Raw genomic sequence first — 122784 nt, forward strand, 5'->3', positions numbered from 1 at the left:
GAATGAGTCCTGGAACTGGAGTCTGTTCCAGCACCTTTAAATCACTGTCGTAAATATCGAACAGTGTTGCACTCAGACCGCAGCCCTGCCTCATGTTATGTCCCTGCGTGAGGAACATGGTCTATTCATGTCAAGCTTTACACCACGGTCATTTTTATACATCATACATCAGCACGTCATGTGCTATGACATCACAGAAGCTCTACACCACTTGTATGGTACGGTACAATCCCTCATGTAAACTAGAACCCGATTCCTTTTCAAGTCAATGAACCATGAAAATATCTCTCCTCATTTTTCTTGGCGGACATGTATATTTATTGAAGTGCAATGGGGTGTCAACATAGTTGCTGGGCCGTGATTTGGAAGAATGCCAGTTTTATGTTCCTTGAAGGGCACCCATGGCTGTCTGCCCTTTGAAAACATATGGGCCGTTTACTTTCCCGTGTGTCTCATTGGAATTTGAAATTATATCTCAGGTTTGCTAGTCAATACGCATTTACCAATGAATTGCACAGAAAGTATTCTATTGAACATTACAAACAAACCAAGGCAATAACCCCCACATTGTTGGCTTGTAAATGGTTTGTATGACCATCCAATCTCTGTCTTCTGATATCATTATTAATTAATTCATATTCATTATTATCATAGACTCACCATAGCCCTGGGGCCTATAAAGATATTGGTTTTGTGTTTATGATGCTACAAGATAATACTTTTTTTCTGTAATTTAATGGCTTCAGACATCCCAGAGGTATTTTTGGTCAATTCTTTTTTCCCTTGTTTTATTGATTGAATTTATTTTATTGTTTCCAGTTTAGCGCCTACTTACATTGTATAAGGATAAAACCTGAAATACAAACATTGACCTTAAATAACTATTAACCTTTTACACAAAATGACTGGAGTTAGAATTGGAGCCGGGCAATTGGATGCTGGAGGTAAAACTTACCCGAGGCATTTAAAGGTTTCACCATGCTTGTGGAGGAAAACCAGACAATGCAGTTGGTCACATTTCTGATCCGAACGTTCACAACAAGCCATATCCATTAAGGTTTGGATCCTTTATCCTTTAATTCTTTTAAGCAGCATGACCGTAGTTTCAGCATTTTTTAAAATTCAATTAATGCCCCTGATGGCCAGATTTAAGTCAACTCTGTGTTCTTATATTTGGGGCCTACTGATACTAATAGAGTTAGCTCTTTCAAACGTAATTGGATCGATAAATTTGTCTGCAGCTTTTGGGATCCATCTGTATTATTGGTTTAGTTTAAATATCCAAGATAGTGTACTGGGTTGTATAAATGGTGTCTGGTGCTTGGCAGAAACACATTGATTTGATAATGGCTAAACAAGCAGCCTCCTGCCGGAGAGCGAATGCAGCATGGATAGGTTCTTATCAGTAATAGCATAGCCAGGTACGATCCCTCTCCTGATTCTGACCTACGCCCACCTGCTCTTTCCTCCTCTCTCTCTGTCTGCCGCCCACTTTCTCCTCTTACTCCGTCTTGCTCCGTCTCCTCTTGCTATGTCCTGTTCATGCCCCCATTCACCATCTGTCTAATGCTCTCACTTCAATTCAGTTCAGAAATCAAGAAACATTTGTGCTTCCAAAGCAAAAGCGCATTTTACAACAAATGGCACAAGGCGGTACATTTCTCAAGAGGCAAATTCACAAGTTAATAAAGACAACTACAAAACAAATGAATAAATTAGTCTCTTATTACTTGTATTTCCTACATAATAGTAAAAGTAAATAGGTGTATGTAATGTCACCCACTGTACCTCAGACTGTGGCATGTAGCCATACCTTCTGCCAGTGATGGGTATCTCCTTTACTCTCCAAAGAGAACTGCTATTTTATTAAATGCCCTGCAGTGCAAGAAACCCTTGGATAGATCTGATTATTATTATTGAAGTTTCAGATGAAGATTTGGGAGGAGAATTTTCAGACAATCCCTATGTAATTAACCAGACCTTAGACAACCTGGCCCCATCCATGAGTATAAAGATCCTTATGTCTTTTCTACATCAGCTGTTCACGGCACCCCTCCTCCACCTAATATCCCCTCTTTCTGTTCCCTGTTTATGGTGTCCATACGGAAGGGGGGGGGGGGGTGTCCACTTCATCGGACTTCAAGCCAAGATTGTTTTTTTTATGGTTTATACATATTCAAAAGAGGCCCCTAAAATCAGCAACAATCCATGCTGGACATCTAAATAGGACATTTATGACGGGAACCAGTCAGATCTGGTCAACATGATCCCAGTCTATACCCGCCCTTGAGTGGTGTGTGCTTTAGCAATCAATCTAGCAACAAGTCTTTTTTTTATACATTAGCAGCTATGATGTAAATCAAAGCTGTAATACTGCCTATTGGGTGAAGCCAACAAATGATAATCACAGTTGAATTAAATATTAACGTAGAATGATCATGTAATGAGCAAAGGCAAGGATTAGCATCAAAATGAACTCCTGTAAGGCCACTCAGAGCTGTGTTCACAAAGTTCCAAAAGCTTCAACTTGCAAAATGCCTATGACCACACGTATAAAAAAAGGTTCCCCCAGCTTTACCTGCACAGAGAGCACAGTTGTAGCTTGGGCTTTTTGCATTCGGTAAAGTCTGACAAATGGTGTATCTTAGTTGATGAGCTATGTTTCTGGATGTTACATTTAAATTTGACCATACTGTCTCCCAGTCTCACCCTTTGCCACAGTGATGCAAGGTTTTGTTCATTATACTTAATATAGTTATTATCATTATAGTTAATTGAGACACTGTGTCTCCAGTGCTTGCTGTTTCTGAGATGGGGTGATTTCAGGGGTTATTTCAAACCTGTTCATTTTCGGTCGCTACTGCAGAAAATATGATGACCATAGATGGTTGAATCTATGTGTATTGTAACGCGCAAAGGCCGTTGTAATTAAAGAGGCCTTTTGATATATAAATACCTTTCCTTTACCATGTACAGCAAGAGAATGATGTGGTCTACATTAATAAAATTGAAATGGACCACTCATAAATTTCCCTGCCAAATATCATAGCTTAAAGAAGTTCAGTATTATGAGAATCAGAATCAGAAGAAGTCTGCCATTCAATACAGGTAATGGGAATGTGTCTTTGCATTATATATGACTAAAAAATACAAATATAAATAACATATATACAAAGGTCAAACTACGTAGTGCAAAATGCAAAAGTGCAATGCAGTGCCAGGTTTAGAGAGTAAACTAACAGCCGTTCCTCTTCTGATGGACCTGTCCCATTTCTCTGAGGGCAGTTTTTGTAAAATGTAATAGGCTGGGTGTGTGGTGTTCTTGATTATTTTCTCACACTGTCCCTGTACTTGGCTGATTTACAGTTCTGAGATGGTGGGCAGCTCTCAACCTACAATCTTGAAATCCACCCTAACAGTTTGTAACTTGCTCTCCGAATTGCATCGCTGTTCCAGAGATTGAGCTGGTCAGAACACTTCCTGTGATGGCCCTGTAGAACTGAACCGGCACTTTCTGGCTTAAGCCGAATTTCTTCAGCTTCCTCACGCAGGAAAAACAGGCACCGTTGTGCTATCTTTGTGACCGCAGTGATGTTATCGTCCTTCTTTTGAGGTGAGAGTAGACCTCAGGAATTTAAAGCAATGTACCATCACAACAGTATCTCTGTTGATCACCAAGGGCTCTGGTGTGGAAAGTGCTTTTCACTGCCATTTCTTTGGTCTTGAGAGTATTGAGCTAAGGGTTGTTGTGAACAACATTCTTTCCACCATGCTCTGGTATGCTGGAAACGAGACCTGCCAATGTTGTGGCATCAGAAAACTTCAGATGTTTGACTGTTTCGTGATATTGCGAGATACACAGTCATTGGCATACAGTCGGAACAGCAAAAGTGTCAACGCACATCCCTGTGGTAGTCCTGCGGTCAGGGTAATTAAGTTATATAAGCCACTCCATATTGTCTGTGGTCTGTTTGTGAGGATACTGGTGCCTCCAATTCTGAGTAGCTCTGTTTTATGCCTATCCCCTGTGTGTGAGGAAAGTCCTGCAGACCGGGATGTTCTAGGTCCCTGGAGTTTTCACAGTTTGTAGGGGTTTGGAGCTCTGGCGTAACCTCTTATTGATTGTTAAGCGATCTCTGTGTGCTTCACTGACTCTCTGTGTCAACGGCTCTCCACCTGTCTCTTCCTCACTGTCCCTTTCTCAACCGTCAGTCCGCTTTGTGACACCTTTGAAACTAGAACTGATGTGGATTTCAAATCTTGCAATATGAGAGACAGTCTTGTTTAATTTCAAAAGGCATGGCTTAATATACATTGGCGCTGTGCTATATCGGTACCACAGCCAAGAACTATTCTTTAGTTTCTCATTTTGAACTACCAGCACTAATGGAACAATCTTTTCTCCGTTTCTGTGGTTTCTCCCTTGTGGGCTGTTGGATTGATTGAAATTGTTAACATAAAACTGACCTGAAAGTCAAGGTCTCTCTGTTCTGCACCTCTCACAGGCATCTTCATGAGCACTTGTAACGTGGACGTGCGCTGGTTCCCCTTCGACATCCAAAAGTGTGAGCTCAAGTTCGGCTCCTGGACCTTCGACGGGTGGCTGCTGGACCTGCAGATGTCCGACGCAGACATCTCGGGGTACATGCCCAACGGGGAGTGGGACCTGGTGGGTAAGTGACCCCTCTGGCATCTGCGCTTCCTTTCTGTCTGCCCGCCTCTTCTCCCCTCCTCACGGTCGATCCCAGTTCAGATCAGTTTACTTTTAAATAAGATTAATATAACAGCAACTGTACCCCTATTACTCAGGCCCATAAGCTGCAGACACCTCAGAACAGGAAACCTCCATCAGTTCTTTGCTTGGCAGATGCCTTTACCTGGGGTGCCTTAAAGGACTCACATGTTCGCATGTTACTGATTCATGCATCTGGATATTCACGGAGAAAATTTAAGTTACCTCACACGAAAGCCCTACAACCTTTCTGAAGTTATTCTCTCAACTCTCTGTGCTGCACTTCTGCTCCAGTTGCTGCAGGTTGCATTTACAGCAAATTAGCGGTCTAACAGGTGTTCAGCAGTGGACTGATAGCATTAATACAAGAAAGTTTGGACATGCAGGCTGGTAATGGGGCTGGGAGTGTTAGTCAAACGTTCTCTTCCTACAACAACAAGAAGCAAGCAGTTGATACTTGTTCTTTTTCCTTCCCTATGTCCCTCTGAGGATGTAGCTCATATGAAGGAATGGAATCCCTCAGTTCTTCTTTTCTCTCTCATGTCTCACTGTCTCTGCAGTTTTTCCCCATTGTAATTTATTTAGTTCCCTCTTATTGGATCATTAATTTTTTTCCTCAGATGGATGACTTGCACAGCTCCCATTTGTACACATTACCCATTTATACAGCTGGGTGATCATTTGATAAATTCAGGATAAGTACCTTGCTCAAGGGTACAACAGCAGTGGCACACATGGGAATCCACACAGGGCAAATGTGCAGCCTTCAGGTTGCCTGCTTGCCTTACCCGTGAACTTAATTACACTGGCGCCCATAATTAAACATCTGCTCACCCGTTCCGACCCTGCCCTCTGTTCTTCATCTCTGTTCCTCTTTTCGAAGCATCCCTCTGCCCCTCTCTGTCTCCCTCTCCTGTGCAGAGGTGCCGGGCACCCGTAACGAGGTGTTCTACGACTGCTGCAAGGAGCCGTACCCAGACGTGACGTTCATCGTGACCATCCGCCGCCGCACCCTCTACTACGCCCTCAACCTGCTGATCCCCTGCGTGCTGCTCTCCTCCATGACCCTGCTCATCTTCCTGCTGCCGGCCGACTCTGGGGAGAAGATCTCCCTGGGTGAGGGAGGGAGGGAGAGGGGAGGGGGGAGGTGGGAGAGACGGGGAGAAGATCTCCCTGGGTGAGGCAGGGCTGGAGAGGGGAGGGGAGGGGAGGGGAGGGGAGGGGGGAGGGGGGAGAGATGGGGAGAAGATCTCCCTGGGTGAGGCAGGGCTGGAGAGGGTAGGGGAGGGGGGAGGGGGGAGAGACGGGGAGAAGATCTCCCTGGGTGAGGCAGGGCTGGAGAGGGGAGGGGGGAGGGGGGAGAGACGGGGAGAAGTGAAGGGTAGCGTTGGGGGTGGGAGGGGAAGAACGAAGAGAGGAGCGGGAAGGAAAGGAATGGAGCAGAATCAGGGAGAGAAAGGAAGGGGTGGAGCGTAAAGCGCTGGGAGAGGGGGGTAAGGCAGGATGGAGGATATGGAGAAAGGGGGAGAGAAAGAGAGATGTAACTGGGAAGGGAGATGGAGGGAGTGATTTATACACCGACACCCAGGCCATGGCCTAAGGGACAGAGCGACTTCAGCGGATGATTCCTGAGAGCTGAAGGGCTGAACGTGTCTGTAAATACCTGCCAGCTTCCTAAATGAACATTTGTTATTTTTACTGTCCCCGCTTGTCTTGTTCCCTCAGCCGATGTTTTATTAGTTCGGCAGCATTCTCTCGTCAGGCTAAGATCTCTCCTGCAAAATTTGAGTTCTCAGAAGTGTAGACGGGGGTGGGGGGGGGGAGCAGGGGGAGAGCAGTGAGAGGAGATAGAGATGGATGGTGGGAGGCAGGCAGATGGAGGGAGAGAGAGAGAGAGAGGCAGATGAAGATATACAGCAGTAGGATTATGGGGAAAGTGAAAAAGACAGAGCCAAATGCTGCCTAATTTAATGACCCCCCCCATGTCTCTCGCTAACCCTCTTTCATCCTGCTCGCTCTTATCCTCCCAGTCTCTCTCTTTAGAACGCTGCATATCAGGGATATTCCGCACCACAGAACCCTGTAAACATTTAATAACGAAGGAATCAGCACGGTTTAAACGCTTTATATGTCCGACAGCCACACCTTTCGGAATGGTTTAACACTCCTCCTGGTTATGCCAAGCATCCTTTCATCTAGTTCTACAAATGTGTAAGCCAATTTGGTTCTCTCTCTCAGTTTGGCTTGGTTCAATTTAATTCAATGACCTTTGCTGGCAATACTTGCTTTTCCACAGAAAAAAAATCATACACAGAACACACAAACACTGAACACAAATGGTAAAATGCATGAATACAAAGTGTAGAATTGTATTAGCCTATCTCCCTTTAGGTACGCATGCCTTCTCCTATAACTCGTTCAAAGAGAACTCTCTCTTCTCTTTCTCTCTCTGCTTCTCTGTCTTTCCCTCCCTCACAAATGTAAGAATAAGAGCATACCGCCAAAAGAAAAGACTAACATTTTCACATTGTTGATAAACTGAACTGTGGGATCTTCCTCTCTGCTCTCTACCTTTCTCTGTTTATAGGAATCACTGTGCTTCTGTCCCTCACTGTCTTCATGCTGCTGGTGGCAGAGATAATGCCAGCCACATCAGACTCTATACCACTGATAGGTTGGTCTCTCTGTGTGAGTGTGTGTGTGTGCTTGTGTGTGTGAATATTACGCTTCCTCCTATGCGTCAAGGACCTGGTTTCCATCGAGCTCTGAATGTCTGGAAATCTGATCACCCCTAATTGGCTAATTAGAACTGAGCCTTTTCGCTCAATCTGATATGAGGCCGGTGTTCTGGTCTAAAAATGGTTGCTGTTTGTTATTCATGTGGGAGCTACTCTCTGGTAGAGATGCATTTCTCTTTGCTGTAAAGCACTTAATTAAACCCTCAGAATAAATTACATATACTGTAAGATCTATTTCACATTATATTTGTAAAACGGTATATATAAAAGTGATGACAGTTTACATATTGTTTGCAAACTATATATACCGATACATATTAATAATATGTAATATGTTAATAATATGTAATAATACCATACTGTATGTTGGGAGTGTGCTGCTATATATTACACAAGGTGAAGAAAGGTGCTACTAAGCGTGGAGCATTAATGTTGTCGTTGTGTGCCTGTCTCTTTCAGGGCAGTATTTTGCCAGCATCATGATCATTGTTGGCATGTCCGTGATAGCCACTGTAGTGGTGTTACAGTACCACCATCACGACCCTAACGGAGGAAACATGCCCAAATGGGTAAACCTTTCTGTTCTGTCTGTCTGTCAGTCTGTCTCACAGGCTGCCTGTCTGCCTGTATGCCGCCAAGCTTGCCTGCCAGCCCACTGTTATCTTCTCTGTGCTGTATTGGTTTGTCAATAGAGTTCAAATGATGAGAGGGAGGCAGCTGCTGGTCTCTGTGTCTCATATTTAAATTGGGACAAAACCTTATTGGTCCCTCCAGCTCTTCCACTGCCCTCATCCTTCTCATCTCCCTTTTCATTTTGAGATGTTTACTCACTGGCCATCAGGCAATGTGCATTTACTCTACGCCTGGCTGGTGCGTGTGTCTGTGTGTGTGTGTGTGTGTGTGTGTGTGTGTGTGTGTATGTGCCTGGCTCCTTTGGAGCCCAAAAGCAATTTGTTTGTGCTTTTATTTCATTCTGCCAATATTTCAATGAAGGGCAGTTTGGTTTGTAGCTCCACAATATGACTGGCACCGAGGCTGGCCTGAATAAGGTATCAGCTGATTGCTCAGTTTCAATACCAGCTGACTGTGGGCTCTCTCGCTTTCTCTCTCAGGTTCAGCTGATCTTACTCCAGTGGGTGGCCTGGTTCCTGCGCATGAAGCGTCCTGGGGAGAGTGACGACCCGGAGCGCCCCCCCTGTGCCCCCCACTTGCGTCGCTGCTCCTCTGGCTCTCAGAGCGGGAGTATCCCTAACCCCCCTGGGGCCACCCTGCATGGCCTACACCCCCAGAACCACAACCCCCTCCAGCCCAGTCTGTCTCATCCTGGCCACTCCCACCTCCACGCCCAATCCGGCATCAACAACGGCAACCTGCTCTACATCGGCTTCCAAAACCTGGATGACCCGCCCCTCATCCCCGATCCCACCCAGAGGAACAGCGGTGTCAGTCAGAGGGTGGTCCCGGGGGGTGTGGCTGGCAGCCCCCCTCCGCACCTCCCATCCCAGTTCTGCAGCCCTCCCCCACCAACCCCCAACCTGGACACCATGGGCTGCTCCAGCACCGTCTCCAGCGGGTTCGGCCTGGGGGTCGGGGGGCTCGGGGGAGTCGGAGGGGGCTGCTTGGCGGCGTCCCAGAACGGGATGGGGGACCCGCAGCTGCAGGCCATCCTGGAGGAGGTGCGCTTCGTGGCCGACCGCTTCCGGGAGCAGGACGAGAACGAAAGTGTGGTCGAGCAGTGGAAGTTCGCGGCGGCCGTCATCGATCGCCTCTGCCTGGTGGCCTTCAGCGTCTTCAACATCATCTGCACCATCTCCATCCTCATGTCCGCGCCTAACTTTGTGGAGGCTGTCTCCAAGGACTTTGTCTGAGAGAGAGGGGCGGGTGGGCGGGTGGGGAGGGGAGGGGTGAGGTTGGAGGTGGGGGGGGTGTAACAGGAACACAGCAACCAGTGTCTGAATCTTTAACCAAGAGAGGGAGGACTGGGTATCACTCACAGGGAGAGACAATAAAGAAAGGAAGAACAGACAGAGAGAAAACAACAACTGCACCCGAGAAAGAAAAGGGAATAAAAAAGGGAGGAGAGACAGAAGAGTAAATGAAAGAGAAAGATCAAATCACATTGCTGACAGAGAGACAGAAAGGAGGAAAGACAACAGGAGAGATGTATTTCTCATTAAAAGGGAATAAAATAGGGAAAAGAATAAATTTTTAGTGACAGCCATGTATGGGTGGAAGGGAACAGACTTTCACTGTCTCTTTGTTATAGGGAATGAGAGCTTTTGTCTTTCTTTCCACAACATGAAAGAAGAGAAAGAGAAACTAAGAGTGGGAAAGAGAAAGAAGTTCCTCCACAGTTTTAGGCCATGGTACTATTACAGAACAGTTAGGTGTTCCTAAGCTGATTCCCACAAGCCATGAATTATGCAATTTATCCTCCTTAATTAGGTGATAGCGTTGAATGGATTTCTTTAATTGTGGATGCGGAAAGACGCGGAGAACATGCCGGAATGTGAAACCCCAGGAGCTGGGATGGCTGATCCCTCGTGGCTCTGTCCTGCTGTGAGGTTCTGCCTCTCTGGGGCAGGGCGGTCCAGCACCGCAGCAAATGTACTGCCATCTCACTCGCTCATATCGGATTGTGAGGGAGACCTTCCACAGCTGCTGCGGGGGCAAAATCCGGACACAGGCCCCATTCTCCCCTCTCTTCCTCCAGATCAATACATTTCCTGTGTGTTTGTCTTCTTCTTCTTCTTTTTTTTTAACCGAAAATGACATTCAACATTTGGAAGTGTTCTCTCTCTGCATTTGCATCCTGAAATAAAACAGTGCATTCTTTTGCAGGAGTCCCCTCTCTCTTCACTGGCTACGCTCACCTCGGTTGAGAGAGGAAAATGACAGCGGGGATTGGGGGGGGGGGGGGGGGGGGTGGTTACGGGAGGACGAGAAAGTGCTGACACACAGTGTGAGTGAGACAGGGTTTTAATTGATTGCTCGTTCATGAGGAAGGGGGGAATGGGGGGGGGGGGGTAGTCGAAAAGGAGGAGGGAGGAGGGAGGAGGTGCTTTTACTGACTCAGACGCTTAACAGGGGAAATGGAGAATAATCAGGGGGAAGCTCGTTCAGGCAGGCCCCAATCAATGGCTGTTCGTCTCCATCCATCAGCGTAGACTGTCAGTCAGCCTGAGTCTGTATCAGCCAGTCAGGGCGTACGCCTGAGGCTCAACTCAGCCGCCAATCAAAGTGTCCGTCTCCTGCTCTGCAGTCTGTGTGTTAGAGCACACTAGTATACGCTGGTGTCAGTTACTCCAGGTGTACCTCACTCCAGGCCAGGACCAGCCTCTCCTGGCTCTCTCTCCAATAAAATACAAGATGTGCAAAGGCAGACTTAGGACAAGAAGGAAGCCTTTACTGTTACTAGGTAGAATGAGGCTACTGGAGGTCTCCCCCGATACGGCAGAACACATGCATCCCATAAATAAAACAGCGCAGCAAAGAAAGGCCCTGGCATTTTCTTATCTTGGGTTACTGCAAGGAGCATTGCAAAATGTAGAAGGTGAAAGAAAATTCATCCAGTGAAGCATCATCTCGTTTAACAAATGATACCTCAACCTTGTGAGAATACGGTAGCAGTCAATGAAGACGGAGCAAGTTTCAACATGGTAACACGATCACTCCTACTGTTTTCATACTGCAGTTTGCAGGCTTGCTTGTCAACAACAAGCGCTCACAGTAAAAAAAAAAAAAAGCAACGTATTGAAATTCGCAAGCTCTACTCAGTTTCCACCTTATTCCTCTTACATATAGCAGGCGGAGTGACTGACAGTTGACATCCTTGATGCCATGTACAACAGTCAGGATTCCCTGCTGGTGTAATATGAAGAGAACACAAGGTTGCTGCAGTGGGGCCAGACAAGTCATATTCTCTCTCTCTCTCTGTCTCTCTCTCACTCTCTATGTGCTTATGAATTGTGCAGTGCTGGCTCTCTCTCTCCTCTCAGATTTACTGTGTCCACTCATACGGAAAGAGATGGGACGGCGGGAACAGCGGAGAGTAAATTACGGTACGTTCGGGCGGTGTGCTCTCAGCCCCTGCAGATATCCTTCAAGAGGGGAAATTAGAGCCTACCCACCCGGAAACGCATTACGCTTCAAACTGTTGAAGCGTGTGTGAATAGGTCAGCGTTTTTCAAATCTAAACACCCTGAGCAGCACAAATAACACAAAACAAGACACTGCAGCAAATGGAAAACTTGGGCTCTGTAGGCACATACTGTGTAATTGCACAGATGGATAATATGTATTATAATACCCAAAGGTGCGCACACGCAATTGTGATATCAAATCCGGTTCCAGAATGTTTCCAGTGTTGTATGGTCACACAATCCCAGGCTATTTGACTTTCTCCCTTCAAATGTTGACACAATCTCAAGTGAGTTTCATCCTTTGAAACTGCTAACAATCCCAAGCGATTTGATTTTCTTCCTTTTAAATGCCCACACAATCCAAGGCAATCCCAAGCGACTAGACTTCATCCGTTTAAACGTCCGCACAGTCCCTGGCGATTTGACTTTCTCCTAAGTGAGGGGAAGCTGTAATGAGGAGCTTCCTCATGCTGGCTCTGAGGGACCTGCTGGGAATTCTCTTACAGCAGGACGCTAACACATATACACTGCGTCACACTCTCTAACCCCGATCCCCTTTCTCCTCCATCTCCTCCATCTACCACAACAGCAAAAGCACTGTTCTATAATATTCCAGACATGTGGCGATCAATGGCTTTTAATTACTGGGGGAACACTGCCCTGATCAATAGCGCTGACTGAGTGAGGCCTGCTTAGATGCTGATTGATAACCCTCTGAGGGCCACCGGGGGCCACATCACTTTCCATAATTAAGATAACAAAGCTGCATTTACTTCCTACCTGTGACATCATTGTTATACGGGGTGATAGAGCTTATCCAGTCGAAGAGTTCCAATTGTGCCCAATTGTTGACTGATGCAGCGTAGTATACTTGGCTTCTTTTGCATAGTCAGATTGCACAAGATAACGTGAATGGTGTCATGCTCATTCTCACTGATCTGGGAGTGTTGTTAGACTGGTTGGACACTGTTGCTCATTTAACATGAATGGATACACTTATGTTCTATTGTGCTGGAAGTCGCTCTGGATAAGAGCGTCTGCTAAATGCAAGCAATGTAATGTAGTGTGGTAATACTGATACTCAGTGCATGATGCTATTGTGTTTAAAACCCACCGTTCATCAAACCCTTCTGATTAGCATGGCCCTCTCTCTCATGCTTGGTAGAGCTGAGAGGAGTCTTGAGGACAGATATTGATTAAGGAAAGTGTGGAGTATTTTCATCTCCATACAAAATTCACGGTAAGGAGCGTCAGCTAAATGACAATAATGTAATACTGTAATGTAATGGAACCATAGATATATGAGCTCCATCTGGAGTTTGGGTGGCTCAAAAATGTACCCAGAATCCTCATAGTGATCAAACAGTACATCTGTGAGTGAGCATCCATTACCCATGTGTGTGAAGCCCTGTGTACTTTTGACCGCCAATGTCTGATCCTGAATCAGTTATAACATTACATTATTTTCTTTAGCAGATGCTCTTATCCGAGTAACTTACATAGGTTACAGTTTTTTGACATGTTATCCATTTATACAGCTGGATATTTACTGAGGCAATTGTGGGTTAAGTACCTTGGCCAGGGGTACAACAGCAGAACTCCAGCGGGAAATTGAACCAGCAACCTTTAGGTCACAAGCCCTGCTCCTTACCACTGTGCTACACTGATACATTAATAACACTATCACCATTGTGTGAAAAAGAAACAGTAAGATCACTGCGCGGGGTTGGGGAACAGCGGTTAACAGCTTCCTGCGCATACCAATGCATGAGCCTCTCACACAGCTATGCAAAAAAACAAAAAGACAGGCCATTTCAGTTCTCAAATGCTGGAGCAGTCCTGTCTTTGATCGCGGCTCTGATCTACGATTACATGATTTGGGTACTTAAATCACTGAAGATTAATTGCATCTGTAAAAGCAGACCCGGCCAAATACTAGCCGGATGGGATTGAATCCAAGCTTTAAGGGCCTCGAGTGGCAAACACAAAAACACACCATTGAAACATATGCAAATCAGTCTCTGCAGTTTGAGTGGGGTGCTATGGATTGCAGGTGCCCACCGACCAAACAAATAACACGCAGTAACGCTGACCGAACTGGTGTGGGTGTGTTTGCATGCGTATGTCTGTGTGAAAGCGTGCATCACATGAAAGTGTGCGGGAGTGCAACTGCAAGAGAGCGCGTGTGCGTGTGACAGCTTGGGTATATGTGCATGTGTGGGAGTTGCATCGACAGAGTAAAGCCCAACAGCACTTGAGACCCATCCCCATCACAGACCAGTTGTGAGTGTGACAAACACACAGCACTGCACTGGTGTGAATGCATGAATGAGATGCAATCAGTACGCACCGATGACTCTGTTTAACGAAGTCAGTGGGGCGTTGCAGAAAAATGCTTTTGTTTATCAATCAAGGATGAGAGATCTGGAATAACACGCAGGGGGCATACATTGTGCAAACACAGATGGCAAATTGCAACGAAACTTACACTGTGGATTCTCAGGTGTTTATCCTGTAGTTAGAATGCACACGCATACCAGAGTAATACCCACCTCTAATCCACAATCACTAGAGCGTAGTCTCCAGCCACAGACCAGATCAAGCCTGCTTGCAATGAACCAAAACGGCTTACCACTGAGCCATAAATGAGACCCCATGGTACACACAAGTCCCCGTTTTTCGAACAGAAGGCAATAATGAAAACCCCGTTGTAAAGGGACCTTTGCAAATTGAATCTTATTATTTGTAGCTGCGATGACATATATGCAGGGCCTACATCCCGGGACCCAGGCCACAAATCGTTTTCACCATAATAAGCATAGATAAATATTGGATTGAGTAAAATAGTCATACAATCTTGATGTTGTATAAATATTTGTACATTTCAATATACCTGCATACGAAGTGTACTGTGAAAATATTCAATACTATTAGATGCACTGTGTAATGGATCAGGAATGACAGGACATGAGGAACAGTAAGGCAGAAATCACAGTCTTTATACAGGTGTCTACTCAGCGACAGGACCAGCAAGATAAAGCACGCACTCAAAAGATAAAACACATCTTCTTCAGTTCTCACTCACACGTTCACTGAATATAACCAACAACCCAAAATAAGAAAGACACAACAAAGTCAAAGACCCCTGATGGGCGGAGGAAAAAAAAATGAGCTTTTTTATCTTACTTGGCCGTGGGCTCCTCCTGCTCTCATTTTTACTCACTTTCTCCCATGGTAAATCCAGATTTTGTGTCATAAAATAACAAACAGCGGCATTTTTGCATATGTTGTCACACCTGATCACGGTAAACTGGATTGCTGTGAGATAGGGACTGTATTGTGCTATGCTGAGACTAACTGCACTACCAGGGCCTTAAGATGCACAGAGACTCACAGAAATAGAGGACACGAAATGTGTTTCATCAATAATTCAATTTAATTAAAATAATATGTTACAATTTATTACACTAAGTGACATTATCAAAGTTTTCCAGCGGTGAGCTAGCCTTCACGGTTGGTCTTTTTTTTCCATTTTTTTTGTAAAACTTTTCCCTCGTTTTTAAATGAGTCTTGTTAGTGGAGCTCGACTTAAATGAGAAAATGAAATGCTGCTAATGTCTGCTTTTCCGTTTTTGTTTGCCTGCCCCCCCCCCTCCCCCACCCCCACCAACATAAAGAACAGTAAAAATACTGTGCAATAAGACCTTCTACTTTCTTATAGTTTACTGAAATAAATTAAAATGGGTAATTTCATTCAGAAAGAAAAGGATCATGCCCTCTGCATATAAATGAATACCAATCTTGTCTTTAACCCTCCAGTACTGAACACAGATACTCACACAAAGACATTCATCCGGGCTGCATTGTAATTGCGGCAGAACTAAAGCCCTCTTTACTGAAACACGGTTTAAGAAATTCATTCATCTTGAATGCATAACATTCATATAACAGCAGTTATCCCTCAATGACATTTGTTCATCCAGCCTAGTCTAGCACAAAGGGCGTTCGCTCGTCTCCTTGACGCGGAGTCAAAGACACTGGAGATTCAAACGTGCGGCTTGATTAGCAGGATGGCAATAGCTGGAGTGATTACATCACAGTGTTTCAAAGGGAGGGCAAGAAATAGCACTTCTGACATCACTGCACTACTGGCAAAAGAGAAAAAAAAAAAAAAAAATACCGGCTTCAATATACATTCTGATACATTCTTATACTTTTAGACGGCACAAATGAGACACACCAGAAAGAGCAGTCATATAAAATGCACATCGCTGTAGGACTACAGATGCATCTGGCATCAAATTACATTTTAATGCTCCTCAGTTTTGCTCCTCGGCATCCTGTGGCACAGGCTTGCGTCTGCCTGTTTATCGAAGACGGTCTGATGTCTGACTAAACCCTGCGCCGTTCCGTTTCTTCCTGTTGCTATGACGATAATCCTGAGAGTCATACCACGGCGTACCGTGTTCCACACTGGAGCCCTGGGGACAGAGGTGTGTGTGTGTGTGCGTGGGTTTGGCTCGAAACCCAGCGAATCGGGGGTCACTGCATCCCACATGTCAGCTGGATACGTAGTCTGAGGCACACAAGCCAGCCCACACTTTAATGAAGAATGGTGGATACTGGTTGGGGGGGGGTTCGACCTGGAGAGAGAATGCTCCAATGGGAGGTCGGCATGTAACCACCCCTGCGTTTGCGCTATGTCCTAAAGCGGCCCACTGCGTGGTGTAATGTGGGCACACCGTGTTCAACACAAAAAGGTAGGCCGCAATGACCCAAGTCCAATTACGATCAAAGATGACCAATACTTTCACTGGAAGCCTCCTGTTCATTTCCGCCCAAACATGTCATGATTCACCCGACTACCGTGTTTACAGAACCCACTTCACCGCTGCTCGCAGGTCTCAGACTGACAAGCATTTTACACAAGCAGGGGAAAAGAGTCTACTACAGCCCTGCAGAACCCAGACTGACCACTCCGGCACTACTGAACCTGGGACTAGAGGGCCACTGGGACTTCTGCTCAGGCAAGGAAAACGATTCAACTCATTATGTATTTGATTGAACCAATTCAGTTTCCTCCTCTGTTCTGAGAGTGCCTGTGGTTGAGAGAGGGCTGGAAGACCCTACACTATACTCAGAGTGTCTGTGGCTTAAACAAGGCTGGGAAAACCTACTGGGCTGTAGCCCAGTGATACCAGAAAACAAGGAATAACCATTATATGAACGAGAGGCAAAGCCAAAGCAAGAAGCCACGTGCCAGCACACTTCCATCGGAATGTGACACGATTTGCATTCAGTCTTTTGCACTTACCGTGTATATCCAGTGCCTAGTGTCCGATGGGTTATTTTCCTGTCAGTAACGACTATGGGCAAGAGCAGGGCAAAGTAGAAAAAAACAGAAAAGTTAGCTGTGGAGACTGAATCGTGGCTCAGCCAGGTCATCTTACCATGGATGAGAAATGCTCTGTGGTTGAACCAGCATGATGTGCTTTCCAAAACTCAACCCACTCCAAACTAAGAGTTAAGTAACCTACACTGTGTGTGTTCGCTAGGTAGACTAGTTACCTCGAGGGGGTACAACACTATGAGGTTGGCGAATGATAGCTGGACTACCCAAATCCCCTCACTTCATTGGCCAGTTAGTCTCCTGCAGAGCCACCCTGCTTCCTTCTTCCTCTCTGCTCATCTATCAAGCTGATTATCCCCACAGGACAAATGTCCAGACTCATCCATTCAAGTCTGCTGTCCAATAAGCACATCTGTCTGGACTGCTTATCCAACAGAGGGTCTGTCCAGAACACAGACAGATAACGGGGTAACCACACTTGCCACAAGCGAGCTACTGCACACATGAATAACAGGACACACTGCAGCCTCATACTGTCACGTTTATGAAGCCTTTCCCACAGACAGACATTCAACGACCTGCCTTCAACAGATCAGATAGCTAGACACTAGCTAGACACTCTGCAGCACAGAACACTGTCAGTGAGATACAGATCCCACAGGAGAGATTTCAGTGATTTAGGCCTGAAGACTTCTCTTTCACAACTCAATACATGTACAGAGTGTCGTTGGAGCCCTCTGCTGTGAGCTGCAGGAAGTGTAATTCCCAACAGAAGCTCTCTCTTGTGCTCTTTACTTGCTATTTTATCATTTACATTTTTCTATTCAGAGATGAAAGCATTGCTTTCCTTTTTAATTACTTCTTTCTGATGTCCATTCACTTGTTTGTGTTTATTAGTCTCTAGTCAGATTCAGATCTTGAGAGATCACTCCCTCCCAGCATTTAGTGTATACTGTAAGACGTTTCTGAACAGCACCTTTCTGCTAGATAATCCTGCTAAGTCACCTCAATAAATATTGAGGCAAAAGGTCTTTACTTTGGCTACTACACAAACATAGGAGTTGATGATGAACTACCATTTACTGCGTGTTAATTTAGCAAAAGCATACAAACCGCAAATCATGTTGCAAAAATTACTTGTCAGCAAATACAATTTACGCTACTCATTTTTTAGAGTGTTAGTTTTAATTTAAGAAAAACTTGTTCTAATTCTTTCCTTTAGAATTTCAGCATACTCCCCATCTCCCTCGTCCATTCCTGAATGTTAACATCTCTCAATCCACGCTTTTCTGATTTTCCAGAACCTTGATATATCTCTTTTATGAACTGTCTTTCCCTGCCTTTCACCTCATGAAACTCACATTCTTCCACTTTCTTGAATTCTTTCACATTCTTTCCTAAGCATGTTTCAGAGAGAGAGAACAAGGGCGAGGAACAATGTCTGGATCGACGGCATCAGAGACGTGCCTCCTGAACAAATCAAACTGCAGACGTTGGTCTCCTCCTCCGGGAGTGAAAGACTGATTTTTGCTTCCGCTGACCAATCGTGCTTAAGGATGTCTGTTTCACACTGTGTCAATCGCAACACATGAAAATGTCTCCTCGACGGGCTGCGTTTCCAGTCGTGGTCGGAGTCCAGTCCCATGAAGTGATGTTATGCGTGGAGGATTCTAATGCTGATGAATTCATTTAAAAATCTCAAAGACATTTACTGTATACATCCTTCATACGCTTCTCGTGTGACGTCTGGGTTGGCATTCGAAATCCTTCCGATTTTTCTGTCCGCGTGTTTTTTTTTTTTTTTTCTTCTCCCACCCGTTGGGATCTCCTGCAGGTCTGCGTTGTTTCGATGGTGGCTGTCGCGGTGCGTTGTTGGCTGGATGGGCTCTGGCTGAGGCGTTCTGGCGTTTCTTAGGAGGTGACCATCTCGCTCCCTACGTGCTGCCATCCCTTCTGTGCCTCAACAGCTGGAAGATATTCTGCAACAGAGAGAGAGAGAGAGAGGACACGGGGCACTGTGACAGCTGGGGGCGCTCAGCGGACACCTCACTCGTTGCGAAGGCCAAACGCGAGGCAGTATGACGTAGTGGTAAGGAGCCGGGTTCGTAACCGAAAGGATTCCCTGCTCGGGCACTGCTGCTGTACCCTTGGGCAAGGTACCTAACCCACAACTGTCTCAGTAAATATCCAGCTGTATAAATGGGTAACATTTCAAGCTGTAACCTATGTAAGTTGCTCTGGATAAGAGCGTCTGATAAATGACTGAATGAATGAATAATGTAATGTAAAGATGCTGCAACGGCCGTCTGCACTGACCCACCAAACTGCCTCACAGCACCACAAAACACAACCACGGCCCTCCGAGACGGTCACATCCTCAGCACACATAAACACAAGTCCCACTGCAATCTGCTGTACACGATCAACACTACAGAACCAGCCAAAAGTGTGGACACACCTACTTATAGAAGGTTTCTTCTTTATTTGCACTATTTTACACATTTTAGAATAATACTGAAGACATCAAAACTATGAAATAACACAAATGGAATTATGCAGTGAAGTCAAAACTATCATATTTTATATTCTTCAAAATACCGAAAAAATATTTTTTAGAATTAAAATTTTTTTGGAAAGAAATTCATACATAGGCATCAACTTCACTATCTATATTTATCTAAGAAACAAATTTCAAGCGTCCTAAGCAAGTCTTTAGATCAAATTGCCTCTGAATACGTTTCCTGTTTTCTTTATCGGGTGTGTCCAAACTTTGACTGATACTGTATGTGCTCAATAACCAGTGCACACGGACACAGGGCGCTGATCAGCTAAACACATAGTCAAATGTCACAGCAGTGATGGAACCATATGCTACCTCCTCACAGAGGGCAATGATTCCACAACATAAACACAGCACCACACTGCGCCTCTCTCCCCTCTCCCTCATTCTCTCACTCACTTACGCCTGCTCGCACGCGCGCTCTCAAACACACAACACTCCGGCAGCACGCCACTGCATCCAAACCCCTCAACACACTTGAGAAGCCTCTGAAACACTGCATGCAATCCGGAGTAATTCGCCAAAATGAGATCTTTTCACAGGAAATTGCTGTACATACAAAAGCTGCTCCCCTTGCACATTACTAAAACATGCAGCACATGCAGGCACATATACATTGTAAAAAATACTGCAGCTAGCCCTTTAATAATTCATAACACATATTAAAAAGGTTATTTATACCACTTTGCTCAGTGTGTGCACCAAGGCCACTGTGATGGCACAGGAAATGCTACACAAATACACACTGCTAAACAGGCTTACAAATGCGCATGAACAACAACTATTAACTCAATAATACAGGACCCATATTATAGACAGACAGTTATTATATAACTGCTGTCTGCTGCCAGATCCTGACCACTGCACTACAGAAGCACTGTGCTCCACTTCATGGAAGACTGGCAGCTGCGTCCTCATTAAAATTCAGCCAACAGCACACAAGGAGACTGGCGCAGCCTAACTCCACGCTCGCAAACACCCCAGAAAGCAATGGGACTCACAGGCAGGGTTTTATATATATATGCGAGAGCCCGGGACCATGTTAGGATATGTGAGCAGCAGTGACATTCAGACATGAAGGAGGGAGGAGTGTACTTCCGTCTCTTGTTCTGAGACAGCTCCACCCCCCCCCCCCACTGCTGAGGGGGTCGAGAACTCTCTGTGCCAAAGACCACAACCCGACAGTGGGGCCACTCTCACACAAAGCCCCTCCCTCTCAGAGGATCCCTATATAGCAATAACTACAAGGACGGACTCCGTTTAAGGACTCCGGGATTTTATCAGCTGACCAATAACTCTGGAATGTGAAAAAATGCTAAGCGAGAGAAGGCAGACCATGTGCTCTGTGGGGAAGGGTGGGGGTTTATGGTTCAAACCTCGGAAACAAAGCTGTTCTGAAAATAGCGGCTGTAGCTAAAATACTTCTGCAAAGTGTTCAACTGACTTTAATAAAACACATATTACAGTGCAATTCTGGGGGATCTATCAAAGGGTACTGACTGAACGTCTCTCTTTGTCAGGTGATTCAGGAAGTTTGTGATTGTTAAAGTTAATCATTGATGTGGATCAGATTCTGTACCTTTCATATTCACACTCACATCTCTTCCTGCACTCAAACCAGCCCAGGGCCTCATCTAGAGCAATGATTAACTTTTACTGTGATTCTGGGGGCAGCTTTACAAAGCTATATAACCAGACTGTGAACAAAAAGGGTTCACAGAACTCGCTCACTCTCTCTCTCTCTCAGATGCACACACACGCATGCATGCACATTAAGATAAACACAATGACCAATGACGTGCCGTGTTTCTGTCACAGAAGCTAGCAAAGTCTTACCTCACTATGCATACCATCTTTAGAAATACATATGCATGTACAGACATGCATAACCACATGGACAGATACACATAGACAGACAGACTGACTGACCTATGAGGCCCTGTGCTTCTATCTTTTACAGAGGCTAGCAAAGCCTTACCTTACTACACATACCATCTTTAGTGCAGTTCTTGTTGTCCTTGTCTGTTGCTTCCTCTTCAACCTGACAGGCAGAAGGAAGAAAGGAGGGAAAGAGGGAATTGTCACACAATGGACAAAAGGACAACAGAAAATGAGTCAGTCTCTACTGTAGGTCTATCTGTCATGGCTTCAGTTTTTGAATTCCATAAAAGGTCATTTGGGAGGCCTTTTTTCAAAATGGGGAGGTAGACTGAAGAAAAAAAAAAAATCACCTGGAGTTTTGGGCCATGATGGGATCAGACATGCAAGTACTTTTTAATTTCCTGTTCAAGCCCTGAGTTGTGACACAGACCAGCCTCAAGCGGCCTCAACTAACCTAGGCTGGCAAAGCACACCATCGACTCAGTTTTAACACAACCATCATGCGATGTCTGTAGCTTGGCTCCTGTCGACCAGGGTGTCGAACAAAACCAAACGTCAGGGAACACACCCTGGAAACTCCAGTAAGCTAAAGGGAGTGACAAAGTCCTCCCAACGTTTAGGCCTTTCTTTTACCCAAGGGCAGGCCTTATCAGCAATTCATTAATCAGAGGACAGACAAACGGACACGTGCTGATCCAGCATTTTCACCATGAAGTACAAAGTGCTTTCAATTCAATTCGGTGCCTATTCAAAGAGCTAAATTTCTGATGGGTGAGACACCATATACAAGGGTTTCGAATGTATCCCTCAGCTGCGTCGGAAGGCCTAATGTTTGAGGTAGAGACTAACAGAGGTGTCTTACCTCTTTCCTCCACTTCAGTTCGCAGAAGACCCTCTCGAAACACTCGTGCATGTAGTTGAACTGGGGAGAGACACGGATCAGTAGCATCATTTACATAGCAGTATCACATTAGTATCACAATGCGTTTTGGATTCTGTGATCTAACAACTGATGCATAGTAGTATCCTTGGCTTCCCTTAGTCAGTAACCTGCACAAGTTAACTTGCGGTAGGGCTTGAATAGTGTCATGCTCACACTCATAGGGAGTGCTCTTAGCCTGGTCTGACACTGCTTCTCATTCAACTTGATACACTTCTGTTCTTTGTGCTGGATGTTGCTCTGAGTAAGAGCGTCTGCTAAATGAATGTAATGTAATGTAATGAGTGCTAATCAGCGTTAGCTCCTCGCTGCGGATTTGGTCCTGTACTCACGTATGGAGTGAAGATTTTGACCCAGCGTGGCTTCTTCTCCCCCCTGGCGTACTCGAAGCAGAACGCCATTCCCTCCTCATCCGTGTCCCAACGCTGCATCTCCCCCCACTCAAAGGTGATCACCTGGTTCTGTGAGGAGACAGGACACTCGGTCACCTGACTCGCACACCCACACAGAAAGACGTCACAGGTATCAAATGCAGTTACCCTGTTGTGTGGATGTAATTGATGCGTCACTGATACAGAACTACATTACATTATCGGCATTTTTAGCAAATGCTCTTATTATTTTTTTTCCAATGTTACACATTTATACAGCTGAGGAATTATTACTAGCCATTTACTGAGGAACTTGTGGGTTAAGTAACTTGCCCAAGGGTACAGCAGCAGTGGCCCAGCAGGGAATCAAACCAGCAACCTTTCAGTTACGAGCCCTGCTCCTTAACCACTATGCCACACTGCTGCCCTCACTAAACCACACTCACATCATCCTTCCTCTCTCAATCCCTCGGATCCGTTTACGCAGTAACACTGGAAGAAGACCTTCAAAGCCACCAACCTCATTACTAGTGCCACCTCACACCACCTGTCGGCTTGCCTCTCTCCTTCATCTTACCTTCCCCAGTACAGTGGATAGATGTGATTTCATTTAAGTGGCAGATCCTCTCTCCACATCTCCCTGCCTGCCTTCAGCTGCATCAGCCTGCCCTTCCGACAGTCTCTCTCTTCCCCAAACTCATTTACGCCCCTCCTGCTGCCCTCCCGCTCTCACCACAATCTGTTCCTCCCGTTATCCCTCTCTTCAGTGTCCCTCCATCTAACCCTCCCCTCTCTGCCCCCTACCTCTCCTCCTCCTTTTCATCTATCCTCTACCACTCCCTTGACTCTCACTCTGTTCAACCCCCCCCTCACCTCCAGCGTCCCCTCCTCCGTGCAGGCGTGCAGTTTGAAGTGCCGGGTGCTGATGGCGGTGATGACGTGGCCCTTGCGCCGCGAGTCGCAGGAGCAGTGGGGGAAGAGGATCTCGTTGTAGCCCTCACAGGAGCGCAGCATGCTCAAATACTGCGAGAGGGGGAGAGAGAGAGAGAGAAAGAGAGAGAGAAGAGAGCTGAGCAGCTGCTCCCACCGGAGACACCAAACAGATGCACCGCGACACAGAAAGACAAAGACAGGACCAGACGCTCTAGGGAAACACAGAAACACAGAAACACGAGACACGGGCACGTCCGGCAGCGGTGCCAACACACAGAGACCAGACAGCAGCACGGCTATGGCCTGACAGAGAAGAAAACAAAGCCCAGCAGAGCCAGACGCACACTGACAGAAAGAGAACCCGAGAGGAAAAACAGAAAGAGCAAAGTGAGAAGGCAGAGAGTGAGAGAGAGAGTGAGAAAGCGAGACAAACCATAGCCATCTTTCCCTGCTCGGCCAGTTTCTGCAGCTGGTAAGACTTGTCGTTCACTTTGACGAGTCCCTTTTTCACGTCGTCCAGTGCCTGGGTGAGAGAGGGAGGAAGAAAGAGACTCATGTTTCAGAACAGGCCTCAGAACACCGCGGCAACCGCATACATGCTAACTGTCTCTGCTTTTATTCAGCAGCTTCCACACGCTAGCACTGAGCAGAGAGATAAGGGGGATGGGGGGGTGGGATAAGGGTAGGGAAAACGAGAGGGGGTGAGAAACAGAAAGAGCCTGACAGAGACATGGAGAGAAAGAGAAAGACAGACAGAGTAAGAGAGAGAGAGAGAGAGAGAGAGAGAGAGAGAGAGAGAGAGAGAGAGAGAGAGAGAGAGAGAGAGAGAGAGAGGGGAGAGGGAGAGTAAGAGGGAGAGACAGAATGAAACTAGAGGGAAAAGACAGCATGACGGACAGAGAAATTGCACTACTGGAAAAAACTATTTTAAATCCTATAAATTCCTATACAAACATCCTCGTGAAAAGAATTCATCTGGAACAAAACATAAAGCAGGAAAAACCTGAATCAATCATAATCATAATCAATCATAAATACTTGAATCAATAATCAAGCACAACAAAAGCCCACTGGAAAACTTTTTAAAGTAGATTAGTGGTCTAGAAACAAAAATGCTCAAACACAGTTTGAACTGCAGAGGACCTTACTTAAATTATTCAGTCTGGTACAGACGGGCAGCTTCCATGACATTTGGAAACAAGGGCTTATATCAGCAATTTACTAAAGTGGAGACAAATTCAGGCCTGATTACTTCCGAGGCTGCGTGTGCAGTGCTCTGGGGAGGGTTTTCTGAAGCACTTAAAATGCTCAGATATAATCCTTCCTTCCCCTAACACAGTGTCAGAAGAGTCAAATTTGCATTTTTATAGAACAATGCACTACCAATAATATTCACGAACTACGCACCTTACCAAATGAACATGCACACAGAAAATATAAGACATCATGTGAAAATATTTTTACACGTTTCACCAACTTAATGGAAGCATTCGATTCAATATGGCATGTGGACTTTCATCATAAAATTCAGGAAAGTGGCAGAGGGGATAGCTTATGAGACAATTAATTTGACAGATGTGCAGAGTGAGTGCAGAGCAAAAATTGGCAAAATAAAACCTTGTACTTCCTCTCACGGAGGCATAAACTCAGACACAGCTGAGCGCAAAATTGTTAGATGTGTACATTGGAAATAAGTATGTATGTGTATATGAATTAGTGGTGTTTCTGCAACAATCTACAGCTCCTGTACTCAATCTAAAAACCAGAGAGGATAAATTCAGTTTTGAACAGCCTTAAATTTACACTAACAAACACAAAACACAAACCAGCTCAGAAGGTCGGCACTGCTTCACAACTGCCACAAAATAAGCCATTTAAAATACTCTGGAATACTGGAACAAAGCAACCAAATCCAAAATAAAGCGTGTTTTTATCTGACTGCAAACAGAGAACACACACTGACAGAACATCTCGTCCCTGTCAGACTCACAAAGCAGAGACACATCCTGGCCAAGAACAGGCCTACAGACCACACCCTGGAAATTGAAAAAGGCCGACACAATAAGTCATTGTTGCCAAAAGAGGATTGTATATGCGGTCCCTGCAAGACAGGGGCGGTAGGAAAAGAGTTTTTCCTACATTATGAAAAACACCGAAAAATGTTTAAATATTTTCTCAAATTGGAAATATCTTCATTTTCGTGACAAACAAAAAACTTAAATTCCTGCTAGGGGAAGGACTAAAAGCCCATAGTGGCACAGTATGTCTCAGCCTGCTATATCCTGAGGGAAAACACCCAACATTGACTTATAAATAATATTATTTGTTAATGAATCATTCTGCAAATCTTTTACATTTTGCTGATAATGACAGAGCAAGAGATAGACAGAGAGAAGGGAAAAGAGAGTGAGGGAAAGATGCAGTAGCAGGTGGTAGCTGAGCAGGGACCTCACCATAGTGGAGAGACAAATGGAGGGACTGAAAAAGAAGGAGGGATGGAGAGAGGGAGAGGCACAGACCTGGTGGAAGCAGTAGTGAATGGCCAGCTCGTTGTCGTTGAGCAGCACCTCCTCCTCTGTGGTGAAGAGCCACTTTCGCAGGGTGAGGCAGGTGCCGGGGATGGCCGAGGTGTAGTTCTGCACATACAGCTTGTGGGGGAACTCGTTCGGGGCCAGCTTGCGCACTTTACACACGGACACAGAGGAGACACACTCATCACCTTCATCCAAAACACTGATCAAGCCTAGGTACTAATGCGGGACAGTGTGGAGGTTGGGTCGGGGCACTTTACATGCGGCTTCTACATGGAAACACTGCATTGAAGCCTCCAATACCAGGGCAGGGTGATACATAGAAACTCAAAGGGAAGCTGGGCTGTTCATTAAGAAAATACCTACACTATTACAATTATACCTTTAAGGGCTAAATCTAATTCAAACTTGAAATTGAATCCGTGCATTTCAGGTCAAAATCAAATGAAGTATTAGAAACGAATCCTAGGAACAACGTTTAAGTGGCCATACAAAGCATACATGAAGTGAATGTCCCTTTCATGGCTGCAAGAGGTGTGGCAGGGGTGGGGGTCTCCATCTCCCTCACTGCGGCACACATGTCCTTACCAAAGGAGTGGTTGATGACCTCAAAGAGGGCAAAGTAACTGGCTGTGATGCTGTCCATCCCAATCTTCATCACTACGGCCTGGAAACGGGGAATTAAGACAGAAAAAGAAAAGAGGATGCTTACAGTCATTCCACAGTAGGTGAAAGAAAATTTTACCAACTGTATTTTATAACGCAATCAATTCAAAAGGGGTAGAGTGTAAACAGTAACACTGTTTTGGCCTAATAATAACCTTTATGCAATGTGACACCTGGCACATGATCAATAACTCCTCCAGCGTTGAAAACAATGCTGTGAAACATGCCATTCGGAACAACTGCGGTCGTAACATGAACAGGCACCAACATGTAGCAATGTGTGACAATGCTAATAATGGCAACTGTTCAATGACCACGGGTACTACGAGGATTTGCAGTACATGTTCCGGATTCATACTGTGTCCCAAGGATGCAATATTGATATGGTGTTAACTGTTCAGGTAAGGTTGTATGGAGTACGATGCATGTCCAATACTTCACATGGAAATTAACAATGGATTGCAGTGCCAGGGCTATGAAAACTGGTGATGCTGCTGATCGGTCATGTCCCTGATATTGATGCTGATACTGATTATGATACAGATATGAAAAGCTGGAGGGTGGGTGTACCTGGTACACCTGGTCTGTGGTGCTGTTCTTGCGCACTCTCACAGACACTGTGGTCTTGTCAGGCAGGGCCACCCGCAGTTCCACATCCGTCACGCCATTATAGTTCTGACAGGGATGAAAAGGAGAGAGGAGTCAGGCTCACTTACGTACCAATACTCAGACAGAAGATGGAGTCAGATTCGCACATACACAGAAACGATCAATGCTCAGCCACAGAAACTTGAGAGGCTGGCACCGAGACCAACAAGATGGTACAAGGAAATAAAAATAAAACAAAGCAGTGTTCCCACACTTACCTGCGCAACCTGTTCAAGGACTTTGCAGGTTGTTACAAAGTCCCATCCCCACATTCAAGGACCCATTACAACAGCACAGTACGCTACATCACATCAATAATGCTACAGACCATCAATAAAATATAATATTTAAAAATGATGTGGAAGTATTAAAGGAACACATGAAAAATAGGTAAAAATTGCTTTTCTTGTCAATTTCATCGACCGGCATGCCCGTAAATTCAACAGAAAACTTCACGTGTAATCTTTTGTGCCTTTCACATGTCTTCTTCAAGTAAAAGTAACTGTGATCTACACAGAATACAAAGCAAGAGTAACTTGCCAGCACCATTTGCATAGCGTGCTATATAGCCCACACACTTGCATTGCCTTACAGAGGCACAATTGGACCAATTTGCACAACTTATACATAAGCACTACAGTTTATAACAGCCCGAAAAACTCAGACTGCCTTTTATCCCTGTTCGTCTCATACCTTCTGATGAATGGCCAGCAAGTGTGCTGTAGGTTTCTCAGCTTGTACCAAACAAGAATGTGTGAATAATATAGAACACATAATCTCAAAATGAATTCCACTTAACAGCATGGTTTGTGAGTTATTCAGTAGTTTTCATGAACACAGACAGTTTACAGGTAATGAAGTACTATTCATTGCCTGAGTTCCACTACCACTGAGTAATGCCCAACCGGGCGGACTTTGACAAAGACATAAAAGAAAAAAGAAGATATATGAACACACATACACACACACACACACACAATTATACAAGGGGTGACATCAACAAAGAAAGACGACAAAGACATATACTGTGCAAACACACCAGCAGACTTACTTCATCCGACTCAGACAAGAACTCCTGCATGATGTCACTCTCCCCGATCACTCTCACTGAGCACGCTGAAAAGAAAGAGATAACGTTTACTTAACACACTGCCGATGGAGAGATCACAGCAACTGAACACACTGCAGGGACACAGAGAGATCATCACTCCTGAACACAATGGCGAAAGAGAGAGAGAACAGCCTAACTGAACACACCACAGAGAGAGAGGACGAGATTAATCCAGCTGAAAACACTGGAGAGAGAACCTCAGACAGAACTAAAAACATTTCATTCTTCTTGAACAGTCTACTGACAGAGAGATAAAACCTTAACTGAACACACTGCAGTAAGACTTCTGCCAGGCTACAGCATCCCCATTACAAAAAAGAGGAGGTAAAAACACATGCACCAATGGACACTTTCAGTATGAGCATAACTTCTCAGATTCATGAGCAGTGCGAGCTTGTTCTCAGACTGTACACAGAACCTCATTCATAACATAACTCAAGATGAGCATGTCCAAAGTGCTTCAACAACTTTCAGCCTAAATATAATGTCTGTACACTGCCCATAACAGCACAATATATTAATATATTAAAATAAAGGGGCGTATCTGGAAGAAATGTGGAATTCAGTTTGAATCAATACGTGCGGCCTCAGATGAAACCCAAAGATGAATTCACTTGATTTTAGTTGAGGACATCAACAATAAACAAAAATGAAACCAACTGCATTTACACCTAAGGAGTGTGTAGTCTCATCAGGTCTGAGACAGGGCTGATTAGCTGTCACTGCGTATAACATTTAGCCTTCATTTATTGTTGATGTCCTTTTAAAATGCAAGTGGCACAAAGTGGCAGCTGTGCAAAAAGAAGAGATCAATTTGAACAGAAATGGAGAAGGGCATGGAGGCTACTGCACCAAACTGAAAATGAAAAAGCAAAAGTGAAAGAAAGAAAAAGAAAATACAGAACAAAACACATAAATGACGCATGCATTGCGGCTGCACCTGAAGCCAAGTGTGCTATTCGGATGTGCCAAAACAAGGAGCTTCAAATAGATACATTTTCTAGCCAAGTAAAGGATTTGGTATTCAGACACATTTTGAACAATGGTATTCGTTTTTGGTTCATCCCCATGGCAAGAAACAGAATTTGGAGCGTGATTTGCTCACATCTGTCTGTTCACAGCCAATGGGAGGGAGAGAGGGTGGGCCTTAAACAAAGAGTGAGAGGACTCTCTCACACAATTACTCACACCCTTCTCTCTGCCTCCACGCCACATGCTGTCTCTCACTCAAGCTCAAGATTGTATTGACATTTCTTTGTTCCTCTGTTATTCTGAAATCTTTATTCTTGGTCTTTGCGTGATTTCAAAAAAAAAAAAAATGATAAGGGTTGTGATTTACAACACAGAGCCTAAATCTGTACTGCTCATACCCAGACACCCCTGGAAGCTGACTAATAGTGGCTAACTGCAGCAAGGAGGCCAGCATATAACATGCAGAAGTGAGCCTAAAACTGGATCATTTCACTGACTGGATGAATGTGAGTTTGTTCACCGACATTAATTAATATTACAAAGATTAGTTATTCAATATTCTCTGCCTGATCTTCCTTGCGCATGCTTAATTTTAGGGTATCTTCTAGATATCCGGTGAATTAAGTGAATTGTCGTATTAACCTTTCTTAGAACGCAATACATTGCTACTTAACTTTATCAGATTAGTGTAGAAGATTTTTTTTGCTGATTTACCACTGAGTTCCTCTTGACATCTCTGTCCACTGGGGACTTCCTTCCGCTCAGAGGAATGACATTTTTATTTCTTTATTCCAAGAAATGTTTTTATTTCCAATTCGTAAGATATTAGCGTCTCCTAAATAAGGGAGAGTGGTGGGGTTCTGAACATAGACTGTGTATATAGACTAGTTGTATTTAGGACAACAGTGCAACAATTTACAGACAGTGGCTTCTCTGTAAACCTCTTATATGTTCATACAACACAGGAAGAAAAGACCATACATAAATTACAGAACAGCACATTCCACAATCCACATCTATTAACAATGCACATTTCTTCTGAAGACAGCTGGAAAGTCAATTTGTTTACCCGTGGTGACATTTTAGAGTGCTAAAAGCTTGCCAGCAGAGTAAAATCACTTCAGTGATGAAGGCAGCATGCCGAAATGTATTAATCTTTTGACCTTGTTCTTAGTCAAAAACATTGAGTGTAGATCTTTTATAGAGGCAGTTCTTTGTGACCTGTGCACCACTGTTAACACCACTGTCTTAACAACAGGCTGCAATGAGAGCACAATCCACACCTATTAAATACAATGAACATAAGTTTATTTTATTCATTATTTTATTCAAGAGCCTCCCACCTTTCTCCAGGTACTCCTCCAGACCCCTCCTCCGAGCGTCCAGCTGCTGCTCGGACAGGGAGAAGGGCCACTTCCCCGGGAGCTTGGGGAAGCTGAAGCTGGCGAACTCCCGCTTCAGGTTCTGGTGCAGGATGGCGAACTCGCGGTAGCGTTTCGAGCACAGCTGCCTGCCCGCCATGTACACGTTATACACCTGCACAAAAGGAGACGACACTGTAGGTGCCCACGCACGGCAACGACACAACTGAACCCCATTCCCTTCACGTTCAGAACAATCAAAGTGCAGATGCAAGAGACATAAATATAACTTGAAGGCGCCTCCCTCCTTTCTTATTTTGAGGTATTTACACTTGCAAACAGTGAACAGCTTCCTTTAAACCCTACAGCTAAGGAGCGGTAGATGAAAGAAGAAGAACACAGAGCTGTGAATAACGAGGGAAAACGGGAAAAACAATCAGGCTAAGTAAAGACTGTGCTGACATCAGCATACTTACACAGCACCCTCAAAACCGTGAATACCTCCACCCTCCAGCAACACAGGAGTGGGTGGAGATAACACGAGGGACAGAGAGATAGAGAGAAAGAAAAGAGAGAGATAGAGACTCACTACAAATTTCTCTCCGTTCTGCTCCACGTGCTTGTAGGTGGGCACTGAAATGGGCACAGCCTGCTTGTCGCTGTAGTCATAACAGGACTGGCTGCTCACGTCGTCCCCGGGGTCCAGGCCCTCAGCCTCCAGGGGCGGGACGGAGAGGACAGCTAGCACCAGCTCCTGCTCCCCGGCTCGGATCAGGTCCACCACTTGCTTGTGCGTGGCTCCCTCCACACTCACGCCATTCCTAGACAAGAGAGCGGGAGCCACATATTTACAGGGGGTCAGATTCCAAGAGGGATACTCCTCTGCCCCAAAAACAGGGAATTCACATCAATGGGCTAGTTTATGCTGGGCGTGAGAACAAAACCTTGTTGTAAAAACGGTCAGCTGTGTTTTCAGTACATCGTCTGGGGGAGACCTTTCACTCAAGGGTACAGCATAATAGCTTTGTAGATACCAGTGCTGACCCCACCCAAGTCTGGCCCACTGAGATCACAGATGAACAGCAGATAGGAGGGTGGGGTGACATCTGGCACACTTTTTATTTCTGTTCATCTCAACGACACCAAATAACGATGACTGAAGGGGCCCACACAAAGTCAGAGTGAGCCCGAGGGGGGGTGGGGGGGGGTGGGGGGTGGGTTAAGCACATGACAGAGAGAATCAAAAAAGGGCCAGAGAGGAGAGCTGAGAAAATGAGGAAGGACATAGACGGGGAGAGAGAAAGAGTAAAATGAGAGTAAGCGGGCCAGGGAGACGGAGGGAGAGTGAGAGAGACTGCGTGCCCGAGACAGCGAATGGGAGGGATGCAGGTTAAGAGTTTCCATCCCTGAGGCCCTCAGACAGAATAATTAGTAACAGGGAGAGAAAGAGGAAACGAACAGGGGGGAGAGGGGAATAAAATCAGGCCAGCCCAAGGAAGGGTGGAGAGCTTTCACTTTCGTCGGCCTGCTGTGTCCGGTACTTCCGCCCTGATCCAGGATCAGCTCACTGCGACCCAAGCAAGCAAACAAGTCTTGGCCCAATGATCCAGGAACATTTTTAGGCAGCAGCGCTGCTGCCCTTGCAAAAGAAACATGGCATGTGGAAATATGCAAGTCAAACGAATCACCACAAACTAAGCAGTAACACACTCACATATACATAGTGCTCTAAAACCTAACCAACAGTTACCAACGTGCAAACCAACCAATAACAAACAGCATAACTTCACAAGAAATATGCTTTGGGCTGCCAACCCACATAACACCATTCCAAAGTCACATTAGAAATAACGTGCAAAAGCTGAAATGCTGAAATTTCTTCACTTCCTCTGCTCGAGTTGCAATGTTGCAAGCATGCTGTTGGTCATATGACAGACGAACGTGCACAGCCTTGAAAACTGATGTGTAAGCAGAGAGAGCCGGTGCAGTCTTGGTGTGGACCTCTCTGTTCCTCCTTCTCTCTGCTGCCTGTGCCTCTCCGCATCCGTGGCCCCATCTCACTCCCAGCCTCGGGCAGGCGGCCCTGCTGCTTTGCCAAAAGGCTGAGCTCGCTTGTGATGTCTCCAGCTCCCTGCATCTCTCCGATGCCCCCGCCCAGGCTCACAAGAGTCACGGTGACATCACACAGCCTGACCCTTCTGCTCAGCTACTGGTTGAGTGAGCCGACAAGCACAACATCGGTAGCTAGCCAAGTGCCCAGGATGTATTTTAGAAACAAATCCTTAAGTGTTTTTGGAAGCACTGACAAACCACAGGCCACAACGGCAGTGGCGCTAATTCTGAGGCTGTCCATGAGTGAGGCAGAAAAAGCCAACCCTAGAAAACAGGCTATCCCACAAAAAGACTTCTAGGGATCATTAGCTCTTTTTACAATTACTGGAACCTGTTAATGGACAGTGCAACAATTCCACCCATTGCTATGGTTCCCCTTAGCCACCATGAGCTTATTACCACACTCAGGCACCACAGAACATTATGTGCCTCCCATTCAGTCCGTAAGGGGATACAATGGAAAAGCAACCTGACCCACAATCCATGGTCCCGCTTGCCATTTAAAACTGTGGGAAGGACCCTATTACATCAGATTCCAATTTCTGTGGTGCTACTGTTTTCAAAAATAGCTGGACATCTCTATACATTCATTTCAGACATACTTAAAACTTTGCTAACATGTAAATATTTTATCACACAAAATATTACAACTTCAGTACAGGCGTATATGGCCTACAATGGGTGGAAGACAAAAATGTGAGAGCTCTAACTTGCCTTTGTCACAGGTGTTTGCTGAGCACATAAATAATGCACTGAAATGTTATCTTCCCCGCACACTACCCCACTCTCGCCTTTTCATCACGACAGTTGAGCCCTGATCTGAGAGAAAGCACAGACCTTTACAGTGAGAGTGCATACAGGAGTCCCCAAACAGAACCATTTTATACCCAGTTATGATGTGATATCCTCGGGTTAACTGCCTTTGCTGTGCATATCCAGGGCCATCATCCACTGTTACCGTTTTACTCGTAACAACATGTGGTTTACCTAACTTTTGTTGCATGGAATTCTCCACACCCAAAACCTTTGCAAGTCATTTCCAAACTTCCTGTTTTAGAAAGTTTTTGTACTTGTCAGGATATGTATATAGGTCAAACCTCAGCTTTGTTTTATGTGTTCACGTACAGCCCTTGCTGTGTTGAGAAGGCTCCGTAAAAACAGCACCGCCGCTGAATGATTTTTTCGTATCACAATGCCCGATTGAGACTGTGCGATGGGTAAGCAACCCCTTCCCTCTTGTGCAACAACCCTGCCGATTTTCAGAACACCTCCAAAAATTTTTACTGAGGCATCGGTGGTACGACGTGAATCAATACACGTGATAATTAAACGAACTGACAGCAGTGTTCGGGGTGTGATATCGCGATATGAGTGGTATCGAGCTGCTGCAGCACGTTCAATAACCCCACTCCTCAGATGATGCGCATACAGCGCCAGCCGAAATTAACACCTGTCAAAGTGGACCGGATCCTTTCAAACACAAAGGATCCTTGCACCAATGTGATTTCACGCGTCATATCAGTCAAACCATTACCCTTTCATGTCCGCTTATTAGTACTCTGGTTGCGTCTCCTCTTAACAGCAACCTAGAATCCAGCATAGACAGACGCGCACAGCTTTCCTTTTTACCAAAATAGACCTGATACTGGCTTTGCGTGTCGCTGCAGCAAACCCAGTCTGCTGACTGGTTAGCAAGTCAGCTATCTCCACAACTCAAGGCAACCAAACTGCACAGCTACTAACGCATATGCAACACTACGAATTTGTAACAAGCTACCCAAGTAATCTAAACCCAGGAGCAAGACTAATTCTGCAACCGAGCTGGCCAACAAGTCAACGCGTTAACTAGCAACTGTAGTAAGAAAACTATTGCCATTAACTACCCAGGTAGCTAGCAGTAGCAGTAGCTAAAGCTTATAGCAAACAAGCTTATTATAGAAATCTACATGGTATTCGGTAGCTAGGTGCTGTGACTAACGACATATTGGTCACTTGCGCTAGTTACCGTGCGAATATAGCTACCCACCTAACGTTAGGTAGTTAGGTAATTGTTTTTCTAGAAGTTTCTAACTAACTTGCAGGCAGCTCGTTAACATACTGATAGAGTAGCTTCACAACAGTCGCATCGACAAATTCTGGGGGAGACCTTGTCCGATTTCTAGCTATTCCACCGGTTTATCTCATTTCATTGATGACAGTTGATAGATTGGTTAGCTAGCTGGCGTTAAGTACTAACCTAGCCAGCAGTTATACACAGTTAGAGAACGTAGTGCTTTTCACACAACAAATAAACTACGTTGACGTTGGCTACCACTTGATAACTCAGCTAGCGAGCTAGCAAACATCAGAGGGGTAACGTTGGCTAGTAAATCATCGTCAATAGACTGGTCCACCTCGCAAGACGACTTGTCAACCTACACTTCAAGAATCCGGTCACCCTTCACGATACCAGCTCGGTCTGCTGCTCCTCCGGGCAAAACCGCGCTGACGTGCTGAAGAGGGGCATACAATTCCCCGTTGATGCTCCTTAGCTGTCCTCCTTCACTGACTTGTCCCCGAACATTGAAACCGTAGCCCGATTCCGACTTCACAATCCTAACCACCCGCGGGCCTGATGTAACCATGGGAGCAGACTGGCCTCCGGCACCGCCTGCCGAACCAAATCCGGATCCGTTTCGAGACGACGGGGGAACCAGCGAACGGGGCGCCGGACGTATTTCGTCTCCCTCTACGTTCGCCATCTTTTCTGTTTTTCCCCCCTTCACTTGGTCACTCTTTCCAGCACAACATTGAATACGCGACGAAGATCCGTCAGTGGCCAGTACTGTTGATCCGCCCCACCATCACAAGACACCCCCTTTCACCCCCCCTCGCTTCTGTCACATGACGTAAGAACGTAAAAGATCGCGGGATTCGTCGTTGGCATCCCCTCCCCCAAAGTTGGAACGGAGATCTGATTGGACGGTACATCTCTGGAGGCACTCTTCTCCGATTGGTCGAGGACTAGGCTCTGGTCAAAAACCACTTAGCACTGCGCAGTATGTATTAGACAAGGCACTTGCACAGAATGGATGGTAAGGTGGTTGTAATACTCATGGAAAGAAATTAGGTTGAAGTAAAAACAAAACGGAAAACATTATAGAGCCATATGGAGGCAGTGGCGTGCAGGAAATAGGCTGAAGTAATGAATTCAAGAATTTCTTCCTGCATCCGAAAAGTCGTAAGGGATGAACTTGACCCTGGTTGGCGTTGCATTTCAGCTCCGCACATTGGAGCACAAGTCCCTGAAGAAACTCACCACAGCTAGTTGTTGCATGCCCATTATATGTTATGATATGTATATCTGCGGTCTCTGAAAGTAGGCAAACATGAAACAGACACAGCTGAATGTACTGTAAAATTGGAGACAGAAATAGCACAGGAAATCAATTTCTCTTTTTGGCTAGAGAACCACTGACAACCATGACAGGCTTAAAATGCTCTGCACAGGGTGAAAAGAGGAAACTACCAACATGCACCACGAACATATAAAGACCTCACTCAGACTATCGTTATGAGTAACGGCATTACTACAGATGCTCTGTTGTGTTTACTAAGATGTCCAGTTCTTCCCTTCTATCCCTTTTGTCCTTCATCTAGGAGGTTCCAGTTGGTAACGGGAGGTTCTGGTTCTCTCTGTTCCTATGCATGCCCGTGGATGATCTGTTTTAGATATACCCATTCAAGAGTGATCGTAGTGAGCCAGGAAATCAGAACAATGCTCACTTGAGCGGTAGCAGAGACCGAATTTCCAGCGTGGAGCACTGAGCTGACTCCCTATATTAACAGTCAGTGGCATTATGATATTAGCCATGAATTACGCTTGCAGTGCCCCTGCACTAGGAATGTATGAAGGTCTGTGTTGCTGGCTGCTGAAGAGGTGCAGCATAGCTACTGCTGTCTCCTTTCTCTGCGATCTGTGAAGCTAATCATGCTTCTCCCTGATTAGGCTCTAGAGTACCGTTATTGATCAAGTGCTGTGGCACTCTGTCAAACTGCTACCCACCCAGTCATGGCCTAGTTTGCTGCATGCTGAATGTTTTCACTTTCCGGGGGCTTGCTGTGGCAATTGCAGCCAACCTTGTTAGTCACCCACTAGCTCAAAAATCCCCATTGATTGTACATAACCTGCTAGTTACTCCTGCCCTGGCCAGGTCCCTTGTCTGTAGTTCCAAGCCACCCTCTCCTGCGATAGTTAGCTGCATACTAAATTTCCACCATTTGTAATAGTGAAATGTACTGCTTGTGGAGGCTGTAGGTGCCTATATGAGAGTTTGTCAGTCATGCTGGTTTAACCAGTTCCTATTAGCTGTTCCTATAGCTGCCAGTTGCTCCTCTTCTGGGGGGGGAGGGGGTTTCCTCACGTATACCTGGGACTACTATAATGAGTGTTGCTCTTCCAGCTATGCATGTCCTCATGCTTTCCTGTGTGACATTAACACTGATTTCATTTGTGATTTCCTCAGGCACCCCCCTTCAGACGTGGGCTGAAGACACACCTCTTCAGACTCTACCTGGACTGACACCCTTGCCATTTGACCTTGTAAATCCAAGATTCTTGGCTCGTACTTGTAGCATTATCTCTTACATTGTATTTGTAGCACGTTTTAGCCCAGGTAGTATAGCAGCACTTTATTGTCCCAGTGACTGTATTTGGTATATGTAACCTCATGTAACCTTAAATCAGATATGTAACCTTATTTAACCTTAGATCAGATTAGTTCTGTCTCGCTACACTGACTGACTGCTCAGCTTCAGGACTATCTGCATTGTATGACCTGTGACACATCTTACCCTTGTGCCTGTTGCTTGCCTACTATATGCACTTTTGTACATCGCTTTGGATAAAAGCATCTGCTAAATGAATAAATGTAAAAGTGCATCACAAAAGCTGTGTTTTAGAGCTGGTAGCCTCAACCCACCATGTGTATTTTCAGAGATTTTATCCTGTTGCAGTTAGCTCTACTTTAGTCTCACAATGCCAATAGATGTCTCTCTCTGCAGCTTTTGACAATTGTACATGGATTTTAGCATGGTAAGCATGAGTGCCCCAACTATCTGGGGGGTCACTCATCTTGTCACAGATGTTGATCTCTGTGATGTAGCCGCAGGGCTCTACTGAGATCAGAGTGAACAGGCAGAGAATGCTTCGCGTGTTGTCAAAGACTGGAGACCCTCTCCTGAGTCTGTCTTTTATTCTTCAGGGAGGAGGGTGACTATTCACAAAACTGTAACTGTAGCTGGGGCTGCAGCCAAGAGACATGTTCTCCTTGTGAAAAAACAGGGTCTGTCAGTCAGGCTGAAAATGTTTTACTCATTGCTATCCAATCTCTTACAAAGAGGCTGGAAGTGGCTAAAGCCTTCCATGGAGCGCTAATGTTACCTGTAATACCCTTGGAGAGTGTGGTTACCAATGTGCCTGAGAACACCCTTCTGGAGACTGCAGGGAAAATGCCACAGAAGATGAAGTGAACCCCGACACCATCTCCATGATTATGCCGTAGGATTCTCTGATAGGTTCTGATTGTACAGATTTGGACTTTGCCCCCTCTACCCAGCTATCATCTGCTCTTGGTACCACATCTCACATCAGTCTCACATCACACGTGGTGAGTACTGCCACAATTTTGTGGCTTTGCATTCGAGTACCAACCCTCCTCCAACCGTCCTCCGGTAGACATTGGTATGAAAAATTAAACATGCTGCAGTGGGCTGCTGGCATACCTTGTTCATGCAAGTACCTGCCAATGCTCTGGTTATCTTGGGACCTGCCCAAAGCTAATCTATCTGCAATATAACCACCTTTTCCTGGGGTCAGGGAATAATTTTCCATTTTTTCCCAAGTAGCCTGGGTTTTCTGGTTTTTGATTCCCTTTGCAAAAAGCACTATGTGTAGCGCTTTGTGACAATCTTGATTGTAAAAATGGGCCATAATAAATAAAACTTTATTCATGTATTGATCGATATAACCCAGGTTGCAGGAGTTTAATGGGGACAATGAATGTGTGCTGCCTGTTGAACAGGATGTAGCATTTATAACCTTTGTAAGACCACAGCATATTAATTATGATATATTCTTCCCTAATAAGCAGTGATGTAAAACGGCCTCACTAATCTGATACACTTATAACTTACAAGATGCTCTGTACATGTGGGTAATTCTCCGGCTATTCTGCTGGCTGTGCTACATCAGACAACTAGCACAGAGTTTCAGGACACCAGGGTCCTGTTTAATGTGGCTTTATTGGTGAATTCCCAACTGATGTGGGTTTAGCTTCATTATGGCTTCGGCTTTGCTGGAACCAAATCTGGCTGGCACAGACAAACTTTCCTTTTGATATTAGGAAGTAGTTCATAGATCTGGTTCCTGCATGGTTGTGCGTTGTGTTTAGAACTGCTCTGGTACCCCTTCATTTGGATTAAATATCTTCCCTTATTTGGATGATTATCTTATCTGCACTCCCTTCCCTTATAAGAATGTGTGGTTGCAGATACAAATCAAGTAGCGGCATATGGAGATGAGTGACTCCCAGATGTGGAGAAGTACAACTTGACTTATGCTCTGGACTGGAGCATCAGTTCATTAGGTTGATCCCAGGCTTTCTGAGTGTAAAGAAAGCCTTCATGCCACAAGGGACAGGGACGATCCTCCTCCTTCTTGGATGGCTCCAGGAAGGAGCATAGGTGGTGATGGTAGTAGGTCATTGGTTGCTGGGAATGTTGGTGGCAGCAGCCGTGATGGTCCCTCAGCATGCCTGTTGAGAATATTGCCTCTTTAGAGATGGTTTCTCAGATAAATCTCCACTCCAAACAGGCAATGAGAGCCTGTTGCATGAATTACTCTGCAACCTTGCAGAAAGAGATACTTCCTCTTTTAGTGAGTTCCTCTTGGTAGTGTACCCTCAGTGTGGGTTGCCAAGATAACTGAGGAAACCTTGGTTCTAGGAAGTCTTATCACCTCTTATGAGAGGTGAGCCTTTAGCTGTTACTTTACAGAAGGGATCACATTTCTTAGGATAGAATGCAGCATTTAGCATCCCAACCCCATCTATGGAGTACTTCCTTGGGCTTTGACCTTGACCCCATGATTGTTGAGACCATATATAGATACACATGTGTGTGTTTGTATGTATAAATAAAGGACTCAGAAACTCAGACACACACAACTATTGATTAGACTGAGGTAAACTTGGTCTTCTCATCTCCAAACAACACTTGTCTGATTAAATGGCAGATTCCAGGCCTATGAAGACAGTGGCTAGGCATTGCTGGCAGGAGTAGTAGCTCCCTTGACTAGGAGTTACCACAGTGACTGTCTGAGAGAGGTCAAAATAGCTTTAAAGTTATAGACATGACTATGGATCCAGAGACCGAAGGATGATTGCTGCTGTGCTTTGTAATTTGTAATCTGCAAGGATGCAGGGTTCCAGGCGGCTGAGTGGAGGTTGACCATTCGGTATAATGAGGTAGGAAGTTCTGCCCTAATGTAAGGGTTCATGACTTTGTTGGCATAAAGGTTTCAACATGATTGATTTCATAGATCTGTAGTTATGTACACAACGTACAACAACTACTGTGTACACTTACCAAAAAGACTACCATTTGTTTCTGTTTTGATTCATTCACAGTACAACTGAGATGTACAGTTTGAAAATGTAAACATTTCTTTCTTTCAGGTTTTGAAAGGTGTACATTACATCCTGAAAGGCACACAAAAAAATAAGATCTGTACATTTTCAGAGTATGTATAATTAAATTGGAGAAAGACTCATTCAGTGGAGAGGGCTTAGAGGATCTGAGGAAATTATTTAATCATTTATATAGCATGCACTGCTCATGCTGAGAACATAAGTTTAAATTACTTTGAAGTATTATCTGGTTCACCATATGCCTTTCTTGTGATGCATCTTATTGCTCTTACTTCAATATGCTTAACTGAAACTACCATTTCATATGCTTAAATGCATTTTACTTGAATAGACACAGAACCAGGAATTCTTTAATGAGGAAACCTGACATTACTTGCAAGCCTGTCTTACTTAATTACACAGATTACATACAGTACATCCATTGCTTTGTTGTACAAACTACTTAATTACAAGCATTTAAAACCAGCATCAGAAATTACTGGTTGCAGTCTAGCAAAATCACAGTCACAGACTTCAGCTGCACGCGTTTAAATGTAGCTGGATACCTATCTCACATACTTTAGCACATAATAAGATAAATTGCTAAATTTCTACCAGTTACTGGGTGAAATCTCTGTGGCTTCCAAAATTCTTAACTCAGTTCTTAACTGAATGTAGAATTATTTTGCTAATGATTTTATGCTTTGCTTGATGCTATCTTTGATTTGTTGACCTTTCTTTCAACATTCTCATTACTGCCCAAACAAGTACAGGCGTAGCCAGTGATGTCAGGCAGTTGCAAGCTGCTTGGAGCATAACAGGCTGGAATGGGTTCCAATAACAAATATCATACTGATGGGATACATTGGTCACAATGTGTTTTAATAGCCTGTTTAATTACATAGTAAAACAATAAAAAACCACAGTGTAATACTTAATAAAAGCTACTCATTTTCAATATATTGCTCTTCAATAATCAATCATTTAATGCATAAGTTAGTAAGCCAGCTGTTAGTATATTCCAGTTGCTCAGAACATTTGTGTGTTTGCTTGCTAGTGTATGGTGTAATCATAATGCTCATTTTTTAATTATTAATTTATTATTAGGTGATTATTCCTCTTTTGGAATGCCCACTCAAAGAGATGACTGAAGCTGACACTATTTGCATGTGAATGTGCAGGAGGTAAATGTGTAACTTCCTGAATTAACTACTAATAATTAAATTATTTATCTCTACTAGACACATATGAAAATCAATGTACAAAGTAAGAAATGTTTAGTTGCGCAACATGAAACAGAGTGCATAATATATGAGCACTACCAAAAACATGTGCAAATACACATTGTCACCACATGATGGTGTCATTATAAAAGAATGACTGCGTTAGCTAGCAGCTATGATTTGTTGCATGTCTACTTTTGCTGTGTGGGCCAGTAAATATGATCCTGAATAATCAAATGTCTTTTTTATTATTATTACTTCCACGACACAGCTATGTAATAATACAGTCTTTCCTTTAGAATGAGACACTTAACTCTGCCAATTTTTTCCTCTCTGTGGGCTTAGAATTTTGGTGGCGCAGGGACATACACATCTGTATCTGTTTGATTGTTAGAGGACTTAAATTGGGTTCAACTGTATGTGTGTTTTTATATGTTTTTGAATATATAAATATACAAAGCAGTCCTTCAGGTTTCTCTGAGTTTTTCATTTAGAGAGTGAGACGACATTTTCCATCTGACTTCACTGTGCGTGTGCATGTGCGGGCACATGTGTGTAGCAGAAGGAGTGGTTTATTTTGGTTTCTAAGCTTCTGCTTGCCGATTTGCACCCTTTAACCCCTTGATGGCTTATTAAGATAATAACACTTAAGCTACTTGCAGTTTGCCTAACATATGTCTAGGGTCTATGACCAATCATTAGACTTGATTGTACTAATACTAAGAGTGTTCTTGCAGACTGTGTGTGTAATGAGTGCTTGGTATGGGTACAGTTTGGATGTCAGGCCACACAGGAGTACAGAATAGTAACTGATCATTGATCTCCCACATTCCAACTCTCTGCCTGTTAGTGAGTCTTCCCTATTCCTGCTAGCTGTTGCCCTCAATTTGTGCCAGGTTGTTCTATCATGACTCCAAAAGTTTTAGGCGAATGTATCATCTGGCACCAGCCACACCCTGTCCCTTCCATTCCACATGATTGGGTGAGTCATGGTTCTTTGGCCTCCGTTCCAAACATAGCCAGAAGTTTCCTCTACTGCACTCCTTGTGTCTCCTCACCCCCTGTGATGACATTGAGTTTCCCTCCATCATCATGCACGGGTGCATGGTCATGCTCCAATGCGTTACACGTCACTGTTTTATTCAACAAAGTATGATGCGGCAAATGAAAATTATTGCACAACAAAAAGGATTTCCAGCTGTGCTCAAAAGTTACGGACAATGTGATTTAGAAAAGGAATTGATACTGAAGAGGAATAACTTGCTGGTGAATGAGTGAGTTTCATCACCTGTTGAACAAACAAACTTCCTTCATTTGGGTTGCAGTAAAAAGAGAAAGTCATGTTCACATCCATATTCGTAGCTGTTTTTAGTGTGTTTCAGTAATAAAATCTGTATAGAAATCTGCATAGCATTTCCTCTTCTTTTTCAGCAGTGTCAAACTTACAATATATTTTCAGTTGTAAAGCATTCGTGCGAAAAATGAAATGAAATGAAAATGTTCGTAACCTATGGGAGTGCATGAGGAGGTGTCAGGTTGGTGGACGCCACCATTCTAAGGAAGCACAGCTATGTGGGTGCATTGTGAAACTATACAGTGCGTTCAATAGTTGATGGGGGAAATATTAACCTTTTACAATGTAATTTGAGGGAATCTGTGGAACTGGGGAATTGTGATCCTGTCATTTCCAGAATTGTCTCTTTTAGGTAAGTTGGTGTTAATTTAATATTATATTGTTTGTTTCTACATCTTAACATCTGTAATGAAACAGTGAGTGTACGGTTTGGTGGTGGTCTCTTCCTAAAATACAGTAATGAGAGTGTGTTGTCCATACTGAAATGAACCAGACCTCTCAGTACCAGTATTTGGTGCTGTTTTTGGCATTATAATCAATATCAGAGTCAGAATCAGCACTAGTATTATAATCAGTGTAAATACTTTTATCAGCATTGGTACTACAAAGAATGTCTGGATTGGTACCCGTATAAGAATTATAATCAGTGTCACTTGGTATCTGAATATATAGCATGATATAAAATATCAGTATAATAGTGTCATTATTGATATCATCGTAAGTGTTATAATCTGTTGGTATCTGTTGCCAGCATTGGTGTTGATATGCAACAGTTTGAGTGCTGCCCTCTTGTGGAGGATATGTGCCCCAGCTCTTCCTGGAGCACCTTTTTCAGCTTGTTCTTGCTGAGATTTGTTTGTTCCCCTCCTTCCCTGAATACTTCTGGAAGCTGGTGAGGAGAAGATGGCTTTTTCAATGTTAGACATGGCAAGTGGGGGAAGGGGAGAAAGAGAGGAGTACAGAGCTCATTAGTAATACAACCCATGACCATCCTATAGGTGTCACTTGTGAGGTCTTAGTGGCTTTCTCTCCTGCTGCTGTCTGACATAATAGGTAACATTTTTCTATATTTTACCCACTTATACAGCTGAATATTTGCTGAGACAATTCTGGGTTAAGTGCCTTGCCCGAGCGTACAACAGCAGTGCCCCGGCACCTTACCACTGTGCTACACTGCTGCTCAACATACAGGACTGATGCTAATCCAGGTGGCAGCTGCCAGTCAGTTTTGGAGGAACATACCTGTCTCTGCAATCGCTCAATAAATGGCCCTCAATTAAGGTCCTACGCAAAAACACAGATTAAAGACTGAACTGAACTGTGGGTAATTACAGGGACAGTGTAAAAAAGGGTGCAATTTAAGTATAGACACTGCACAGAAGAGAACAGAAAAGAAAGAGGAGATAATTGCTGTGTTGGCTATTTGGTAAAGTAAAATTTAAAGTAGTAGTATGACAGTAGTATATAGTAGTATATACCTACATACCTGCATGGAGCATCAACTATTAAATCTATAATACAGGTCTAGCCAAGTAGTAATGTTATAGAAGACTGTATATAGCAATACAAGTAATGTTTGCTGTATAATAATTGGAAGCAGAAGTAGCATAGAGCTATTAGGAGAGAGAGAAGGGAAGTGAACAGACAGGGGGCAGCAGTGGGTCAGACGGCCATTCTGGCAACACCCAATTCTCTCTGTAATAATAATTGCTGTGCCAAACCAAATGGAGAAGGTGGGAGGGGCCAGATTGTCACTTCAAGTTAGCCCTCTGCCAAATCACACCAGAGTTACCCTCGTTCCATCCATCTCTTTATCCAGTATCCCTTCTTTTCCCACCCTTCCCCTTTCTCTCTCTCTCTCTCTCTCTCTCTCACACACACTCACACACACACACACACGCGCGCACACACATAATCACAGTGTGAAGCCCCTTCATGTAGAACAGTAAAGGTCTAGGTATGCAGACCTACTTAAATCCATTACATCTCTTCAAAAAAACCCCCAAAAAACAGAGTGTATGGTTTTCTTGGGTGTGGCAGTACCTGAATGGCAGCATGTAGGTACTGTATAACAGTATGATGTCAAAGCTCATTGCCTGCCTTTGTACAATATTCCTCATGCTCATTTCCAAACCTGTCGTTAGCAGTGAAAAGGGGGAGCGGATGGAGATGGAGACTTTATTAGCATCTTAATTATTGGGATGAGCAGAAATGCTAAGACACTGGGCCTTTACTGCTTTTGCGTGTGTGTGTGTGTGTGTGTGTGTGCGCGCGGGTGTGCTTGTGCTTGCTGAAATACATTCTACATAGAATGTTTTATTGTTCAACAGTTTTCTAACCAACAAGTCCATGTCCATACAAAGTTAGCCTCATTTTCACTTTACTCTTTCTGGAGACTTTCCATTGACTGTGAATGCCAGTTGTGTCTAACGCTTTTAACACCAGTAAAACAGATGATATACCAGTGATATGCAGTTAAGAATTTTATGCCTAAAATTATTTTCACAATGCAGATGAAAAATGACAATTGTTCTTTCTTTGAGGTGTTTATCATCTTATAACAATCTTACTGTACTACAAAAGGTACATATAAAATGGATTCTTTCTCACATTGTGCTTTAGTCAAAAGTGGCCACAATCAATAGTTGATAAGCATAGCCAATGCTCTAACACACTTCCGCACATACACATGCACAAGAACACTTTTGCATGCATGCATACATATGCATCCATGCACAAATGCACACACACTGGATAAGATCATACAGCAACCTCACGCTATTGCTACGGTGATCAACGGTTGCACTAACCAAACAATAACATCTTGTGGTTTGTTTTCAGAGCTGAATCTGTTTACTTTGGAAATAAATCTCAATCACAGCCAGGAGGAAGGGACACTGTGTATCCTTTTTGGGGGGTGGGAGTGGGGGGAGCCATTATTTATTGCTTCGCTTTGCTGCAACTTCCGATAAAGTTGTGACAAATTGCAAAAGTCACAACTGACGAACTCAAACTCTCCACTCCGGCAGCAAAAGCCTCTCGCACATTCAAAACACGAGCCTTTTCATAGACTCAACATGAATCAATAAAGTGTCTCTATTGGAGAAACATTATTTGGTGAACCATGTTATTCTGTGACTCAGTGTGGAAGACATTCCCATGCCATTCTTTCATGCTAAAGCTGTCTTTTTGGTCTTCCCATTGGCATTGCATGCAGAGTTGTGAAGATTACATTGTGGAAGATTCTTAATGATCCCTATTGAGGCAATGAGTGACATCCCACAAGCTAAATGAAATACAGACAACTTAGAGACTTTCCATCCTCCAATTCAGTTTGCTTTGCATGTGGTTTTGACATGCCCGTGTTTGTGCCATGATAACTTCTATTCCGATGGGCTTTGTGCAATGTCCTCCTCTCTTCCATCTTGAAAATGGTGGTCAGTCACAGCTCTTCTTCTCACAACATGACTCCCTCAGCACCTGAAGGCATATTTGACGTCTCCCTGAGGGCAATTGTCCAATGTCTGGTCACTTGTGTCTCTCCTTTAAGCAGTTCTACCTTTCCACCAGCTAGCCAAGTGTGACTATAACAAAGCAGCTGGAGATGAGACTGTAGCTTTTCCAGGTTGGCTTCAGAACTCCCTAATTCTATCCTTCTCTATAATTTGGCTTCCTGCTTTTTTTAGCCTCTTGATCTTTAATTTCCTTCTTACTGCAACTCTTTCAAGCAATTACTGGATCTTCTCCACTGATTCTCTCTTTTATCTGCCAAACCTAATTCAACTGCAGCAATGCAAAGCCGTGATCGCTGCGTGGCGCTTCGACACCAGTCGCACAGGTCACGTGATTTTGGGGCAGGTGTGCGGGTTGGTCTAGGAGGCCGTTGAATAGACTCCTGCTGCTTCCATTTTCTTTTCAGTTGCAGACTGAGAGGCTCAGTCTTAATTCTCTTTTCACTTAGATGGTCAAAAACACAGTTTGATCTGCCACACTGCAGTGCACTGCTGTAGTTTATTTAAGTTTATTTCTCCACATATTGTTCCATAATACAATATAAATGTTATCTGGGGGGCACATAGCTTGGAAACCAGGTAAGCACTAGGTAAGGACTACGCTGAGCTCACTACATATCTCATCTTTGATCCTGCTCATTACTTTAACCAACAAATTATATAACAGTATGAATGACTGTTCTTGTGTAGTTTTACTACAATACCAGATTTTTTTCACCACCTCTTGAGTTTTGTTTATCCATATTTACCAACAGAAAACAAATCCTGGACATATGTGTAAGCACATGCAGGTGTATGTGTGTGTGTGTGTGTGTGTGTGTGTGTGTGTGTGTGTGTGTGTGTGTGCGTATGTGTATTTGTGGCAGGACATGCTTGCATGTGTCGTGTGTGTTTGTGTTTTCTCTTCATTCTGTTTGCATGTCGGAATCCCGTTGGTCAGGAAAATCTGTTGTGTAGTGAATTGGTGTGTGTGTGTGTGTGTGTGTGTGGATAGAAACTGTTTCCTCCTCCTCAAAAGTGGAAAAATATAACCACTCTTTCTTGGTCTCAGAGGAGCTCTCCTCCTCCCTCCCTCTTTCTTTCTCTCCCTCAGCCTAACCACACACAAACTTACACCCTACTGCCCATCATCACTCATTTTGTTTATTACCACTCTTTTCCATCACTTCATCACTTAAAATAAACAGCACTAAGATTGCGCAGATGTAACTTTTAATTGAAACAATCTATAACACTGTGCCCTGAAAGTGATCCCAACAATAGCTATCGGTCAGGATGGTATTAATAGTTATTGTTATAATTGTTATGTGGTGGGGACTTGATTATAATTTGTATTCCATTCTGGTCTCCCTGACGGGTCTTGTGGTGGGCGCAAGTCCATCATAGACATCTCCTCTCCTCATAGGGATCCCGTGGGTGAGAGATGACATCTTGATAAGCCCCCTGTGGGTATCTTAAGAATGGAATGTCACAAGACCAAACATCTCTTCCACATAGTTTCAGAGAGTCCTAGCTTTTTATTCTTTTGCAATATTCTTTCTTTTATGCAGTTTTCCATTCACCTTTTCTATTCATCAATATGTAACTGTAGCAGAAGGGTGAAAGAAAGAATGAAAGAAAAGAAAGAAAGAAAGAAAGAAAAAGAAAGAAAGAAAGAAAGAAAGAAAAAGGAGACAGAGGAGAAAAAACTCAGTTATAGAGGAGGCATGATAGAAGCAGGGGAGGAAGGAAGTACTGGCTGACTAATGCAGCTGAACTGAGTGACTCATGTTCGGAAAAACCACCATTTTCAGCTTGAGGAGTGTGTGAAGTAGAGCCAGGCAGAATCAGCCCCCAGCATTCCTGCCTTGTCCAGATAACACAAGAATTCTTGTGACTTACTGTTGAATTCAGGAGTTCCAATGATGGAGCTTTCTGTTCAGCAGTGCAAGGATGAAGGGTGGATGTTTTCACTGATATTAGTGTCACACAGCAAGGTCTTGTAAATCTTGTTACAGCCATGATGATACTCAAGGTGAGTGACATCCTAGAATATCAGAACATGAAAAGTGTTTTAAGATCTGGCCATCCAGACCTGCTGTGCTTGTCTGTCTGTGGTTTAAGAGTGTATCTATAACTATGCCAAAGTTCCACCATGAATTGTGATAATGTAGTCCATGCATCAGTAACTGCATGAAGCAAATACAATTTATTTTTTACTACTTTCAGACATAGCTTTTAGTTCCGCTAATTAATTCCTTTTTAAAATGTAAAAATCTCAGTCGAATACCCCCTTGAGTCTCTTTTCACAGAGCCTAAAGAGGTGGTGGTACGCCCTGGTTTTGATGGCTGAAACTGCTTTGGTGGGTCCACTTATTAGTTCCTATTTGCCCTCTAGAGGTGAAAGAAAGTATTGCCGTTATTTCAGGGGGGCTGCTTTCTCGGTGAGTCAGCCGGTGAGTGAGGGCGGGACACTGGCATCCGAGGGGCTGCTGAATCACTGCCAGAAACGTGGCATGTGACATACGGCCTAATTTTTCACAGGAGGTCTCTGGCACACTATGTTTCTGTACCTCTCTCTGCCCCTGCTATTAGACTCTTGGCAGAAGTACACTTTTTAAACTCACACACGCTGCTGTAGGCCGAGCTTGGTCCCTTGATGAGGCATTGAATGAGCTCAATTTAAATAGTTCCACTTCGAAAGAGGCAGTGGATGACGGAGTAAATGATAAAAGCCAATACAGACAGCTCTTTGTTGGTCTGTGGGGGACTAGAAGCATGGATGTTGTTCCCCTCTCTGACTGCTAGTGGCAACATTCAGAAAAATAAAATTGATTTCTGTGAGTGACTGTACAGGGAGGGGCGAAACATTAGGGCAATAACAGCACACCTTTCATTCTCAGGACCCTCCTGCTGTTGCTTCACCATACTTTTCTCATGGTGGCTCAGTTCTTTATTATTCTGTACTTTGATCTGGCGGAGAGTGACAGTTGCAGACTATAGAACTGTAGCTGTGATATACATGAGGCACATCTCTATTGGAATATTTAATTGTAGATATCAATTTAAACATTTGCTTTTGACCTTAATGGCCTTAACAACACTCTTGGAAGACAAGACATTTTGTTCATCACTAATATTACAGTTTAAATGACATAGATGAACATCAATGCACATATGAAAGTATACATGAGAAATATATTACAGACAGTTTCATATATTATTACATATATTATTTATACAGTTTCATATATTATTATTTCATGTATAACAGACATGCATAATTTTAAATTTGCTGGGTTTGAGGGATGTTCAGAGTCACGCTTGTGTCACCTCACTCTGTCACCTCCTCTCACTGAAACACAAGCGAGTTTGGCAAACAGGCTTGATTCAAATATTGACGTATGATTAAAACAGCACTGTGGTACTGATCCATTATAAGAGGAGGGTCAATAAGGAGGACACCCTCATCCTGGAAATTCTGGAGAGACTGAATTACAGAAATACCCCTACTAAATGCGATGTTTTCAGATATTCTGCAGGTAACTGGAAGCCATGTGCATAAAAGTTTGCATTTGCTAAAATAGCAGAGTTAAATGGCAGAGTTAACTGCATCACACCTCCAATGACCATGTACAGGAAAGGGCAGAGCCTACAGAGCTAAAACTGAATGGTTTCCTGCATGCGTCACCACCTCAGTGGACCTTTTACCAAACAGCAGTGGTTGGTAAGATACAAATAGCGGAAACTTATAATCTTTATTATTTTTTTATAAATTATCTTTAAAATGTATTATCATCTTTATTAATCATCTTTACTTGATTGTTACTAAATGATAAAGTTGTTTTGATTGAAATTAGGATCACCCATCAGCAGCTAATTTCAGTATATTTGATTGCATCTAATGAAGTAAAACTCCGCCTTTATGAACTTCACATGAAATCATTTTAATTACAGTGGAATTGTCAGTGCTCCCGCCCCCTAGCTGTTGTGTTTTCGTTTTCCCCGGTCCATGTGCTTTTGTTTTTCCTTGTGTTCTAGCCCTGCTTATCGTCTGCCTGTTGTCTTGCCTGTGCGTCGATCTTGCCTGTACTCTGACCTTGTTCCTGCCTGCCGCCTGGACTCGTCTGCCTGATCGCCCGCCTGTCCGGTTTCAGACCCTGCCTGCTCCGATCCCTGACCCTGGTTTCATCCCCAGACTGCCTTTCTGTTTTTGAACCCTGCCTGCTTCTGATTCGCGAGTTGCCTGCCGATTCCAATAAACCTCCTGGAACCTGAAAACCCCGTGGTCCGCAGTCTCTGTGTTATCATCCAAATTTATCATCAAAAATAATACAGCACGGGTGTTAGTCCTAACCCCAACCCCCCCGCCCCCCCCCCCCCCCCCAGCGGCCGCCATAGCTGAATGACTGTGCATTCTTTTTCATTCCCTGCTGACTGCTTTCCCTGGCTGGTCACTGAATACACTTTTCCTGCTTTAAACGAATGTTCAATAATTGCAGACAGTAAATAAGATCTATTTTTTTCTGCATCAGTCACACTGAGTAGACTAGAAATTCCTTAAATCTTTTAGTGTGCCTGTATTCATGGCCTGGAACAACTAAAACTGACATTGGGATGGTTCCAGTGTAAAAAACCACACTACTTAGTCATACAATAATGTGGTAATACGAAGAGTTAAAGAATAATTGAGGGAAGTGGAGATCCCTGTTTGAAATACAAAGGTTTTCACAAGGGTGTGTTGTGCATGTGCAAGATACTGTTTACATAGTGTCTCCCCACACCCACACCCTCCCCACAGTAACCTGGCAACTGTAGTGTTTGCCTGGAAACTAACAACACTAGTAGGCCACAAAGTGAGCGTAACCCAGATCTTACTGGGCCACAGAGGGAAAATAACAATCATCCTGTACTGTTTTCCCGCTGTCCAACCAAGCACTCCCATGGCTATGTTTCTACATATAAAAGCATAAGCATATGCTTATGGAAAGTAATTATATATATATATATATATATATATATATATATATATATATATATATATATATATATATATATATGAATAAGAAATGATAAATATGCTAGAATTTGTCTTATTTTACCAATACATCAGCTATTTATTTTCTCAGGTCATGCCTGTGTGTGTGTATGTGTGTGTGTGTGTGTGTGTGTGTGCGTGTGCGTGTGTGTGTGCGTGTGCGTGTGCGCGCATGTACAAATTATGTCTCTTTCTTTCAATGACAAAATAAGAAAGAAAACACTGTGTCCTTATAACACGTGATATATGCATTGCCATATGGACATCCTCCCTTAATCTCACCACGTGTTCATACATGCGTGTATGGGTGCGCTGACCTAGCCTGGAGGGACCGAAACGTATCAGCGCTGTGGTGCAGAAGGTGGGCGGGGGCATTCTGGGGATTCTTCAAGTAAGTGCAGAGCAGGCTTTTGTCCAGCTGTGGACAACAACCCCCCTATCGTAACATACCTCAATCAAGTGGAATTTTAAATGTTTTCTCAAGACCAAAGCAGCCTTCACAAATCAGGAAACCATAACCATGGGGAGTAGAAGGAGAAATGGAACATGCCACGAGGAGGTGGGAGGCCACAAATCATTCATTGCATCATTCTTAAAAATGTGCAAGGGCTGCCATACTGAATGTTTTGTAAGACACTTAAACATAAACTCCACATAATTAGTTGGGCCTCGGGGAATAAAACTGCGAAAGTATTGTTAACATGTGCGGTAACATGGCAACCATCAATGAATCAGTTTGAAGCATTAATCTTACTGTAGAATACTGAATAAACCATGTTTGAATTTGATGGAACTTGATATGCATCTAGTATACCATGGCAGGCATGTGGTGAACAACTTTCATGTCTATGGTTCACGTGGTCTGGCAGCCATTGTATGAAATTTTTCAGTCTCCAAAATGCATAAAAGCTTATCATTTGTTGCGCTTGTCTGAAATGAACATATTGACCTCTTCATACAGTTACTCTCAGCTGTTCGACCAAACCAGATTTTTGGTTAATTTTGATGGCATAATGTATTCACAAAAATAATGTGCTCTCATAAACTGTTGGGTGGATTTGCATGCAGTATGGAATGCATAATCTTTGCACATATCCAGATCTAAACTGTCACTGTAAAGTTGATAAAATACAAAAACACAGTTGCTACTAAGCTTGTGAGAGTAACACTGCTGAGTCATCTTACAGAAAAGTGCAGTCCAGTCAAACAAAAATAAACCACCCCAGATTCATATGGTGCCATACAAAGTTATAAAGGACATCAGTGATTTGTGGTCCACAGGAGTTCATGTTCACCTGACAAACATTCAGCTTTTTGATGATGTCCTATCATTGCAGTGTTATTATGAATGTAACTTAAATATAGACATATTGCATTAATTAAATATTACACCACTCATACGTATACTCACCTACACCTCCCTCCTCTCCTTCCGGTTCCTCACCATCACAGAAATGTGGATCACTCCAGACAAAACTGCAACCCCAGAATCCCTCATTGCTACATACTGTACCTCTTCTCCCAGATACCCTGATCCTCTTGGCTGAGGCGGTGACGATGGCCCGCTCATATCTTAGTCCTGGAAATTCTGTGTTCTCCTTCTCTCCCATCTATCTCCTCATTCGAACTTTTACTGTTACCGTCACTAGCCCTCTAGAATGTGCACTTTTGCTGTTTACAGGCCACCCGGCCCCCCGGGAGACTTCCTTGATGAACTGGACATTGTCCTCGGTTCTGTCCCGGGTGACGGAAACCCCCTTACTCCTCTGGGGGGCTTCAACATTCACCTCGAGACCCATCAAGCTTCTTAGATCCCTACCCCTCCTCTGCTCCTTTGACCTCACCCTGATACAGTCACCTCCGACACACAGGGAAGACAAACAGCTGGACCTGGTCTTCCTGAGGGAGTGCTCCACCCCAGACATGAAAGCCACTCCCCTTTACCTCTCTGACCACTACTTTCTTTCCTTTTCCCTACCTCCTCCCCCCAACCCTCCTCTGTGCCTCCTTCTGTCCTGTGTTACTTGTGTTCCGAATATTGTGATTTAGTGACGTTGAGATTACAGGGTACTGTATGTACTCAGCAACTTTCCACAGTTTTCTAGGCTGTCTAGTTTCAGATTAGCATTCGTGGCTTAATCTGTTAACTTGTGGTGATGCTGGAATGGTATTGTGCATGCATTCACTGGTCTAGGAGTGTTTTTAGCCTGGTCTGACACAGTTGCTCATATACTTTAACTTGGATGAATACAGTTCTGTTCTCTTGTGCTGGAAGTCACTCTGGACAAGAGTGTCTGCTGAATGAATGTGATGTAATGTAATGAAACTAATCACATAGGTGTCCATTATCTGACAGATGACCTGCCTCACTAGTTAACTAGTAAATCCATGGGTAATTACTCATTTGACTCAGGTATCCAGCTGCATTACAGTGGTGTATTATATTTGCAACAAATATATCATTGAACTAATCAGGATATAGCATTACCTTCAAATCTCTGATAAATTAATTTAAAAAAGCATAGACATGACAAGTGAGGAATCAGATAGTCAGCTAGTACAGACGTTTGCTGATCTCTCTCCAGTACTTGATGCTGGCATGCACTGCACAACCCACATTGTAATCACAGCTATAGGCCCCATTCTATAAGCCCGCATTCACTAATTGAATTGGATAGCTTGCTGCTCTGTAGGGGAAAAGTACAGCAGAAACATGAAAATCTAATTTTTCTGTATCATATAGTAGGCTATATTATTTTACATGACCAGTTCAATATTTTTCCTAATTTCTCCACCTGATCCATATGAAGTGGCATCGTTAGGTCCGATCATTCAGGGATATAGCCCTGAATATTTCAAACCAAGCCCCTAATATTTTCGCCCTGAAAAACGAGGTGTTTATAGCCAAAACAACAGATAGACTGTGTGACTTGCAGCATCCGAAGGTGTGATAATATTTATTCATTATAAAGGCAGATACAGTACAACCTCCCCAACCTACCGATGCCAATCTCCTTTCAAAAATAAAGACATGCCCCGGGCAAACTTGACTTAGCCCCTGATCTTTATAGCTAGAAATGTCCCTGTCCATACAGTGGTCTATTTTGTACGAATTTCACATACCCATCCTTTTTTTCTGCTCCAACAGCCATTATAATAGATCACACAGCTAAGCTTTGAAAAGGGGCCTTGCTCTTTTTGGTCCCTGGCCATTACTATATTTTTAAATGTTATGCTTATCTGACTTATGCTGTGAAGCTCTCAGAACTGAAATGTAACACACACACACATGCACAAATGCACACAGACAGAGAGAGAGCGCAGAATGAATGGCTCTATGACACGGTGGTTCCAACATGGGGGGTTGTAATTGTATTTAATTGACAGTGCGTTTAATACAAAAGTGAATTCTCTCTCCTCGCCTCGCCATCACTTCTTGCCCTTTTTCAAATGCAGCTGGTAGCACTGCTCGCAGGCGATGGAGAGCCCCACCACCAGGGACACGAACTCCTCAAAGTTCACCTCCCCGTCGCCGTTGGAGTCAAGGTCCTTCATAATGCGCTCCACAGCAGCAGGGTCCTTCTGGGACTGAAAGAGAGCGAACAAGGGATTGAAAAAGTGCGTCAATATAATCTGGTGGTGAACACCCACAGTTCTAAAAATTCTCTGGTTTTTTTTTTAAAAAAAGAATTAAATTCAGAACTGTAATTTTCTGCCAAATGTGTCATAGAAGCCGCCCCATAGCTGAAATCCACACCAACAATTTGGGAGGGTGAGACAATGTCTCCCCACGTGCCTTTCTCTGGAATATGTGAAGTAAGCCACTGCTTCTATACACACCACATTCCCCATGCCAATCTTGGACAGACATGAGTTGGAGGGAGAACACCTTTTACACAGCTTTATGCAGGCAGACTGTGAACACCTGACTGACCAGGGAGGGTCACTGATAAGCCACCCTCTTCTATAACCCCAATGGAACAAAGCCAATTATGCTCCACTGCTGTGGGCTTCCGGTGACTGACTACGGATGACACAGCTGGGATAGAACCCGGGCCATAGAGCTTAGCCTTGCACTTGAACATCAAGCGCTTTTACCTTCTGAGCCACTTGTGAGTCTACCATCCTAAAGATTCTAGCTTGGTTTGTAATTATTAACCTTTAGGACAGTTGATCTTGTTTGATTCTGATGACCGTATGTCCATCAGAGCCAGAGCCTGCACAGGATCTGCACTGATCCATTGATCCTTACATTATGTAGAGCGCTGGCACTTTCACTGGGGCGCTTTAAAAAGACCAAAGTCATGTTCTGTTATAGTCAATGGTGTCTTCCACAGTACCCCAGCTATCACAGCTTAATGACTGCTCCAGTTTCGTCCAATGTCTGCCCCTTTGCTTGAAAATGACCTCCCTCCATGGGTATTAAGTAGGGTGATAACCTGCTGGGGTATTAAAGTGGGTAAATGCAATGTGCCTATCTGAAGGTGAACGCCTCACCTTCAGAAACCCGGACAGCTCGTTCGCCATCAAATCCTTGAGCTCGCGGCAGCTGAGGGAGGTGCTGTTCCCTTCCTTAGAGGCGTAGCGGTGGAACACCATGATCAGGGACTCCATAGCGCGCTCTAGCTCTGACGGCATGGTTGCAGACTGGGGAATACACTAGGAGGAGGGAGAGACTTACGGCACTGAGTGTGTGAGACAGATACACATGCATTGTCTGCATTGCACTGTTGTGACCTGTGCTTTGACCAATCGCAATAACACCAGCAGTTGCCTTCGCCTGCTCAACCTACTGTGTTGTACAACCTACTGTGAGTTATGCTTAGAGACGAGGAGAGAACAAGGGAATGAGACAGTTGCTACACTGGAGGGGAAGAGTTACAGCGCTGACAAAGAGAGTTACTACACTGATAGAGACACTACGCTGATAGACAGATACTACATTGACAGAGAAGGAGAGAAATAATGCACCAAGAAAGAAGGAGGGAGATAGTTACTGCACTAGGACAGAGAGGCAGAGAGAGAGATAGTTACTGAACTGGGACGGAGATACTAGACAGAGGGAGTCTGCCATAGTTTGTTGGACAGAGATTATGTTCTATTATGCTGGAAGTCGCTCTGGATAAGAGTGTCTGCTAACTGTACGTAATGTAACGTGATAACACTGAGAGATTATTGACAATGGAGATTATTGACTATGACAATGAAAATTATGGCATGCACTGGCATATTACAGTTACTCTTAATTTCTACAAAATTAATGACTACACAAAGACTCATTGTCAGTATAATTAGTATGAATTGATTGAAAGAAAATATCTCTTAGTATAACACATTGGTGGTACACCGGTTCATTATTGGAATTGTCCAGCTACTGATGATGTCTTTAATGCAGACTATTAATTATCTTCATATGTATTCATGTATCACAGTTATGCCATAATTTATTATTCTGGACCATAACTGTGCTGCTCTGTTCAGTTAATAGAATATGAGTCATGCTATACGGTATATGAAATAGAACAGAAAAACAACAAAAATTTAGCTGTACACATTGATAATGTGCATTTGGTTAGAGCAGGAAAAAAGCGAAATGCATAGCTGTTTGGTTTGGGCACATGTCTGGAAACAGCGCCAGGGGCTGAGTAGGAGGGTGTGTCTGCTGGGGTGGGGGAGGAGGGGCGGGGTTTGGGTGGTGAGCCGTTGTGAAATGGCTGAACGTGGAAAAATGACTGCTGTTTGATGAAGGAATGCATTGGGACAGAGCACTTATACAAGAGCAAATCTTGTGAGGGCATGTTCATACGTCAGCCTCACCCATTCAGTTCTCATGCACCACTGCAAACACCCTTTACCCTAGACTACTATGCAAGCCATCCTTTGAATAAGGAACAAGGAAAAGTTTGTCAACGGAGGAATTTGTCAGAATTAGGTAGGAGGATTTTAGACACAAAGTCTGAGGGGGGAAAGTGCCAAATAACGATTGCCTAAGAAGAAACAGAGAAGATGACACAAGTGTGAGTAATGGTGTAGGAATGAGAATGAGTGAGGGAACCAGGTAAGAGGGGGAAAAGTCACCACAAGCTCAGAGTAAGGGAGGGTGATGACAGAGAAGCATTCTGCAATAATGGTACAGATAGTATTTTGTAACAGTCATTTATATTGCACAGGTCTAGCAGTTGCATTTTGTAAGCCCCCCTAAGGATTCACAAACACTAGCTTTAAATGCATGATCAGCTTCTAGCATTTCACACCATGTCACTGACTAACACATCTTTAAAAGCGGTCTGAACAACTGACCTTGGATAGGAATCAGATTTTTGCATATTCTGAACAAATTGCCAAAAGTTTAGTCTAATTTACTCTATTTAGGGCCATTCACTCTCAGGTAAATTGTGTGTGTGCCTGGGCGAGACATAGCACACATGTTTAAGAAAGCAGCAACATTCTAAGAACCGAAGAGATCCGTATTTCACCTCAGATTCTAGGGTTCAGATGAAGGTGGAGACGAGTTCGGATTAAAGGCAAGTTATGTGCTCCCAAACCAGCTGCGTTCTTAAGGGAACAGTTCCTGTTGTTTCGCAGAATTAGGAACTTGACGGGGTTGAAGTCACAGTTGTGGGGAGCGACTGAGAAACTTTCATGCTGAGATTTTCATTGACGGGCACCGCCCTGTGTACGGTATGTGTGTAGACACTAGTGTGTGATGTACGCGTGTTCTATGCGTATTGATAGTAAAAGTTCTTGTAGCTTGCTTGTTCAAGACTACGCGTTGGTGCGGTGGTCATCTATAAAATGAATATAGGATAACTACCACACCCGAGGTCAGTGAGATGGGCGGTGAGCAGCAACTTACGTTAGTTTCACGTAACGCACACTCGAACATGTAGTAGCCTAAACGTTAAAGGAGAGGAACTAGTAAACCAGTATGTGCTCCGAAGTAGTTGCGTTCATAAGACGGCAGAACAATTCCTGCTGTATAGCAAATATAAATTAAGTTTAGCAGTCTTACCGAGCAGACGTAGGGAGGTACTTGTTTGAAGCCGACGGAATGGAATGCGCAAGAGCTGACAAACTTTTCTGCCGAGACTTTATAGACGGGCACCGCCCTGTGTGTGTGTGTGTGTGTGTGTGTGTGCGTGCGTGCGTGCGTGTGTGTGTGTGTGTGTGTGTGTGTGTGTGTGCGTGCGTGCGTGCGTGTGTGTGTGTGTGTGTGTGTGTGTGTGTGTGTGTGTGTGTGTGTGTGTGTGCACGCGCGCACGCCTGTGTTGGATGTGCGTGTGTTTGGAGGAGGTCTGGTAACCGAAAGGTTGCCGGTTCGATTAACCCGCTGGGGTACCGATTGTACAAGTGGAATGACAATAATAAAGTACGTAGGTGAATAAATAAAGTGTTTGGTGCGTAATGATAGTGCGAGTTGTTGTAGCTTGCTTGATCAAGACAGCGTGTTGGTATGATGGTCACTTAGCAAATCAATAAATAAAAACTACCCCACCCGACGACAGTAAGATTTGCGGTTAAACTTTTATTAGTTTCACACTGCCCAAAGACAAACATGTAGGCTAGTGAACCTTTAGAGAGCGACACGGCTTATTTCCCTTAATATGACTTATGAAAATGATTCTCAATTTTAGTGTACGGTTAGTCAGAGCTAGGTGGTGGGGGGTGGCATCAAACAAAAAGTAAAAAAAAAAACAAAGAAACATAAAAAGCGGCTTGGTCTGTTTTACATACACCTTAGAAGCATTAAGGATAGTCTCTTACTGAGAATGTGAAACGATCACCTGTCCCACATGGAATCAATACGCAACCACCGTCTGAACATGATGACCATTCACCCAGCGCTGTCCCACCTGCCTCTAAGACGGTGTATTTAAATGGAAAGTGCCAATGGGAGATTGCGGCCACCAGTAGCCTGTAAAACGCGAAGTGTCACAGGTTCCTGGCATCTTAAGCGCATTCTTCACCTTTTCAAACAGCGATTCATGTGTGCGTCCACCTTCCAAAATCCATCTAGATTACAAATATCCAAAATTACAGGGGTTATTTGGAGCCAAGAAAGGCATTAAGATGTGCAATAAACTATGCCGAGCTCGTTAAGATTGTGAAGGCACGGGCACTCAGTAGGGTGGCAAATATTTCGCTAACGGACGTTTTGTACTAAAATGATAATATTTTGTCGCCATCTGGCGGGCATAAGTGTGAACAGCAGGGAATTTCCACACATGCAAGCGTTTTACCGTATTTGGCCAAACTGTAAATAACACACATTCGTTTGTCACTGTTTAATGCACATCAGTATTTCTCCCGTACAGACCTGCCTAGTTTTAAAACCCACACCTTGGAATGCCCTCACACTCAGAGGCTTTAAACCGTACACAGATAGCAACTGAACACGTAGGGCGTGCGATGTGCGGAGTATCACATAATTACGGCAAGGAGAATTTGCTAGGTACGGAATGACAGACAGACAGGCACAAATGCGTGCCTACGTATACGGAACTATTGCCCTTGACGACGGTTCTCAACGCTCTCAGCAATAACTACGCATGCTCCATCGTAAAAAAAAACCCCCTTCATCCAGCATTGTTTACTGTCGTGTGCACCCCGGGGGCGCGGGGGGGATTTGAACCCTTTCACTATAGCGATTCGAAGGGGGTTAGGGGACTATATGATAATCCCATTGGAGAGTAAACACAAAAAAAAAAAAAAAAAAAAAAAACAACCAACAGGCAATTTTACATTTGAATTTTTAGAAGGAGTCCTATTCATTTTTATTTCTAATCATTCATTCATATTTCAGGCAGCGTCTGTATAAATAGCGCGTGCAGCAATGCTATATACATCGCTGAATGCGCCGCGCGTACAGACCTAGCTTTGCCTGGCAGTTTGTTTTATCCACACATGTATGCACTTACGTGGAGCATATGTCTGCCGCTACCGTACTGGCGTGCCATCTTTACTGATATCCAGATCAAAGTAACATCGGCAGCGTACGCATAGAAATGGCAGAGGAGGACTTGCAAAGGTTTCCTTCTATGATGGACGCACTGGTTCGTATTAGTGTAAGTATGGTTATCATTCTAACAGCAGCTGTTCTACTTTCTGTCGATGTGTCTCTGTTACTATTCTGTTTTATGTTGAACTGATTGGCTCGAACCGAATAACCGATTGCACCGCTCTCGGTATTAGGCGAGACACCACGCTCAATGTGGTGAGATACTCATCTGAACGTTTTATTGCCTGTCGAACATCAACCCATCCAACATCCCCGCATTTTCATAATCTAACTTTTAAGATCACCTACATTCCCGTGGTTCTTCTTCCACTGATGTGCATTCACACACAATTAAATCTTATCGTACAGTTCTCGCCACCTTGTTATTTATTTATTTTATTTATTATTCACCTGCCAGGTTAATGTTACATTATGCGTGTCTCTAATTTCTGCGTCTTTTTCCTGCTCCGATTTTTTCTTTCTGTCTTCACTGTGTGCTGAATGATGAATTCTTGGTGATGGTTTGGCCTGCACATGTGCCCATTGAAACAGTGGGTTTCCGCTTGACTCCGGAGACACATAATACAGTGTAGTTGTATATTGTTGGGCCATTTAAATTAATCGTTCATTACATTACGTTAGCCTACATTACAATCATAAGAGCCTCTGCTAAATGAATGTAATGTATCGTACTGTTGTGTGTTAGGAAACTGGATCCTATACAGAGGATACATACCTTGCCTGGTGAGATATTGTTTTCTTCTTTTCAAAACCTTTGTGTTGTCGCATTGTAATTTTAATCTGAACCTACTGTAGTCGAGTGTAACGCTGTTAATTTCCAAAAGTAGTTTTATAAGAAAATTTCAAACGTACTATTTCGCTCATTCTGTTACACTGAATTACTAAAATCGTTTTATTTGTGCTTTAAAATGAAAATTTGTACTACTTCCTGTGGCTGTAATGTTTCAAAGGAACAATGGGAAACCTAGTTTCAAATGATCAGACACAATGCATCTTCTGAAAGGCCTTTGCAGAGTGGATTATGTATGCAGGCGGAAAAAAATTGGTGAAAAATATAAAATCAAAATATTGAAATGTGCACCGACATAGGTCAATGCACTGAGGCAGTATAAATAAAGAGAACTGGTTGTTTGACTGAGAGATGCTTGTTGCTATGGAAACAGGATGCAGGCACGCGGCGGGTCCGCTTTGCGTGAGCAAAGAGGAGGAAAATCTGACAAGCCACGCGATACACTAACCTACATTTCTATTCATTTCTATTCTGAAAGAGGGCGTAGGACGGATGAACAACGAGTGGATGGTGCAGAGGGAGAGAACGTAGCCTCAAAATCTTTTGCGAATACTTCGACGTGTAATACACGTGCAGACATATTTGCATGAAATTAAGGAATAAACCAAATTGCTCTAATAAAATGGAGTAGGCTACGTCTTAAAGGAGCGTGGCCTGCTTCGCAGTCATAATTGTTCCCTGCGTGGCACATCCAAATCTTACCTCCCTAGGCCAGAATATAAATATCTAAGCCCCCTCCGCCCCCCCAAGCCGGCTTGACTGGGGGGAGGAAACGTTCCTATCATGGCGCCCAGAAACCAGGTGAAGGTAAGAGCGCGCATGTTCAGGGTGCCGTGCTGAGACAGAAGAGAACCGTGCTAAACAAAAATAATACACGCCCTGTTCGGCGAGTGCACCCGCTTGCTTTTCTATAAAAACGTGAAAGGATTTTGCGGAAAGCGTGTCATTTTGAGTCATGTCTTCCAGAGAAAAGGGCGGGCGTGTATAGGTTAGGCCAGGGTTGACATTGGTGAATGACAGACAGATATAGTTGTGGGACGGGGACTTTATGACAATTTTGGGGTCGAATAATAATGAGAATGTTTGTCTTTTGTTGTCGATGTGAAATAATGTATCTATCATGTACGTTTGATGATGCTTTTATAAAGGTGCAATATCACAGCTATTAGCAACCAGGATGCTGACAGCTAAATATAACGGTTAAGCAAAAAATCTGTGCAGACCTATATTACGATTGTATGTATTAACACAAAGATATATATTCAGAAGGAAGAACGTGAGAATTCTAAGGACGCGTCCCTTCTCCCCCGCCTTTGCGATCGATTTATCTGCTGAGAGGCTTTCACTGCAATCTGTTTAATTAAATTCCGTTAGGCATTGAAGCACACGGTAGCGTCATGCTCTCAGTCATACACTTTCGTAGCAACCCTATGCGGCATGCTTTGCATCATTTTTCACTTGTGTTTACAGGTGACATTTGGTGTTCGTGTGTGTCTGCGCGTGCTACACACGAGGGGCGTGTTTTCTGTCCCTACAAGCGCAAGTGACAACGATTTTACAGGCTTTTCAAATAAAGCCTGGTGAAAACGACTTCTCACTTCAGGCTACTTTTGAATATTAGAAATGGCAGATGAAATGTTGTCTACAATGGTGTTGAGTTGACCGATAACAGATATTCCTCTTACAAAGTCATGTAGTTAAGACAAAGACCGTGAGGGACGTGTTATTGCACACCAGCACGGGTCAGCGTGGTCAGTTTTACTGTAATACACGTATAAACTTACTGCAATGTAGTTGGTCTATATGAAGCACTTTATGGAAGAGTATCAGAGGAGATAATGTTTGAATCATGTTGCCTTCTGTAGCCACTTCATGATGCCACTGTAGCATCATTTATGGAGTCTTTTCCATTTTTCAGACAAAGAAATTATTGATTGAATGTATGAACATGTTTAGATAATAGGTTGTAAACAGTGAATTATTGTTTTTGTGCTGCTCATTAAATCAGGCATGTATGATTACATACACACTGTGTGGGTGGACTTTATCTATATGAAATCTCTCTGGGACACAGACCAGACAGAAACTGGGATTAAATAATTAACTCCTCGTGGCCATACATATTTAATAAGGCTAGCCCTGACAATCCATCATCTGGTTCTATTTATACAGAAAGACATTTTCGTGTCAGCTCCCTGTGGCTGCTATTAATTCTTAACCAGAGAAATCTCAGTTCTGTCCTTTCTCTCTCTTTTTTGGTTCTTCATCAATCTGGATATTTATTTGCATTTCCATGCCCCCCCCCCCCCCAAAAAAAAGAAGCAGGGCAGTCCAGAAGTATTGCATTATCTCCTTTCTTTCCAGTCATGGTTTATCTTCTTTTCCCTATCTGCTTGTGTGGTCTACCCTTCTACTTACTCTCTTCTTCTTTCTCTCTCACCACCCATAACGTTTATTCCTAACACCCCTCCCCCCCCTTCCTGTCTTGTCCCTCGCCACATACCTGCCCCCACTTATCCTTTCCTTATGTCTCGGCTAAATTTCTTCTGCTCTCCACTCACTTGTTCAATCTTGTCTCTGCTGCCCCCCTCCCCCACCCCCCATTCGCCACACCTTCCCTTTACCCAATCCCCTCTGGTCCCTGCCTGATGGTCCCTCCCTCTCCTGTGCCTCCTCAGTCCAACATGAAGAGTATGGAGCATGAGCTGCAGTGTCCTGTGTGTAAGGAAATGGTGAAGCAACCCATCGTTCTGCCCTGCCAGCACAGCGTCTGCCTGCTTTGCGCCTCTGAGGTCCTGGTCCAAAATGGCTACCCTCCCCCTGACCTGCCCCCTGAGCCCAACTCGCCCGCCTCCACCCCCAACACCCGCTCGCCACGGCAGGCACGCCGGCCCGCGCCCAAAGCCGACCGCATTGACCGCATTCTCCGCGCAGGTGTGTGTGTGTGTGTAGTGTGCGAAAAACGGTGCCGTTTCACAAGCCGTTCCATGATGAATGACATCTGAATTTTCATGCTGCTGATAAAATGTGGATTTTGAGGGTTTTCTGATGATACGATTAGTGCTCGGAAGGGCCATTGCATACACCTTGCCCCACTGAAGAAATACACAGATAGCTGCAAAGTGAAGAGGGAAAATGGAGTCACCAGTAAAAAGACAGACTTTGAACAATGCATGGCAGTTCAGCTGGCAGTCAAGTGCTGAAATGGAGGTTTTCTCATTGTGTGTGGCAATGCTTTGGTTTTGGCTTCATTTAGTATCGCACATTGTACCATAATGTGTGTGGCATTTTGTTCTTGAGGCCGTTAGGTGGGTATATGAATTCACTGAGCACTCTTACACTCAGCTCCCTCCCAATGTCACTTTCCTTCCCTCAGTCTCCCTATCCCTTTCCCCCTGTCTCCGAATAAATGCCTGATCTAAACCCCCCCACCCCTCAGGATTTGGGACATATCCAGGACGGAGGCGCAAGGAGGCCCCTCCTCCTGTTGTGTTGTTCCCCTGCCCGCCTTGTCAGAAGGAGGTGGAGCTGGGTGAGAGGGGACTGGCTGACTGCCTGCGAAATCTGACCCTGGAGCGTATTGTGGAAAGGTACTACCCATTCAGTGGTCTGAGGTGCCGTTCGTGACGGTCACCCACTGCGTGTTACTGTCTGCAGAGCATGGCGCAGCCAAGCAAGCCCACGAAATGGCTGAGTGTTTGATTAGTGTGAAACCTAATTTTAGGTAACCTAATTTTCGGTATTTGAGTGCAATCTTGGCAGTGCTGTTGTTCTGAAAGACGTATCGGCCCCTCTTCCCCGCTGCCCGTCTCTCAGGTACAGACACACAGTGAGTCTGGGCACTGTGGCGGTCATGTGCCAGTTCTGCAAGCCACCTCAGTCGCTGGAGGCCACCAAGGGCTGTGCCGACTGCCGGGCCAGCTTCTGTAACGAGTGCTTCAAGCTGTACCACCCCTGGGGGACCCCCCGCGCCCAGCACGAGCACGTCCAGCCCAGCCTCAACTTCAGGCCCAAGGTGAGCGCTGGGGAGGTGCGGCCGGGGTGCAGACAGAGCCTGTATGGCTGCGTTGGTATGCTCAGCTGAGGGGCAGACATTTAGCTGAGGTGAGGGCGTTGTTGTTCTTGTCTCCTCTGTTATGCCCTGTCTATATGAATGCTGTGAGTTTGTGAGTTTGCACTGTGTAGGTGGTGTTTTCCTCTCCCCCATCTCAGACATTCAATATCCCTCACTATCCTGCTGTCTTTGCCCACTGTGATTTCCATTTCTTATCTCCCTGCCATCTCTCCCTTTGACACTTCACCCCTCTCCCCTGCCCCCCCCCCCACCACCACCTCTTCCCAGGTGTTGACCTGTCCAGAGCATGACCAGGAGCGCCTCCAGTTCTACTGCAAGTCCTGCCAGCGGCTGCTGTGTCCTCTCTGTAAACTGCGTCGCATCCATGCCGGCCACAAGGTCATGCCCATCGCCCACGCCTACCAGGCGCTGAAGGTCAGACACAGCAGAGCACCTGCACATGCCTGAGATGGCTCAGATTGGGTTTTCTCCTTCTTTCTGAAGTTCTGCCATGACTTAAAACGATGGCGAGAATTAATCACAATAATTACGTAACGTATTTGTTAAAAGCTTTTATGTGGCGACATCAAAGAAATCGAAGAAAATAGATAGAACAAATCAGAACAAACCAATTATTAAAACAAAAAGAAGCGAGTGAGATTGGTGTGAGATTAAAAATGTAGTAGGAATCTAAAGTACACTTGAAAAAGCTGTGTCTTAAAAGGGACTAAAACATAATAGCTGCATACATAGTCCTGCTGTGCTTCTGGAAGATGTGTCAGCAACTGGAGGCCTGCACAGAAAAAAGATAAGACACCCTTTGCTTTTAAACAAATGTCTGAAACACACTGAAAACCCCAGGATGCTGAACTGAGGTTTCCTCAAGGCAATATAAGTCAATAACTCTATAATAATAACCCCCCCCCTCCCCCAGGACAAGATTACCAAGGCAATCAACTATATCCTGGCCAATCAGGACACAGTGCAGGCCCAGATCACTCAACTGGAGAATGCCATTATGCAGACTGAGGTAAACTGCACTGCTGATACACAGCACCACACAATGCAAAGTATCAGTACTGCTGTACAACCCTACACTGTACCTCTGAGGGGTGTGGATTCTGTCCCTTCTCAGATCGCATCAGTCATACCATCACAGCATGCAGCGTCTAATACAAGTACACAACACAGCAGTGAATGATAGTGTTGATGATTCTGTGACTGTCATCTGCAAGTGTTCAGGAGAGGATGTTGTTCAACATCGGGACATCCGTCTTTGGCTCCATGCCTCCCGACATCCCACAGTGCAACTGAATTCTGATGAATTTTCATCTATAAAAGACCATTGCTGAATCCTTGTTCTTGCTGCTCTTGCCTTTTTTCACCACACTACCACCCACCACACTGCCTCTTGAATGTATATTCACAACGTCCCCAGAGGGCGGGCCAATAGCATCACTCCCCTCACAGGCTCCTCCCCTCTCCACGCCCCTCGGCTCCCCAGGTGAACAGCGGCTCGGCGCAGGAGCAGCTGGGTCATTGTTTGCGGGAGCTGGGGGCCGCGCTGGCGGAGCGGCAGGCCGCCCTGGCCCAGGCGGTGGAGGGGGCCCGGGTCCGGCGCGGGGAGGCCTTGGCGGCCCAGGTGATGGAGCGGCAGAGTCTGCTGGAGCACGCTGGCCTCATGGCCTTCTCCCAGGAGCTGCTCAAAGAGACCGACCCGCCCTGCTTCGTCCAGGCCGCCCGCCTCACCCACAACAGGTCCAGCCTCCTCCCCCTTCCCGCCATCATTGCTCACATCTCTCTCTCTCTGTCTTTCTCTCTCTCTGCATGTCTCTCTTTCAGGCTCCTTCTCTCTTTCTCTCTGCTGCAGTCTGTCTCTTCTCCCCACCCATCTGTTTGGATTTGGGTGTTGGACTGTGACACTGAGTTATTTGGATAAAGGAAAGCTCGGTCCATGCAGGAAATTAATAGAACAGCAGAAAAATAGTAGAAAAACAGACACCTAAATGTCATGGACCAAACAAGACACAAGGGCAGCAGCACCTGACTGCAGCCCTGCCACTGTGTACTGTAACGAGTGTATGTGCCATCATATGTTGCACTCAGCAAAAATAGAGAGAAATATTTCCATTCACATCTACAGCATAATGTCAGTGTTTAAGCATTTTAAAAACATTGTAATTGTGCCAATTGTGTGTAAGTGCCATTTTCCTGTAAATGTACACATTACAGGCTACGTAGCATGATAATTTATGACCGAGAAAGGAAAATATGGAAACGCATCATATATTTTTTTCAGTCGTATATTCTTTATGTCTGTATTCATTACTCCTCTCCTCTCCTCTCAGACTGATGAGGGCCATTGAGTCTCTGCAGTGTTTCGCACTGGCTGCTGACCCCTCCTTCCGACACTTCCAACTGGACATCTCCAAAGAGCTCAAGCTCCTCAACAGCATGGAGTTCATCCAAGGTGAGAGAGCAAGGAGGCGGGGCCAGGCAGGAGGGAGGAGCCAGGCAGGAAGGCAGAGCAACATGCTTTGCTTCTGCTTGTGACATCAGTGCTCTTCATGTGTCTCTTGAGCGGTACTGATCATTTAATCTAAATCAGTTCACACTGGTTCAATATCGTGCTCTGATCAATGGAATTGTGACAGAGCTTTTACAGAATGCATAGCATAGAAACGAGACGAGTCTTAGTCAAGATCACATGAAGTGGCTGGAACGATTATGCAGCCAACTGAAAAGAAATTTCCTTGAGTGATAGCATTCAAAGCAATGAGATGTGTTCAATCTGTGCTACTTTTTGGACTGAGATGTCTCACTGAAATGTCTTAGAATTATCAATGTTGAGATAATGAGGAAGTGAACAAAAACCTTGTAAGTTAGTTATGGAAGAAGTAGAAAACCTCAGTTTGACCCCCCTAATGATATCCAGAATTAATTTTTAAGAGCAAATCCGCTTTCTTTTTTTGGTGGGTCAGGAGCAAACTAACCTGAGTGGAGACTAAGCTGTAACAGATGTGCCTAGATCTCAGTATTACTAGTAATGCCATTCAAGGTATTATAATGGAAGACTCCCATGGCAGCTTTTCACAGCAATAGATGAGGCAACCAACTTTCATAATCACAAACGCAACAAACAGTTCTGTTATGTAGTTGGTTTTTATAATAACTGAAATATGAGGTTGGACATTGAGATTCAAGTCTTATCATGCTTTCCATGGTTTCCTTATCCAAAAAAGAAGAATGAAAAGAAAAGCACAAATTTTTTTCTGCTTATAGTTGCATACGGGCTTATTTTTTGTTTGTTTTTTATTGTTTCTGTGCGTGTGACCTTGCGTTCATTTCCACGTCAGCCCCTTTGGCTCCAGTGATCGACACCCAGCGCACCCTGGCGTACGACCAGCTCTTCCTGTGCTGGCGCTTGCCGCAGGACTCCGCCCCCGCCTGGCACTTCTCCGTGGAGTTCCGGCGGCGCCGGGGAGGGCCCGGGGGCATCCGGGGCTTGGTCCGGGGCGGCGGCGGGGGGGGAGGAATGGGGTCGCTGGGCAGAGGGAGCCGCTGGGGCTGGCAGCGGCTGGAGGAGGTGGGCGGCACCAGCGCGGTGATCGAGCGGCTGGAGATGGACACGGTGTACGTACTGCGGGTGCGCGGCTGCAACAAGGCCGGCTTCGGGGAGTACAGCGAGGAGGTGTACCTGCACACCCCGCCCGCGCCGGGTAAGAACCACACACACGCTGACCCTGGCGGCAGCTGTATGTAGGCACTTGCACTGACACTCCTGTAATGGCAGGCCAGAACCGTAAACTCTGGTGTCAGAATGATTCACATTGACGTATCCATCACGTTCAACACAGTAACTCATTTCTTTATTTCTCTTTCCCATCCTTCCTTTCATCCCTCTTTATTTCTGTGTATAACTATCCAGTTCTCCATCTGTGCATCCCAGATCTCCATACACCCATCCCTTGCTTCCCCTGTTCCTCCATATCCATCTTTTTCTCTCTTTCTCATCTCTTCACCCTTTCCACCCTCTACTCCATTTACATCTTAGGCCAGTCTAATCCATCCCAGACTCTATCCCTCTATCGTTATATATCTCACTCTGCTCGTATCTTGTCCTGCTTGGAAAACATCTCCCCCATGAGTGTGTTTATGATGTCTGGCATTTGTTAAGACTGGAACTTAACAAATTGATTAGCTGGCGGCCCAGGATAGAGAATAATGTCTCTAACCTTATTATCCTGACCTAGGCTTGTTCCCTGTGTCTCCTCTCCTGTTTTTATCCTCTGTACTTCTACCGGTGAAGAAAGACTGCCTTCTTTTCCTAGCTGTTTCATTTCCTTCTGCTTTGATTTTCCCTCCTCCTTTTCTCAGCGCGTGTCAGACCCTTGCAGTTTGCCTTCTTCTCTTTCCTCCTCTCCCTTCTCCTGCTTCTGTGACCTCTCTCTGCCTGTGTTCTGCTTATTACATTCTTGCATACTAGGTGCAGGTTGGTTTGCTTTCTTCTTCCCCCTCTTTTTATGTCTCTCCCTTTTACCCCCCCATCTCCCTCTTTAGTCTCTGCATTTTGCCCTGTGATCTTAATTTCCCTTTTTCCTCCCTCTCCCCTCTTTCCTCCTGCCTCCTCTGCCTCTTGTGCTCTTTCCGCTCCCTTTTTCTGTTTCCCAAATCTCCTTCCTGTGATCTGTCTCCTCCTTCCTGACCCTCTTCTCTACATTGACCGCTCCCCCCACTGTTCTTCCCCATCTCCTTACCCCCCTTCACATCTGCCTTTCCCTCCTCCATGCCCCCCCCCCTCCCCCGGGTCCCCACTCTCCTCCCTCCTCCCTTCTTCTCTCAACCCTCTCTCTCCTTTTTAACTGCACTCCACCCCCTCCCCTGACCTCCCAGTACTGAACTTCTACCTGGACTCTCGCTGGGGCCTGCACGCTGACCGGCTGGTGGTCAGTAAGGACCAGCGCTGCGCGCGTAGTGTGCCAGGCCTCTCCCTGCTGCAGGCCGCAGACCGCATCCTCACCTCCTGCCACCTGACCGCCGACCTGCTGGTGGGCGATGTGGCCATCACTCAGGGAAGACACTACTGGGCGTGCTCTGTGGACCCTGGCTCGTACTTGGTGAAGGCAAGTGCATAGTTGAATCAGTAAGGGATCTCCCCAAATCTCTCACTAGGCCGTATCTCCTTTGGCCTCCTGGTGCTTTGTGTCTCAGCAAGCAAGTCAGTGATTGCTCACAGGGCCCAGAGCAGATAAACTTCACAGGACTAGTTGGTCTCCACCAACCCTGGGCTCTAGTGTTTCCCTGTGTGGCTGACATCCTACATTGAATCTGCCTTAGCTGTGGGGCATTAGGTGACTGTGATTTTAGATATACAAATAAGATACTTCCTGACGTGCACAATCCTCTCCCGACCTTTTGTAGGTATATGATCCTCTGTAGATCCTTTGCCTCAAGGCTATACTGTATACCATGGTTTGTAATCAATATACACATGAATAATAATTCAAGATTCTGCTTAGCTACCCAATAGCCATGTATCTGTTGAGTGGTGTGTTAGACTAGATTTATTCTACTCTGGTTTTCCCTTGTGTCTGTGGTTTTATGCTGTGTCACAGTCTATACTGCTGTACATAGATGTACTGCTGTTAGCTGATTTCACCCTCTTTTACCCAGCCCTCTCCCCCTTTCTGTTTCTCTCTCTCTCTCTCTCTGTCTTTCTCCTGTGCAGGTGGGAGTGGGTCTGGAAGCTCGGCTCCAGGAGTGGTTTCACCTGCCCCAGGACATGCCCAGCCCCCGGTGAGAAGGAGGGAGAGACGGAGAGGTCGAGGGGGGGGGTCAGAGAGGGTGGCGGGGGGAAGGGAAAGAGGAAGAGAGGATGTGGATGGGGGAGAGAGAGGGAAGGGGATGAGAGCAGTCAGGGGCTTGGGGAGGTGGGCTATGAGAGGAATTTTGGAATGAACTCGGAGTGATAAGCAGTGCTGATCTCTGGTATGCTGTTCCCGCCCTCCCACTCTCCCCTCTCTACTTTCTCATCCCCTTTTCCCCTCTTTCCTTATTTTCTCCTCCCTCTTTATAGCTATGACCCAGACAGTGGGCATGACAGTGGCGCTGAGGACACCCTGGACTCGCTCCCTCCGTTCACCTTTCTCACTGTGGGAATGGGCAAGATCTTCCTACCCCAGATGATAAATTCTCACCATGGCTGCCCCAGCGATGCCACCAGCCCCCGGGAGCCCCACTCCAACCTCAGCAACGGCCCCCCCTCACCCCCGGGCCTCACCGCTCCCCTGCCCCCCCGACTTGGAGTGTGTCTGGACTTCGAGAAGGGGCGTGTCACATTCTATGACGCCCACTCGCTCCGGCCCCTGTGGGAGGGGCCAGTCGATTGCTCCGCCCCCGTTTGTCCAGCTTTCTGTTTCATTGGGGGAGGGACGCTGCAGCTGCAGGAGCTGGTGGCCAGTCGGAGCACGGAGTTGCTCCCAGCCAGAAGGGTCACCATCCAATCTCGCGTGACCAATATGAGCAACTAAGATGACTGACACTGAATAAAAGTCATTGTGCTATTTTCATTAGCAGAATACGTAAAAATCAGTCCCCGCAGAGCTTCGTTTTTTTATTTTGTCTATATGAAACGGTTTGCTTTTATAAAATCTAATTTAAAAAATGTAATTTATTTTGTGATATCTTTGTTCATATTTTCCATTTTCAGTAATATCTTACCTTCGGGTAGAGGTTGCCTCTCACATTGATGTGAATGTATAAACTGTGGATATATATCTGTGTATATGCAATTATGTACATGCCAGGATAGCCTCAATGATATCCTATTTAGGCCCACATCAACCTTTTTATACTTATATGTGGTCCTACCAAGTCACTTTTATACTTAAATGAGCATGGAGAAAGAAAATTGAGTGCTTCTCGGAACCTCATGATTAAATTAATCTACTCACCTCATTTGCATTTCACACCAAAAAATAACATAATTTCATTTTTATTTCATTAAATATTATTGTTTTTCTAAATTGTTATTGTATTCGACTGGCAACAGTAATACTGTGCTTAGTCACCCAGAGTGAATTGTTTGGTCATGATGAATCCTTTGACATCATTGTCATTGTAATTATCGCCATCGTCATCTTTAACATTATTATTGTTATTATTATTATTATTATTATTAATATTATTCTGGGTGTGGGATTGCAAGATAATGCTTCAGTAGGTAATCAATTGATTAATATGCATTTAACCAAGGAGATGTAATAGAATGCCAATGAGCTTGTCTAACTTAGGTGAGATTCAACTTTTACAGTAGTGTGTGTGTCTGTGAGTGTGTGTGCGTGTGCGTGCACACATATGCACAAGTGTTTACATGTATATATGTGTGCGTGTGTTTACGTCTGCATTTGCCTGTATGAATGTGTGTGTGTGTGTGTGTGTTAGCTAATCGCTTTGGCTTGAATTACTGTTATGGCAGCAAAAAGTAAGAATAACAGAAATAAAGGTATTCTTTGATTTTCAAGTGTAAAACACCTTGAAAACAACCTTATATAAACATGTTTATTTTCAAGATTGCTTATACTCGGTGAGGAACAATATTCAGTATGAATTAGGAACTGCATTCAGATGCAAACGCCGCGCAACAATAGCGATTCACGCGTGTGCCTGTGTGTTCGGGTGTGTGAGACAGAGGCAGCAGTAAAAAGAGCAGACTGTTCCAGGCAGTTTGAGCCCTTGTCGCTTTTAACATTATCGCAAACAATAAGGAATGCTTTAACAAATGACATGATGGGGTTCGTTATTTTAACGGTACTGTATACGAATGCCTTTAGACCGTAGCATTTTTGGTATTCGTTTAGACTTTATAAAACTCAATGACAGAATGAAGAAAAAATAAAAATCAATAAATTACCACTCCCTGTTGATCTTTTCATAGTTTCTTTGCATGGTATAAAGTGGTATGTGTAGCAGACATCGCTCATAATATTATTTAGATTCTAGGGGTCCACTCATTGCTTACTCGTGTATGGCTAAACATATTGAACTAGTTAAAGGTATTATAGTGCCTCACCTGGGATTGAAACCCATCTCCTCCTGTACACCTTTGTAGTTTAGAGTACTACTTGGTGTGCCTCATATAACCCTGGTATTGTCTGTGACATTAAACTTAATATAACATGGGTTGTGTCAGTTCTACAGCTGAAGGTATCTATTCTGTGAAGCTAATTGTCATATTCTCACAGATGTTCTGGAGAAATACAATCACAATGGAATCATCTACTTTTAACAAAATATATTATATGCATTGCTAAAATTTTGACACAGTAGGGGACTCTTCATTTTGACCTGCCTAGTCCAGTGTCACACATCATTAGAGTAATATAAGGCACCTGAGGCCTTATATTATATCAGGAATATCAGCACAGCAAGGTTGGTTGCAGATATTTGCCTGTGTCTCATGCCATTATTTGCTGTAGCAGTATCCCTGATATATCAGGGCCTCTCAAGTCTTATTGCTGTAATAAGAAAGAAATACCACTACTAGTTCTGTACTCAATATTAATAATAGTTATTATACAAATAGGCATGATAAAGGAAGACTTCACTGACAGATATTTATTTTTGGGCAGAACATGCATTTTTCCAATGTTCTGTGGAATGTGTTGTAAGACAAATTTATAATAATCATATAATATTAATGAATATTCATTTAATATTGATGAATTAAGGCACTCATATAATCACATAGCTGTATGCTCAACTGCTAAAACATACTGCCACAGTTTTCTGACAGATTATACAAATGTGGTATCATACAGGTACCAGCTTCATCAACAGGGGACAGCACTAAGCTTTCAGCTATAGATAGGTCTGCGTCAGACTCTGTCTTAGGTAAATCAGTATTGCAGATAATGGTCTGCTGGTATGGTAATACTAAATGTGTTCAAATGTATTTTGTTTTGAACTCAGTCTGTTTTTTGTTAACAAATAATACAGCATTACACTGTTTGTACCCTGAAAATAATATTATTATTAATTAGTGGTATTTGATAGAATAAATGAGAGCCAAAGAAAAGACAACTCTAGAAATTAAGTTCCAGAAATTGCAATGCAGCCTTTTTCACAAATTTGTGCACAGATTATAACAAACACAATGGATTAATTTCAATGCAACTTTTGTGTACAACTTCTGTAGCCCCCTTCTGGTATTATTGCTCATTCAAAGGTAAGCCACGCGATGGCGCTATTGTGTTTCTTCATTGTTTGTGTCGACGCATTATTTTTAGGTCTCGCTGAATACATTTCTACATAAGTTAAAATACATTTGGCTGAACTGGCAAATTCAGTCTCATCTTTATATCGTAGTTTAAGTAATGGAACAAATTAAGCTGTAACCCTGCACTTTAACCAATAATTCAAAACTGGCAGGTTAGTATCGTTTCCATAGCACTGTATGGTTTTGCATCAACAGCAAGGGTATCATAGCCGGTATATAATATGTTTCATGTGGAAATTGTCACGGAGATCGTACATGACATGTGATCTGAAAATCTGTCATCAAGTGATTTGTTTCCTATAACAAATCTTTGAGGCCGTTGCTATTTCCCATGGCACTTTCCCTTATACAACAGAGCTGTCTTTACACAACTTTAAATACAGTGGTCCTTGAGCTAAGAGTTAAAGTAAGGTGAAGAATCTGAGGAATTGTAAATGGATTACTACCAAGCCACATTCATTGTAAATTATTAATTGAATTCTCACACAAGCACGTAAAAACAAAGTGAGAGAGGTGGTGAGAGAAAGAAAGAAAATGAAAGTAAGGAGAGAGGGTGAAAACAGTTGGACAGCAACAGAGAAAAATAGACTGACCGTCTCTTTATAGTCTGTGATCTTTAACCTCCCGCGTTACTGAGTCAACACTTGACCCCTCACTCTCTTTTAGGTCAAGGGTCAGAGGTCGGCAGGTGCCGGAGGGAGCTGGAGTCTGGGGGTCAGATATCTTTGGAGTCGGGGGCAGTGGGAGTGCGGGGCACAATGAGAGTTGTGTCCAGGCCAGGGGGACGTGTGTGTGGCAGTCAACGTCAACTACAAAGCACACTATTTATATTACAGTGGCCTAGTACTGTCCCATTCGATGTGTTTTCATCCACCCTGTCCTCCAGTATTCGGTGAGTACAGTCCCCACGATAGCAGAAACCCTGGTCTAACTGGTTACACCACAACTCGGTGCTGTTTAATCTAGTGGACTGATACACTATCAGACAAGGACATACCAAACTGGCCCAGTTCGCTGCATTGTCCTAGTTCAGATTCTGGCCTAGTTCAGCACACTGTAATCGATGTGTCCTTCCGCACATACAACACAATACAATATACAATGCAACACATACACCATAAAGGAAGTAGTCTGGAGCGATCCAACTCAATATTGCTGGAGGCCTAGCAAGTGCACAGGAGTCCAATTAGCTACAAAAATCAATAATGATAATGAATAATGAGCACATGAATTACTCTGGCACTGATTGCCACAGAAACAGCTCTGTGTCATGGTGATGTTGTGGTTGGTTTCGCCAAACTGCAATAGAGACCAAAGAACAACAGAGGAAAAATACATCTACAGTATGACCAAGATAATTATAAAGAAAAGAAAAGCTATGAGGTTATAAAAACAAACATGCAAAGGAAAGCTTAGGAGGAAAAAAAAGAGAGAACATGTTTCCCGTAAATGGCCCAGATAGGCGGAGTGATTTGTCAGGAAAGAATGAGAGGGAAGCACATTCCTCTCTTTCATTGCTCTCGCTCTCACTCTGTTCCCCCTGCAAAACAGCAGCTGGGACAGGTGTGTTTTTACTTATAGCAGTGAGCACACAGGCTGCATCCCAAATCAGCATACACAGCTGCTCTATGCTGTGCACTCTCCTCTCCTCTCAGCCCTCACATCACCCGCCCTACACAACACCTCAAACACTCTACCCTACGCAAAACCTCAAACTCTCCACCCCACACACCACCTCAAACTCTCCACCCCACACTCCACCTCAAACTCTCCACCCCACACACCACCTCAAACTCTCCACCCTACACAACACATGACAACTCAAACTCTCCACCCTACACAACACGTCCAACTGTATATCCTACACAACACTTGCAATTCTCCATGGCATGGCACACAACACCTCAAACTATATATTCTACACAACACACAACACCTCAAACTCTCCACCCCATACACCACCTCAAACTCTCCACCCTATGCAACACACAACACCTCAAACTCTATATCCTACACAACACACAAGGCTTCAAACTCTCCACCCCACACAACACCTCAAACTCTCCACCCTACACAACACACAGCTCCTAATGCTCACCACTCCACACAACCCCGCTGCAGTAGTGCTAGCAGCAGCGTGCATGTGTGTAGACATACTGTATGACATGTGCAGTATGTGGTCTATTGTAGTAGTAGTAGCGGCTGTGTGTGTGTGTGTGTGTGTGTGTGACTGTCTGTTTGTGTGTGCGTGTGTGTCAGGACCAAGGGTTCTGGCTCAGGAAACAGAGGGATCCTGTTTGTGATCAGACTCCCATTGTTACCCTGACTACACACACACACACACACACACACACACACACACACATGCACACACACACTCCCCTGTGTTGGCATTAACTCCTGTCTGCATCTCGTTCAGTCTGTTGACATTATTTAACCCCTGTCTCTCAGTCTCACACTGGAATGTTAATGCACCATGTTCACGGCCATTGTGTGGGATCAGTGTTAGTAAGTGCATATAGATTCATCCTCTCTCCCTTCCCTTTCTCTTCCTCTGTACAGTGTGTGTAGTTAACCCTTGATTGTCTTATATACAATTATACGTTATACCTCAATCCTACTTTGCTTCCCACACACACACACACACACACACACATTTCAGGGGAACTCTGTATGTTGGGATAAGGGAACATCTCTCCAGCATCTGGAATCAATACGTAGCTGAGGTCATCCCAAATACTGAACCTGCACCTGCAGTGTGCCGGGTTCCAGCCTCCTCCCTGCTCCCCTCCCTCCCCCAGGACTCGCTCCCTTGTGCCCCCCACCCCTCCCTGCATGTTGTGTCTGCTGCAGCCTCCCTGTAGGAGTGCAGGTTTCCTGAGTGCTGGAACACAAGCTGGCAGAGAGCTGTGCTGAGAAACGTTGACAGTTCGGTTCCCACTACGCTGTACGCACGCACATTATTACTCCTGCTGATGTAACACACACACTTACAGTAAACACCTTCCCACAGAGACATACGCTCACTCACTCACACACACACACACTTACAGTAAACACCTTTCCACAAAGATACAGACAGACACAGACACAGACACACACACACAACTGATGAGACAAAGAATCAGACTGTGCCACACGTATTTATATAATAAGCATTTACATAATATGATACACTCACACACACTTCAAGTTGCATCTCCACTCGCTCTGTTTGGCTTCAGATATAAACAGAAAGGCACTAAGAATAACTCTCCATTTTTGCGGGATGAATAGTGTTTATATTTCTCTACCTCTTTTAATTCCAACAGTCTTCAGTTGTCTGGCAGATCCTTGACCCTGACCACTTTGTGTGGATGTTATTGCTGGCACATCCAGAGACATTGCTTTTTAATGACTTTGCTCATTCTACAAAGCTTATGTCTGTCCATTTTTTTCGGATATTCCGATCCGATTTTCACCTGTGACTATCAATGTCGTAAAATAAATATTTACATTACGTTCAAATTATTCACTTGACGTCTTTTGAATAATTTTGTAGTCTGTAAAAGAAATTAGAACCTAATGGGGTGGTTTATTTTCCCACTGCCTCGGAAAAACATTACATGTCTTAATAACTCACGCACTCTCGTGACGTTAACATTTTGCGCCAGATAGAGAATCAGCAGAGGTGAGCGATTGTCGAGGGGTTTGCAGCAAATGTTACAGAAAGCCGGGTAGTTTGCGCGGAACTTCAGTTAATTCGCCAGTTACCTAACATGAACGTTGGATTACTCTGAAATCGTTTGAATTGTAAATTGAACGAGTTTCTGTCGAGTTGTAACCCCGATTATAATCTCTTCGTAACGTTAGCGCCAGTTTACTTTGACTAAGTCACATTTGTTTTAGCATTGTTTAATAATCAGTGCACAGTTATAGTTAGATATACTTAGGTTCGCTGGCTAACAAGCAAACTTGTTGCATTATTATCTTTGTAGGCAATAGCCAGCTAGTAATATTAAACTTAAAGTTTGACGGTTTAACCATTTTTCTTGCCATATGGAGGTTTAACGCTGACATTGAACGCTAAACCGTCACATATTAATAGAATAATAACATACTCGTGTGTATGTAGACACTACGCGTGAGAAAGAAGTCCTGATTGATTGAACTCCGTATCCTCTCAGTTATGAGTGAGGCTTCCGACTTCCCCTGCAGCATCACAGCTTAAATCCGTCATGACTAAGCTACTGTAGTGGGTTACTGGCAGTACCGTGGGTGGGGATTGCCAGGGGGCTGTTGAACATTGACCTGCTTGACCTTTAGCTGCCCCAGGTGTACAGATCTGGCCTATGCCAGTATAGCTCTGTCCATTTCAGGGTTCTTGAAGTCTCGCGCTTCAATCACTCCTACAGCAGAGGATGGCAGAGAATTTTTCTTTAACATTACAGTGGTTTTAAACTTACTTGTCTTTCATCATGACCAAGCTTGCCAGTATTAGAAAGGATCACCCATACTGGGGCTGATTCCTTCTTACTTGTATTACTTTCTGGGTAGCATTGCGTTATTTATGTTAAACATTAAATTGGATTGAGTAATGGTTTTTACAAAGAGATTGTAGATAAAATCCAGTTGATTTTTCATTATCACCAAAATGATTTTATGTGAAGGTGGAACTACTGTCCTAGGTATGTGACACAATGATGTTAAAACATTTGAAAGCTGATTGGTTCTATTTATTTAACTGGGCATCCATGTTAATAAGGTGACACCGTTAAAGAAAGATTCAAGACAGGAAACTAATGTTATGAAATAAATAATTTTATTATTATTTATAGTTGTGAAATTAATGTAATTTCTCTACCTTGGCTATTTTTAGTTCACCAGAAGCTACAGTACTGGTCTCCTTTCGGCACCACTTCTTTAGTATGTAATGTGTGGTTGGTACAGTGTCCAGGATGTGTCTGTGCATACTGCCTTTGACATCGTGTCATTTTTTGCCAGGACTTGACACAGAGTAAAACAGTCACAAACTCCTGTGTGGCCAAATCCGAAGACTGGGGGTTTTTGTGTCAGCTAGTTTGTTTCATTTATTAAATCCCACATTCCAATGTAATAACTCTGGGATATGACTTGAGGCTGTAGTAAATTGATATTTGAGGTGATAAAGGCTTATTTTGTCACAGCTCTGTCTCTCGGATGATATTTCTCCTCACATGTTCTCAGATTTTTGCTGACCTCCTCCTGACCTTTAAGCGGTCAGATGGCAGAAACATGCGCGTCACCTACGGACGGCTGTGCTCCCCTATCACAGAGAGGGAAGAGTAAGCCCCACCTTCCTCTGACTTCTCCCAGTGCATATGAGGACTTAGTTGATTGACACAAATCTACAAAACAGGAAGAACGGTAATACTTATGTTGATGTTAAAGGAACTGTATAGATTATGGGGAGGAGGGGGGCAAGAACTTGAAGTTTCCTCATTTTCAAAAGGCACAGACTGAAACGGCAGCATAGCATCAATAGCAGTACCAAATGTACTGCAGAACTCGATGCGTAGATGAGACAGCGAAGATGTATAACCATGTACAATATGTCAAAAATGTCGGAACAGCGGAATTCAGTGCTCCCAAGTTACTGACATGTATACAAACCCTTTTGCCCTGCAGTTTTTTTTTCTGACTCACTCGGGTACTTTAACATCTGTCTGTCCTCCTGCTCTTCTTTCTGTCCTCCCCTCTGTCTCTACACATTCCTCTCTCCGGCTGTGATGGAATGGGTTTCAGCTGGGGTCAGCCCAAGGTTTGCGAGGATCGGGTGGGGAAGGTGGTGGTCACGGTGGTCAGTGAAAGAGAGAAGCTCCACTGCCCCACTCTGCAGAGATCAGCCAATACACAGACCATCTGTCTGTCAACTAGAAAATCAACTCCAATTAAGTGTAATTTCACATATAAAGAACAGTCACCCAAACTTAGCTGAAGGAGCTGAGGGTGTGTGTGCACTGCACATGAATGCTATAATACATCAACAGAGACATGGCAGTATTGTATACACAGCATGTACATTGTAAATTAAAGTATATGAATAGAGGTGGATGGGTGAGAGCACTAATTCACATACTACATATACTGTATGTTTACACTACACCTAAGAAAGGAAGGCTAATACATAGAGTATATACCCTAAGTAGGTCTGGCAGCACATTAACAGAGAACAATAGGTGAGATGGCTAATACCCACTGTACACTGTATGTAGACACTACAGGACATTAACAGAAGTGTGGGTGATGTGACTAATCCACAGTGTGTACATTAAGTAAACAGTACATTTACAGAGGGAGATATGGCTGAGAGCACTCGAAGGGATATGCACTGAATCAAGACAGTATATTAACAGAAAGAGACGGAGAGGTGAGAGAGTCTGGGTTTGACTACAGACAGAGGGACAGAGACCGCAAAAACAGGAAGAAACAATGGGAGACAGAAAGACGGGAAAAGGGTGAAGGGGTCACACACTGGCCCGGCCCACGCGAGGAGGGAGAGACGATCAGGAAGAGAGAGAGAAAGACAGGAAGAGAGGGATGAACCGCACAGAGAGACAGCAGAGCTGACGCAGTCGGCCTGTGCCACGGGGTGGGTGGGTGGGGGGGTAGTTCGGAGGGCTAAATCTGTCACACCCTGTCTTTGCCGCCTTGGCATTGAGCCAGGCGACGCTGTAGGGAGGCTTGGATGGCCATGACAGTGTCCAGTGTGCCGTCCTTCCTGAACGCTCAACAATACACCAAGGCCTGCTCACTGTGAGCCGACACAGTGCTTACAAAGCAACTCTTTTCCGCTTGTGCTCAGCACGGAGTATCCACACCCTTCTGGAGCAGTCTTGGTTACTAATTTACTCCAAAACCAAACATTGTAAATCATGCAACGCTAAACTCACGCTATCAAAGATAGCTTAAGGGAGCGTGCTTAACCCATATCAGAGGAATTGCTTTGACCTCTACGTCTGCGCTACAGTGTTTTACATTCATTTTACTGCAACGAGACCAAACTGCATTTCAGCTGCTTCACAACATATTGCAGGGTGTGAAATCACACAGTATGCTACAATGCGATGCAGCAGATCCAACCGCAGCCCCTAATTGGGCCATGCAAATGAAAGGAGGCATATGTATGAGGCGAAAAAAAAACAAAAATAAAAAAGGAAGGGTGGGGGTGGTGGTGGGGGTGGGGTGCAGGGGGGGGCGAGACTGCCTGAAATGTCCTGACCCATTTTCAGCCTGAAAAGGCTCTAATGAGAGTAGAGGAAGGGTGGGGGGGGGGAGTCAATGAGATGCATTTAATCAACTTGAGGTATGCAGGTATATGAAACGTGTCCGCAGCAACAAATTACCGAAGAGGCATCACGGGGCCCCCTGAGTGCGGGGTTTAATGTGGCAGCTCGCTGCAATGAGCCACGGGCGCAAAAACGCCAGGAGGGCCCAGGAGTAAACAGCTCCTCTCCTCTGATGTCTCAGTTATGCCCGCTGCCAAAGACAAACACTGTATATATTATTTCAAGGATCAGTTACCTGTACATCATCATTACTCAGTGAATCATACCGCTGTGAGACTGTATCAATATTACTTACTTAATCTTCAAGTTTTAAGCTGTTCTTTATGCATGTTTATGGCGTGTATATTTATACACATAACAGCATTTTAAAGCATAAATTATTACATTGTTGTGTATCAGTACTTTCTATTTTGTCTGAGATGATCAGTTTGTTCTTGAATGCTTGAACGCTTGAATGATTTGTGTGTTGTAGTAATGCCATGTGTGTATTTGTGTTTGTGCGCCAAGAAAGCAAAGACCATGTCAGCATGACTGATAAAGGTCAACTAATCAATTGATCAATCAGCTGCACCGATAGGTTTTCATCTCACAGGTGTGATTCAGTTATCATTCCTTCCAATATTCAGCCTCAAGTGCTTCCCTGTGATGACCTGTAACTGTTTCTGTAAATGACGAATCACAATCTCTTTACCAGCGCCACTTCCGTGGGACCTGACCTGCTGGCTCATTCCAGTAATAACGTACGCTCCCTCTTGCCGCTTGTGTTGCGGCATTCTTACCAGATGACAGTGTGAGCTTTGCCATAAATGCAACCCTTGCCAGACCGCCATCCCTGTTCAGCATTTGTTGGATAAGCAGGGACAATGTTTGGCATCTAGGGCTTGGAAAAGGCAGTGAAAAGGGAAGTTCTCGTCTAAGGCTGACAAGAATGGGACAGAATCCCATAATATACCATCTGCAGCTTGTAGAACACACACAGTGTTTATGCTTATCTTGCTTCCAGTGGTGGCCGTACACACAGGAGTACTAGATTGTGATGGTCACCTTTGACCTCATTAATGACAAATCAGTATAGTGAGTTGCGTCATGAGTTGCTACAAGTAAATGAGATGTTTCTTTTGATGTTTTTGTACTTTGTAGCGCCAGTAAAAATATTTTGTTCTAGTAAAACCTGGATCTGAATGAAAGGGAATAAGGAAACCACAGCAAAGACACTGGGCTAGATCACCCACAGACAGAATCTCATTTTCAAAAATATTTATTTCTTTTAAGAATTTCACATTATTTGTATTTATGAAAGTTTTTTTTATATAATCTCCTATATACATATAATACATTTTACATACACATGTACAAAACAGGAAATGAGAAATCTGAGAAAGCAATACACAATGACGTAAAACTACTCGCACGGTTGTGTGCGTCACTCAAATAACACCCTCCCCTCCATCCTTCAGCTGAGTGTTTGTGCAATCGTCAGTGTTATTTGGTGCCGTATTGTCACTTTCAGGCGCCTGTGTGCATCGTACGTGCTGTTTGGTTGTGTGGTTGTATGCTTGTGTATCTATGCTTTGCAGGGGTCGCTGTGTGCAGATGTGTTCCTGTTGTGAAGGGTTCTGTTTGGAGTGTGAGGTGCAACATTAGGGAAGTCCAGCTTCCATTCACTTAAATTTCAAACTTTTTTTTTTGGCAGAAGTTGTTTTTTTTTTTATCTCATACACTCTCACTTATACCCGTCCCATCCGCTCCCCTTGTCACCCACGCACAATAAACACTTCCATTTGCTCAACAGGTATAACAAAACGAAACAGAACAAAAACACTTACAAATCATGTGAACTTCATAAATTAGCTTCACAAACAATGTGTATGTCTGTACTGCCCAGTGCCTGTTTTATACAGTCAGTTCTGTACTATGTCTATGCACGTCTGTGTCATCTGCATTATTGTATGTCAATGCAAAATATATATATATATACAGCTTTACTCTGTATGCTGCTACTGTTCTGCAAATGGTCAGTACTGTTAATGTTCTCAGTTAAGTTTGTACAGGAGCACTTGGAAAAACACCCCACCCTTAACTGGTTGCTACATCTGGAGATTAAAAACTGAAGTTGAGTGTCATTATATATACATATGTACACACTATACAGTATACAGCATTGTAAAGTTACACATATTGGTGAGATGATTACTGTATTCTTTGGCTCATCAGGGTACAGAGGATTGTTAACTTTAAAGGTCTTATACGTAAATGCATTATTTCAAATGCGAGTCTTGTCAACGTCCCTCTCTCTTGATTGTTCTTTGTCTTGCTTTCATGATTGTCCAGTTCTTGTTTTCCTCTTCACCACACACGGTACTTTTTGCAAAAAGAAACAGCCTTGCAAAAAGGATAAAAAACAGGGATAAAAGGAAGGAATTAATAAAAACAAGCAGGGTAGAAAAATCCTTCCAGAAAATACTGACGTCCTCCGTAAACATTCCGTTCAACTCCATTATTTCATTCCCTCCTACATGCACACTAAACGCCACACTCAACACTCAAAGCAGTAGTGTTTGTCCATATTAATACAATAAAGGTTTTCCTCTTCCAATGACCAGCATTGGGCTTTGAGAAAACTCATTGTGTCTCTGGGTCCCCACAGACCACCGTCAATGTAGTCCACTTCCTGTGTGAAGTGTCTGGGATTTGTAGTTCCTTCACAATATCAATGCAGTAGAAGCGATATTAAGACTGGGATCAGTGTCAAGAGGAGGGTGATGGACGCGGCCTTCACTCCTGAACTTGCTCCTACACTTCGCTGGACTTCGGGTACGATCACGACAGGATCGTCTGTGGGAAGAGAAAGAGAAGGCAATGGGTTAGACTAAATTTTAAAGACCATTTTCAGAAAGGAACACCCACTCAAGAGACCAACAGAGAGAGATTAACACTTAAGACAAGGGATCAGACAAGGAAATAGATTTGGAGGAGGATTAAATTGGAGAAAAATACAGAGTGAAGAAGTCTACAATGTTATGAGACTGATCCTGAGGCCAAACCCACAGCAAAGTGAATACAGCTATATAAAAGGTATCGGCTTGTATGTTGAAACAGTGGAGAAACCGCCCTAGCCCTGGCACAGTGGGAGACTGAGGACGAGTACAGATAAAGTAGTGATTTAGTGGTTGTGTTCAGCAGTGAGACACAAGGTTGCTGTAGCCAGCACTATGGCTAGGTTACGTCCGGTGAGATTAATTAACATTGAATGAATGCCAGCCAAGGTTGGCCAGGGGTGGTTCAGTTCAAACTGACTCAACATGGTAATGTCTGAGAAAAAAAATATTACACAAGTGTTTTAAGAACATGTGCATTACAGTGGATGGTGGAAAAGTACCTGCTGGAAGACTGTTGGATGGGCTGTGCACTACTCCTCCAGCCACTTTGGCCTCCTGGGAACCTGGGAAACAGAAAGAAGGAGATTATAGACCCTGAAAAGCAGTGGAACTCACTGAAAGACAGCGTGTGAGCATGGGTCTTACCTTTGGGGCCAACGACATCCACCCGCAGTCTCAGACACTCCTTCCCATGATGGTGGACAGGCTTGGCTAAATGAGATAAGAAAATACAATTAAGTAATGGTGTCATTACAATTAAATAATTAAAATACAGAAAATTACTTTTATTCACCCCATGCACTCACAAAATGGCACAGAACTGATCAAACTGAACAACCACCTCTACTGTTACTTGTGGCAAAGTGACACAATCCCTCCTTTAACATTTCAGACTTTCTCTAAACAAATTACAGGTCACTGAACTAATATTACTTCACAATTAATATATCAGTGAGCCTTAATGGCTTTTTATGGTATCTGGAACAAAATAATAAGCAGTATAAAATGAAACTATCTGGTTGTATGTAGCAAGCACACAGCAGTACACACGTTGTAATGTCCGAACAGACACTTTTCCTTCCCACACTTTTTTCCGGCCACAGCAGAATTCTGGGTGTCCCTTATCTTTAACCTTGACCAATGAGGTGAGTCAGTGAAAACTACATTCTCTTATCTTTAATCATCTCCCAGTCAGGTCTTTAGCGTTAATGGGAGTCAGAGGGGATGGATAATCCCTGTTTGCCGACCAAGCTAAATGAATCACAGTGTAATACGCTCTCTGAAACAGTGTACAGCTACTGAGGGTCACTGCGTTACATTAAAACTGTTGCGTCTAAAGGCTGGTGCAGACACTCACAAATATAGTAGTAGCTCTCGCCCCGGCGGAACTCCTTGCCCAGGGTGAAGGGGGTGAAGCGCTGGAACTTCTCAGAGAACTTCTCAGGGGCGTGGGCGGCGAAGGGGTGCGAGCACTCCCAGCGCATCTGCTCATAGGACTGCGGCCGGCACGCCTCGTAGTCCTCCCGCTCCACCATGTACAGCACGTACCGCTCGGCCTCCTGGGACGGCACCTCGCCCAGCGGGTAGTGCGGGCACACGATGTCCAGGTAGTCATTGAGGCAGACCTCTACCGTGTACTCGTCCCAGAGGAACCTGGCAGGAGAGATGGGATGGTTAGTTGTGTTGCCTCTACCATACCAATAACAGTGCAGCTATACTGTTCCCCCCCAACCCTGCTGCTTTACTGGGAAATCCGTGTCAGACAGAGGAGGGCATTAGGACCCAGGCACACTGAGAGCAATGCAGGTGACAAACATGGCTAAAAGGCTTTATCTATCATATCTGTCTTTGCTAGCAGTAACACCAGAGAATGTTTTGTTGTTAAAACATACCTGCAAATTAATTCAAGGACACTCTGTCAGAACCTTGGCATCAGGATGATAATACATGTGTGTGTCTGTATGTGTGTTTTCATACACACAAACATACATTTCTAGCAGTAAACCAAGAGATAGCTATTGCTATTGCTTAAGGTTATCTGCATTGTTATTCACGCAGTAGACAGTCCTCATATTTTTCAGCAATGATGCCTACAAAGATACATTCAGCGATACTAAACGTGTAAGCCAAAAAAGGATAAGCTTGCGAAGTTGTGAATCTCTGTGCGTCAGTGTACATCTCATCTACTCTGAGACCCTTGCAGACTTGTGGGTTGGTTACTCCCATTTAAATTAAGGTGGAGGGTAACAAGAGGCAGCCAGAACTTTCCTGTGACTTGTGTTTACTTAGATGACACCGAAACCTGCTGGCTTCCCAAACTCTGCCCGCCACCGTCTCCGCCCGGCTGCTCTCTCGCGGGCCGCCCCTCTTGATTAGAGACAGACAGAAGCGGCGGAGACGGTCAGACTGTCTCCCTCTCCCGCTCTCCCCTCCCTCTCTGCCCCTTTTTTACGATGCTTTTCCAGCCCTCTCTCCCTCCGTCCCCAGCAGCGCTCTCCTTTACGGCCTCTGTTCCAGCCATAGCTGTTAGCACGCTCCCTGCGCCCTCTCTGTTTCTCACAGAGATCGCCCGGTCCCCAGGGAGCCGTCAGACACGAGCGCCACCTTCTCACTTACCCCTCCGTGTCGGACCGATTCCTGCTGTCCGCTCACAAAAAGAAAAAAAAAAGATGCTCAGCTACCCGCACACACGCCTCAACCCAGACCAGTAGCTACCGCTCCAGCTGCTGTTGCCCCCCAAAAGGGTATAGCATTTCATGTAATGTTGTCCTTCTCTCTAAAGGAAAACTCCCAGTTTTAAAATACCTGACACCACTCAAAACATCTCAGCTGTACAAAAACACTGAAATAAATGTCTTCTTAGCTCGCTGCCAGAATCGGTTGGGAATGATGTTCGGTTGGGTGTTGTGTTCAATTATTAACACTGCATTCTTTGTTGGATATACCTTCTATCAACTGCGTGGGCAACCCATTGCTTCTCAATGTCTATTGGATTTCTCTTCCGCCTGTGGCAACATGACAAATTTCCCCCAAAACAGTGATTTTTTTTCTTTTTTTACCTCAGGGCCAGACCATGTGTTTGAAGAGATTCCGCTTCTCCTAACACACTAATAAATGCAACATGTGACATTTGCTGGAGTGTGTGGGTGACAGGGTCCATATGTGCGACTAACGATCAAAGTGCGGGGACCAGAGGTCTCTCTCGTTAGCTTGTGTTTTTTGTTGACGGGACCCCTGGTTGAGGACAGACAATCTGGCTCCAAACCTCAGCCCCCCCCCCCCCCCCCCCCCATTGCTCTACCCCCTGCCTCCTTCTCGATTATCAGCCTCCCCTGTCAAAACAGCAACGGCAGGAACTCAAGAACACAGGCTCCCTCAGCGTTTCCAGTTCTAGTCTTCTCCCAGAGCTGAACTAAATGACTCACTGATTCCCGAGAAGACGCACCAGGAACCCTTACTTTCATTTAAATTAGAGGTCCTCTCCCATAATGCCCTTGTCGCCACAACTGTTGAGGCTCTGGAATCTGAGGAAAACCTTTAGCTCAGGTAGTATCTTCTCATTCAACGGGACTGCCCCCCTCTCACACTCTCAGCAAACAAACACACAAAAACAGTACCCCCCTCCCTCATTCCCCCCTCTCTGTTCTTTGAACCCTGATTAAAAGCTGTTTGTGGTATGGTTCCAATGTGGTCCTTTGGAGGGGGGGTATAATTAAACACAAAAAGACATATTAAAGTTACCCCAGAGGGGGGTAATTACACACCCCACCCCCAAGGCTGGGTGTTGGGGAGGTGGGGGGGCTTTGAATTGACGGGGCAAAAGGATTTGTCGCTGATAGCATCACTGAAGTCTGCACCACTATGGCTGGGTTTTTTTTTTTTTATCAATGCCTTCATTTAAGGCAGTGGTAGTCTTCACACCATTTATTGAGGACAGTCTCATTCTCCAATTAACTACGATGAGTACACATCTATTGAAGTGATTAATCGTCAACGATGCCCTTTGTTCAGCCCTGATTTAGCCCAGAGAAAGCTGTCAGGCTTCCAGCTGACTGAAGCGTGTTTAAACAGGAGTTGGTTTGAATTTGGAACTGCAGACTCAGTGATGATCCCCTCCCCGGCTGAACTCAGTTCACCTCCCACTCTTTCTCTGTTAATAGGACTAAATCAGAGTTACTTTCTACCTCTTTTTTTATGGTCAGTCTCTCTCTAGCATTGCTCCCTGTCTGACCTTCACAGCAATACTGGTGCAGCCTTCCAGGGCATATTCTCTACAGGGAAAGCTAACTAATGCAAAGTTAAAAAGTTGTGAGAGTTGCAAGAGTTGACTCAGGTCTTCCTATTCCCGACCTGTTGAGTTCATCACCAGGCTGGTGCGTCACTGAGGGAGGGTGAGGCAAAAGTGAAACCATGTCTGACGGGTCTGTACGTGAGACAGAAGCTGACCGTAAATGTTAAGAGTTACTACATCTTCTCATTGTCAAAAAAAAAAACTTTTTAAAAAGATTTTTAAACTTGTCATCACTGATCTCTACCTCCTCCTTTGGGATGGAGTCTCCTTCACCCCTTTCTTCCCCAAATTCTCTTCTCTGTACTTTCTGGAATGCTGGGCTTACTGAGGAGGGGGGTGTGAGGGGTTAAAGGGCAGTCACACCCACCGAGTCAGCATGGAGGGCTCTCATAACACACTTGCATCCAAACACATCACCGCATACACTTGCACTCTGGCTCAGCTCCCTCCTGCAAACGCTTTCCTGCATGTTAAATATAGATCAGCTTCACCTACCAACTGGGGACAGTGGGTCAGTGGCCAGCGCACACACACACACACACACACACACACACATTCTTTTCCCCAAGGACAGGTGACAATGCAACAGACTGACTCAAACACAACAACTGAGCACACCGCTAAATCGCTCTTCGCAATCTCATATCATGATGCTTCACCACGTGCCCTGCTATGACACTGTCAGTCCTAATGCTTTTGCTGCCATATCAATTACCCCCGTTTCTTCGCACACTTTCGTATAATTATGGTATTCTTTTTTTTTAATTATTTTCTCCTCAGAGATGCTGTGACAGGGAGCGCCGTCACGCATGAGGGGACTGGAATGTTTTCTAATCGGCCGCTGCGAGCTGGGATTATCACACCGAGCCGCGGGTTTGCTTCGGCCTATTCATCGGCACCAGACCCTGGCTAATGTGCGGGTTTAAAGCCATCATCGAGGGGCGCAAGAGAGGGACGGGGAGAGGTGTGGGGGGTGGGGGGTTAAACCATTTTTTTTCAGCAGAGAGGCACTGCATTGTATTGGGACTAAAAGGAGACTCACAAATTGGCAGAAGCTGGGTGTGTGGGAGAGCGAAGATGGAATCAGAATGCATTAAGGTTGAGGGGGGGACAAATGATATATATTTGGATGAGAACAGATGAAACAGAAAAGGAAGGCCAGTTCTCTCAGCTCATGGGTTGATTAAAAAAGGAGAACTAAATTCTCTTTAGTATTTTTTTGTTTTAAAATGCTGGGATCACGATTCACCCTCGTATTGTGCTACACTATTCAATGCCCCCCATTTTGGCCACCTCTCCTGTCTGTCTTTTAGTGCTCTTTTAAATCTGCTCAATCCCACTTTCCTGCACCCCTCCCCCACTCTCTCTGTTCCTCTGACCCAATCAGTGGAAGCACTATTGGCATTACAAATATGTGGCTTTACCCAAAGCTCTTACACGTGGTCAGGTATCAATTGTTACACAGATCAGATAAATGCCTCCCTTGTTCTGTCTACAGGTAAATAGTTTTTTTTTTAATTCTTTAAAATTTACAAACTTTTTTGTGTTGTTTCTTTTAATCTCTACAAAATGACCATTTTCATCCCCCCATCACTCTCCTTTCCTATTTTAACTGTTTTCTTTTCATACTTGCTCTCAAACATGCTCTCAAACCTGAAAGCGATATCCGCCAGGGCTCACCCAAAAATGAATTACCAAATACATGTTGAGAAAATCAGTCCCTATGGTTTTAATGATGGTGGAAATGTGAGCAAAGCATAAGGTCTAAAGCATCTGGCAGACCAGGAAAACAATGTAATCAAACATGATCCAATTTCCTTTTCTGTTTCCTTACATTTTTTAATTGTTAAACAGGACAACATGCAAACCACAGTGCTGATGGAGTACTTTAGCTTACATTTTTCTGGGAGCCAAATTTCCAAAAATTCAATTGTCAGAAGGATTTTCTTTCCAGGAAAATGTCTGAACAAGAAATGAGTAACAGGCTGTTTTGTGTTCACCCCCCCCCCCACCCCCCTCCCCCTAAGAAATGTTTAGTAGTGTGTTAGTATGAACTACATGAAAAGTGCTTAAGCTACTCTGTATCACATTATTACAAAAATAGGTGCTGATAATTAATGTGTCCCAAACAGAGTTCACGGTGGAGTGGAACTGTCCCCTAGGGGGCGACTGCCAACTTACAGCACAACATACAGTGTCGTTCTTATGTTTGCACGGACTGGGGGAACAAGAACAAGAAATAATCCACAAAGAAATAAACTGCATTATGTTCATTCACAAAAAAGAACAAGCAAGAAACAGTACAATACTCCATATTTACACTACAGTGGTCACGCGAAACGAAATGCACAACATTCGCATGAGGTATACTATCATTCGCACACAATGCGCCCACCATGGCGTTACATAAACACCGACCGTGACACAAAAGGAAGCATAAATAACACAGCACGAGGCACACAACAATAAAATAAGCAGTGTAATAATAACCAGCATTGTATATTCCGCAAGACTTCATCATCCCCAAGGGAAGAGGCACTTGGGAACGCCGTGGAAACGGCAGCAGCAAGGGGAGGGGTTTGTGAGAAAGTGTGATGTTGGCGGGGAGAGGGAGCAGAGGAAGAAGTGTGGAGCGCAGATAAGGAGGAGGTAGAACTGGGGGGGGGGGGGTGTCAATGAAAGAATAAAGGGGTTGAATAGGGTATATTAAAAAGAAGAGAACAAATTCTGGGGGTTTTGTGGAGGCAGAAAGGTAAATTACACCCCTGATTTTACAATGAGGACTGGGTCTTATACTGCTCAGACTTTTACCAGTTACTATTCATTGTTGCACGCATTCCTTCAGAGAGACGTATCAAAGTAATTTTTCAAGGGTCCAAGGACTGAGAAATTAGAAATCTCACTTCCCGCGCAGGTACAGAGCTGTGTACTGCAGTAAAAAGGGTGTGCTCCTGCGTGTGTGTGAGTGTGTGAAAGGCATTGTTTATTGCCTTGACAGGATGTGTAGTTTTCCCGGGAAATGACAAGGCCAGGAAAGTTACGCTCGCACTGACACACACACACACACATACACACACACACACTTGGCGGAGACCTTGTCCAATGTCACCATTTTAGTCAGGAGTATTGTGAAGATTACTGATCGCTGTTCAGAAAACAAAAGTTTCAATGCAATCATTACCATCATTTGGAAAGCAGTGCCTTGCCACGACTGGTACATGTAAATATGCAAATAACACGGAGACGACTGTTGTGACTGTCTGAACAGATTACGACTGGTGCGTAATCTCTCCATTTTCTCAGATCCAATTCTCTAGAAAGAGATTATGGGTTCAGATAACAGGGACTGGGGAGGGGTATGAGAGAGAGAAAAAGACTGGGGGGGGGGAGAGAATTACTAGAAAGTGGCTGAAGACAAAGAGGAGAAGAGAGAGAGAGAATGCACAGACAGGCAAACCAAAAGGGGATACTAAGAATAAGGGGGGAGAGAGAAGGAAAGATTAAAACAAGATTACATAAAAAATTCTTAAAATTTCAGCCTCCTCATTAATCTTGTCCTGAAGCCAAATCTCTGGTGTTCCACACCCTGTTGCACTGTACCTTTTCAAGAGAGGCCTGTCTATGGTAGAGCCTGTTTAAACACTGTTTAAACACTTCTACCACTTCTCTACCCACAACGAAAAAAAAAAAAAAACTGGATTCAGGGGACATGTATGAAGGATGAAGGGAGGCTATGGAGTCAGAAATGAGAGGGACACTTATTTTATATTTTAGAAAGAGTGGGACTAATGTCTGGTGTGAGCTTGGGAGAAGGAGAAACCGAGAAAAGGGGAGGGGAAGCCAAGCCCTGTGACTGGAACTCTGATTAATAACTACCGGTGCCAAAAACGATAAAAGTCAAGATAAAAAAAAAAGCAACACTTTTTTCTCTCCCCCTCTGTGCCAGGGAAAAGGAAGCACAGATACGCAAAAAAGGAGAAAGAAATGAGGAGGCAACGCAGAGGGAAAAAACCAAGATAGGAAGAGAATGAGGTCAAAGGTACAGAGAGAGAATGAAAGAGTGTAAAAACGTGGCCAGCAATTCAGCATTGTTTAAGATGGCCGGGCCTGACAAACAGAAGGATCACTCTCCCATCATGTGTTCCTTGGCTTCCGTCTGTCCACAGAAGTTTGTTTCAAGTCTATTTTGTGGCACTCTGCAGGAGACAGGGGTAGATTTGCCAATGCCGCAAAAAAAAAATCCCTCCTTTGACCAAACCGGGGAGCGGAAAGTGGTGGGGAAAAAAGGGGGGGGGTTGAGAACTGAGAAATAAGAGGGATAGAGAGAGACTGGGGATAGATGGGAGACAGACGGAATGAGCAAAAGGTGCCTTGAACTTTGTACCACAAATCCAGTCTGAACAGGAGCCCAGGGCGATGAGAGAGAGAGAGAGAGAGAAAGAGGAAATGACAGAGAGAAAGTGAGAGAGAGAGACAGGTACAGACAGCGATTGACTCACGCTTGAACAGGGAGAGAGGAGGAATGAAGAAAAGTACAGAGATCGTGACTGATCTTGGACTGAGGCAGATGTTGCGAAACGCTGTGTGTGATGGGGGGGGGGGGGGGGGGGGGTGTGCAGAGTTCTAGTATCAATACTCACATCAATCACCTTACTATGCCCGCTATGTGCAGAAGAGCACTCCTGCGTCAAAGTGTGTGTGTGAGTCAGGTAAACACAGCAGTTGAGTAATAGCACCTCCTGCTTGGCCACTCCCTGTACTGAGGAGACACACACACATGCGCATGCACACGCGCACACACACACACACGCCCACACAAATGGAGACAGGCGGGAGACACACTGTCAATCACATGGCAATTCCATGCCTCAATACATGATGGCTAAATGCCTGCAGGCACGAACGACCTTGGAGTAAACTTCTCTCTTAGGTTTTAGTGGGTGAGCAAACTCACCGACCCCAAAAAACTTGGAACACACAACACAAACATCTTCAACACACAGTTAAGTATGCCGCCACAGACTATGCATATTGTGCACAAGAGATCTTTCCTTACCAGACGATATGATTAGTTTATGCCTAATCCACCACAATCAATACTCAGATCAATTAGATACAGCCGTCTAATTAATTCAATTGACCGACAGACTACACAAACTGGGGTGAGAAAAAAAGGATCAAACCGAATTAGCAGGGAGAGCAATGGGGGGAGAAACCAATCAGGCACTATAGGAGACGGGACACCAGATGGAAAGGGAGAAGGAGAATTAAGAAAAACTCTCCCCTTATCACTCCTATTCTTGGAATGAGGGATTAGACAGAAAGAGTGATTTAGTGCTGAAAGACAGGAAAAATAGCAAACCCAAGGATTAGGACTTTTTTTATTTGCAGGAAAGATTATCACTGTCTATGTTCTTATAACTCTCACCACTGGAGACGTGACAGTCTTCTTTTTCTGAGATTTTAGTTCTGAGAAGCTAGGGGAGGGTGTGGCCTTGGCATCTGGGGGCCAGTGCCCATGCAGGAAACAAGGAAAAGGCCATTACAGAATCTGCACTTGTTTTTCCAGTATATTTGTTTAAGTACAAAACTACTTATCTTCAGTCTGCCATTTGTATCGTTTGCATGTATTACTACAGTGTCTGACCATGTGCTTATATGTGTTTTGCAGAAATAAGTAGATAAGGTGCTCTCTGTACAAGATTTTTGTCCTTCAGTTCTTATTTTGTAATTATAGATCTATGGTCTGATTTCTTTCTCCATAACTCTGTTTCTCAATGTGACCTATACCTTATAATGCCTCCATCTATCTTTTTAAAAAATAGTTTCCTCACTTTGTTTCCCGAAACACGGAGGACTGTTTTCGCTGCCTAATTATGCCTCCAGGACATTCACGATAGCGCTGGGACCCTTGGTGGATAGCAGACATCCTAGGAGACTACTGTATTACCATTAGGTCACAAGGCCCTTCACAGTACCGCTGCGGACTCACATCTCTCTGCACGTCTCCACAGTACATTTTGTTACCCCACATACTCAAATTATGCTTTGGACTGGTAGTGCCAAGACAAAAATACTGCACCCTCCGAAAACCTCCTCACAGAGTCTTAATGATAATGCAATGCCACGTTCTATTTGCATCCGAGACTGCCGCTAGGTGAAAAGACAACAAATGCATTCAAGCAGACATATTAGCGGAATTTGTCCCTGTCAATCAATTTGAATAGCGTAAGATTGCCTCTGGTGTTCCTATACTTGGTAATGTTTCCGTCTGTGCGTGTATTTCACATATGATTGAAATGATCTGTTAGTCACCCTTCGTGCGGACGCCTACCAGCGCAGAGCGCACGTAACACATGTATATCTTATCACAATATTATTCCTGAGCGATAGGTAAGTAGCCAGGTTTGTCGTATAATCACAGGTAAACAAAACAGAACTGAGCGAGGTTGATAAGCCGAGAGATATCCTAGTGAGACGTAAAACCAGCCACCAAATTACGTAATGACAGGTACATTGGTAAACTTCACCCGCGGACTGCAGTTTGCCCAATCAAAGAGAAGTTAGCATATCAACACTATAAAACGCCATAACCTGTCCGTTTCATATAGACCACCACCTAGAACTTTGATAAAACCCGACCTAGCGAATAAATATATATCGCATTGCAAACGGCACGTAAATACCACGCAAACACAGGTATAAAGTACACAATCAGGGGCGTGCAGCTTAAGTGTACATAAATGTGATTCAGTGAGAAAAACCGAGGAAGCATCTAATTAGTGCACATTATTATTGCAAAGGTAAAATACTTACTTAGGGTTCGTGCTATTCCAGTAGACGCTGTGCCTCTCCGCAGACGCAAAACAAGTGCAGACACTCACAGCGACGCACACCAACCAGACCAAATCCATTGTCGATTCGAGCAGCGAGTGAGAAACTTGCACGACAAAGCAAACAAATCTGTACTATGCGCCTGTACAAGACCTATACTACTTTGCAACTACCAGTTTATGTCAGCAGGACTGCGGAAGTTTTAAATAGAATTTAATAGTAAACAATACTATGCGCGCAGATTTACGATCGTCCGGGCTCCGTCAATTCACTTGCACTGAATGAAGCGTAACAACTGGACTTTCCAGTTTTGTTGTAAGCGTACCGCGTGTAACCACTCCCTTCATCATTTCACAGCCAATGGGTGAAAGGGATATCTGCGGACCTCTAGCCTTGTAATTTAAATACGAGTAGCAGGCGAACGCCCCCAATGGCCCGGTCCAAAGAGAATGAGAACACAGACCGCGCTTCTCTTTGAATATGTAAATGATGAGCATGTAATTTTGAGGAGGATAATTCGTATCATTACGTGTTCCGAAACATGCCAATTTTCTTTCCACGATTATCGCAGAACGTTCATTAGGAAGTCATGACACCGCGCTGAATCCATCTAACTCATAATTGTTTTTTATTGTTGTTAAGGTTATCCAGAAGACATCCGCTTCTAGAGCTAATTTACAACTTACATAAGAAGTTCTACAAAACTAGGTTCACCAGGAAAATATGTGAAAATCCTTTAGTTCATATTACCGTTTAATCCATTCATACTTTTACAGTGCGAAATTCAATTTTCAAAAAAATTGAATTATCTAATAATAAGATGAAATATTAGAACATTTGTGTGCGTATCTACTGTATTGCCATGTAATGTGTACATGTTCATGTGACTTTATTAATATAAATTATTTTCTATTATAAAAAAACAATCCATTATTTTATAGTAAAAAAATATTTCTATAACTTTGCAACAGTTGTCCAGGAACTACAGATGAAAATGAACTTACAAAAATGAATAAATGAAATAATACACTAAAACCAGTTTGTACATGAGTCCACGTGTCATTGAGGGCATTCCCTTTGCCGGGATATTGGATCGGAATTCAGAATCAGCTGTGCTCAATGTTCCATTCATTTTCGGGGTATCTGGCGCGGTCTGTTCTCCCTCACCTCCCATCACCCCTCCTTCAGTCTGTCTGTTTTTTTTTATCCTACATTCGCTACACCACTCTCCCTCAGACTCAATCGCTGCTTTTACGACCAGGGCCCTCCCTCCATCTGTAACTCTGTTTCAGTGTGCATCGGTCTTTTCCAGACAAATGTGTTTTTCTAGTTGAAGAAAATGCCTCACCACAGCCTTTAAGACCCTGTAATCAGTTATGTCAAACCACGGACAACATGCACATAAAAGATTCATTTAATTCAACTGTTCCTCTTTGAAATACGGCATATCATCCTGAGATGAATACAGCTGTCATTGGTTCACCCCCCCCCCCCCCCCCCCCCCCCCCCCCCAATATGCATGCATTTAATTTCATAATTTCTTTTCCTTCCATATGAAAAATTGGCCTTCATCTTTCTTTATGTCAGTCTAATACGTCTACTGGAACCAGTATATCTACTATACTATTGGACTCAATGGAACACTTTTCGTTGACATGTACTCTACATTATTGCCTCATTGCCTCTTACTCTAGCCTGCAGTGTCTCTATGCCAATTTCAGCAGACCCTACTCACTGATAGAGTCTCATAAAATGTCCCCATGTGCTCTTGATCACTGCTTTAAAGCAATGATCAGGATGTAGTCAAATAGATGCTGGCGACAGACACCAACTGCAGATCTGATGAAAAAGGCAGTCTCATCCAAGCAATCCTGTCTAAAGGACACGGCATCATTCTTTGTGGGAGTTTCTTCAAATACAGCTAGGATTAAGGTTATGGTTAAGGTTTGTGGGCTGGGGTTAGGGTTAAGGTTGCGCATGTCACATCCATGTAAAAGGTCATTTCAGATTGATCCAAAGGAAAACATTTTAGGGGCTGTATGGCTTAATTGAATCAAGGGGGCATATTGCTCCAAGGTTACTTCATGTGTGTCTGATTTAATCAATTACGACAACTGCTACAAACCATGCCTAACAGTTACAACACTGCCGTCTTTGCAATGGTTTTCCAAATGCCAGTACAGAGACCATCGAGAAAAATGTAACATCTATGGACAGGAATGCTTAGATGAGGTTGCCTCCAGCATCTGTTGGCAATGCCTATTTCCCAGGCTGGCCTCTCCTGCCCCAGGGCGAAGGCTTCCAGGGCCAGCAGCAGAGCAGGGCATGAAAGCAGGTCAGAGAGGGTGCCCATCAACCCTCATCCTAGGCTGGGACAGGTGCGGACATATCTGTCTGTTAGCCCCCCCCCACCACACTTTTGGGAGAGGTGAGTGGAACATACAGTACAACTAATTTAAGCATACAACTAATTAAAATTTATGGCATAATTATCTGTTGTGGATGGTTTTGCATTATTGACAAGCATGAATCTTATGGAAATATGCATTACCCATTTAAATCCAAGGTCAGATATTTTTATTAGGATTGACACTATTTAAGTCAATTCTTTCAAACTTATTCTGATTTAATCAGAGGTGCACAAAGGTTCTGTAATTCTATGAAATGGAACAAAATCAAGTACAAATTAATCATCTGCTGATTAATGATCGTTTTTAAATTGTCAGTCTTGTTAATCATGAAAAAATCTATTATAATCTACCATAATGATGATTGTATATATTATATATTATTATTATTATTATATATGATGATAGTTTCATACATATTGTCTGTAACACATATGAATATATTAGACTTAAAGCTCTGGATTTCAGTTTGTACAATTACAGTTTTGTAATTTCTACTATCCACCCAGGGTAACAATCCTTGACCCTCTGTTCCAGACTCCAGCCCCTTTGTTCAAGATCACTGCCTTAAACAGACAAACACAAACTATGCTTGTGCCCCTGAAATAGTCCTTGCTCCATCTGTCCATCACCTCAAAATGTCTCATTTTTAATTAAATTAGAAGCTGTTTCAATACTCTAAGCCGTTTTTTTTACAGCCACTGCAATGCAGCTATACAGAATAGTTCACACATCCACAACGTATCATTGTGAGTTTCCTTGGCAATAGGAATATCAATAGACCTGGCTGCAGCTTAATAATGCCCAATTAACAGCTAAACATTTGCATAATGGCCACTTCAGATAATTCTCTAATGACTATGTGCACGAATACTCCACCAACATCCCCCGAAAAGACTGAAATCCTCCTTCATCAGCGTCGTCCTAATGTTATTCTGATATTGTAACTCCGCAGTATGGAGGTTGTTTGTTACATATGCAAGCGTACATTGTAACTCTGGGCTTTAATTTCACACCAAAGTCTGCCCCAATGAAGAAATGCTGGAAATATTCAATTGTTGTTCCTGTGCAATTTGTTTTATCAGCACAGGCCATCGAACAGGATAAGTCACAGCTGTACACAAAATAAACAAAATTGCTACACAAAAATAGGGAAATAAGGAGTAAGTGGGAGGACAGTGAAAAAGAATAAATAAAAATGAATAAAACAAAAAAATAACTTAACCATTTGAAGTCTCATATGATTGTTTGTCAGGCAGAGGATATGTCATAATCGCATGATTACGTCACAACTGTAGCAATAAGAAGAACACTGTCTCCGTCTGTCCCTGCGCTTGTCTCCTCCCCTTGCTCATCACCTCTATTTGTCATCGTCTCTCTAATTACTGAGGTTGTTTTGACAATGTTTCGGTGGCTCACCTGTGTTGTTACATGACTGTAATTATAATTGTGGCCAACTGCGTCTAACTGGTTTTGCACTGCTTTGTCATTGAGCATTGCTTGAGTCTCCTGTTGGCAGGAGAGAGAGAGAGAGAGAGAGAGAGAGAGAGAGAGAGAGAGAGAGAGAGAGAGAGAGAGAGTGAGAGAGAGAGGGAGAGAGAGAGAGGGAGAGAGAGGGAGAGAGAGAGAGAGAGAGAGAGGTGAGGAGATGATTGAGTGGAAGACTGGCTTCAGGAAAGACAAGACAGAAAGTTAAGGGCAGAAACAGAGAACAGAGTGACAGAGAGAAATGGAGCCAAGGAGTGGTTGCAGTATACACCCTGTTCCTTGTTAACATGTTGGCCTGGGACACAAAACCTCTGGGAAGCTGGTTTGAGGGGAGGGAAGTGAATGCAGTGGGTCATCAGATAGGGTGCTCCTCTCTTGGGCGAGGGAAAGTGAGATGAGATACAGCAGCGGTGTCACACTCAGTTCCTGAAATACTGGTGTGTATGTTGGTTTTGCTCCCTTTGGTTGGTTATGTTCCCTTTGGTTTTTCATAAAATGATATATTGCAACTGAGGGTTGCACAAATGCTCTATATTTTACATAGTATTTGGGAGAAATACATCAGTGTAAATGAGTACATCTAATGTATTAGACCAATCAAGTGTTACTGGTTAACATAGACACAAGCACACATACCGGCCCTGCAAGAACTGAGTTTGACACTGTTGCTCCATCTTGTCTATACTGTGGCATTGCATCTGTTCAGAGGGCTGCTCTATTTTGGTTACAAGCAACTCTGACCACCTGTAGGTTTGTATTCCAAGCCCCTGTAATGACACATGTCTAAGTGGCTTATTTGAGCCACTGTAAACTGCTGTCACATTTAAATTCTGAGGACAGGAAGGTTTGAAATGAGGGAAGAAAACAAATTTGAAACAAACAAATTGGATAAAGACAAGTGCTTCAGTAGAGGAAAGCGAGAGAAGGAATGAGAATGGAGCCGAAGCGGAGGAACGACAGAAGAGAAGAAGAAAAAAGGAAAAAAAAAAACAACAAAATGAGATAGCGTGAGAGGAAAAGATGCACTGAGAGAGAGGGAAAAACCAAAATGAAAAACGAGTGAGCGATGGTAAAGGGAGGGAAGGAGAGATTTGGAAAGAGACAGATGTAAACACATGTAAACAGAAAGAAGTGCAGAGAGAGCAACTGCGAGATGGAATGAGAGAAAAAAGAGAGCGAGAGAGAGGGACATAAATAGAAAGTAAACAAAATACGAAATGGAAATGACCAGAGAAGGAGACGTATAAACAGACATAAACAGAATGAGAAAGAGAGAGAGAAATGGGTGGGGCAAAGACTCTGTCCTCACCAGCTATTTCTAGCTGCTGTCCTAATGCATGGAACATATCTTATCAATATATTATTAAAAATGACATCAAACATGTAAAGGATTAATATTATGACATGATTTATTCAGAAATATTAATCAATTTAAACAAAATAGATCTATCTATCTATGTATGCAATGAATTGCATGGATTTCATATTGTAGAATATCATTAATGTATGTAATTTACAGTATATTTCACATATCTCTGAGAATGGAAATAAATTATATTTTTCCATTATATAAAGTCTTTTACAAGCATTACAGATATATGTAAATGTTAATGTTACACCTGTCTTTAAAACAGGTCATTTCTATGCATATTGCTCTCAGAAATGCTTCAGAAATTTCTTCTTTATCATTTTCTCCCAAACATTGAGATTTGTTACAGAACTGCAGCACAAGATAGTCTGTAAGAGAATGGACTTATCAATGGTATGGTGTTGCCATGGTAAATTCAATGCACTGTCAGTATCAGTTAAGTTAAAAGCACAGAGAATGATGATGAACTATAGAAATACATTAAATCTATAAATGTTATGTAAATTAAATGTATGTTAAATATGTTATGTTATATAAACAGTGTTAATGCAATATAAGGGTGTTCTTAATCAGAACCATCAATAATAGTACTTGCAGTAGCATGCTGGGTCAGTCCTATCAGAAATTTAAATGGGCAATTCAAGGAAATGGCCTGAAAAAGCTATCAAATTAACACGTGGGAAGAGAGCAGCCCAGTTGTCATCTTTAGTCGAATATTATTAGTGTGAGCATTCTTAACACTAACTTACATCAGTAAGCAAATTTCTTGTGTGCTACATTTTGTGTGGGTTTCTTTTCAAATGTTTAAGACCACAAATAAAAATGTAGTGGGAGTCAATGTGAACTCCCCACAAAAACAGCTATGCTAACAACTCTGGGGAGAATGGGGGGAGCATGTGTGGTCTGTTTTAACATACAGGATTGTGTGCACACGTGACATTACGGCAGAGGGGAGGTTAAGCTGAACTTTATAACCCCCTTTCTATAGATTTCTTACCCCTTAAAGAGCCAAAGGGAAAAAATCAATTTAATTACCCCTGTCCCTCCCCCTTTTCACCCCCCTTTTCCCTCATAGTGGCACACTCCAACAAGCTGCTCCCTTTCTGTCAGAACAAAGGGGTCCCCATGCATTAGCATACAGGTGGTCCCCATTGTCATGCTGTGAGACACACTTCTGCACAATAGTGTCCATGTGTCCAGTCTGAGAGCGTGCAAAGGGTAATTACAAAAGCTGGGGTGTATTTAAAGGTCACTTAACTGACCACCCCTCCTTTGTTTTGACACCCCCTCCGCCTCCATTGTCAGACTGGGCAAATCATTAATGGCGGCCGCTCCTCCATTTTAACAGTCATCTGATTTTACTCCATTTCTCCTTTCTCCCTTATTAAAATCCTGTCCTCGTTGCTCTTTCTGTCTCCTCCATCTCTACTTCCGCCACATTCACAGGCCACATTTTTCTCTTACATTCTCATGACATCATGTTTGCCCCTCCCCACATCTTCTGCAGCCCAGATGCTTGCATCCCCATCCCTCTCTCCCTCTCCCTTCCCGGGTCTGTTGTTCCTGCAATCTATTCATTAACAGCTTTTAATGGTCCCAGATGGGCTGACATTTACTTTATGGAGGCGAAGTGTGCCTATATATGTCTATAAAGAATGCATATGATGGATGTGCTTGTGTTTGTGTACCTGAACGTATTTGTAGATATATGTCTACATGGGGCCTGTGTGTGTTTTTTTCAGGGTTTGTATGTACTTGTATAATTGTATTGTGTTGATGTGTGAATGTGATATGCATACTTTTGTCTCCATGCAAATTGACGTGTGAAACGGTCTTCGTTCCCAGCGCTGGACATTGTTTGAGATGGCCGTCCCTGACAACAGAGCACTGTGGGGACATTCCCAAAATGATTATGGTGCACATTTTCTCTCCGACGTAAATGGCACTTTGTTTTCCGAAAAACAGGGTTTGCCAAAAGTGCTTACGCGCTCCTCTCTTCTTTCACCCCGAGCACGGTTTTTCGCTCGGCCGGTGTCGGGACCAGCGGGTTGAGACGTCGTGGGATTGGATGGGAAGTCCCCTAGCAGGCGGCCACACAGATGTGTGAGGGTGTGTGTGTTTTTTCTCTGACACACGGACTCTGGCGAACTCAGAGTCCCAAATTGCACTGTATGAAATTCACTTTTTTTCTGTGCGGGGGAAGGAGAGATTGATTATCTGTTACACAGGTATTTGCACGGGACCAAAGTTGAGAACAAGAGCCAGAGAGACAGAGATAAGCATGCATTGTGATGGTATCTTCAGTGCCTGAGAGTGTCCGTTGTTGTATGAGGAAATAAAATCCATGCAGAGTATCTGGTTGGATATTCTACTCTTTATAAAGGCTGTTTATGTACTTGATGGGTGCTTGGCATATCCAACCAATCACTTTCCATGGGGGTCATTCTGAAATAAAACTTTCAATAGATTTTTCAAAGATCAATTACATATCAATGCTTAATTTAGTTATTAGTTCATTTACCAATAGGTTGGCGGCTCTGTTGGTGTCTTTGAGTAAATATCTCGTACTTCCAACTCAAAATCATATGGAGCACCGCACAAGGTAAAAATAGACAAGAGGAAGTGTAGTCAGCAGGAAAGTCTTAACAGCCCACATTGCCTGTTAGTCAGGAGTTTCTATCCTTGAGGAGACATGTGCTTTGGCAGTGGTGAGGATGGTGAAAAGCAAGACCAGAGGGTCGTGGGTGGGACCCTGCTGTTACACTCTTGAGCGAGGGTGCTTGACTTGTTTGTTCTGCGAACCAAATGGGCTGTAAGCAGCCAAATGATGTGGCATGCTTACATTCGATGACATGATCGCTACACACTTCCGCACACACACTTACACATATAGAACACATGCTCACAATGTCGTGTGTGCAAACAGATTTAAGAGGCCATACTTCACACACACACACACACATTCACAAGCACTCACACACACACACACACAAACACAGAAAGCCAAGGCCAAGTATGTCGTCATCAACAGCATGGGTAGAGAAGCAGAAAAGTATATGTGTGCAAATGTGTCCCCGCTGCTGTGACCACAGAAAGGAGCTGGCAGAGTGTGTCAGTGTGGTCAGGTAAAGGGGCTGCTTCTCTCTCTTTCTCATACTCTCTTTCTCGTTTTTTGCCTCTCTTTTCTTTCTGTGTCTGCCATTCACACAGAGTCCTATACAATAACTCACCCTCACCCTCTCTCCCTTCATCCTGTCTCCTGTCTATCTTACACTGTCAAGGTCCCCTGCAGTTCTCTACTCTTCATGTAGGATCTTACTCACACAGCGCTCTCACCAGTGTTTCTACATCAAGGGACAATTATTCCTATTCAGTCAGTTGTGTAAATATATATATATATATATATATATATATATGTGTGTGTGTGTGTGTGTGTGTGTGTGTGTGTACAGAGAGAGAGAGAGTGAGAGAGAGAGAGAGACTGAATGGAAGATATGACTGAATAGGAATAGTAACATATATCTTGTGTGTGTCTCTATGTGTTATAAACCTTTACCAGATTTCTCAATATGAGAAATGGCAGTTCACACCAGGATGTGTACTCGTTTTAACTCTATTGATATCATAAACGACCATTTTTAAAAACCTGCATACGCAGAAGCACTTAGCCCCTGGAAGCGCGTAGAGTCACAGCGATCAATGGGGACACAGTCCAAAAAGCAAACTCTATATTTATCTGTCAATGGAGCTTTTCCAAAGCACATCCGTTCGGCCAAGTGCGATTCGCAGAGATTCCAGCCTGGTGAACTTCTGCCAGGACACGAGCTTGTAGAGAGGCCTGTAAACTTTGCCCTGGCCCTCACATTGTCACCAATGGGAAAGGGGTGGGATTTCACAGCTCAGGTCAGTCTGCAGGACACAGGTCCTTGACAGTGGAAAAAAAAATGAGCTTACATAAATACCCATACACTGCAACATCAAAGGTGAGTTATTGATCGTGACTGAAAATAGACCGGATTACTGTTAGATAATAATCAATTCAAAAGTTCACGGATTGGCCTTCATTTTTACCAAAGGTTTTCATAACATTGGATGTTTTGTCAACTCAGATAAACTCAACTCTATTTTGTATATATACCAAGAAATTGAGAAGTGTTCTATCTTTCAAGTGTGTTATTAACCTGAAAGAGAATTTCAAATGACACACTATGGGTTTACAGTACTGAACTTTGTGGAAACATGAATGTATCTTCACAAATACAAAGCACTGTGCTTATATATTACTGAATCACAGACGCTGGGCAACACCACTTGATATTTGCCCAAATAAGCAACTAAAGCATTTGAAGAAAAAAAGTACAAACAGAGATGAATTCTACATCCAAGCCACATCACAAGTTCAGCATACTATTCAGTTTAGAAATAAAATACAAACATTTCAACAAGGAGTCTGCTTTGTGTCTGTGTTGGTCTGGAGGCTTAACACTAATGTGCACAAAAGCAAAATGTTATTTCATAATTATGTCTACATTCATAAAATAAACATCTTTTATGAAATATTTGGTAAAAGGCCATTATTTCTTTGTGAAAAAAAGATGTCTCAGCAGATTCCAAAAAAAACATTTATTGTTGACCCTGTTATTACTATTGTTCATGCAGCTCCAATATCAAATGTTGCGCTATTGTACAAAATAAAAAATGAAGACAAATGTATGTGAATGTGTCTTTGTTAGCCTCTCTGTCTACACAAATAACAACTTCACCTGACCCTCCATCCTTACTGTTAACTCTCAGATTTGATGGCTAAAAGCATAATTTTTCAGTAGTGATCTTATTATGGTGGGCTCTTATTACAATGTTTGTATAGTGAAAGACAAATACAGAAACTGTAGAGTGTACATTTTCATTGATACTTACACACTATAGAAATTAAAACAAACAACATTTATTTGAGCATCAAGGTCATTTACACTTTTGGCTAAGACTGAATATGACTCCAGGCTGTGTGCTGGCAAGTTAAGACCTCCCTGCTTGTGGTTATTTTTATGCACATTTGTATGTGCTGGCATGTCCGTGTTCCCTGAACATGCATGAGTGTGTTGCTGGTGTCCCGGCGTGTGTGTTGTTGTTGTGCGTGTTGCGTGCTGTTAAAGAGTTTATGTGATTTTTACCCCTCCACTTCCCCCCCCCCCTTTTTTTTCTCGCTATTCTGGGAAAATCCTAATTACAGTCTTTCGGTGTGTGGTTGGGCCGTGTGGTTCAGGGCTGTGTTCTGCCTCCCTCGTTTGCTCTTTCACCCTCAGCTGTTTTCTCTCTCTCTCTCTCCGCCTGCCCCTCTTTCCTTCTCTCTGTCTCTCTGCAGCAGTGGAGCTCACCCTCCTATAGTCTCTGTCCTGTCCCCTTTTCCGAAACCCATATTCACACCCAGAGCTTACGTCTTCCCTCTCTGTGCTCTCATCCATTCTCTCTCGGTTTCTCCCTGCCGTCTCTCTCCCCTTCCCTTTCTTTCTCTCACTTCTCAACTTTCTCTCCCTCTCTCTCTCTCTCTCTCTATTACTCTCTCTCAATCTCTCTCTCTGTCTATCTTTCACTCTCCCTATCTCTGTGTAGTTCTGCTCAGTGACTGGATGCTGTTTTTGGGACCTCCAAAATAAATGTAGCTTTATTAGGATCCAGAGATCGAGTTACTTTCTGTCTTTATCTCACTCTCGCTCTCTCTGTCCCTTTCATTCACACTCCCTACGCAGCTGAATGAATCATGGAACTAAAATCATAACTGGGGCTGTTACTGTTACTCCATATGCTATCCATCATTAGGTCATCTGAACTTGACATTCCACTGATACATCAGAGGTTGACTTTGGCACAGAGAGCCACAGCGTCCCTTACAAACCCCAGGCACATGTAAAAGAGTAGGTCCATACGCTAATATATCCCTGATGGAGATCCTGGGGTGATTTAACATGTTGAAGGCGCTCTGAGCTGAAGCCAGTCTAATGGTAACGGTTCATGAGGGCCCTTGGAACTTCTCTTTGATACAGTTATAAGTAGTCTATGTGTTAGTTAGCATTTCATATGTACATTAGTTAAAATACCAAATTAGATTCAAGTTTAATGTAAGAAGCCATTTCTGAAAACAGAAATGTTTGGTTCAAAGCACTGTAATCAGCCTCCAGGAAGTAGAGGAAAACTGATATGGCCAATCAAACACTTTCCCTGAATTGTAGTGCATTAGTAAACCAGACTGGGTTTGTTTCATGGAGTTAAGCTGGCCAGTGCTCCACCCACTCGCACCTCTGTGTTTCACGCTAATGTCCTTATGCGCTCTGCTCTCCAAGCGGCTCCGCAGCGCGACACATACTGCCAGCCCTGTGTCAGGGGAGTCCGCTCTCAACACGGAGACAATGATCCCAGGCGTGTCGGCATTGTGCTCAGCAGAGGGAGTTCCCCGGCTATGTCAGCCTCCCTGGCGCTGCTCGCGGCCAAGATCCCTCCCCGCGCACGATCGTCTGCCTCTCCGTGACGATGTCTTGACTCACGCGCACGGCGGCCAAGTGGCGTAACGGCTGGGGAACTTGTCTCGTAAACAGAGGGTTGCAGGTTCAAAAACTGGGTGTGGCACTGCCACCGTGCCCTTGAGAAGGGCATGAAAACTGCGCTACCTTAGTAAATATGCGACTGGGTAATTGGATCACATGTGACATGTCAGCTGTGTAAGTATTCCTGCACAAGCGCATCTGCTGAGGAAATAAATAATAATGATAATGACAGCTTGCAGTGGTGTTTGGTGGGTCTGTTGGCTCTCCGCTGTGCACATTACCATTCCACGTCATCATTATAAGATTTACTTGACATTATTGGATACACTTACGCAGAGCAACATACAATTTTACAAGCTCTACATTCAATAACCTATTTATACAGCTGTGGTTTTACTGGAGCCATTGAGGTAATGCGCTGTGCCCAAGGGTACAGTATCAGAGTCCCCTACAAGGGATTCAAACTGGCAACCTTTAGGTGTAGGTTCCAGTGTTCTAACTGCTACATCACATTCTCTTTGGTAATGGGTCATCTGAGACTGGGCTTTGCCGAATGGTTCAAGACGTGGCCGCCCGTAAAATTGGGCGGCTCTCCCTGTTCAGTCCAACATATTTGTGTGACAGAGCGGCCATGGGCTCCCAAGCTGATTCCACATGGAAGAACCGGTTCAAATGGCCTCTGATCCAGACATGATTGAACACTGCTTACGGGACAATGACAGAGATGGTTTTCTGTAAGCACGTCCTGTCGTACAGTAATCATCACCTTATCTGTAGTAACATGGTGATCGTGTCTGCGCCTGGTCGACTGGCATGGAGAGAGAGAGAGGGAGAGAAGGCTGGGGTTAATTAGTGTGGGTGTTTGTGTTAACAAAGTCCAGCTTGTTACTAGCTCCTGGGGGTCTGGGTTGCCATGACAACCCCGGGAGGCAGCTGAGCTACATTACGTGATGTTGGTCACCCAACCATCACCCCAACCCCGCCTGCTGCCTCGCACACACGCACACACACACGCACACACACACACACACACACACACACACAAACACACACACACGCACACACACACATGTTTTCAGAATATTTATGTCTTTTCTTGTATATGCTGAGATGTCCACTGTTTATATGTGTCACAGTATGTTTGGTTTTGCATGCGTGTGTGTGTGTGTACACGCGCTAACGTCTCTTGCAGGTGATGTGGCGACAGCTGCTAAGAGAGGACCTTGTTCACCTATTTTACATTTAAAGCAGAACAAAACCCATCTCACAAAAGTTTGAAATGACAGATGTGATAAGCCACTGTTTTGAATATATATAGGCTCCTGCCTTGACACATCTCTTTGATTGTGTTGAATAGACAGGATTTTAAGAGAGCAGCTGTGTTTCTGGGGCACTGTCATGGAGGTACAGACAGTCTTGATATCTGAAGGATTCAAGTAGCCAGACAATGTCTTGTGATCTGCAAATAAGCATTCATTTTACATCAAACATTTGGCAAAGGAGGAAAAATCAATCCCTGTTGGTAGACCATTTACAAGAACTGTGACTGGTTTTGGTGAAAATGGCAACAAGAATCTGCTTATTTTTGATGCAGAGAGCCAACACCATCAAACCGACTGTTTTCTTTAGGTAAATACAGTAGTAACTCTTGGTACTTGGTCTTGGTAGCTGCACCTTAGTTTCATAGATAATGAAAGCTAGCATAGCTGGCATATAGCTGGCATAGTAGGAAGCATTCATAGCACATATATCTAAGTGGGTGGATAGATTGGGGATATTGTTTAGGCAGAGGTAGATACCCCGGCTTCAGAAAGTAAAAGTCCTACCATGTATTTGTTCTAGCCATCCACCAAACAAGGTGATTTCACTAATTAGCTCCTCTATCTGGCTGAAGAATTGTGCTAATTAAATTCAGCTTGTGTAATGCATGGGTGGAACAAATACATGGCAGGACTTTTACTTTCTGAAGCCGGGGTGTCCACCTCTGCGTTTAGGTAGCATGGTTTATGGCAGGTCGCCTAAAACAGCAGGAGAGGGGCAAGGTTTACAGTGCTGGCAACTGCAGATTCAAATTTATATGACAATAAATTAAATCAGTAAAGCTTACTGACTTCAGGTCAGCTGCAGTGCTGTTTCTCCGTCACATGCAATCCATGTTTGCGAAAATTGTGGTTGTCGCTGGCTAGTCGTTGGATTGAACCTTTCTCCTTAAGGGAGCCAGTTTTTGCTTTCAGCTGCGAGTAAAACGGACCGGTGTTTACGTTTGTGTCACTGATTGCGTTGTAGCCTAAGCGGCAATTTCACCTTGACAAAGATAAAGGAACAATGGCCATGGCTGCACAGAGACTAGAAATCCACTGGTGAGACGGCATGCTTGCTCAAGCAAGACCAGTGCCCTACGAACTGTGACCAAATATGCGACCTACTGCATTGTAGGTTATGCTGAAACCGGGGGAGGGGAAAATATCAAATGCCGATTTGTGAATTTTAAAAGGCTGGCTATACTGATGTGCGTTGTGCAGAACGTTCATGATTAACCCATCTGAACAATGTAAAACCACACCGCCAAGCTCCGTGCTCTTCAGAGGCAAGTGATCTTGAAGGCCTACCAGAGAGAGAGAGAGAGAGAGAGAAAGATCTACTGTGAAAGGTCAGGCCTCATTATGTAGCAGGGTGAGATCACAAGATAACCAGGACCCACTGCGTAAAACAGACTCAACAAACACAATGGCCCATTTACAGCGACAAAAGCACTGTGCTACCACATCTCTGTGCTCGCCACCTACGTTAATCTCAATGCATTAAGTCCCTCCTGGCAAATATGCAGCCTGTGTCACGTAGCCCAGCGCACTGTTGATATACAGTCTGCGGATTTCTTATTTTATGAACAGTGAGAAGGAAAGGACATCTGTTTCCCGTTTCCATGCAGAAAATGGTGATACAGCTGAAATAACCCCAGGAGTGGAAATTTCAGTGTTTGGAAAGACATATCTCAAAGTAGGTGCCTCTATATGACATTCAGGAGGTAGAATCAATGCATTACATTCTGTCATTTTCAGTCTGATATCAATTGTTTTTGGCAATTTTTTTAGACTTTAGTATGATATCGGAGTTCTCAGAGCTGTAGTCGTGGCAATGACATTGTGAATGAAACATTTTTAAGCCCAGGGCTGGCCAGTCAATTCTTTTAATCCATGTTTTCCTTTGTTATGCTTTATCTGTTGCGTTGCTGTCAAAAGCTGCCAGTGCACAAACAATCGTATGCAATTTAATGTGTCATTTTCTAATCCTGTGGTGAAATAAGACGTTTGAGCCAAACCATGGAAGAAAAACAAAACCAGGGACTGCTCAAGCTTGTCCCCTTGGAGGTATAAATATAACAGCAAAGAGAAAAGCTTAATCATTTTTTTTCCTTAAGCAAAAATGCAAAAAAACCCATCATGGTTGCATAGATACAAAGATCACGTAAAAAAAATGTTATAAAAATAATAAATAGTAAAAAATAATAACCATACACATGGCATTAGTGCACATTATTTCATATTTGACAATCACTTGAATAAATATACCCTGTCCTCATTTTTATTATTAGAGAATATAGTCTCACTGGCTTACATAGCTGAACATGCCAGACTCAGAAAGAAGCATTTTAGCATGTTTAACACCTTACTCAGTGGTAATAACAGATAAGTCCATTTCCCAGTCTTCATTCACCCCCCAACCTTCTACAAAAAGAACCGAGCAGGAAGCTTTATGTTTTGTAGCTGTCAGGCTAATACCCATAACAATTTACATTTGCCCTTTGAACTTCACTTCCTTAGCAACATTATAAATGACCTCACAACATACAATACATCGACAACCTCTCTGTGACAACAGCCTGCATGGATTAGCAGGGAATTTTGTCACATTCTCAACCTCACGGGCAAGTTACTGACTTTTGTTTCTTTGCAGGATCTGAGGGCACAGTGGATCACACATTATCCACCATTTTTTCCCAGCTGGGAAGCTTCTTGGCTTCGTCTGTCTTGCAGTGACATCCAAGGCCTCAGCCTGTAAAGGAACCTGTTTGGTGTGATGGAGTAGTGGGCCAGAGCCGGGTCCGGTCTCTTCAATAATCTCTCATTCCCCAATATTCTCCATCTCTTTCACTCCTCCTTCCCCTGCTTCCCCGCTCCCTCTCCATCCGTTTCCCTCGCGCTCTCCCTTTCCCACACTCTCTCTCTCCGGTTTTTCCTTGTCTCTCAAAGGAGGCTCTGTTGGTGGGACCAGATTACACAAGTTTTGTGAAAGGCACGAACAATGGGCCCGTCGGAGGAGAGCTGGCGCTCATGAATTCAGAACAACGAGGGAACCACCCCCAGAGCGGCCCACATGCTACTTCAGAGGCACACAAGTGGCACTGTTCAGGGCCTGCTCTGTGTGTGTGTGTGTGTGTGTGTGTGAGAGAGAGAGAGAGAGAGTGTGTGTGAATGTGTGTATGTGTATGCCCGCAGTATAAATACATTAACGTGTGCGTCATTGCATGTTTGCGTGCATGCATGTGCCCTTCTGTCAGCTTATCTCTGCATCTCACAGCACGTGGACGGGTGGGTACGTGCATTTCCTACAACTCTGCCCCATACAACGACAAACAAAAGGCTTCCCCAAATAAGGCCCGAATGAATGCTGCCGAGTACCAATAAGTATCAATTAAAAGCTGCAATTGTAAAAACAGGCGGGCTGAGAGCGAGGGACGGGAGGAGGGGTGGAGAGTGGCGGGAGAAACAGAGTGAAAGGCACAGATTAATGGAGAGAAAAAAGAGAGGTGAAGGCATCGTTGGGAGTTTAATCGACGGCGGGAGAGACAGACCGTGTCCTCCGAGCGTCACCTCCGCGCGGAAATCGAATCGCGCGACCCTCGCAGGCTTTGGGGGGAGGGGGTGACACGGCGCAGCAGCTCGCCGGAGGGACGGCCAGCGCATCGTGTGCCGCGGCGACAGATCGTCAGCCCCTGGGGGCCAGCTGTCACCGCAGGGGCACGGTCGAGCGGGGGGAGGGGTGGGGCGCTGACAGGTGACGGGGAGAGCTCTCCAGCGGCCGCACCAGCACGAGTTGGCGCCCTGTGGGACCCCATCCTCCCAGCCACAGCCTGGTGAAACCCTCCGTGCTCTGCGGGGGCTTTGTGTTTAATGAGACAGGATTTTCCCTGAAGCCCCTGAGCACCCACCCCCTCCCCCCCCCCACCCCCCACCCCCCACCGCTGGAGCGACTCTAGGAATTCTGTCACTGCCAACCGCTGGGTTAATGCCGTCTTCTGTTTCGGGTGAAAAAAAAACAGACGACCGATTTGCCGGCATTTACCGCGATGCGGATGGAATTATAAGGCACGCAAAGGGTCTGTGAGTATCATATGAGGCTGGCAGTGAGGGACTCATTGCAGGACTCGCACCAGCTCCCTCTAAATGCGATATCCTCTCGGCGGTGCAGGAACCATTTCGTGCCAGATCGCCGCAAATCCGTTCGGGCAGAGAGGCGAGAATTGCATCCCAAATTAAGAGGTCCAGGAAGGCGGAACATAAACAGGCAATCTTTGGCCCTCTCACATTAATACATTATCCATGTGCTTAGCTGGCTCTCTAAGCCTTACAATGTTTGGCTAACAGCTGGTCCATTAGACAGCTATACCCTTACTGGATTGCGGAGTGAAGTGTTTGCCATCCACGTGCCTTGAGACTTTTAAGATGCTGGCTTTTAAGGAATGCCCTTTGATTGAGAAGTTAATTGGAATACTTGATCTGGGTTTGGCATGACTGTCGTGAGTGCTTTGCTATAAATGGATTATTTGCGTATTTGTGCTCAACCAGACATACAAATAATAGTATTTCCTCAATGGATTTCTGTTCATTTGTGCACCACTTAGTATTCAATATTATTGATTACGATCAGTCATTTGTTCAAATGACCGATTGGAGATAGCTGCCCCAATTTTTATTAAGGGTGAGATATTAACAAAATGTCACAAACCGTGCCTTTTTACTAACCTAAAAATGCCAGCAACAAATTTCTTTCCAAATGGACTAGCTGATTATCTGTCTAGTGATGTCAAATTCAGATCAGCATTCAGTTAATAACTCACACAAACTCTATTAATGAAGTCCCGAGCTGGACCATAGCCAGTGTGCACACTGTACCTCAGGCCAGGGCTAGGAGTCACTGGAGCAGCGCCCCCTGACTGTGCTTGAGGGGTATAACCGCAGTGTTCCCTTCTGGACCTGAACTCACAGCAATGTATTCACTGCTGTATTTTGATTTTACTCTAGTCCTCTCCTTTTCTGTTTCTACCCAGCCTGTTATGCTTGTGTGTATGTGAGCGCCTGCTACTATATGAGTGAATATGTCCGCATGTGTATGTGTGTCCGCATGTACATGTTTGCACATATGTGTATGCTTGTATGTATGGATGCATTTGAGTGCACTTGCATGTGTGTTAATGTTTGTTTGTATGTATATGTGGTTGTGTATACGCATGGGTGTCTGTCTGTCTTTCTCTGACTGAATCTGAGTTATGTAACAGACCATAGTGTCAGTCTGTCAGTGTAGAGACTCGCCTGCACGTTGTCGGATTACAACCCCTTCCCCTCCCCCGCTTCTCTCTCTCTGTCCCACTGACTGGCTGCTTTTAGCACAAATCCTCAATCTCTTTTTGATCGCTTTCTATCCCATTTCTCATTCAATATCTCCTTTAGAAACCTGGTATTTATAGACCAAATATAGGTCTGCAGTTGTAACCTCACATAAATTTGATTGAATTCTGTTGTATAAGTGTATCAGATCATCATGGATTATGAACAGACCCAGAATGGACATCCTCAAAAAAGAAAGCCACCCATTAAGATAAAAAGGACAAATAAGGCCTCTCTCTTACTTAGCAACATGATATCTGGGCTCCAATTCATGTGTACACTCAGGGCATAGTTCATGTTGACCACAATTTAGAAACAGACACTTTGGAGTGATATATGGTCAAACTGAGTAGAAACCAATCTGCCACCCATCCCCAATAAGGCCAGAATCACCTTAAAGGACACCTAGGGGCGGTTCCATTTGAAAATAAAACCAAGGCAAAAAATGCTTGGCTGGATTCATCAAGCATTCATAAAAAAACCTTGTTAAGGTCATTGACTTAGAGGGTATACATCCAGCTAAACATTAGGCATGTGGCTTGCTTCCAAATATTGACTTTCTCTTGAGAGAAATCAATTTTAAATTATGATTAGTTGTATGTGGGAAACGTTCAGTTAAACATAGCTGTTTAGTAGAGACAGAATTGCTGATATTGCTAGTCTCTTTGCAGGGGAACGGCGCTATAGGTGCCTTTCAAAGCACTTATTTGGTCTAGTTTGGATCCCTGAACACATACTGTATAGCTTATGCTGAATTCCATAGCATGCAGGAACCAGATGTTCAAATGCATCCCCCCACACTGTAACCTAGTCCATTGCAGGAACCCTGCCACAACCCATATCCTTAATGCGCAGTGCCAGGCTAAGGGCTGTTGGGCGCCATTCTGCAAGCCTTGAGCATGACCCACTTTGCGCACAAACCAAAGGCACTCCCATTCCAAGGGAGACATTTTTGCCCACAAGCCAACGGCATATGTTCAGCAGACCTCCACGCACAGCCAGCGTCTTCACTGTTTGGAGAAGGATTAAGTCTATCCAATCACACAACTGCCTGATCCGGCCAAGTTATTAACCGGCTGTTATTAAGGCTGGGGGAAAGCCCAGAGGGTCGGCCCCTCAGGTGTGGAACGCTGCGGCCTGCTTTGCTTACCTAACGTACTTACAGCCAGCAGGTGCGGGATTAATGTCAAGCTGTTTTAGATGGAGCCTGTCAATGCGTGTTCCAGAAGTGTGCATGCAATCAGGGCACGGGGGCCTGCTAAACTGTACGCTCCACGTACTTCAGCCTGTGTTTGTGATGGGCTCAGATTAAGCGTATCTGTGTGCAATGTCGAGGCATGTGTAGACATCTGTTTCCAAGAGATGAATGGGAAACTGATTTCCCCAAGGGCTCCGGCACTGTCTGGTTTTCGTTCCTGCCAACCCCCCTGCGACTTAGCTCATTGGTGTAATCATGCAATTAGCTACATACAGAATATTCCATACCAACGCTGACCCCAAAATGTTCTGCAGGGAGACATTACGTTGAGGGCAAATTTTTATTTATGAACTAAGAAGCCTCCTCCCATGAATACTGAAAGGTCAAACGGAGCAAACAGTGACATCAATTAGCTAAGTCAGGGCGCAACGTGTGACACTGTGACACGTTAATGAGTTTGACTCATGTGACTCTCCTTAATCCGTGTCCAAGCATCTCTGCACAAGGCGTATTTGGCCGACGAGTGCTGGAATGTTTCTTGGGTGGGGGCTGAGTAAGAATCCCCAAATGTGTTTCTTACTCCAGTGTTTTGTCCATGTCAGTGGATGGCGTGTCTCTCCTCACAGAGAGGCCCTGGGTGCGGTTGTGTGTTATGCCGTGGTTGTGAGTATGTGTGTGCGTCTGCATGTGCACGTATGTGTGTGTGTGTGTGTGTGTGTTTTTGTGTGTGCACGTCAGTGCTAGAGTGTGTATCCCTGAGTCTCCACCCATATGTGCGAGTGTGTGTTTAAATATAACCCCCATCTGTTGAGTGCGGTACAGATGCAGCAAGAGAAATAGAGGATTAGGGCTAAATATAGTGAGAGAGGGGGAGAGGGCAGGGGATAGAGGGATGGGGTGAGGACTGGCGGGATGGAGCCAAACGGTGCGGGTTATTGGGGGGTTATCTTCAAAATATCCAGAAAGCTGAAAGGAGGGTGAAAGGCAGACCAACAGAAGTGAACAGAGGAGACATGACAAAATAGTCACAAAAAGAGGACTATAGGAAGAGTCAAAGTGAGGAGTCAGGGAACGATGATGAAGAGATAGAAAGAGACAGATGGTGAGATAAATAAAGAGGGAGCATGATGGAGAGATATAGATAGAAAGATAAGAAGAGGTTGTGTTTGCACCCAGAGGTCAAAAGAGGTATAGCCACAACTCAAATGCAAATTCTTTCATTATAAGAGGAGTTGGGTTACAGCAGAATCATAATGCAAACTTCACATTTTTTTTGCAGGAGTTAATGTCAGAAAACAAAATTAAGCAACCGCAGTGATCTAAATATGAACTTGGATTAACTGTTTTCCAGGATTGCTTAAGAAGTAAATTCCATTGAATCTTATTTGCTTATGCTGAGTCAACACTAAATCTCAGCAGCTTTGTAAAATTACCACTCAACTATCATAAGCGTTGCTAGGTCAATTTATATTGTTATTCGCTTAAATGCACAGAGGACAGAATTTAAAATTTTCATAATTAAAATTATACAGCTTCGGTGAAGCCTGGAAAATTAATTCATATCAAAACTTAAAAATCCGAGGTTTTAACCCGTCAGACAGCATAAACCGGTGTTTAGTGACAAATGGTTTGGCAATTTAGAGCAGTAGGCCTATCATGTTAAGGTTGCATTATGAACTATTCATTTTGCTGAAACTTTAAGCACTTAATATTCACTGCGAAAAAACTGTACGCACATGTTTTGAGTGAGGGGGCATATAATTTAGTTGGTTTGTTTAAATAAAACGTCTGCTGCAGCCTTACTTTACTACTTTTGATGAGCAGCAGAACTTCCACCACATCCGCAGATTAACACCAACCTCGTGTGCTTTTTCAGATTCTCCGAAAACTCATAAACGCATTTAAGGGCAAATGACACTTCCGTGTGCCTTTGCAAATCACACTCTAGGGAAACGATTACGTAATTTTGCCATTTTTAAGCTTCTGGGGATTTTTTTAAGCATATCCAGGCTTGAAGGTGCAAAGATTGATTTCTTAGTAAATCTGCTTCTTTTCTTAGACGGCTATGCATAATCAAGGTTTCGTTCAGTCAACATTTACTCGTAACTTTAATAAAAAAAACTTTAATCCAGCATCTTTAAAATCATTGCGGTGAACGCTGAACACGCCAAACGGTGCTTGACGAAAAAGCACTTGCATTTCATGATGAGTTAAGAGTTGGACAAATGTTGTTTGAATCCAGGTCGCAGTCTGCATTTCTTGCTTAAATGACTTTCGGTATAAACACTGGTTTTAAAAAAATGCTATTATAATAGAATTACGTAAGTGTTAGCTAACGTAGACCAACTGGGTTACACAGGTAGTGGCTACATAACACACAAGTAAAAACATAGTTTTACAGATAAATCATATTTCAGCCCTGTATTGCAAATCCCCATTTTATAAGCCGCAGCTCTTAAAACCCTTACACAACGGCTATTGTTAGATATGCTTATTTATTTAGACAAAATTTTATGTAACAAATGGACTTCTACTTCTGATTGGGTTTTGGCTGCTACTGCACAACGCAAAGGTGACACCTGGAGGCTGGGTGGGGACCTTCTCGTCGATAAGAAGATGTTGACCGTGCTGTTTCTCGCATATCATCGCAGTTTCTCCTAGTTGACAGATTGGGTAGAATGCGTAATCCCTGTGTTTTTATTAATCCTTTCGAGTTGATCGTTTAATCTGAGGTCATTTAATTTTCCCGTTTTATAATTGTCAATTGCGGGTTGAACCTGGGGGGTACTAAGCCGTGTGCTATTTGTTTTTCCATTGATGAAGACTAGACCGAAATAAAACGATGTGGGTTCAGGTATTCTAGTAAGCGTCTCCTCAGTCTCCAATTCTGGATTGTACCGAGTTTCCAGCCAACTCTTTCACAAAAGCAGAAAGCAGAGGGCACTATTCGTGTACAACGTGTTAGAGAAATATTTTAATAGAATTAAAAGAAAGCGACTCGAGTTTTAGTGTTGAACACTTTGACCAGGTATTGAAACACCCTAGCAATAAATTGGCTTATCTGTAATTCGCCGAACAGCAGGTCGGTCACTTCGTACTCATTTCGCTTTTTCTTTACGTTGGAAAAAGTGTAGTCAATGATTTAACAGTCGTATTAAAATACTTGCCTTTCGCGTCTGCAGCTGCAGCTGCTTCGCTGCCCGCTCCACATGGGGGATGATGTCTGGGGAGTCCTAACACAGACTGGATCACAGATGGCTCACAAGCAGCTAAATGACACAGAAAAATAATTCCGAATAAGGCGAGGAATTGATCAACACACGTTTACACGATATCTTTCTGTCTCTGATAATTATATGACTTACTTCCCACAGGAAGCTACATTTTCACTCCGGTACTGTGAACACCTGTCCGGTTTCAGTCCCTTATGACAGTTTTAGAGATTTTTTTTGATAACGGATTAACTTTACAATGGCGTTGCTTTCTAACCGCAATGCTACTATTCAATTACGTTGGATGCACAACACCTTTCTCTCTGCTGCGTTTCCATTCCCCGTCTGATGTCCGAAGACTACAGATAAAGTTTAGCTTGATACGGCTGGGACAGTCTGCCCACAGTCCCTGTTAAATAACCAAACGAGTACATAAAAATAAATAGATTATGCTTTACGAGGAGAGATGCGATCTGGGAGATTCAACTAAATATTATAATTCCTCATTTGAAATTCAAATTAATGTAGGCCTACTCAAGTTTCATATGAAGGGGCTTGTCATTACACCAACGGTCCTCAATTTACTGATCGGTGGGTTACACGTGCGTTACATTCACACTGACATTATAAAATATGCCCTTTGTTGCAAAAGGAAGTTGCTGTCCTCTGTTTCTGTCAACCATTCATTCAAGATTATATTTGCTATATCAATTTTTCCACTGTATTATTGGATTTGCCTTCAAAGGGTCAGTTTCATCTGGCTAAGGGCTGTAATATTCAACTTGTTGGACCTCCACTGCTGTCCTATGGGAATTAAAATATGCTGAACATTTTCACAGTTAAACCTTTTCACCAGTGAATGTCAAGCTCAATTAGGGTTATTGTTTTTAATGCTCCAGTCATGCCATAAATCATAAATGTATACTTACATGCCAATGCCTCTGTTGATCTTTATCACACAGAATGAGCCAAGACTGGCTGATGGCATCAGTAAAATGGAAGCACACAGCCTTACCATTGATGCAAAAGATTAAAGCTTTGACAATGTAACCTCGCCAAACCAAGACCAACATTAATCTGTGAACAGGCCATTTCCCTCTAAGAAGAAAAAATTCAGATATGACATTATGTACCTTATGTGTGTCTTTGAAATGATAGGGGCCATATCTGATACACCTCTTTCAATCTTTTTTGATTCTGTTTTGTGTATGGGTCATAGAGATAAACATAAGAGTGACAGATACTAAAGACGGAGATAAGGAAAAAGAGACATGCATTACTTTGTGTGATAAAGTGGGGAGAGATTGCCTTTCCTTTACACTCTTATTCTACTTCGTGGGTATGCTGAAATTGCAGTTGCGGGGGGTCCTATCAATGCTGCAGAGATTTTCACCTGGTTGTTTCATTCAGTCTGTATGTGTGTGTGTGTGTGTGTGTGCGCGCGCGCATGATTGAGTCCAATGGTAAGGATGATAGAGTAGGCTTAAACTTCAAAGACCATGTTCAACAAATAAATACACACACAACATTTGTTAAAAGTATATTTTTGATTATTATTGATACCAACATAATCAGCATTATTCTTGGTTAAATTTACAGTTTTTTTTATTCATTCCAGTCAAAGGTAAACATGATTGTTATTTGTTGTTTCCTACTCAAATAAATGCTTTTGTTTTCCCCATACAATCTCTCTCTGTCTCTGCCTGCTCCCTCTCCAACATACAAACACGCACGCTGACACACATATATACGCATGCGCATGTAGACACACACGCACACACACATACAATCTACAGAAATGTGTACAAACATAAAAATGTAAGCGCTCAAATGTAAAGAGTCTCTCTCTGGCCCTCGTGTCGAGGTTTTTAAGTGCACCGTTTGAAGAGCCATCTTTCTCCTTCTTCTTCATGATCAACTCTCCAAAAGCGCGCCCCTCGCTCTCCAGCTCCACAAACACAGACCAGCGAAATCTTTCATCCAGTGCAGTCCATCCTCATGATCAGAAAATGCCACTGCTTTTTCAGAGCGCTGACATAATAATATAAGACAGTATCTCCTGCAACATGGGGATACTATGGTCAAAAAAAGAAACTTTCAGGCATGGAGGAAGATATACCTGTTCTCCTGGGACCCCTGGCATGGTACTCTATCATATGATATAGTAAAGCAAAGTTACCTCTGGCACATGGATAACATATAGAACAGTAAAGTACTTTTTCCACAAGGTGCAAGTTGCTATTTTATAGCAATTATTCCATTTTAGTTACCTTTTCCAGTCTCCTGAATCATTGGCTAAGCCAGGGATAAATTTTCCTTTCACCATATACATTTTGCAATATTTGAAAGGCATGAAAGAGTTTGGATTTTTTAAAAAACATTCTCAATCTTGTATGGCCTCCAGTTGATTTAGGTATGTGTATGTCTGCTTACCATTAACTTGAGCACCTCCAAGTGTGACACTAAGGCTTTTGCTGAAATTGTTCATGAGAAAAAATGAACAAAAATGTTTGGTACAACACTGTAGTCCCAGAGAAAGCACTTAGAACACTGTCCAAAGTCGAAAATGAATATGGACGGAGACACACACATATGGACATGCACCCGTACACACGCACACACACACACACACACACACACACATGCACACACGCACGCACACACACGTACACACACAATCATGTCCACTGCCATATTTAGACACATATGCAAGTACTGTATGTAGGTCCTGGTCAGAGATTTTTTCCATTCCCAAAGCATTACATGTTAGCTGTTACCTACTGTCCTACAGGCTTACCCAATATCCATTATCCCTTTCTATCCATTACTAGTTCCAGTCTGTTATGACACAGCACAAAACAAAATGGGGTGTACATGAGCCTCACTCTCTCTCCTTCACTCCCATCCTGTCCCTAGGTCGTTTCTACAGCTATTTACTGCTAATGTAGCCTTGCCTTCTTGGGATTTCTATATGAATGATATAAGAAAATGTTGAAGAAGGTCCAGACAGCCCCTGACCCTTCGATACTGACAGAACATGTCCCTCCATTGGTGGGTTGTGGGCTTTGAAGTGATCTTTCTGCACACAGTTGCCACTAAAAAAAAAGAGTCCTTTGAAAAATGATTATGGCACAATTAACCTACTGAAATCAATATGGCCAATCTGTGCATTGGTCAATTGAGTCTTCTCAGAAAAGGCGGGAAAGGTGGCAGCCGGCTCAGTCAATGCAGATGCAGAAGGACGGATCTGTTTAGTAAAGGGGTTGATTGTAAAGCAGATTGGCCAATTGATCCAACTAAGACTAAAGACTCTCTTAGCAGGTGGCCCTGAGCTGAGTGGAGGAAGGCGTTGAACTGGAACTGGACTTGTAAGCTCATAATGCAGGTGGGATCTTCCTGTTGTATGACTGAGCAATGTACAGCGCTTCAGGTGGATGCAAAACTGCACACATGTATATACTGTGTAATCTGTAAAATGCAAGCGGTGTACTCTACACAAGACTACACAGTCTTTCAGAGCATATTTGGTAATCACGGCAAATTGAAAAAAAAAACAAAAAAAAACAGGGATTCCTCCTTGACAGAACTGTTCCGTAATAAGGTAGTAAGCTGTGAATTGCAATCAACAGGACA

General features: G+C 43.9%; 5 protein-coding genes across 8 annotated transcripts in view; 2 read left to right on the forward strand and 3 right to left on the reverse strand.

Annotated features, from left to right (window-relative positions):
- The window catches only part of chrna11 (cholinergic receptor, nicotinic, alpha 11), a 13331-nt gene extending 3989 nt beyond the window's left edge, over positions 1-9342 (forward strand). The window contains exons 6-10 of the mRNA XM_036516232.1: positions 4506-4673; positions 5654-5848; positions 7320-7406; positions 7930-8039; positions 8583-9342. Of these exons, the coding sequence (XP_036372125.1) occupies positions 4506-4673; positions 5654-5848; positions 7320-7406; positions 7930-8039; positions 8583-9338 (1316 nt within the window). The 3' untranslated portion in view covers positions 9339-9342. The remainder of the gene's footprint in view (positions 1-4505; positions 4674-5653; positions 5849-7319; positions 7407-7929; positions 8040-8582) is intronic.
- A 5293-nt stretch (positions 9343-14635) lies between these two features.
- LOC118796553 (sorting nexin-27-like) lies at positions 14636-35916 on the reverse strand. 2 transcript variants are annotated; one of them, XM_036555497.1, is made up of 13 exons: positions 35467-35916; positions 31526-31757; positions 30919-31111; positions 28544-28608; positions 27415-27519; positions 26767-26845; positions 26167-26330; positions 24081-24170; positions 23588-23737; positions 22676-22804; positions 22266-22325; positions 21515-21563; positions 14636-18941 (listed from the first exon to the last, which is right to left on the reverse strand). In XM_036555497.1, exons 1-13 carry the CDS (start codon positions 35787-35789, stop codon positions 18874-18876), a joined length of 1707 nt encoding a protein of 568 aa, XP_036411390.1. In that variant the 5' UTR covers positions 35790-35916; the 3' UTR covers positions 14636-18873. The 2 variants fall into 2 exon arrangements, with proteins under 2 accessions (XP_036411390.1, XP_036411392.1); XM_036555499.1 differs by having other exon boundaries at positions 21501-21563.
- Positions 35917-55170: 19254 nt separating this feature from the next.
- LOC118769089 (protein S100-A1-like) lies at positions 55171-58926 on the reverse strand. Its single transcript, XM_036516101.1, has 3 exons — positions 58834-58926; positions 56319-56480; positions 55171-55409 (listed from the first exon to the last, which is right to left on the reverse strand). The coding sequence occupies exons 2-3, from the start codon at positions 56457-56459 to the stop codon at positions 55251-55253; spliced, it is 300 nt and encodes a 99-aa protein (XP_036371994.1). The 5' UTR covers positions 56460-56480; positions 58834-58926; the 3' UTR covers positions 55171-55250.
- A 1684-nt stretch (positions 58927-60610) lies between these two features.
- LOC118769285 (tripartite motif-containing protein 46-like) lies at positions 60611-72278 on the forward strand. Of its 3 annotated transcripts, none has more exons than XM_036516331.1 (12): positions 60611-60886; positions 64309-64564; positions 65070-65220; positions 65447-65645; positions 65973-66119; positions 66619-66714; positions 67189-67442; positions 68033-68154; positions 69041-69403; positions 70578-70807; positions 71413-71480; positions 71761-72278. In XM_036516331.1, exons 1-12 carry the CDS (start codon positions 60827-60829, stop codon positions 72212-72214), a joined length of 2400 nt encoding a protein of 799 aa, XP_036372224.1. In that variant the 5' UTR covers positions 60611-60826; the 3' UTR covers positions 72215-72278. The 3 variants fall into 3 exon arrangements, with proteins under 3 accessions (XP_036372224.1, XP_036372226.1, XP_036372225.1); XM_036516333.1 differs by lacking the exon at positions 60611-60886 and adding an exon at positions 61531-61563; XM_036516332.1 differs by lacking the exon at positions 60611-60886 and adding an exon at positions 62273-62437.
- Positions 72279-83656: 11378 nt separating this feature from the next.
- LOC118769264 (ephrin-A1-like) lies at positions 83657-96539 on the reverse strand. Its single transcript, XM_036516313.1, has 5 exons — positions 96255-96539; positions 86505-86800; positions 85793-85858; positions 85648-85710; positions 83657-85103 (listed from the first exon to the last, which is right to left on the reverse strand). The coding sequence occupies exons 1-5, from the start codon at positions 96350-96352 to the stop codon at positions 84979-84981; spliced, it is 648 nt and encodes a 215-aa protein (XP_036372206.1). The 5' UTR covers positions 96353-96539; the 3' UTR covers positions 83657-84978.
- Between the last annotated feature and the right edge of the window lie 26245 nt (positions 96540-122784).

This window comes from Megalops cyprinoides, chromosome 21 (assembly GCF_013368585.1).
Source record: "Megalops cyprinoides isolate fMegCyp1 chromosome 21, fMegCyp1.pri, whole genome shotgun sequence".
In the NCBI taxonomy this organism is placed as follows: Eukaryota; Metazoa; Chordata; class Actinopteri; order Elopiformes; family Megalopidae; genus Megalops; species Megalops cyprinoides.

Bases quoted from the DNA above. Each gene is read 5' to 3' on its own strand.
- LOC118769264 (XM_036516313.1), bottom strand. From the start codon at position 96,352: ATGGATTTGGTCTGGTTGGTGTGCGTCGCTGTGAGTGTCTGCACTTGT. The intron at 85,859-86,504 runs GTGAGTGTCTGC...TATCTCATTTAG, and splicing joins CGAGAGCTACTACTATATTT to CCAAGCCTGTCCACCATCAT. The intron at 85,711-85,792 runs GTAAGACCCATG...TCTGTTTCCCAG, and splicing joins GGATGTCGTTGGCCCCAAAG to GTTCCCAGGAGGCCAAAGTG.
- LOC118769089 (XM_036516101.1), bottom strand. From the start codon at position 56,459: ATGCCGTCAGAGCTAGAGCGCGCTATGGAGTCCCTGATCATGGTGTTC. The intron at 55,410-56,318 runs GTGAGGCGTTCA...GCTCTCTTTCAG, and splicing joins AGCTGTCCGGGTTTCTGAAG to TCCCAGAAGGACCCTGCTGC.
- LOC118769285 (XM_036516331.1), top strand. From the start codon at position 60,827: ATGGCAGAGGAGGACTTGCAAAGGTTTCCTTCTATGATGGACGCACTG. The intron at 64,565-65,069 runs GTGTGTGTGTGT...CCCACCCCTCAG, and splicing joins TGACCGCATTCTCCGCGCAG to GATTTGGGACATATCCAGGA. The intron at 65,221-65,446 runs GTACTACCCATT...CCCGTCTCTCAG, and splicing joins CTGGAGCGTATTGTGGAAAG to GTACAGACACACAGTGAGTC.
- LOC118796553 (XM_036555497.1), bottom strand. From the start codon at position 35,789: ATGGCGAACGTAGAGGGAGACGAAATACGTCCGGCGCCCCGTTCGCTG. The intron at 22,805-23,587 runs GTGAGGGGGGGG...GTCTCCTCACAG, and splicing joins CGGAGGAGGGGACGCTGGAG to AACCAGGTGATCACCTTTGA. The intron at 22,326-22,675 runs GTGAGTACAGGA...GTCTCTCCCCAG, and splicing joins TCAAAATCTTCACTCCATAC to TTCAACTACATGCACGAGTG.